The sequence below is a fragment of the Carcharodon carcharias genome (genome assembly GCF_017639515.1).
Source record: "Carcharodon carcharias isolate sCarCar2 chromosome 27 unlocalized genomic scaffold, sCarCar2.pri SUPER_27_unloc_1, whole genome shotgun sequence".
Classification (NCBI taxonomy): domain Eukaryota; kingdom Metazoa; phylum Chordata; class Chondrichthyes; order Lamniformes; family Lamnidae; genus Carcharodon; species Carcharodon carcharias.
In genome coordinates, this window is record NW_024470624.1 from 3,536,368 (window position 1) to 3,680,546 (window position 144,179).

The 144,179-nt window shown below is 44.3% G+C and overlaps 6 protein-coding genes and 1 pseudogene across 11 annotated transcripts in view; 4 read left to right on the forward strand and 3 right to left on the reverse strand.

The window, feature by feature from the left end:
* Nucleotides 1-3,073: 3,073 nt before the first annotated feature.
* On the forward strand, nt 3,074-4,497 carry LOC121273672 (gastrula zinc finger protein XlCGF49.1-like). The gene has a single exon (XM_041180828.1). It carries the CDS (start codon nt 3,703-3,705, stop codon nt 4,255-4,257), a length of 555 nt encoding a protein of 184 aa, XP_041036762.1. The 5' UTR covers nt 3,074-3,702; the 3' UTR covers nt 4,258-4,497.
* Nucleotides 4,498-19,117: 14,620 nt separating this feature from the next.
* Nucleotides 19,118-25,165, forward strand: LOC121273667 (zinc finger protein 229-like). Its single transcript, XM_041180822.1, has 3 exons — nt 19,118-19,197; nt 19,549-19,666; nt 21,410-25,165. Exon 3 carries the CDS (start codon nt 21,765-21,767, stop codon nt 22,782-22,784), a length of 1,020 nt encoding a protein of 339 aa, XP_041036756.1. The 5' UTR covers nt 19,118-19,197; nt 19,549-19,666; nt 21,410-21,764; the 3' UTR covers nt 22,785-25,165.
* Nucleotides 25,166-58,161: 32,996 nt separating this feature from the next.
* On the forward strand, nt 58,162-61,280 carry LOC121273613 (annotated as a pseudogene).
* An 802-nt stretch (nt 61,281-62,082) lies between these two features.
* Nucleotides 62,083-66,836, reverse strand: LOC121273665 (zinc finger protein 239-like). The gene is made up of 2 exons (XM_041180821.1): nt 66,555-66,836; nt 62,083-65,458 (listed from the first exon to the last, which is right to left on the reverse strand). The coding sequence occupies exon 2, from the start codon at nt 65,072-65,074 to the stop codon at nt 63,896-63,898; it is 1,179 nt and encodes a 392-aa protein (XP_041036755.1). The 5' UTR covers nt 65,075-65,458; nt 66,555-66,836; the 3' UTR covers nt 62,083-63,895.
* Nucleotides 66,837-89,713: 22,877 nt separating this feature from the next.
* LOC121273654 (gastrula zinc finger protein XlCGF7.1-like) lies at nt 89,714-108,655 on the forward strand. Of its 6 annotated transcripts, XM_041180796.1 has the most exons (4): nt 89,714-90,010; nt 91,837-91,881; nt 97,187-97,506; nt 107,115-108,655. In XM_041180796.1, the coding sequence occupies exon 4, from the start codon at nt 107,457-107,459 to the stop codon at nt 108,381-108,383; it is 927 nt and encodes a 308-aa protein (XP_041036730.1). In that variant the 5' UTR covers nt 89,714-90,010; nt 91,837-91,881; nt 97,187-97,506; nt 107,115-107,456; the 3' UTR covers nt 108,384-108,655. The 6 variants fall into 6 exon arrangements, 5 of the variants coding, with proteins under 5 accessions (XP_041036730.1, XP_041036732.1, XP_041036729.1 ...); XR_005942055.1 differs by lacking the exons at nt 91,837-91,881; nt 107,115-108,655 and adding an exon at nt 98,185-98,490 and having other exon boundaries at nt 89,719-90,010; XM_041180795.1 differs by lacking the exon at nt 91,837-91,881 and having other exon boundaries at nt 89,719-90,010.
* Nucleotides 108,656-114,610: 5,955 nt separating this feature from the next.
* Nucleotides 114,611-115,737, reverse strand: LOC121273614 (zinc finger protein 239-like). Its single transcript, XM_041180762.1, has one exon. The coding sequence runs from the start codon at nt 115,535-115,537 to the stop codon at nt 114,611-114,613; it is 927 nt and encodes a 308-aa protein (XP_041036696.1). The 5' UTR covers nt 115,538-115,737.
* Nucleotides 115,738-139,485: 23,748 nt separating this feature from the next.
* The window catches only part of LOC121273615 (zinc finger protein 850-like), a 14,907-nt gene continuing 10,213 nt past the window's right edge, over nt 139,486-144,179 (reverse strand). Inside the window, exon 3 of the mRNA XM_041180763.1 lies at nt 139,486-140,245. Within this exon, the coding sequence (XP_041036697.1) occupies nt 139,486-140,245 (760 nt within the window). The remainder of the gene's footprint in view (nt 140,246-144,179) is intronic.

The following is a 144,179-nucleotide window of genomic DNA, read 5'->3' on the forward strand; positions in this document are numbered from 1 at the left end:
TGAGTGAGGCATTCACTCAAGGGCCCTGTCTGCCCTCTCAGGTGGATGTCTAAGACTGAATGGTCACAATTGGAAGGAGAGCAGGAGGAGAAGGAGTTCACTCCCAGTGTCCTGGGGCCCGATATTTATCCCTCAACCAACATCAGTAAAAACAGATGATGTGGTGATCATCACATTGCTGCCTGTGGGATCTTGCTGTGCACACATTGGCTGCCACGTTTCCTGTAGTATCTGCGCTTCAGAAACAGCTTCATCGGCAGTGAAACACATTGAGATGCCCTAAGGTGCTATATAAATGCAGGTTTCTTTTTAAACTGACACACTCCTATCCTCACAGGCAGATCGTCCAGCAGGAGCATGAGCCGGCATGAGCCAGCTGACTGGTGGGGGGCAGGAACTCCAAGTGTGGACTGAGGCTGCTTCCCTTCAGAGGCCACTGAATCCATTGTGGGAAGTGGCCATTTAAAGAGGGTGCCTTGACTTGCTGGTCTGAGAATCCAGCCCTTTTCCCCCTGTGTAATGCTGGCTGAGAATAGACATCGGGGCTGCTCAATGTACTGAAAATGATTTACTTCTGTTCTCTTTGTCTGAAACTAAACTGGAAGGAAAGGGATACAATTCTGAAACGTCATAAAAAGAATTCCAGATAATATTGACATCACTGTATATATTACAGACATACATTTATTTATCTGTCATCACAGAATCTCACAGCACAGAAGGAGGCTGTTCAGCCCATCCTGCCTGAGCTGGCGCTTTGACAGAGTGATTCAATTAGTCCCACTGTCCTGTCCTTTCCCCATGAGCCCTGCAAACTAGTTCACTTCCAGGATTTATCCAATTCCCTTTATTGAATCTGTTTCCACCAGCCTTTCAGGCAGTGCATTCCGGATCACAACACCTCACTGTGTAAAGATTTATCTTCCTCATTTCCCCTCTGGCTTTTATGTCAATCACCTTAAATATGTGTCCTTTGGTCAACGACCCTTTTGCCAATGGAAAGTTTCTGTTTATTTACTCAATGTAAACCATTCAAGTTCTTGAATACCTCTATCAAATCACCTCTGAGCTTTCAATGCTCTAAGGGAAACAACCCCAGCCTCTCCAGTGTGTTCACGTAACTGAAGTTCCTTATTCCTGCCCCTGTACTAAATCCTTGCACCCTTTCCAAGGCCTTGACATCCTTCCTGAATTGTGGGGCCCATATATGGGGCTTGTAGTACTGAAATAGTAAGTAGGAAATAGTACTGAAAAGCAAATAAGTCAGGTTAAACTTGTATCGAGCATTGGTTAGACCACACTTGTAATATTGTGAACTGTTCCGGGTGCCCATTATTTTTAAAAGGGCAGAGAGGAACTCGAGAAAGTGCAAGAAAGATTCACAAGGATGATCCTAGAACTGAGAGTGTTTCAGTTACAGGATGGATTGAACAGGCTGGGAACCTTTTCCCTGGAAAAGTGAAGGCTGAGGGCTGACGCCATGAAAAACTTTCAGAGTAAGAATGGGTGCGAGAGGGTTGACATCATCAAATCATCACTGCTGGTACCGGAGCAAAAATTCAGAATTGATAATTGTGGTTTACATTGAACATGTTTCTCCCTCTCAAACTCAAAATCTCTGTCTCCTGCACACCCCCTCCTCCCGACTGACTGAGGAACTAATTCATGCTACTATCCTCCTCCTGATTTTTCCTAATTCTCCTCCCCTGAAGGTGCTGACTCTCGGGTTCAGTTTCACACTCACCAATTGCCCTCCCCAACACGTTACCCAGGTGTCTAAATCTTTACAGCTGAAGTTAACAAACTGTTTTGCTAAGGGGTCGTCACAACCAAATCCAGTGACTACCCACATGTACTTTGTGTCAGGGTGAGATCATTGCGCCCCCCACCCCCACATTCATCCCAGTCCCAGGAAGCTGGAAACGGGGGGGGCCACCGATGAGTAATGGCGGCCATAGTTCCCACAATCCCGAGCGCTGGAGAATCCGCTCTATCCGCAGCGCGGGCGGGCGCCCCGGGACTACGCATGTTCGAGGAAGACGGGATGCTGCGCATGTGCGGAGAATAGCGTTTCCCATTCGCCAACCGCTCAGCTCGTCATGGGGGTCAAAGGGTCTCCCGGGCCCAAGAAATCTTTATAAAAACAAAAAAACTGCGGATGCTGGAAATCCAAAACAAAAACAGAATTACCTGGAAAAACTCAGCAGGTCTGGCAGCATCGGCGGAGAAGAAAAGAGTTGACGTTTCGAGTCCTCATGACAGTTCTGTTGAAGGGTCATGAGGACTCGAAACGTCAACTCTTTTCTTCTCCGCCGATGCTGCCAGACCTGCTGAGTTTTTCCAGGTAATTCTGTTTTTGTTTTGCCCAAGAAATCTTTCCCTGCCCCTTTGTCTTCATGCGAGAAATTGACCAATGGGAAAAATTGGAGGACCGGCAGGATTCTGGTTCTCCAGCCAATCAGAGCGCGGGCTTTGTGTGAATGACGATTGTGCTGCACACAGACTAAAACTTCCTCCTGTGTCCAACATCTGTGAGTAAAACACTTTCTTTTCTCCCCCTTTCCATTTCTTTTCACGTTCTGGGGGTAAATTGTTGACTTGCAGGAACTGAAGGGAAAGGAAGTGAATCTAGGGAGGGTGCAGACTCTGGAAAGGTTGGCCCAGGTCTCTCTCTCTCTTAAAGACATTGTCATCCTTTGCTCCCTCAGCTTGACATATTTATTTGTCTGGCTAAAAGGATGGTCTCTTTCCGAATGTTCACAATGAAAGGGGTGGTTCCCCCAGGAACTGACTGACATTTAAGGGAACAGTAAATTAATTTAGGACAGATATGTCCAGAGTTGTTCTATGGTGCATCGTAGATATATTATTTATGGTCATTTAAACCTAATGTTTTCTGATTTCTAGTCTTGTCATATAGCACTGTAGCTGCATTATATATTTCCAGTCAGAGTCATCACGGCACAGAAGGAGTCCATTTGATAATTTGAGTCCATGCCGACTCTCTGTAGAACAATCCGGTCAGTCTCATTCCCCCTCTCTATCCCCATTCCCCTGTAAGTTCATTTCCTTCAAGTGCTCATCCAATTTGATTTTGAAATCATTGATCGCCTCCACTTCCACCACCCTCGTAGGCAACGAGTTCCAGGTCATCACCACTCACTGCCAAAATAAAGTTCTCCCTCACACCCCATTGTACCTCTAATCATGTAATAGACTACTTTATATTACACACATTTTTAGTGCAGGACTATTGGGTGCATATTAGGTATGTCAAAGTGAGAATGGAGAGCACACAATGTTCTACAAAAACTAAAATTGTCTGTTCTGAGTTTCTATCCTGTTGCAGGTTATCAGAAGAGAAGGATTTGCAGACAGAAATCTCAAAACCAAACGTCACTTCAGGATCTCAGAGTCATTTGATTCTTGGAACCTGAATATTATCAGCATTTGAATCTAGAATGAGAGATGTTTCTCTGTCCTACCTGCTTGTGGAGATTTTAAACATCTGTCTGACCAAGGTAGCACCAAGACGCCCACACCTGAGTGAGAGTGTTCTAGTGCATTGACTGTGGAAAGAGCTTTCACCAGTTACACAGTCACATTGGACCATTCACAGTGGAGACAGCATACTTATGTCCTGTGTGTGGAGGAAGCTTCAACTGATTGTCGAACCTTGAAAGACAAAAGGACACCCGCACCATGGAGAAACCGTGGAAATGTGGGGACTGTGGGAAGGGATTCAGATCCCCATCTGAATTGGAAACTCATCGACGCAGTCACACTGGGGAGAGGCCATTCACCTGCACTGTGTGTGGGAAAGGATTCACTCATTCATCCAACCTGCAGACACACCAGCAAGTTCACATTGGGAAGAGGCCATTCACCTGCTCCGACTGTGGTAAGGGATTCAATCAGTTATCTCACCTGCTGACACACCAGCGAGTTCACACCAGGGAAAGGCCTTTCACCTGCTCTGAGTGTGGGAAGAGATTCAGTGATTCATCCAACCTACGAACACACCAGCGAGTTCACACCGGGGAGAGACCATTTATCTGCGCTGAGTGTGGGAAGGCATTCACTCATCTATTCACGTTGCTGACTCATCAGCGAGTTCACACTGGGGAAAAGCCATTCACCTGCTCTGAATGTGGGAAGGGATTCAGTCAAATATCCAACCTGCGGACACACCAGCGAGTTCACACTGGGGAGAGACTGTTCACCTGTTCTGGGCATGGGAGCAGATTCACTGTTTAATCTGCCCTGCTGAGGCAGCAGAGAGTTCAAACTGAGGAGAGACCGTTCACCTGCTCCGTGTGTGGGAGATTCACTCAGTCATCAAATCTGTTGAGACACAGAGAGTTCACAAGTGATTTTCGGGGTTGGATTCCGCTGTTATTGATGCTGTTAATCACATCCAGTTCTGAACCATGTTCATCCTGACACTTGGTGAAGTGGGAGGATTGGATGGTTTCTTTCTGCTGCACTGGCCAGTCTCAGAACTTTGCTCCCAGTGGGCTGATGCTCTTTGAGCCTTGGAGTGCACATTTCCACTGAAATGATCTGCAAAAGCTGATGAAGTACATTTATTTTATTCTGATAGTCAATAGTCGTTTGGTAGTTTAGAACTTGAGTGTTGCTGAGAAAGGAGACATGTCAAAGTTTTTCACCTTGCACTCATCAGGACACTTCACAAGAATACCAATATAAGCAGAAAACAACAATTTATACTGTATGAGAAGAGAGTGCTGATTGGTTGGCAAGCGGACTCTGATTGGTAGCAATGTTGCCATGGAGAATACACCAATTGATGATGACTGACTTGTTGTTTTCCCCTCACATTGGTTTTCTTGTGAAGTGTCCTGATGATGCCAGATTAAAAGCTTGGACAGTAAATTATGTTTTTCCCACCACTACAGGCAGATCTAAAATGAATACAGACAGTGCTGGAAAAACTCGGCTGCTCTGGAAGTATCTGTGAAGAGAAAGAAACAGAATTAATGTTTCCACTCCAGCATGACTCTTCTTCAGAATAAAGAGAGGAAGGAATGTGATGGGTTTGATGATGTTGAGAAAGAAGGGAGGGTCTGGTGGAGCATAAGGCATGTCAGGGATTGGTTAGAGGGCAGGCAAGATTAAATGACCAAAATATGCAACAAAAGGCAAAAGGAGAAGTAATGATTGTCGTACAGAAACAAAGCATTGGTCCAGAGTAAGTGTTGATGGCAGAATAAAGGACAGCTCTGTCTGAAAGCAAAATTCATGGAAACAAGATACATACTGGTACTTGGTAAAGAAACACAGTGTTTCCTGTCAACGCAAGATGGCCACATAAGATGGCCACTGATAGCTGTCTGCACGTGTGCACTTGACCGTGTGAGCACACAACATCAATAACATCATTGGCCAGATGCATCTGCAGTAAACGCTGTCCGGTTAAAAACATTGGAAAGTAAAACCACACATTTCTGTGGTATTGCTAACAAAACTATGTCCATTACAGATTGTGTAAGGGAAAACAGTGGATTGTATTTGACTCTATGTTAAAAAAACAGTGCAGAGAACAGTAAAATGTTTCAGGTATTGATGAGTGAGCTGCCAGGGTTTGTATATAATAGAACTGAAAATGCGCCATGGAAGCAGAGAAAGCTAATGGAAATGACCGAGGGGAAAATGGGTATTGGATTTTGTTCTGAATGAAATAGCTCTTTCTGGGTCCAAAATCCACTCTCTAGGACTGTTCATTGAATTTTGTTCTTCAGTTTCAGTTCTCATTAGGATTGCTGCAAGTTTGAAATTGATTTAAAAACAGGGAGAAACTAACTGGAGAGGATGAGTATCACACTGAGGCTGGGGGAATGTGTAGAGTTCTGATTTCCGTCACTCACAATGACATCACTGCGTGAAGCGGTACAACTGAGCACGCCCCACGGTAGCAAATGCAGCCACAAAAAATAGCTCCAAACGGAGGACAGGGTTGACTGGCTGAAGTTGTTGAACTCAATGTTGAGTCCAGAAGGCTGTAAAGTGCCTCATCGGAGGATGAGGCGCTGTTCATCCAGCTTGTGTTGGGCTTCTCGGGAACATTGCAGCAGGCCGAGGACAGAAATGTGAGCATGAGAGCAAGGTGGTGAATTATAATGGCAGCAACTGAAGGTTAAGGGTCATGCTTGTGGACTGAGCGGGTGTTCCACAAAGAGGGCAGCGAACAGGGGTCAGATGAATTGAAGAGAAACCATTTGGGTCCAGAACATTGTGCACATCCTTTTACTCTGGTTGTCTATGATCCTCAAGTAATTTTCTGTTTTTTTAACCATGTTCTGTTTCATTAGTAAACTTTTATCAGTAAAAATATTTGATTTTTCTGGGCTTTTCATGATTAGATTTATGCACTTCAGGGAAAGTGGGTGGGAGGGGTTGGCAGGCTCTTTAACAGCAAGTGAGTCCCTCTAAGGTAATTGGCAAAGGAGCCAGAGGGGAAGATGAGAATTTATTTTTGACACAGCAATGTTAGAAAATGGGGTTCAGGAAGTCAATTAACCCTTTATCCCCTTTCCCAAACTCTGAAATGATTCACAATGATAACCCTTATTGGTGACAATGGTTAGATTTGATTCAGTATAAATAAGACCTGACACATGCTCATGTCTGAGCAGTAGTATCAAAGTGCAGCAACATTACCATTACACTCTGGGTAGAAGCGCCATCTCCACGTAAATGGTCCCTGCTCTGTCCCAGATGCCATGGCACCAGTCAATGCAATATGTAAAACCTCTACAAATCTCTGTGCTCGGGGAATCCCTTCTGATACTTTTTTACATCACAAAGTCTACGGAGACTGATTTAACCCAATTATTGCCGAGCTAACATTTGAACGGACCAATTGCAAAACTTGTCATTGAACCATCTGTACCTGCCCAATCCATATCAAAACTCTCAAACAATTGGCTTCCCACGTTCCGATCCCGGGACAGGGAGTCAGCATTCCTATGCCAAGCAGTGAAAACATGGTGGCCTTGACACCCAGCTGTCATCTAGGATTCAAGGCACTCTTGTTTTCTTTGTCCTCTGGGAGCTGTTCATCGCCCTGTTCACAGAATCAAACAGTGCAGAAGAGGCCCTTTGGCCCATCGAGTCTGCACCGACACGTGAGAAACTCCTGACCTACCTACCTAATCCCATTTACCAGCACTTGGCCCATAGCCTTGAATGTTATGACGTGCCAAGTGCTCATCCAGGTACTTTTTAAAGGATGTGAGGCAACCCATCTCCACCACCCTCCCAGGCAGCGCATTCCAGACCGTCACCACCCTCTGGTAAAAAACGTTTTTCCTCACATCCCCCATAAACCTCCTGCCCCTCACCTTGTACTTATGCCCCCTTGTGACTGACCCTTCAACTCAGGGGAACAGCTGCTCCCTATCCACCTTGTCCATGCCCCTCATAATCTTGTCCACCTCGATCAGGTCACCCCTCAGTCTTCTCTGCTCCAACGAAAACAACTTAAGTCTATCCAACCTCTCTTCCTAACTTAAATGTTTCACCCCAGGCAACATAGCAAGTCATCTGTTCTCAGCTCTGGCAGATTTCTTCTGAAGTTTGGCCCCTTTTTCACCTTTCGGATCAATAAAACATTTGGTTAATGAAGACCCAAACCACAATTTCCCATCCTGTCACCTGTCAATCATCCTCACCCAGAGAGTAATCACAACAGGAATAAAAACAGGAGAAGTGTAACAATCAAATTAAAAATAAATGCACAGCCAGTCATAGTTTTTAATTAAATGTTCACTAATTAGCAAGAAAACCTGAAGTAGGGGGTCCCCCAGGATTCTTACAGTCCACACCTTGAGGGGACGAGAACTCTCTCTCCGACCCTTCACTCAATTTCACTCCATTATTTTCCAGTTCTTTTCTGGCTCGGCCTGGGGTAACATCTACTCGATCTTTTCTCCTGAAGGAGCGTCATGAGTTCTTGGTTAATCATACTCAGGACATTGGCTTCAAGCAACAGATCAAGTCTGGATGTAAAAGATTCTCCAGCTCTCTCCTTACCCCTGACTAACTTGTGGAGAGTTGTCACTCTATTATTTTTCCCAAGCCCCTAATTGTCCCAATCCATAATGTTTTATCCCTTTCAGTTTAGTTTTATTCACTTTTCACCATGACTGGTGTCTTTAATTCTATTCTGACTGTTTTAAAGTCAGTTTCTCTCTGGAGTGCATGTCAGTGCCCTGATCACATCAAAATGTTGTCTCATTCCTTTGGCCACATTAACCATTTCATGTCATACTGTTTGTCAAGTCGCTGTGTGTGTTTGGGACTCTTCCATGTCTTTCACCATGAATTTGCTTCTATTAGTTGCTTAACATTTAACAAATCACATCTGCATTTACACTGGTATCCCAATAGCATGACAGACATTTTTTCACTTTGTTGTTATCTTATCCAAAGTTCATGGGGGAAGTGGGGGGGTGGGGGGATGGGGGGGGTGGGGGGTGGTGGGGGCTGGGGTGGTGGGGGAAGCGGGTGTGTGTGTGTGTGTGTGTGTATGTTGGGGGGGGGGGGGTTGCGATGGGTCAGACTCAAGAGCTTTGCTGATCTCACTCTGTGCGGTCCCGATATTTCAGGTAGTGGCCAGGATTTCATCTGTGGTTTTCTTTTAAAAAAGGGTTCAGAGGCAAATGATTTAAACATTTCCAAGAAAAAGCTATCGACTTATTCATCTTGTCTATACTTCCCTGAATTTCACTAGAATCTACATAGATACCAGATTGAAATATTCCATTTAACTACACCCAAGGTGAGTTATTCCAATTCCTTCACTGCCCAGTGGAATTGTAAACATTCCCATTTTATTCCAGGCATGAACATATCTTGTTTCTTTGTTCTGGCTGGGACTGTTCTCCTTGGAGCACGGGAGGTTGAGGGGAGATTTGATAGAGGTGTACAAGATTATGACAGGTTTACATCAGCTGGGCAAAGAAAAGCTGTTCCCGCCAAGGACGAGGGGACACAGGTTGAAGGTTTTAATTGTGAGATATGGGGGATGTGAGGAAGAAGTTTTTTTTACACAGCGAGTGAGAATGACCTGGAACTCGCTGCCTATGAGGTGGTGCAATCAGAGATGATGAAGGATTTCAAAAGAAAATTGAATGGGCACTTGAAGGCAGTAAACTTGCAGGAATATGGGGATATAGAGGGGGAATGGGACTGACTGGATTGCTCTGCAGAGAGTCAGCATGGACTCGTTACCAAATGGACCTTTTTGAAGATAACTTTGTAACATTTATCCCATGTTGGTGCAACAAAACTAACAACTTCTTCAACAAATATTTGTGACTCGGCCAATGGGAAAAGTGTTCCTCATTTCCCCACAACAAATTGAGCCAATCAGCTTGGAGTCCCTTCTAACTGTGAACTATAACTAGTATCTAAACAGGGTGTCCTGGAACACCTGGTGCTCTGACCCCTTCTTGACCTTAACACCAGTTTTATTTTCTTAAAGCTACATTACAGTATCTGGAACTGAAAGCCAGGCAATTGAAGACTGTTCATCGTTAAGCTTACATACAGTACAATTTGGTAATATAAGCCTTATTAATTACACAAATGTTTCATCGGGGTGAAGTCTAACAGCTAACACTGATAAAGAGGCTGACTCCAGGTATTTTGCAGGGAATCCCCACTCTTTTTAGTGACTTCAATGCGTTGACATCAAACCAAAACAAGTAGAACTTTCACAATCCTTAACCTTGTGTCGATCCTCATTACGAGGTGAATCTGGGTAACATGTTCACCAGTCTAATCCACATACCATTGAGGTGCAGCCACTGTCTAACACAGCACAGTTGAATGAGTCTTTGACTAACATACTCATCACTGGACTAAAGCTCCTTTAGACTAGTACAATTCCGTCACAGAGTGATCATCATCATCATCTTCAGCCTCAGAATTCTCTGTGTCATGTGTCACTTCGAAGACCCTGATTTTCCGCTTTGGGCAGTTCATCACATAATGATATTTTGAGTCAGACCTGAAACACCTGTTAAGAGCAAAAAACTGCGGATGCTGGAAAACCAAAACAAAAATAAAAATACCTGGAAAAACTCAGCAGGTCTGGCAGCATCAGCGAGGAGGAACACAGTTAATGTTTCAAGTCTGTATGACTGTTCTGTTGAAGAGTCATACAGACTCGAAACGTTAACTGTGTTCCTCTCCGCAGATGCTGCCAGACCTGCTGAGTTTTTCCAGGTATTTTTATTTTTGTTCTGAAACACCTGTTAACTTTTCCCTGGCCATCCCTGGAGGTCATTCACCTATTGGTGCTGTTCCAATCCTGTCTTCTGTTGTGATATCCAGATCTGCTACAGATGCTTTTGCCTTCATTCAAAACCTGTCAAAGTCCAACTATGCTTCATAGGCATCCACTAGAACATTTTTCTTGTAAATCTCATCAATGAACCTAAATAGAAGATCCAAACCTTCATCAGTATCCAACTGATGGGCATCCAGCTCACTAAATACTTTGCTTCTGATTTTACTTTTGTTGGGAGATGACAATGCCAAGACCAGTCCTTGTTTCCTCCTTGGTCGGGACATAACCCGTGTCCACATATCCACTTCATTCTTCCACTGGTCGTGAGGCTCAGACTCTGAGAACATCAGCGGGTAATCAGACCCTGACAATTCCCACTTGCTTTCAGCCATTTCTCACAAAAGCTACTCAGATTGTAAGTTTCTGACTGAAATTTTATTTTCCTTTAGTTTCCAACCTTCACCATTAGACAAGCGTTCTCTGTTACCATGTTATAATCCTAGCAGCCTGATGGTGAAGGAAGAAACTGGAGCCAGTCTTTACTTGGTATAGATTTATTCACTGAGTGAAACATTACAGGTATATACTTTCTGACTCGACTCCACTCTATGTCAGTAAGAGTCTCTTTATATGTGCTCAAGTAACTATCCAATCCATGACACCCACCTATATATCCTTAACCTCAATTGATACAATTAACACCCACAGTCAGAGTATCTAAAAGGTCTCTAATCAGTGTAGACTGTCTAGTGTCTCAGCAACTCGGATGAACAAGTGAATCCATTCCCACACTCAGAGCAGGTGAACAGCCTCTCCCTGGTATGAATTCGCTGGTGTCTCAGCAGGGTGGATGAATCACTAAATCGCTTCCCACACTTGGAGCAGGTGAATGGCTTCTGCCCGGTATGAACTCTCTGGTGTGTCAGCAGGTGGGATGACAGAATGAATTCCTTCCCACACTCAGAGCAGGTGAATGGCTTCTGCCCGGTATGAACTCTCTGGTGTGTCAGCAGGTGGGATGACAGAATGAATCCCTTTCCATACACGGAACAGGTGAACAGCCTTTCCCCAGTGTGAACTCGCTGGTGTCTCTGCTGGTGAGATGATGAGTGAATCCCTTCCCACACTCGGAGCAGGTAAATGCCCTCTCCCCGGTGTGACTGCATCGATGAGTTTCCAGCTCAGACGGGACTTTGAATCCCTTCCCACAGTCCCCACATTTCCACGGTTTCTCCATTGTGCGCGTGTCCTTGTGTCTCTCAAGGTTCGATGATGAGTTGTAGCCTTGTCCACACACAGAAGACATGTATGGCCTCTCCTCACTGTGAATGGTGATGTTTTTTCAGGCTATGTATTTGGTGAAAGCTCTTTCCAGAGTCAGTGCTCTGGAACACTCTCACTCGAGTATGTCTTGGTGCTTTTCCAGTCACACTGATGTTGGAAACCTTTGCAAGTAGACAGAACAGACAAACATTTCTCCTTCCAGATTCAAAAGCCGATCATATTCAGCTCCCGATAAATGGGGTGACTCTGTCAGATCTTGATGTGAAGTTTAGTTTGAGATTTCTGGCCTCCCCTTCAAATATCCTGTTAAAGGAGTTTCATCACTGTCAGTACAGGATAGAAATTCAGAACAGTTAATTCTCGTTTCTATGGAACATTCTTTCCTCTCTCGCTCCCCAAAAGCTGTAAACCTCCATCCCACACACTCTCACTCCATTCTCACCCTGCTGTACCTCATATATACCCAATAGTAGTGCACTAAAAATGTGTCTAATACACAGGACTCTATTACATGATTAGAGAGACACATGATGCTGTGGGGAAGAACTTTGTTTCAACAGCCAGTGGTGATGTCCTGGAAGCCACAGCCTATGAGGGTGGTGGTTCCAGAAATGATCAATAATTTCAAAATGAAATTGAATTGACATTTGAAGGAAATGAACATGCAGAGGAATGGGGATATAGAAGGGGGAATGGAACTGCCTGGGTCACTCTACAGCGAGTCAGTCTGGACTCAAGTTATCAAATGGGCTCCTTCTGTGTCATAACGACTATCACTGGAAATATATTAAATACCTACAGTAGTCTCCTCCAAGACTAGAAAGGATAATAATTGAACTTAATTACAGGACTATAAATAATATATCTAAAGTGTCCCCAAGACAACATTAGACATATCTTTGTCCTCTATTACTATATTGTCCAGGGGGCAGAAGTCTTACAAAATAAAATAACAGACACTTCAGCTGTGGGGTTGGAGACATGGGTGGGGGAGTGGGTGGTGGTGGGATGCTGGTGACCGTGAGAGCAGGTTGAATGGGGGTTTGGGTTTCAACATGAGAGGGGATGGGGAGGAGGGGTCCTGAGACAATAATAGTGGGAGGGTAGGGTTTAAAATAAACTAAAACTTACAACTTATCTTGTTTAGTCACAACATCATCATCTCTCTGCTGACGGACTCACTTGCAGTCCCACTCCAATCATTCTAACAGGTATACCATTTTGGATACTGTTGGGGGGGGATGGCCTATCAGGGGAAATCAACAGCAGTAGTCAGAGTAGTGGCACCACGGCTGTCTCTGTTGTTCAGCAGGGGGGTCAAAGCACAGAAGAGCAATTGTCATAGGGGACTCTATAGTCAGGGGCTCAGATAGGTGCTTCTGTGGTGGTGAAAGAGACACCAGGATGGTATGTTGCCTCCCTGGTGCCAGGGTCCAGGTTGTCTCTGATCAGGTATGGGACATTCTGAAGGGGGAGGGAGAACAGCCAGAGGTTGTGGTACACATTGGTACTAACGACATAGGCAGGAAGAGTGATGAGGTCCTGCAGCGGGAGTTCAGGGAGTTAGGCAGAAAGTTAAAAAACAGGACCTCTAGGGTTGTAATGTCAGGATTACTCCCTGTGCCACGTGCCAGTGAGGCTAGAAATGGAAAGATAGTGCAGCTGAACACGTGGTTGAACAGATGGTGTAGGAGGGAGGGTTTCCGATATCTGGATCAGTGGGATCTCTTCCGAGGCAGGTGAGACCTGTATAAGAAGGACGGATTGCTTCTAAACTGGAGAGGCACCAATATCCTGGCTGCGAGGTTTGCTGGTGTCACTCGGGAGGGTTTAAACTAGTATGGCAGGGGGGTGGGAACCAGAGCAATAGGTCAGCAGGTGAAATAAAGGACTGGGAACCAGTGAATATGGTCAATAGGACTAAGAGGAAGGGCAGGCAGAGAGAAATTACTGAACACAGTGGACTGGGGGTCTGAAATACATTTGTTTCAATGTGAGAAGTGTAACAGGCAAGGCAGATGAGCTTAGAGCTTGGCTTAGTACTTGGGACTATGATGTTATTGCTATTACAGAGACTTGGTTGAAGGATGGATAGGATTGGCAGATAAACGTTCCAGGATTTAGATGTTTCAAGCATGATAGAGAGGGATGTAGAAGAGGTGAGGGTGTTGCACTGCTGGTTAAGGGGAATATCACAGCTGTATGACAGGAGGACACCTCGTTGGGCTCATGCAGCGAGGCATATGGGTAGAGCTCCAGAATAGGAAGGGTGCAGTCACAATGTTGGGGGTTTACTATAGGCCTCTCAGTTGCCAGCGGGAGATTGAGGAACAGTTATGTGGGCAGATTTTGGAAAGATGTAAAAGCAATAGTGTTGTTGTGGTGGGTGATTTTAACTTTCCCTATATTGACTGGGAATCACTTAGTGCTAGGGGTTTGGATGGTGCAGAATTTGTAAGGTGCATCCAGGAGGGCTTCCTGAGACAATATGTAGATAGTCCAACAAGGGAAGGGGCAATACTGGACCTGGTATTAGGGAATGAACCCGGCCAGGTGGTCTAAGTTTCAGTAGGAGAGCATTTCAGGAAAAGTGACCATAATTCAGTAAGTTTCAAGGTTCTGGTGGATAAGCATAATAGGAGTCCTCGGGTTAAGGTGCTTAATTGCGGGAAGGCTAATTATAACAATATTAGGCAGGAACTGAGGAATCTAGACTGGAGGCAGATGTTTGAGGGCAAATCAACAACTGACATGTGGGGGACTTTCAAAGTCAGTTGATAAGAATTCAGGACCGGCATGTTCCTGCTAGGATGAACGATAAGCATGGCAAGTTTCAGGAACCTTGGATAACGAAGGATATTGTGAGATTAGTCAAAAAGAAAAGGGAAACATTCATAAGGGCTAGAAGGCTGGGAACAGATGAAGCCCGTGGAGAATACAAAGAAAGTAGGAAGAAACTTAAGCAAGGAGTCAGGAAGGCTAAAAGGGGTCATGAAAAGTCACTGGCAACCAGGATTAAGGAAAATCCCAAAGCCTTTTATACATATGTAAAAAGCAAGAGGGTAGCCAGGGAAAGGGTAGGCCCACTCAGGGACAGAGGTGGGAATATGTGTGTGGAACCAGAAGAAATGGGAGAGATACTAAATGAATACTTCTCACCAGTATGCACCAAAGAGAAGGACTTAGCAGTCAATTTGTTGAGGGAAGAGTGTGTAGATAGCCTGGATCATGTTGAGATCAAAAAAGTGGAGGTGTTAGGCGTCTTGAAGAATATTAAGGTGGATAAGTCCCCAGGACCAGATGGGATCTTCCCCAGAGTACTGAGGGAGGCAAGGGAGGAGATTGCTGGGGCCTTGGCATAAATCTTTGTATCCTCACTGGCTACGGATGAGGTCCCAGAGGACTGGAGAATGGCCAATGTTGTTCGATTGTTTAAGAAAGGTAGCAGGGATAATCCAGGAAACCACAGACTGGTGAGCCTTACGTCAGTGGTAGGGAAATTATTGGAGAAGATTCTTTGTGACAGGATTTGCTACCATTTGGAAGCAAATGGGTGTATTAGTGAGAGGCAGCATGGTTCTGTGAAGGGGAGGACATGTCTCACTAACTTGATCGAGTTTTTCGAGGAAGTGACAAAGATGATCGATGATAGAAGTGTAGTGGATGTTATATACATGGATTTCAGTAAGGCCTTTGACAAGGTCCTTCATGGCAGACTGGTACAGAAGGTAAAGTCAAATGGGATCAGAGGTGAGCTGGCAAGATGGATACAGAATTGGCTTGGTCATAGAAGACAGAGAGTAGCAGTGGAAGGGTGCTTTTCTGAATGGAGAGCTGTGACTAGTGGAGTTCCGCAGGGATCAGTGCTGGGACCTCTGCTGTTTGTAGTATACATAAATGATTTGGAGGAAAATGTAACTGGGCTAATTAGTAAGTTTGCAGATGACACTAAGGTTGGAGGAGTTGCAGATAGTGAAGAGAATTGTCAAAGGATACAACGGGATATAGATCGGTTGGAGACTTGGGCGGAGAAATGGCAGATGGAGTTTAATCCACACAAATGCGAGGTAATGCAATTTGGAAGGCCTAATACAGGCAGGAATTATACAGTAAATGGCAGAACCCTTAAGTGCATCGATGGGCAGAGGGATCTGGGTGTACAAGTCCACAGGTCACTGAAAGTAGCAATGCAGGTGGATAAGGTAGTCAGGAAGGCATATGGCATGCTTGCCTTCATTGGCAGGGCTATTGAGTATAAAAGCTGGGAAGTCATACTGCAGCTGCATAGAACCTTGGTTAGGCCACACTTGGAATATTGCATGCAATTCTAGTCACCACATTACCAGAAGGATATGGAGGCTTTGGAGAGGGTGCAGAGGAGGTTTACCAGGATGCTGCCTGGTCTGGAGGTTATTAGCTATGAGGAGAGGTTGGAGAAACTCGGATTGTTCTCACTAGAGCGACAGAGATTGAGGGGCGACTTTATAGAAGTTTACAAAATTATGAGTGGCATGGACAGAGTAGGTAGTCAGAAGCTTTTTCCCAGGGCGGAGGAGTTAATTACTAGGGGACAAAGATTTAAGGTGAGAGGAGAAAACTATAAAGATAATATGCGGGGTAAGTTTTTTACGCAGAGGGTAGTGAGTGTCTGGAATTCGCTGCCAGAGGAGGTGGTGGAAGCAGGTACGATAGTGGTGTTTAAGAGGCAGCTTGACAAATACATGAATAGGATGGGAATAGAGGGACACGGACCCCAGAAGTGGAAAATGTTTTAGTTGACGGGCAATATGATCGGCGCAGGCTTGGAGGGCCGAAGGGCCTGTTCCTGTGCTGTACTTTTCTTTGTTCTTTGTTCTCACCCTGGAGATTCCCGGGATCAGTTTCCCACAGGCTGTCCTAGAAATACAGGACAAAAGGCAAAATAAGGAGCAATCCCTTAAAATACAGGACAGTTAATCACCCTGAAATTGTCTCCTTAAATGTCAGCCATCTCCGGGGGAAACCACCCCTTTAATTGTGAACATTAGGAAAGAGTCCATCCTTTTAGCCAGACAAATAAATGTGTCAAGCTGAGGGAGCAAAGGATGTCAATGTCTTTAAGAGAGAGAGAGAGAGAGGGAGACCTGGGCCAACCTTTCCAGAGACTGCACCCTCCCTGGATTCACTTTCTTTCCCTTTGGTTCCTGCAGGTTAACAATTTACCCCCAGAATGAGAAAAGAAATGGAAAGGGGGTAACATTGAGTTCCTCACAGATGTTGCCCAGAGGAGGAAGTTTCAGTCTGAAGCTCATTGTCCAACTTCCTCATTGTGACGTCCACAATGGAACCCTTCGCGAACCAGCCAATAGGAATCACTCTGCTGCGCAGTGATGTCCTCGGGTTCCAACCACCTCCTCTTCACCATGGACATCCAATCCCTGTACACCTCCATCCCCCACCGGGATGGTCTGAAGGCTCTCCGCTTCTTCCTTGAACAGAGGCCCGAACAATCCCCATCCACCGCTACTCTCCTCCGTCTGGCTGAACTTGTTCTCTCACTGAACAATTTCTCCTTAAACTCCTCTCACTTCCTCCAAATAAAAGGTGTGGCTATGGGTACCCGCATGGGCCTCAGTTATGCCTGTCTCTTTATGGGGTATGTGGAACGTTCCTTGTTCCAGTCCTACTCCGGCCCCCTCCCACTACTCTTTGGTACATAGATGACTGCTTCAGTAGTGCTTCATGCTCTCATCTGGACCTGGAAAGATTTATTAATTTTGCTTCCAATTTCCGCCCCTCCATCATTTTCACGTGCTCCACCACTGACACTTCCCTTACCTTCCTTGACTCTCTGTCTCAATTTCTGGTGATAGACTGTCCACCAATATTCATTACAAGCCTACTGACTCCCACAGCTACTTTGACTACAGCTCCTCACACCCCGCTTCCTGTAAGGACTCCATCCCATTCTCTCAGTTCCTTTGCCTCCGTCGCATCTGTTCTGATGATGCCACTTTCAAAAACAGTTCCTCTGACATGTCTTCCTTCTTCCTTAACTGAGGTTTTCCACCCACGGTGGTTGTCAGGGCCCTCAACCGTGTCCGGCCCATCTCCCGCACATCCACCCCCACACCTTCCTCTCCCTCCCAGAACCATGATTGGAGCCCCCTTGTCCTCACTTATCACCCCACCAGCCTCCGCATTCAAAGGATCATCCTCCGCCATTTCTGCCAACTCCAGCACGATGCCACCACCAAACACATCTTCCCTTCACCCCCCCCCGGCAGCATTCCGTAGGGATCGTTCCCTCCGGGAAACCCTGGTCCATTGCTCCATCACCCCCTACAACTCAACCCCCTCCCACGGTACCTTCCCATGCAACCGCAGAAGGTGCAACACCTGCCCCTTTACTTCCCCTCTCCTCACCATCCAAGGGCCCAAACACTCCTTTCAAGTGAAGCAGCATTTCACTTGTACTTCCCTCAATTTAGTCTATTGCATTTGCTGCTCCCAATGTGGTTTCCTCTACATTGGAGAGAACAAACGCAGACTGGGTGACCGCTTTGCAGAACACCTTTGCTCTGTCCGCAAGCATGACCCAGACCTCCCTGTCACTTGCCATTTCAACACTCCACCCTGCTCTCAAGCCCACATGTCCATCCTTGGCCTGCTGCATTGTTCCAGTAAAGGTCAATGCAAACAGCAGGAACAGCACCTCATCTTCCAATTAGGCACTTTACAGCTTTCCAGACTGAATATTGAATTCAACAATTTTAGATCATGAACTCTCTCCTCTATCCCCACCCCCTTTCTGATCCCTCTTTTTTCCAATAATTAATGTAGATTTTTCCCCCACCTGTTTCCATTATTTTTAAATGTATTTCCATCCATTGTTTTATCTCTACCTTTTAGCCTATTTCAATTCCCCCCCACCCCACCCCCACTAGGGCTATCTGTACCTTGCTCGTCCTGCTTTCTACCCTAAATGATCACATTCCTTAGATAATATCACCACCTTCAACACCTCTTTGTCCTTTTGTCTGTGACATTTTTTGGTTATCTTCACCTATCACTGACCCTCTCTCCAGCTCTACCTGTCCCACCCCCCTTAAACCAGCTTATATCTCACCTCTTTTCTATTTTCCTTAGTTCTGTTGCAGAGTCATATGGACTCGAAACATTAACTGTGTTCCTCTCTGCTGATGCTGCCAGACCTCCTGAGTTTTTCCAGGTATTTTTATTTTTGTTTTGTTTTGGATTTCCAGCATCCGCAGTTTTTTGCTTTTATCCTCAGGTTCCTGTCTGCAGGCCCAGCGCGCGAACACGGGAGCCCCGCCCCCACCCATTGTTCCCTCTCCACCTCTTCGAGCCAAGGTTTCCAGGCAACCGGCTGACGGCTCCGACCAGAGCGAGAAGCCGCTCGGAGAACTCGGGAGAGGGGAAGCTGCGCATGTGCGGGGAGAGCCCGCCTCTTCCCGTCATGTGGAGGGGTTGACCAATGGAAAGAGTTGGAGCACCGGAAGGACCCTGGTCCTCCAGCCAATCAGAGCGCGGGCTTTGTGTGAATGACGGTTGAGCTTCACAAAGACTAAAACTTCCTCCTCTGTCCAACATCTGTGAGTAAAACACTTTCTTTTCTCCCCCTTTCCATTTCTTTTCTCATTCTGGGGGGAAGTTGTTGACTTTCAGGAACTGAAAGGAAAGGAAGTGAATCCAGGGAGTGTGCAGACTCTGGAAAGGTTGGCTCAGGTCTCTCTCTCTCTCTTAAAGACATTGACATCCTTTGCTCCCTCAGCTTGGCACATTTATTTGTCTGGCTAAAAGGAAGGTCTCTTTCCTAATGTTCACAATAAAAGGGGTGGTTTCCCCAGGAGACGGCTGACATTTAAGGGGTCAATTTCAGGGTGTTTAACTGTCCTGTATTTTAAGGGATTCCTCCTTATTTTGTATTTTGCCTATATTTTTAGGACAGCCTGTGAGATACTGATCCCTGAGTCTCCAGGGTGAGTTTGAGTGATTTGAGTGGGACAGCAAGTGAGTGAGTCGGCCAGCAGAGAGATGATGATGTTGTGAACAAGAAACGTTGTAAGTTTTAGTTGATTTTAAACCCCAGTGCTCCCACTATTATTGTCTCTAGACACTTCCTCTCCAGCTCCTCTCATATTGAAACTCAAACACCCCCAACCTGCTTCACGGTCACAATCCTCCCCCCCCCCCACCCATGCCTCCCCCATGGCTTAAGTGCCCCTTATTTTATTTCATTAGAGTCCTGCCCCCTGGACAATACAGTATGAGAGGACAAAGATATGTCTAATGTTGTGATTGGGGTGTTATGATGTGTGCCAGGTGGACCAAATCCACAAGGGAAACTTGGCCACGCTATCACAACAGTTTTGCAATTTGTATTTATTACAAGAAGATGTGTGCACTGAATTCAGAAACAAGGAGTCCACTAAGACCTTTAGAGATTTTAAACATGAAATTAAAATATTTATTAATATTTATTAACAAAAGGAAAGATTTCAAGCACACACATAAGATTACAATTTGTTAATGCTATAACAAATCCTCAAAGTCCTAATTGACCTAACTCCAAATTACACACCCCCTTTAAGGCAACAATCCAAAATAGATTTTAAATTAAAAAAAATAAGTCAGCAAGTTACCACAGTACACACTTGACAGAGGAATTCCAAAAGCTTGTCTTCAACTTTAGTTTCTGGACACAGTAGACTTATGCACAAATAGGTGGAAGCTTCCTGAAGGCTGTTTCACACACTCCTGTTAGATCTTACATGGCCCCCCAACATAGCTTTTCATTCTCCTTTAAAAATGTTCTCTCTCTTTAATATGTAAATTCCATTGTTCCATAGGTCTTTGGATCTTTACCTGTCCCATAAAGTAACAATCTTTCATGTTGCCAATATTATCAGTAACCTTTGGGAAAAATGAACACAATGCCTTGCTCATCTGGCTAATTGTAAAAATCCTAACATCCCTTTGAATCAAAACAACCCCTTCACTTCATTAGAAATGCAAATTCCCTCACACCTTACATGCTAGGACCCCATTGATGTTTACTCATTAGCATTTCAAGTACATTTCTACACCTAACTTCTTTTGATAATTTCAAGCTTGCACTTTCCCTGACTCCAAATGTAGCTAAATCACACAGAGAGAACCATCCACACTCACACTCATAAACCTACTCGACAATAAACCAGAATAATATTATAAAAATTATTATACTTCTGTAACGGGGAAAACTTTAGATATATTATTGATAGTTTTGTCATAAAGTTCATTTGTTATCCTTCTAGTCTTGGAGGACAGTACTGTGGCTACTTAATATATTTCCAATGATGGAGTAATTCTGACACAGAAGGAGTCCATTTGACAACTCGAGTCCATACAAACTCTCTGTAGAGCGATCCAGTCAATCCCATTCCCCTTCTATACCCCCGTTCCCCTGCATGTTCATTTCCTTCAAGTGTCAATTCAATTTCATTTAGAAATTATTGATTGTCTCTGGAACCAACACCCTCATAGGCAGTGGGTTCCAGGACATCACCACTGGCTGTTGAAATAAAGTTCATCCCCACAGCATCATGTATCTCTAATCATGTAATAGAGCACTGTGTTTTAAACACATTTTTAGTGCAATAATATTGGGTGTATCTTAGGTGCTGCAGAGTGAGAATGGAGTGAGGGTGTGTGGAATGGAGATTTACTGCATTTGGGGAATGAGAGATGAAAGAATGTTCCACAGAAATTAGAACTGTCTGTTTTGAATTTCTATCCCATACTGACAATAATGACTTTTGTAAGCTCCTTTAGCAGGATATTAGAAGGGGAGAATTTGCAGACAGCAATCTCAAACCAAACATCACATCAAGATCTGACAAACTCACTCAACTCATCAGGACCTGAATATGATCAGCCTTTGAATCTGGAAGGAGAAATGTTTATCTGTTCTGTCTGCTTCAAAAGGTTTTAAACATCAGTGTGACTGGAAAAGCACCAAGACACACACACCCGAGTGAGAGACTGACTGTGGGAACAACTTTAACCAGTTACGCAGCTTGAGAATAACATCACCGTTCACAGCATGGAGAGACTGTACACATGTTCTGTGTGAGCACGAGGCTTCAACTGATTGTAGAATCTGGAGAGACACAAGGACATGTGCACTGTGGAGAAACCATGGAAATGTGGGGACTGTGGGAAGGGATTCAAATATCCATCTGTGTTGGAAACTCATCAGCGCAGTCACACCGGGGAAAGGCCGTTCACCTGCTCTGAGTGTGGGGAGGCATTCACTCAGTCATCTCACCTGCAGTCACACCAGCGAGTTCACACTGGGGAGAGGCCATTCACCTGCCCTGAGTGTGGGAAGGGATTCAGTCAGTTATTCAGCCTCCAATCACACCAACGAATTCACACTGGGGAGAGACCGTTCACATGTTCTGAATGTGGGAAGGGATTCAGTAATTCTTCCCACCTGTGGAGACACCAGCGAGTTCACTCTGGGGAGAGGCCGTTCACCTGCTCGGAGTGTGGGAAGGGATTTAGTGATTCATCCTCCCTGCTGATGCACAAGCGAGTTCACACTGGGGAGAGGCCATTCACCTGCTCTGAGTGTGGGAAGGGATTCGCTCGGTCATCCTACCTGCTGACACACCAGCGAGTTCACACTGGGGACTGGCTCGCCTGTTCTGAATGTGGGAAGAGATTCACTCGGTCATGCGACCTGTTGGCACACCAACGGGTTCACACTGGGGAGAGGCCGTTCATCTGTTACATGTGTGGGAAGGGATTCACTCGGTCATCCACGCTGCAGACACACCAGCGAGTTCACACTGGGGAGAGGCCGTTCACCTGCTCTGAGTGTGGGAAGGGATTCACTCGGTCATCCGATCTGCTGACACACCAGCGAGTTCACACCGGGGAGAGGCCATTCATCTGTTCCGAGTGTGGGAAGGGATTCACCCGGTCATCCCATCTGCTGACACACCAGCGAGTTCACACCGGGGAGAAGCCATTCACCTGCTCTGAGTGTGGGAAGGGATTCAGTGATCGATCCACCCTGCTGAGACATCAGCGAATTCACACCAGGGAGAGGCCGTTCACCTGCTCTGAGTGTGGGAACGGATTCACCTATTCATCCGAGCTGCTGACACACTATGACAGTCACACCAATTAGAGACCTTTTAGATGCTCTGACAGTGGCAGTTAATTGTGTGAATTGAGGTTAAGTATATAGGGGTGGACATCATGTATTGGATTGTTACTTGAGCACATATTAGGAGACACTGACAAAAAGTGGAGTCAAGTCAGGAGGTATATACTTGTAATGTTTCACTCGGTGAATACATCTATACTAAGTAAAGATTGGCTCCAGTTTCTTCCTTCGCCATCAGGCTGTCAACATTATAACATGGTAATAGAGAATGCTTGTCTAATGTTGAATGGTGGTAATGAGAGGAAAATAAAACATTAAGCAGAGGCTTACAACCCAAGTAGATTTTGTGAGAAATGGCTGAAAGCAAGTGGAAATTGTCAGGGTCTGATTACCCACTGATGTTCTCGGAGTCTGAGCCACACGACCAATGGAAGAATGAAGTGGATATGTGGACACGGGTTATGTCCCTACCAAGGAGGAAACAAGGTCTGGTCTTGGCATTGTCACTTCCCAACAAAAGTAAATTCAGAAACAAAGTATTTAGTGAGCTGGATGCCCGTCAGTTGGATATTGATGAAGGTTTGGATCTTCTATTCAGGTTCATTGATGAGATTTACAAGAAAGATGACCTATTGGATCCCTATGAAGCATAGTAGGACTTTGACAGGTGTCGAATGAGGGTGAAAGCATCTTTAGCAGATCTGGATATCACAACAAAAGACAGGATTGGAACAGCACTAACAGGTGAATGTCCCGAGGAATGGCCGGAGAACAATTAACAGTTGTTTCAGGTCTGACTCAAAATATCATTATGTGATGAACTGCCCAAAGTGGAAAATGAGGGTCTTTGAAGTGACACATGACACAGAGAATTCTGAGGCTGAAGATGATGATAATGATCACTCTTTGGAATTGTACTAGTCACAAGGAGATTTCATCCAGTGATGATTGTGTTCCTCACAGACTCATTCAGCTGTGCTGTCTTAGACAGTGGCTGCACCTCGACAGTATGTGGATCAGATTGGTGAAAATGTTACCCAGATTCACCTCATAGTGAGGATCAACACAAGGTTAAGGAGTTCTACTTGTTTGGGTTTGATGATGTCAACACATTGAAGACACTATAAAGAGTGGGGATTTTTGCAAATTAGCTGGAGTCAGCTACTTTATCAGGGCTGCTGTTGTCTTTAGTGAGATACCCTTACTGTTGAGTAAACCTTCCATGAAAATGGCACAAATGCAACTGGATATGGAGCAGATAAGGCAATTGTTTTTGGAAAGTCAGTGGATCTGCAGTTTGCTCAATCAGGACATTATTGTCTTCCCTTAACAATACCTGATGTTTCTAATCAGAGTCTTTGAGAAGGATTAATAGTATTAATGATAGGAATCAGAACCAAAAAAAAATTATTTTAAAGCTAAACAGACAATTTGCTCACCCTTCCTGTCAAAGATTAAAAATCCTGCTCTTTAATGCAGGGGTGGTTGGTGAAGAGTATACGGGTTTCATTGAAGAGATTAAGTGCAAAGTGTGAAATGTGTAAAAAGTATGGGAGGACACTGTCACATCCTATTGTAAACCTTCCCTTGGCGCATGACTTTAACCAGGTAGTTGCCATGGATCTAAAGGGATGGGACAAAGACAGAAATATTTTCATTCTACACTTTATAGACATGGTAACCGATTTAGTCTTTCTCCAATAATACAGGGCAAGGACAAAAGGCAGATTATAGACCAAGTCATGGGGAAATGGATAGGGACTGGACCTGGGGCACCAGCTAAGTTTCTGACTGACAATGGAGGGGAAATTTGCTAATGATGAGTTTAAAGACATGTGTGAAAACATGAACATGATGGTCATGAACACCACAGCCCGAAAGTCCTTTCAGCATTGAGCTCTGTGAAAGGAATCATGCTGTGATCGATGAAATGCTGCAGGAAATCTTAGCTGATCAGCCAAACTGCAAGTTGACAACTGCACCGACATGGACAATTCATGTAAATAATTCATTACAGATGGTTGGAGGTTTTAGTCCCTAACAAATGGCCTGTAAGAGAAATCCCAAATTAGCCTCTGTGCTGGGCAATAGCCCTCCTGCTTTAGAAGGGACTACAATTAGTTCCATTTATCGTCATCAATTTTCAGATTGTTTCACGAAAAGAAGTGCTCAAATTAAGAAATTACTGGGGATCCGAGAAGAAGGATGTCTTACAATGTAATAATGCTTTGTATAAAGTAAGGAAAATTGTATTTTTGCCTCTTGGATTTGTTTTGAAATATCGTTTGTGCCAATTATTACATTCCTGGTCAGGACCATTAACATTTAAAGAGAAGTTTGAATACCCAGTGATAACTGAAAGAATTACACCACAAGATTCCACGTTTTCAAACAAAAACAAACTTTACTGTATAATAAAAAAAAATATTAAAAACCAGCACTATGAACTTAACGTTATAGTTTATGCTATGAATCCAGTTCTACGTTTTAACTTCTCCCCGCGAGTTCCCTTATACTTAATGATATATTGAAGGTTCATTCACTTCTGTTCCTGGGAACATCCCAAAGGTTTGTTAAAGGTGTGCCCATTCAGACCCAGTTTTATTTCATTCCTTCCCAGCAATGTCGACAGCTTCATTCTGGACTTTCATCTTTATTCGAGCTTTTGAATCTTCCACGTTGCTCACAAACTACTTCATTCTGATCATGTTGGGGTTTTAAATATATTTTTTTGTGAAATGTCCATTTGCCTGAACTTTTCTTTTATTCATTCACAGGATGTGGGCTTCACTGGCTGGGCCAGCATTTATTGCCCATCCCACCCTACTGCTCCTCTATCTTGTTCTGCCTCAGCACTGGCAGCTACATGTAATTCAATGTTAAGGGTTATTAACCCTTCAGGGTTACTTTGAGGTCTTAGTCCCTTCTGTGGTGGACTTTTATCTTGAAATGCTTCAGGCACTTTTCCTGACTCTACACTGTCCAGTACTCGGGTGGGTACATCAGTGTCTTTATTTACATCAGTTTGTTGCTTAACTGGGTCACCAATAGGCAACGGATTTTTACTCTCAGAAACATCTTCTGAACTGTGAACACAGTCCCAGTAAGTGGAAAAACAATATCACCCGCTCAATAATTTGCCAATATAAAATCTATATCTGTAATCAGTAATTTAGAAAAAACACCAACAATAACAGAGCCTTTTACTAAAGCATAGTTTAAATTCACGCTACACAATGGGATAGTCACACACTACCCATCAATACCCCGTACCAATACATTTGTATTTAGTGAGCTTTTCGAAGAAAAGTCTAAATATTTAGCACTGAGCTAAACCACTAGCTCTCAGGATAACAATCTTTCAGGCTCTTTCTGGGAGTGACTTCCCCTTCAAATAGAAATCCTTCATAATCCCTCATGTCTCTATTTACACCCATGGTAAATACATTAAAAGGTATTGCTTTCTCACAAGCTTCCCTCTTTGGTACAACCTCCTCTGGAGAAACACCAGCCACTTTCACCAATGCCACTGGTTTAGTTTTTAATTTCCAATAAGCTGTATTTAAATGTCTAACTCTATGACAGTGAAAACATGTTGGTCTTTCTGACTCAGTAATATGCTCTATACTAGATTTTTTTACCACTCGGGAGAGAATCTCCTTTTTCATTCCTACTGTCCTCATCACAAGTTCTGTTCATTCTCATCCCCTCTCCAAGCTGTGGTTTGCTGTCAGCCAGGCGTCTGTGGGTTAAATCATTGCCATCAGCTAAAACAGCAGCTTCCTTTATATTAAAAACCTTATGGGTCCTGCAGATATGCCCTGATAGCTCATGAAATTTGATTTTTAAATACGATTTCCCTCACATCGTCAAAATTCTGTTCAATTTTCTTTGCTCGAAACCACCTGACAGACAACAGCAGGAAGAAGCCCTCGGACCCTCCCACTTCACCAAGTGTCAGAATGAACATGGTTCGGTCCTGGATGTGATTAACAGCACCAATAACAGCAGAATCCAACCCCTGCAATCATTTGTGAATTCGCTGGTGTCTGAGCAAGCTGGATAACCAAGTGAATCCCTTCCCACATTCAATGCAGGTGAACAGTCTTCCTCTGGTGTGAACTCGCTGGTGCTTCCCCAGGGTGGATAATTCATTAAATTCCTTCCCACACAAAGAGCAGCTGAATGGCCTCTCCCCACCGTGAACTCGCTGGTGTGTCTGCAGGCTGCATAACCAAGTGAATCCCCTCCCATACTGACTGCAGGTGAATGGCTTCTCCTCAGTGTGAACTTGCTCATGTTTCAGCAGGTTGCCTGAATCCCTTCCCACACTGAGAGCAGGTGAACGGCCTCTCCCTGATGTGAACTCGCTGGTGTGTCTGCAGGTGGGATTGCTGAGCGAATCCCTTCCCACACTCAGAGCAGCTGTACGGCCTCTCTCCGGTGTGAACTGGCTCGTGTCTGTGCAAGGTGGATGACTCGCTGAAACCCTTCCCCTACATGGAACAGGTAAATGGTCTCTCCAGTCTGAACTCACTGGTGTGTCTGCAGGTTGCCTGAATGAATGAACCCCTTCCCACATACAGAGCGGGTGAATGGCCTCTCCCCAGTGTGAACTTGCTGGTGTGTCTGCAGGTGGGATTGGCGAGTGAATCCCTTCCCACACACACAGCAGGTGAACAGCCTCTCCCCAGTGTGAACTTGCTGGTGTGTCTGCAGGTGGGATTGCTGAGTGAATCCCTTCCTACACTCAGAGCAAGTGAACGGCCTCTCCCCGCTGTGAACTCGCTGGTGAGCGTGCAGTGTGGATGAATTACTGAATCCCTTCCCACATGTTGAGCAGGTGAATGGCCTCTCTCCAGTGTGACTACATCGATGAATCTCTAGCGCAGATGGAGATTTGAATCCATTCCCACAGTCCCCACATTTCCATGGTTTCTCCATGATGTGGACGTCCTTCTGACTCTCCAGGTTCGGTGATCAATTGAAGCCTCGCCCTCATACAGAACACAGATCCCTGTTGTGAATGGTGCAATGTTTTCTCAGGCTGTGTAACTGGTTAAAGCTCTTACCAGAGTCAGTGCACTGGAAATACTCTCACTCGTGTGTGTGTGTCCCAGTGCTTTTCCAGTCACATTGATGTTCATAATCATTTGATGCAGGCAGAACAGACAAACATTTCTCCCTCTAGATTCAAAGGCCGATGACCGTCATGTCCCAATGAATCAGGTGGTTCTATCAGATCTTGATGTGATGTTTGGTTTTCTGTCTGCAAATCCGCCTCTTCTAATATCCTGCAAAAGATGTTTACAAAAGTCATCACTGTCAGTACAGGACAGAAATGCAGAACAGACATGCATTTTAGTTTCTATGGAACATTCTTTCCTCTCTCATTCCCCAAAAGGTGTAAATCTCCATCCCACAGACTCTCCCTCCTTTCTCATTCTGCTGTACCGAATATACACCCTTCAAATTCCCCTGAAGGTGATGATTCATGCTGATAAACAGATCCATGCTCACCACTTCCTGTCCAGGATATAAAGACCTGAAAATCTTGATGCAGCCTGTAAACTGAATACATACATATACGTATAGATTCTGGACTAAAAATGTGTTGAATACACAGTATTGTATTACTTGATCAGAGATTCATGAACGATGTCAGTAAGGACTTTATTAAGGTAGTGAGCAGCCATGAAAACCAAGCTGGCTGCTGAAGAGGATGGTGGAATTGGAGATGTTCGATGATTTCAAAAGGAAATTGGATGGGCACATGAAGGAAATAAACTTGTAAGGTCACGGGGATATAGAACAGTAATGGGATTGCTCGACAGAGAGTACTCGAATTGCTGAATGGATTCCTTCTGTGCCATAATGACTGTATGGCTGGAAATGAATAATGTAGCCACAGTACTATATCACAAGGCTAGAAATAATAATAAATATCCTTCATTACACAACCATAAATAAGATATCTAATATGTAACACATAAAAACACTGGACATATCCAACCATCTCCTGGGGAAACCACCCCTTTAGTTGTGAACATTAGGAAAGAGACCATCCTTCCAGCCAGACAAATAAATGTGTCACAAAAACAAAAAATGCTGGAAAAGCTCAGCAAGTCTAACAGCATCTGTGGAGAGAAAGACAGAGTTAACGTTTTGAGTCCGTATGATGCTTCTTCAGAGCTAAAGAGAAGTAAAAATGTGGTGAAATTTATGCTGTTTAAGGGGAGTGGAGCAGACGAAGCTGGATTGAAGACCAGTGACAGGTGGAGGTAAAGGAGAGATTGACAGAGATATCATGGACAAAAGGGCAAAGGGGTGTTAATGGTAATGGTACTGGCTAAAGGAGGTGCTGATGGTGACATAAGGATAGAAAGCAGAATGAGATAACAGCCGGACAAGGGTAAGCACTCTGTAAAGAACAACATGAGCAAGTGACAGATTGCCCTGGGGGTGAGGAGGGCAGGGGGGTTGGGGACCTTGGTGGGAAAAAAGATTGAAAATAGGATAAGGTGGGGATAAAACAATTAATAGAGATTTAAATAAACATAAGTGGATAAAAATTAAAAATGAATATTGCAAAATGGGGATCACAAACGGGTGGGATGGAGGAGAGAGTTCGTGGTCTGAAGTTGAACTCACTGTTAAGTCCGGAAGGCTGCAAAGTGCCTAATCGGAAGGTGAGGTGCTGTTCATCCAGCTTGCGTTGGGCTTCACTGGAACATTGCAGCAGGCCAAGGACAACATGTGGGCATGAGAGCAGGGTGGGGTGCAGTTAAATAAATGTGTCAAGCTGAGGGAGCAAAGGATGTCAATGTCTTTAAGAGAGAGAGAGAGACCTGGGCCAACCTTTCCAGAGTCTGCACCCTCCCTGGATTCACTTCCTTTCCCTTCAGTTCCTGCAAGTCAACAATTTGCCCCCAGAATGAGAAAAGAAATAGAAAGGGGGAGAAAAGAAAGTGTTTTACTCACAGATTTTGGACACAGGAGGAAGTTTTAGTCTGTGTGAAGCTCAATCTTCACTCACACAAAGCCCGCACTCTTAATGGCTGGAGCACCAGTGTCGTTCCAGTCCTCCAACTCTTCCCATTGGTCAATCCTTCAGGATGAAGGGAAGGGGCGGCTCTTCCCCGCACATGCGCAGCTTCCCTTCTCCCGAATTCTCCGAGCGGCTTCTCGCTTTGGCCGGAGCCGTCAGCCGGTTGCCTGGAAACTTTGGCTCGAGGTGGTGGTGGAGGGGGAGGGGGACGGTGAGCAATGGGTGGGGGCGGGGCTCCCGTGTCTGCGCGCCTGGCCGGTAGACTGGAACCCTATGACGTCACCACGTAGCACGGTGATTCCTATTGGCTGATGCAGGCAGGGTTCCATTGTGAACGTCACAATGCAGAATTGGACAATGAGCTTCATACTGATACTAAAAACAAAAAAACTGCGGATGCTGGAAATCCAAAACAAAAACAGAATTACCTGGTAAAACTCAGCAGGTCTGGCAGCATCGGCGGAGAAGAAAAGAGTTGACGTTTCGAGTCCTCATGACCCTTCGACAGAACTTGAGTTCGAGTCCAAGAAAGAGTTGAAATATAAGCTGGTTTAAGGTGTGTTGGGTGGGGGGTGGCGGAGAGAGCGAGAGAGAGAGAAGTGGAGAGGGTTGGAGTGGTTGTAGGGACAAACAAGCAGTGATAGAAGTAGATCATCAAAAGATGTCACCAACAATAGAACAAAAGAACACATAGGTGTTAAAGTTGGTGATATTATCTAAACGAATGTGCTAATTAAGAATGGATGGTAGGGCACTCAAGGTCTAGCTCTAGTGGGGGTGGGGAGAGCATAAAAGATTTAAAAATATTTAAAAATAATGGAAATAGGTGGGAAAAGAAAAATCTATATAATTTATTGGAAAAAAAAAACAAAAGGAAGGGGGAAACAGAAAGTGGGTGGGGATGGGGGAGGGAGCTCAAGACCTAAAGCTGTTGAATTCAGTATTCAGTCCGGAAGGCTGTAAAGTGCCTAGTCGGAAGATGAGGTGTTGTTCCTCCAGTTTGCCTTGGGCTTCACTGGAACAATGCAGCAAGCCAAGGACAGACATGTGGGCAAGAGAGCAGGGTGGAGTGTTAAAATGGCAAGCGACAGGGAGGTTTGGGTCATTCTTGCGGACAGATCGCAGGTGTTCTGCAAAGTGGTCGCCCAGTTTACGTTTGGTTTCTCCAACGTAGAGGAGACCATGTTGGGAGCAACGAATGCAGTAGACTAAGTTGGGGGAAATGCAAGTGAAATGCTGCTTCGCTTGAAAGGAATGTTTGGGCCATTGGACGGTGAGGAGAGAGGAAGTGAAGGGGCAGGTGTTGCATCTTTTGCGTGGGCATAGGGTGGTGCCATAGGAGGGGGTTGAGGAGTAGGGGGTGATGGAGGAGTGGACCAGGGTGTCCCGGAGGGAGCGATCCCTACGGAATGCCGATGGGGGGGGTGAAGGGAAGATGTGTTTGGTGGTGGCATCATGCTGGAGTTGGCAGAAATGGCGGAGGATGATCCTTTGAATGCGGATGCTGGTTGGGTGATAAGTGAGGACAAGGGGGACCCTATCATGTTTCTGGGAGGGAGGAGAAGGTGTGAGGGCGGATGCGTGGGAGATGGGCCAGACACAGTTGAGGGCCCTGTCAACGACCGTGGGTGGAAAACCTCGGTTAAGGAAGAAGGAGGACATGTCAGAGGAACTGTTTTTGAAGGTAGCTTCATCGGAACAGATGCGACGGAGGCGAAGGAACTGAGAGAATGGGATGGAGTCCTTACAGGAAGCGGGGTGTGAGGAGCTGTAGACGAGGTAGCTGTGGGAGTCGGTGAGTTTGTAATGGATATTGGTGGACAGTCTATCACCAGAGATTGAGACAGAGAGGTCAAGGAAGGGAAGGGAAGTGTCAGAGATGGACCACGTGAAAATGATGGAGGGGTGGAGATTGGAAGCAAAATTAATAAATTTTTCCAAGTCCCGACGAGAGCAACTCATCAACACCCACACCCATCTAGGACCCTCCACCTCTGCCTGTCCCTCCATCCCCACCCCATCTTCCAATCCCAGCCCCAGCCGTGTATTCACTAAACCCCCTGACCTTCCCCTCTCCAATGCTGAACGTTCAGTGCTCAGCAAAGGACTTAGTTTCATACCCTTACGCCCTCACCTCAATGAATTTCGGGCTCAGCATGATGCTGAACTCTTCTTCCGCCGTCTTCGTCTCCGGGCTCACTTCTTTGGGCAGGAGTCCTCTCCCCATTCAATGGATCCTTTCACCCACCTCCAATATTCTCCCTCCACCTGGACCCCTCCCTCTGGATTCTTACCTTCTCTTGATCTTTTCAATGAGAACTGTCGGCGCGACATTAGTCGTCTCAATTTCTCTGCTCCTCTCACCCATTCTAACCTGTCTCTCTCTGAACTTACTGCACTCCATTCTCTCAGGTCCAACCCTGACATTGTCATCAAACCCACTGACAAGGGTGGTGCTGTTGTTGTCTGGCGCACTGACCTCTACCTCGCGGAGGCTGAGCGTCAACTCGCAGACACTTCCTCCTACCTCTCCCTGGACCATGACCCCACCACTGAACATCAAGCCATTGTTTCCAGGACTGTCACTGACCTCATCTCCTCTGGGGATCTTCCTCCCACAACTTCCAACCTGATAGTCGCCCAACCTCGGACGGCCCGCTTCTATCTCCTACCCAAAATCCACAAACAGAACTGCCCCGGTAGACCGATTGTCTCAGCTTGCTCCTGCCCCACAGAACTCATTTCTCGTTATCTTGACTCCCTTCTCTCTCCCCTTGTCCAGTCCCTTCCCACCTACATCCGTGATTCCTCTGACACCTTACGTCACATCAACAATTTCCAGTTCCCTGGCCCCAACCGCTTCCTCTTCACCATGGACGTCCAATCCCTCTACACCTCCATCCCCCACCAGGATGGTCTGAGGGCCCTTAGCTTCTTCCTCAAACAGAGGCCCAAACAATCCCCATCCACCACTACTCTCCTCCGTCTGGCTGAACTTGTTCTCACGCTGAACAATTTCTCCTTCAACTCCTCTCACTTCCTCCAAATAAAAGGTGTGGCTATGGGTACCCGCATGGGCCCCAGCTATGCCTGTCTCTTTATGGGGTATGTGGAACATTCCTTGTTCCAGTCCTACTCCAGCCCCCTTCCACAACTCTTTCTCCGGTACATCGATGATTACTTCGGTGCTGCTTCATGCTCTCGTCGGGACTTGGAAAAATTTATTAATTTTGCTTCCAATCTCCACCCCTCCATAATTTTCACGTGGTCCATCTCTGACACTTCCCGTCCCTTCTTTGACCTCTCTGTCTCAATTTCTGGTGATAGACTGTCCACCAATATCCATTACAAACCCACCGACTCCCACAGCTACCTCGTCTACAGCTCCTCACACCCCGCTTCCTGTAAGGACTCCATCCCATTCTCTCAGTTCCTTCGCCTCCGTCGCATCTGTTCCAATGAAGCTACCTTCAAAAACAGTTCCTCTGACATGTCCTCCTTCTTCCTTAACCGAGGTTTTCCACCCACGGTCGTTGACAGGGCCCTCAACCGTGTCCGGCCTATCTCCCACGCATCCGCCCTCACGCCTTCTCCTCCCTCCCAGAAACACGATAGGGTCCCCCTTGTCCTCACTTATCACCCAACCAGCCTCCGCATTCAAAGGATCATCCTCCGCCATTTCCGCCAACTCCAGCATGATGCCACCACCAAACACATCTTCCCTTCACCCCCCCATCGGCATTCCGTAGGGATCGCTCCCTCCGGGACACCCTGGTCCACTCCTCTATCACCCCCCACTCCTCAACCCCCTCCTATGGCACCACCCCATGCCCACGCAAAAGATGCAACACCTGCCCCTTCACTTCCTCTCTCCTCACCGTCCAAGGGCCCAAACACTCCTTTCAAGCGAAGCAGCATTTCACTTGCATTTCCCCCAACTTAGTCTACTGCATTCGTTGCTCCCAATGTGGTCTCCTCTACATTGGAGAGACCAAACGTAAACTGGGCGACCGCTTTGCAGAACACCTGCGGTCTGTCCACAAGAATGACCCAAACCTCCCTGTCGCTTGCCATTTCAACACTCCACCCTGCTCTCTTGCCCACATGTCTGTCCTTGGCTTGCTGCATTGTTCCAGTGAAGCCCAACGCAAACTGGAGGAACAACACCTCATCTTCCGACTAGGCACTTTACAGCCTTCCGGACTGAATACTGAATTCAACAACTTTAGGTCTTGAGCTCCCTCCCCCATCCCCACCCCCTTTCTGTTTCCCCCTTCCTTTTGTTTTTTTCCCAATAAATTATATAGATTTTTCTTTTCCCACCTATTTCCATTATTTTTAAATATTTTTAAATCTTTTATGCTCTCCCCACCCCCACTAGAGCTAGACCTTGAGTGCCCTACCATCCATTCTTAATTAGAACATTCGTTTAGATAATATCACCCAACTTTAACACCTATGTGTTCTTTTGTTCTATTGTTGGTGACATCTTTTGATGATCTGCTTCTATCACTGCTTATTTGTCCCTACAACCACTCCAACCCCCTCCACTTCTCTCTCTCTCTCTCTCTCTCTCCGCCCCCGCCCCCCCCCCCCCCCCCCACCCCCCCCCCCCCCCACACTCCTTAAGCCAGCTTATATTTCAACTCTTTCTTGGACTCGAACTCAAGTTCTGTCGAAGGGTCATGAGGACTTGAAACGTCAACTCTTTTCTTCTCCGCCGATGCTGCCAGACCTGCTGAGTTTTTCCAGGTAATACTGTTTTTGTTTTTCATACTGATACTTCCTCCTCTGGGCAACATCTGTGAGGAAATCAATGTTTCCCCCTCCATTTCTTTTCTCAGTCTGGGGGCTAAATGCTTGGGATGAAGGGGAAGGAATGTTCCCAAGAAACTAGAATTGTTTGTTCTGAATTTCTATCCTTACTGACAGCGATGACTTTGTAAATTCCTTTTACAGGATATTAGAAGGGGAATTTTTGCGGACAGAAATCTCAAACGAAACTTGAACATCTAACCGAGTCACACGATTCACTGGGACCCGACTATCATCGGCTTTTGAATCTAGGAGGAGAAATGTTTCTGCAATTTGTCTACGTCCTAAACATCAGGGTGACTGGAAAAGGCCCGAGACACACACACACAAGTGAGAGCGTTCCAGTGCACTGACTGTGGAAAGAGCTTTCACCAGTTACACAGCCTGAGAAAACAACACACCATTCACAGCGGCAGAGACCATTCATGTGTTCTCTGTATGTTCGCGGCCTCAACAGAATCTCAAAACTGGAGAGACACAAAGACATACATAGACATAGACTCTATGTCTATCTATGAGATCTGCACCTTGGAGAAACCGTGGAAATGTGGGGACTGTGGAAAGGGATTCCGCTGCCCATCTGAGTTGGAATCTCATCAACACAGTCACACCGGGGAGAGGCCATTCACCTGCTCTGAGTGTGGGAAGGGATTCATTAAGTCATTCAACCTGCAGACACCACCAGCGAGTCCATACTGGGGACAGACCATTTACCTGCTCTGAGTGTGGGAAGGGATTCAGTCGGTCAACACATCTGTGAACACACCAGCGAGTTCACACCAGGGAGAGGCTGTTCACCTGCTCTATGTGTGGGGAGGGATTTAGCGATTCATCCACCCTGCTGACACACTGGTGGGTTCACACAGGAGAAAGGCCATTCACCTGGTCTGAGTGTGGGAAGGGATTCACTCAGTCAACCTATCTGCTGACCCACCAGCGAGTTCACACTCGGGAGAGGCAGCTCACCTGCTCTGTGTGTGGGAAAGGATTCACTCTGTTATCCATCCTGCTCGGACACTACAGAGTTCATAAGTGATTACAGGGGTTGGATTCTGCTGTTATTGCTGCTGTTATTTCCATCCAAAACTGAACCATGTTCATTCTCACAGTTGGTAAAGTGGGAGGGTCGGAGGGTTTCTTTCTGCTGGACTGGCCAGTGTCACGGCTTTGCTTCCAGTGGGGTGATGCTCTTTGAGCCTGGGAGTGCACTTTTCCACTGAACTGGTCCACAAAAGCTGATGAAGGACGTTTATTTTATCATGGATAGTAAACATTGTTCTCCCGATCACTACAGGTAGATCTATAATAAATACGTTTGTCTTTCCCATTGAGTCTACAGCACAGAGCCAGGCCAGACAGCTCAAATGATCTATGTCAGTATTTATGCTCCACTTGAGGTTCCACCCACCTCTTTTCATCTCCCTCATTAGCATATCCTTCTATTCCTTCTCTATCATGTATGAATCTAGCTTCCCCTTGAACGTATTCATGCTATTCTGCTCACCCACTTGCTGTGGTAGCGAGTTCCGCATTCTCACCACTTGCTGGGTAAAGAGGTTTCTCATGAAATCCCTATTGGATTATTGAACACCTTCATCATTTTAAAGACTTCCATCATGTCACCCTTCAGTCTTCTCTTTTCTAGAGAAAAGCAGCCCCAGCCTTTACTGAAGGTTAAATGCTCTCAGTTCTGGTATTATTCTTGTGAATCTCTGTTGCCCCTTCTCCAGTGCCTCAATTTCCTTTTTCGAAATGGAGATCACAAATGTTGACAGTACTCACAGTGTAGTCAACACAAGTTGAACATACCCTCCCTGCTTTTCAATTCTATCCCTCCAGAACGGAACCCTCTATCTGGGCCACACTCCTTAGGCAAGATGTGAAATTCTTAGAGAGGGTGCAGAGGAGATTTACAAGAATGGCACCAGGGATGAGGGACTTCAGTTAGTTGGAGAGACTGGAGCAGCTGAAATTGTTCTCTTTAGATCAGAGAGTCATTGGGACAGAGAAAGAGGCCATTCAGCCCATCGATTCCATGCCAACTCTCTGTGGAGCAAACCAGTCCCACTGTCCCATACTATGCCCATATCCCTGAAAGTTTGTTTCCCTCAAGTCTCCACCCAATTTCCTTTTGAAATCATTCATCATCTCCACTTACACCACGCACACAGGCAACGAGTTCCAGCTCATTAGCACTTGCTGCATAAAACAGCTCTTCCACATTCCCTCTGCATCTCTTAGACAAAATCTTAAATCTGTGTCTCCCTCATCCTTGTACCATCAGCTGATGGGAACAGCTTTTCTTTGTCCATCTTATCTAAACCTGTCATAATCTTGTACACCCTCTATCAAATCTCCCCTCAACCTCCTTTGCTTCAAGGAGAAAAACCCCAGCCTGATGTCTAAAATAAAGAACATACAAAATGTGTTAATGCTTGAAGTAAAATTGGAATATTTGTTTTCTATTTTGAAGGTATTCGGAAAATATTGTACTGGACAGTAAAGGAATTGTAATAACTCACCTTGGGTGCAGTTCAGTGTAATGTATCAATCTGGGTTCCACCTACATTCTAGTGAAAGGCAAGAAAGTGGAGATGAAATGAATAAGTTGAACACTGTATCTCGGAGAAATTTGTATCCTTTGCCTCTGAACTTCTTTTAAAGAAAACCACACTCGGGTCTTCATTCTCTGATTGTTTTATTGATCCGAAAGGTGTAAAAGGGGCCAAACTTCAGCAGAAATCTGGCAGAGCTGAGAACAGACGACTTGCTATGTGTGAACAGGGAGATGAACAGATCCCAGAGGACAGAGAAAACAGGAGTGCCTTGAATCCTAGACGACACCTGGGTGTCAAGGCTACCATGTTTTCACTGCTTGGGAGGGGAATACTGATTCCCTGTACCAGAGACGGAGTGTGGGAAGCCAATCGTTTGAGAGTTTGACATGGCTTCAGTGGGTACAGATGGTTCAATGACAGGTTTTGTAATTGGTCCATTCAAGTGTTAGCTCAGCAATGATTGGGTTAAATCAGTCTCCATACACTTTGTGATGTAAAAAAGTATCAGAAGGGATTCCCCGAGCACAGAGATTTGTAGAGGTTTTACATATTGCATTGACTGGTGCCATGGCATCTGGGGCAGACCAGGGAGCATTTACGTGGAGATGGTGCTTCTACCCAGAGTGTAATGGTAATGTTGCTGCACTTTGATACTACTGCTCAGACATGAGCATGTGTCAGGTCTTATTTATACTGAATAAAATCTAACCACTGTCACCAATAAGGGTTATCACTGTGAATCATTTCCGAGTTTGGGAAAGGGGGATAAAGGGTTAATACATACAAATTAGGAGCAGGAGTAGGCCATTTGGCCCCTCCAGTCTGCTCCACCATTCAATAAGATCATGGCTGATCTGCTTGTGGTCTCAATCCACTTTCCTTCCATCCCCCGAAACCCTTTCACTCCCTTGTCAATCAAGAATCTATCAAACTCAGCCTTCAAACTATTCAGTGACTCAGCCTCCACCACTCTCTGGGGAAGGGAGTTCCACAGACCTGCAACCCCCTGAGAAAAAAATTCTTCTCATCTCTGTCCAAAATGGGAGACTCTCCTTATTTTTAAACAGTGTCCCCTCTGTCTATTCTCTCTGACAAGGGGAAACATCCTTTCAGCATCCACCCTGTCAAGTCCCCTCAGGATCCTATAAGTTGCAATAAGATCACCTCTCGTTCTTCTGGATTCCAATGGATACAGGCCTAACCTGTCCAACCTTGCCTCAGAGGATAACCCCCTTATTCCAGGAATCAGGTGAGTGAACCTTCTCTGAGCCGCTTCGAATGCAATTATGTCATTTCTTAAATAAGGAGACCAAAATCGTAGACAGTTTTCCAGATGTGGTCTCACCAAGGCCCTGTACAGTTGCAGGAAAACTTCCCCACTTTTTTATTCCATTCCCCTTACACTGAATGACAACATACCATTTGCCTTCCTAATCACTTGCTGTATCTGCAGACTAACTTCTTGTGGTTCATGTACCAGGACACCCAGATCCTTCTGTACCTCAGACTTCTGCAATTTCTTTCCATTTTAATAATATGCTTTTTTTTAAACCTTCCTATCAAAGTGATAAGTTCACATTTTCCCACATTATACTCCATCTGCCAAGTTTTTGCCCACTCACTTAACCATCTATATCCCTTTGCAGACTCCTTAAATCCTCTTCACAAAGTATTTTCCTATGTATCTATGTCATCAGCAAACTTAGCCACCATACATTTGATCCCGTCATCCAAGTCGTTGATATAGATTGTAGATGGTTGAGAGCCCAGCACTGATCTCCTGTGGCACTCCACTTCTCACATCTTATCAACCCAAAAATGACCAATTTATGCCTTCTCTCTGTTTCCTGTTAGCTAACCAATCCTCTATCTGTGCTAATATATTACACCATCCACCACCAGTTCTTATTTTGTGTAGCAACCTTTGTTGTGGCACCTTGTGAAATGACTTCTGGAAATCTAAGTAAACCACATCTACAGGTTCCTCTTTATCCACATTTTTTGTTACTTCCTTGAAGAACTTGGACGAATTAGTAAATCACGATGGACTTCCCGAAACCCATTTTCTCACATTGTGTGTCAAAAGAAAAATAAGACCTCACCTCCCCCTCTGGCTCCTTTGTCAATTACCTTAGAGGGTCTCATTTTCTGTTAAAAAGCCTGCCAACCCCTCTCACCTACCTTCAGTAAAGAGCATAAATCCAATCAGGAAAAGTCCAGAAAAATCGAATATTTTTCCTGATAAAAGTTTAGTAATGAAATAGGATGTGATTAAAAAATCAAACAGAAAATTACTTGAGGATCAAAGAGAACTGGAGTAAAAGGATGTGTATAATTTACTAGTCCCAAATTGTTTCTCTTTGGCTCCTCTGTACCCTGTTCCCTTGGCTCCTGCTTTGGACACAGGGGCACTGAACCATTAGCCCCGGTCACTCTCTCCTGTGCCCTGATTGGGTGGAGGCCCATTTCCCAGTCAGTCCTCCAGTATCTTCCTGTCTCTCTATTATTGTGACACCCATGGCAGTTTCCCAACTGGGGTGCAGGCCCCATTATTCTCAGCTAAATACAGCCCTCAGCTCTGTCGCCTGGCTGTCATTGACATGAGCAGACAGAAAGGTGCTGGAGGCTCAAATGGGAAGTCGAAACTTGTGGCTCTAAACCAAATGTGAGGATCTCTGTAAAGAATGGTAACTTTTAAAAATACATTCAAATTCCCAGTGAACAAATTAAAGGATCACACAATAAGGCTTCACGTTTTGTGACTTTTACTGCAACAATCGAGAAGCAATTTTGACTAAACACCACTTTTGTTGGCAACATATACCTTAAATTAACAAACAGAAATTTGCCACTTTACTTTGAACATAATCAAAAATCCCAATCCACAGTTATATTTTACTCTGTCCTTGAAGTATACACTCAATTCTTCTGGAACCTGTCCAAAGTGATTCTTTGCTGTACTCTTGAGTATTTACTTCCATTCTTTTCCTTTCCCAGTCTGACAACCTGTAACCCCAGAACGGTCTTTCACAGTGAATGTTCTCCTGGGTCATCCCTCTAACTCAAGCAAGGCAAATTTTCCAGTCTTGTTTTAAATTCTCATGAATTTGGTCTTTTCAACGTAAGCATAATGTCCCATCCATATTCCCACGTGGTGAAACAGAGACTTGCCATCTCTATCAGCTCTCTCTCTTAGATCTTGGCAGATTGATCTGTCTGTGAAATTCAAGGATGCCTTGTTGGGGAATCTTCCAATCTGATCCTACAATGGCTTCCCATGGATCCTTCCTCTATTGAACCCCTCTCCATGGCAATGTGAATCACATGAGCCTTGTATGCAGGTAGACATGCCGATTAGTTACCTTTTAGGCTCTCAACTTCATTCTATCTTGAAATTAAATAGAAAATTCAAGTATAGTTGAAGGGACCGAAGGGATGGTCACTAAATTTGCTGATGACACAAAGACCGGTAGGAAAGTAAGTTGTGAAGAGGACATAAGGAGACTACAAAAGGATATAGACAGGATAAGTGAGTGGCCAAAGATCTGCCATTTGGAGTGTAATGTGAGAAAATGTGAAATTGTCCATTCTGGCAGGAAGAATAAAAAATAAGCATATAATCAAGATGCTACGAGATTGCAGAGCTCTGAGATGCCGAAGGATCTGGGTGTCTTTGTGCCTGATTCGCAAAAGCTAAATATTCAGGTACAGCAAGTAATTAGGAAAGCTAACAGGATATTATTGTTAGGGAGGTTATGTTTCAGTTATATAGGGCATTGTTGAGACCACATCTGGTGTACGGTGTACAGTGTTGGTCTCCTTATTTAGGAAGGCTGTAAATGTGTTGGAAGCAGTTCAGAGAAGGTTTACTGGACTAATACCTGGAATGGGCGGGTTATCTTATGAGGAAAGGTTGGACAGGCTGGGCTTGTATCCGCTGGAGTTTAGAAGAGTAAGAGGCAATTTGATTGAAACACACAAGGTCCTGATGAGCCTCAACGGGGTGGATGTGGAGAGGATGTTTCCTCTTGTGGGAGAATCTGGAAAATGGGGTCACAGTTTAAATGTAATGGGTCACCCCTTTAAGACAGAGGAGAACTTTTTTCTCTGTGAGTCTTTGGATCTCTCTTCCTCAAAGGGCGGGGGAAGCAGAGTCTTTGAATATTTTTGAGGCAGAGTGAGATAGGTTCTTGATAAACAAGAAGTAAAAGATTATCGGGGGGTAGGTGGGAATGTGGAGCTGAGGTTACAATCAGATCAGCCAGGAACTTATTGAATGGTGGAGTAGGCTCAAGGGGCCAAGTGGCCTACTCCTGCTCCTAATTCATATGATCCTATGTTATCACATCCTTTATAATAGATTCTAGCATTTTCTCTACTACTGATGCCAGGTTAACAGGTCTGTAGTTCCCTATTTTCTCTCTCCCTCCTTAAATAGTGGGTACATTTGCCACCTTCCAATCTGCAGGAACCATTCCAGCATCTATAGAATTTTGGTAGATGATCACCAATGCATCCACTATCTCTACAGCCACCTCCTTCAACACTCTGGGGTGTAGATCATCAGGTCCAGGGGATTTAACAACTTTCAACCCCATTCATTTCTCCAGTACTACTTTTTTACCAATACTAATCTCTATCAGTTCCTCATGCTCACTGGCCCCTTGGTTCTCTAGTATTTTTGGGATGATTTCTGTATCTTCCTCTGTGAGGACAGACACACATTGTCTAGTTTCTCTGCCAATTCCTTATTCCCCATTATAAATGCTCCTGTCTCTGCCTGGAATGGACCCACATTTCTCTTTGCTAATCTTTTCCTTTTCACATACCGATAGAGTCTTTTACATTCGCTTTTTATGTTTCTCGCCAGTTTGCTCTCATGTTCGATTTTCTCTTTCTTCATCAGTTTCTTGGTACTCCCTTGCTGAATTCTAAAAACGCTCCAATCCTCAGGCTTACTACTTTTTTTGGTCACTTTAGGAGCCTCTTCCTTTGACCTAATGCAATCTTTATCTTTTCTTTGTTAGGCTGTTAGGCACAGTTGCATCATTTTTCATCTTTGTTCCCTAAAGGAATCTATATTTGTTATAAATGTGTAATAATTCCTTCAATGTTAGCTTTTGCCTGTCTACTGTCATAACTTTTCATGTAGTTTCCCAATCTACCACAGCTAACTTTACCCTCAAACTATGATAGTTTTCTTCTGTGAGAAGCGCCCAGATAAATTATAGAAAAGAATCATCCAACCAGCACAACCCATCTCCATGGCAACCTGGCATGCTTTGGGGGGTTCCAAACAGAAATGCAAACCAAATATATTTTACATTCCAAACACCCTTTCATTCTGTGATCCCTGTGAAATATGAAACCAGATATTCGCAACAAAGCTCAAAGAGCAACAGCCACTGGGGCAAAGTTGTAGGACTGGTCAGTCCAGCAGCAAGAAACCCTCCAACCCTCCCACATCACCAAGTGTCAGGATGAATATGGTTCAGTCCTGGATGTATTAACAGCAGCAACAGCAGAATTCAAACCCTGCAATCATCTGTGAATTCACTGGTGTGTCTGCAGGTGGGATAACTGAGTGAAACCCTTCCCACACTCAGAGTAGGTGAACAACCTCTCCTCATTGTGAACTCGCTGGTGCCTCAGCAGGTGGGATGACTGAGTGAATCCAATCGCACATTGAGGGCAGGTAAACGGCCTCGCCCCAGTGTGAAGTCGCTGTTGCAGCAACAGGTTGAATGACTGAGTGAATCCCTTTCCACAGTCAGAGCAAGTGAATGGCCTCTCCCCAGTGTGAGTTCGCTGGTGTGTCTGCAGCTGGGATAACCAAGTGAATCCCTTCCCACAATCAGAGCAAGTGAACGGCCTCTTCCCGGTGTGAATGCGCTGGTGAATGAGTAGGTTGGGTAACCAAGGAAATCCCTTCCCACACTGAGAGCAGGTGAACAGCTTCTCCCCAGTGTGAATTTGCTGATGTGTCTGCAGGCTGGTTAACCGAAAGAATCCCTTCACACACACGTTGCAGGTGAACGACTTCTCCCCAGTGTGAATTCGCTGGTGTGTTTGCAAGTTGTTCAACCGAGTGAAACCCTTCCCACACATGGTGCAAGTGAATGGCCTCTCCCCAGTGTGAACTCGTTGGTGTGTCTGCAGGCTGGTTAACCGAGTGAATCCCTTCCCACACGCAGAGCAGGTGAATGGCCTCTCCCCAGTGTGAACCCACTGGTGTGACTGCAGGTGTTGTAACCAAGCAAATCCCTTCCCACAATTAGAGCAGATGAATGGTCTCTCTCCGATGTGACTGCGCCAATGAGTTTCCAGCTCAGAGGGGGCTTTGAATCACTTCCCACAGTCCCCACATTTCCACGGTTTCTGCATGGTTCGGTATCCTTGTGTCTCTCCAGGTTTGACGATCAGTTGAAGCCTTGTCCTCACACAGAACACGTGTACGGTCTCTCTCTGCTGTGAATGGTGATGTTTTTTCAGGCTGTGTAACTGGTCAAAGCTCTTTCCACAGTCAGTGCACTTGGACACTCTCACTTGGGTGTGTGTGTCTCGGTGCTTTTCCAGTCACACTGATGTTTAAAATCTTTTCAAGCAGACAGAACAGACAAACATTTCTCCTTCTAAATTCAAAAGCTGATCATATTCAGGTTCCAATAAATTGAGTGAATCTGTGAGATCTTAACCTTTGATTTCAGATTTCTGTTTGTAAATCCTCCCCTTCTCGTATCCTGTAAAAGGAATTCACAACAGGCATCATTGTCAGTACAGGATAGAAGTTCAGAACAGACAATTCTCATTTGTATGGAGCACTCTTTCCTCTCTCATTTCTCCAAACACACTCTCTCTCTCTCTCCATTCTCACTCTGCTGTGCCTAACATACATCCTCCCAATTCTCCTGAAGGTTCATGCTGATCAACAGATCTACTCTCACTGCTTCCTGTCCAGGACACAGAGATCATAAGAAATAGGAGCAGAAGTAGACCAGTCGGCCCATTGAGCCTGCTCGGCCATTCAATGAGATCAAGGCTAATCTACCTCGGCACAATTTTCTCGCACTATCCCAAATATCCCATGATATCTTCAATATCTAGAAATATATCACTCTCTGTCTTGAATATATTTAATGACTGAGGCTCCATAATCCTGTAGGGATCATTCCTGGAGCCCCATCTATTTACAATTCATATTAATGACTTGGATGAAGGAATTGACTGTATTGTAGCCAACGTTGCCAATAATACAACGATATATAGGAAAGCAAGTTGTGAGGAGGATACAGAGTCCACAAAGGGATAGCAATAGGTTTAGTGAGGGAGAAAAATATTGGCAGATGGAATCTAATGTGTGAAAATGTGAGATTGTCCACTTTGGCAGGAGGAATAGAAAAGTAGAGCATTATTTAAATGGAGGGAGACTGCAGAATGCTGCGGTACAGAGGGATCTGGGTGTCCTTGTACATTAATCACAAAAAGTCAGTATGCAGGTGCAGCAAGTAATGAGAAAGGCAACTGGAATGTCAGCCTTTATTGCAAGGGGGATGAAATATAAAAGTAAGGAAGTCTTCCTGCAGCTGCACAGGATATTGGTGAGACCACACCTAGAGTACTGTGTGCAGTTCTGGTCTCCTTCTTTAAGGGGGTATATACTTCCATTGGAAGTAGTTCAGAGAAGGTTTACTAGACTGACTGGCGTACTCTACAGAGAGTCGGCATGGACTCAAGTTTCCAAATGGACTGAATCAGTGCCGTAATGACTCTATAACTGGAAATATGTAACGTAGTTAGTTACATTGCTATATTATAAGACTAGTAATAATAATAAATGTATTTAATTCTACAACCATTAATAATATATATATGTACCATAAAACAACACTAGACATATCTCTGTCCAATACTAATTTATTGTTCTTTTAAATGTCAGCCATCTCCTGGGGGAACCACCCCTTTAATTGTGAACATTCGGAAAGAGACCATCCTTTTAGCCAGACAAATGAATGTGTCAAGCTGAGGGAGCAAAGGATGTCAATGTCTTTAAGAGAGAGAGAGAGAGACCTGGGCCAACCTTTCCAGAGTCTGCACCCTCCCTGGATTCATTTCCTATCCCTTCAGTTCCTGTAAGTCAACAATTTGTCCTCAGAATGAGAAAAGAAATGGAAAAGGGGGAGAAAAGAAAGTGTTTTGCTCACAGATGTTGAACACAGGAGGAAATTTTAGTCTGTGTGAACCTCAATCTTCATTCATAGAAAGCCCGCGCTCTGATTGGCTGGAGGACCAGAATCCTCCTGCCCTCCAATTCTCCCCATTGGTCAATCTTCCGCATAAAGACCAAGGCGCAGCGGAAGCCTTCGCGGACACGGGAGACCCTCTGACCCCCCCATGGTGAGTTGAGTGGTAGGCCAAACGCCATCCTCGGCACATACGCAGTTTTACCCTCTCCCTTGGACATGCGCAGTCCCGGGCCTCCTGCTACCGCGGCGGATAGAGCGGTTTCCCCAACGCCGTGGATTGTGGGAGCTGCGGCCGCCATTGCTCATCCGGAGCCCAGTCTCCGAACTCCTGGGACTGGGATGGAAAGTGGGGGTGGGGGGCGCAGTGCCACCACCCTGACACACAGTCCATGGGGGTAGTCACTGGATTTGATTGTGACGTCCCCTTAGCAAGTTTGTTAAATTAAGGTGTAAAGAATTAGACACCTGGGTGACATATTGGGGAGGGCAATAGGTGAGTGTGAAACTGAACCCAAGAGTCAGCACCTTCAGAGGAGGAGAATTGGGGGAAAGCGGGAGGAGGATAGTAGGACGAATTAGTATTTCAATCAATAGAGAGGAAGGAGTGTGTCGGGCAGAGATTCATAGTTTGAATGGGAGAAAAATGTTTGTCGATAACTAGGATTGTCAATTCTGAATTTCAATCCTGTTGTTAGAGTGATTTTTTTGTAAACTCCCCTTACAGTATATTGGAAAGGGAGGATTTAGAAACTGGAAACTCAAAACAGATACTACATCAAAATCTGACAGTCACTCGATTCATCAGTTTCTGAATATCATTGGTTTTTGAACCTAGATAGAGAAATAGTTCACTCTTCTGTCTGTTGGAAAAGATATCAATGATCCATGGTTGGTGTCTTGTCAAGGCTTAAACTGATCATCCAACTGGACAGACTCAAGGACACATCCGTTACAGAGAAATCGTGGAAATATTGGGACAGTGCAAAGGGATTCTGATCCCCATCTGAGTTGGATAGGTGTTCACACTGAGGAACAGCCATTCACCTGCTCCAGGTGCGAAGAAGTTTACAGGTTCTATCAGCTGACTGACCCATCAGCAACTTCACACTTAATGCCTGTTCCCCGTACTCCTGTTTCTGTTCAAATAATCATCTAATGCCCTCTTGAATGTCTCGGTTGAACCTGCCTCCACCACACTTCCAGACAATGCATTCCAGACTTGTACCACTCGTTGTGTGAAAAAGCTTTTTTCTCACATCACATTTGCTTCTTTTGCAAATCACTTTCAATCTGTGCCCTCTCATTCTTGATCCTTTAATGAACAGGGACAGTTTCTCCCTATCTACTCTGTCTAGACCCCTCATGACACCCCTTATTAACACCTCAATCAAATCTCTTCTTGGCCTTCTCCGCTCCAAGGATAACAGTCCCAACTTCACCAATCTATCTTCATAGCTGAAGTTTCTCATCCCTGGAACCATCCTTGTAAACCTCTTCCGTACTCTCTCCAATGTGTTCACATCTTTCCAAAAGTGTGGTGCACAGAACTGTACACAATACAGTGACGGCCTGATCTTTATGGCCCCCAGTTCCAGTCTCCCCAAACAACTGAAAACATTTTCCTGACATCAACCCCATCACACCCCTTCACAATCTTAAAGACCTCTATCAGGAGACCCCTTCTTGGTTGGAGGCCCATTTCCCAGTCAGTCTTCCAGCACCTTCCTGTCTCTCTGTTAGTGCAATATCCATGGCAGTTTGCCAACTGGGATGCAGGCCCTGTTATTCTCAGTTAAATTCAGCCTTCAGCTCTGTCACCTGGCTGTCATTGACACCAGCAATAGAGAGACAGGAAGATATCCGAAGTTCAATTGCGAAGTTGAAACTTGTGACTTTAAACCAACAGTTCAACAATTTTCCATCAAATAGCTGCTTGTTATTCGGGGTTTTTATTATGAGCTTTAGGCACTAAAGGCAACGGGTGGGGGATTTTAAAGAATTGCTTTCCCTTTCTAACTTTGTATTGTCTATAGTGTCAGCTGTGGCTCAGTGGATCACACTCTCACCTCTGGGATCAGAAGATTGTTGGCTCAAGTCCGAGTCCAGGGACCTGAGGACAAAAGTCACATCCAACATTCTGAGTGCCAGCACTGAGGGAGCGCTGCACTGTCAGAGCTGCTGTCTTTTGGATGAAATGCTAACCCAAGGGCCACGTCTGCTGCTTCGGGTGGACTTAGAACTTCCTGGGGCCACTATTTTGAAGTTGAGCAGGGGGGTTATCCTCAGTGGCCTGGCCGATTTTTATCAATTAACATCAGTAAGAACAGATTATCTGATCAGTGTCACATTGCTGTTTGTGGGATCTTACTGTGTGTAAATCTGCCACGTTTCCCATATTACAACAGTGACTGCACTTTGAAATTACTTCATTGGCTGTATCGCACTTTGGGACATTGTGTGGTCATGAAAGACGCTATATAAATGAAATTACTGAAATTTAAGATTGATATTATCTAATCTTGTTCTCTGTTACATAATTGATTTCAGTCACCCCAACTTGCCATTTAATGAATTAACTTCGATTTAGACAAGACTTTAACCAGTTAAGGCAAAGGCAGAATTGTCTGGATAGTAAATTTAAAAAGAAGTTTATTAAAAGAAAAAGGTTTACTTAACAACTTTAAGACATTGATTTTTACAACTTCATGCAGGCGATTAGTCTGTAGAAGCGTAACCCTCTCTGGCTCCTTTTTCACAATAATTCTTGTGGAATTCGCCCTCAGGAGTCTGGCTCCTTCTTTGACAGTAATTTCCTTGGAACTCGGCCTTGGGAGTCTTCAGTACTTGGCTAGCAAGGGAGACCTTCAGAACCTCTACGTTTATCCACAAAGTGACCATTACCTCATGTCAGAGTTGGGCCATTGTAACATGACAATTGGTCAGTTGGTTACTAGATTAATTTAATTGGTTCCCCAATTACTTACACTACCTTCTTTCATTATCTTAGACAAGAATACAACAGAACTGTTTCCTACTACGCCTTTATCTTATTCTATACCATCCCTTATTCATTGAGATTCAAACTTTGAGGCTAATCAGAGCTTGAAGGTCTCTCTTGCCAGTACATTTATCTTTCATTGCACATTCTTTACATTCACAGCAATTAAGCTTTTACATTCTTACAGCAAATAAAACTCTGTCTTTACTATAACTACTGATTCATTATTGATTCATTAATTGTAACTCAATTAAGGCTCACGACTTATTCAATCATCTGTTCCTGGCTGGTATTTATTTATAACAGTAATTGCAGAAGAGACATGTCGAAGCTTTTCATCTTGCACTCATCAGAGCATTTGCAAGAATGCCAAGTGCAAAGGGAACAACAATTAATACTTCATGAGAAGAGAGTGCTGATTGGTTGGCGTAATGGACTTCGATTGGTAGAGGAATTGACAGGGAGAATGCACCATTGAGCTGATGACTGATAGCCAACTGCCAAGGGTTGTTTAGATTCAAACCAGGCAGACTGACTCTGTTTGGTCAAGGAATTGCCATGGGGAATGAACCAGAGTATGGCTGTTGCCTATTTTATTCAGTTGAAACAGGTGAATGTGTGTACATGTTATTCTTGTCCGCAAATAAGAGGGCTCTGTGTATTAATATACGTAGTTTTTAGAACACATAGGTGCACTACACTGTGAGCTCCACTGATAATCCTAAATTAGTTGTCAGCATTGTTTAGCAAATGTTGTCCAATCGCAGAATCACATCTAATGTTGTGTACTGTGCTTTGTGTTTTATAGAACTCAGTATCAAATTCGCGAGGGCGAATTCCACAAGAATTACTGTGAAAGAAGGAGCCAGAGAGGGTTACGCTTCTACAGACTAATCACCTGCATGAAGTTGTAAAAATCAATGTCATAAAGTTGTTAAGTAAACCTATTTCTTTTAATAAACTTCTTTTTAAATTTACTATCCAGACAATTCTGCCTTTGCCTTAATGATTAGATGTTTCATAACTGGCTTTTAATCCAAGATCAATATATAGCTAAGGAAGAAAAGTTACAGACTGTGAAACCATGCAAAAAGCCAGATGTTAAATTAAGATGGCTTTCTTGACCTTGTTACTTACAACAGTGAATACAATATGAAAGTGTTTGAGTTTTGAAACAAAATTTGACTTCGCAGGCCTACCTACAGTTTCTTACTTGACTCCACTTCAAAGGCACTGCATCAGCTGTAAAATGCTTCGGGGGTCTTGTGCTAATGAGAGGTGCTATCGAAGTGCAATTTTTTTCAGTTGTCCATAAATATATGTGACACTCAGTCCCCGCATCAAAATGATTAAATTAAGACCCTGTAATTACTAATGGAAATAACATGCCTTTGACACATTTTTGAATACTCTGTGAAAATCCACACACACTATATCCTGAATGATTTGTTTGAAAACACAGCGAGTTGTTGTGATTTGGGATGCACTGCCTGACAACAGTGCAAAAGCAGTTTTGACTGTATCTTTCAAAAGGGAACTGGACAGAATCTTGAAAGGAAAAGAAAATTGCAGGGCAATGGGATTAATTTAGTATTTATTTCAAACGGGCAGGGCTGGCCTCCTTCTGTGTCTATGAGATGTGTGTACATTTCATGCGGGTGGTAATGAACTGGAACCCACTTCCTATGAGGGTGGCAGAAGCAGAGATGAGGGAATGGTTTCTAGAGGAATCTGGATGACCACTTTAGGGAGATAGACCTACAGAGTTACGGGGATCCAGCAGGGCAATGAGACTGACTGGTTTGCTCTACAGGGAGCCTTCTACAGTCAGGAACATGATGGTCCCATGTCCATGACTCCATGATCTAAGGAGAGAAATTTCAGCTGCTCCAGTCTCTCCAATTAACTGAAGTCCATCATCCCTGGTTCCATTCTCATAAATCCTCTCTCCAGCCCCGAGACTCAATGGAACAGAGACAAATGTATTTATTTTCGATCTACCTGCAGTGGTAGGAAAAACACTATTTATTATCCAGGATAAAATAAATGTCCTTCATCAGTTTTTTTGGATCATTTCAGTGGAAATGTGCACTCACAGGCTCAAAGAGCATCAGCTACTGGAAGCAAAGTCGTGAGGCTGGTCAATCCAGCAGAAAGAAACCCTCCGACCGTCCCACTTCACCAAGTGTCAGAATGAACATGGTTCAGTCCTGGATGAGATTAACAGCAGCAATAACAGCAGAATCCAACCCCTGGAATCACTTGTGAACTTGCTGGTGTCTCAGCAGGCTGGATGACTGAGTGAATCCCTTCCCTCACTCAAAGCAGGTGAACAGCCTCTCCCTGGTTTGAACACACTGGTGTGTCAGCAGGTTTGATGAATCACAGAATCCCTTCCCACGCTCAGAGCAAGTGAATGGCCTCTCCCCACTGTGAGCTCGAGGGTGTCTCAGCAGACTGGATAAATAAGCAAATCCCTTCCTACACATGGGGCAGGTGAACGGCCTCTCCCCAGTGTGAACTCGCTGGTGTCTCAGCAGGGTGGATGAATCCTTGAATCCCTTCCCATAATCAGAGCAGGTGAGCGGCCTCTCCCCAGTGTGAACTCACTGGTGCATCTGCAATTTGGACAACTGAATGAATCCTTTCCCACACTCAGAGCAGGTGAATGGCCTCTTACTGGTGTGGACTCGCTGGTGTTCCCACAGGTTGGATGACCTTCGAAATCTCTTTGTGCAGTGAGGGCAACTGAATGGTCTCTCCTCAGTGTGAATGCACTGGTCAAACATCAGTTCCTGAGAACTTTTGAAGCCACTCCAACAGTCAGGGCATTTACAGGGTCTCTCATTGGTGTGAGTGAAATGGTGCCTCAGCAGGCTGGATGACTCAGTGACTCCCACACACGGAGCAGGTGATTGGTCTCTCCCAGGTGTGAACTAGCTGGTGTGTCTGCAAGTGAGATGACTGAGTGAATCCCTTCCCACACACAGGGCAGGTGAATGGCCGCTCCCCAGTGTGACTGCGTTGATAAATTTCCAACTTTGATGGGGATATCAATCCGTTCCCACAGTCTCCACATTTCCACTGTTTCTCCATGCTACAGGTGTCCTTGGGTCTCTTCAGATTCATGATCAACTGAGCGGTCTACACACAGAGCATGTGTACAGCCTCTCCCGCTGCAGTAAATGGGGATGTTTTCTTAGGCTGCGTAACTGGTTAAAGCTCCTTCCAAAGTCAGTACACTGGAACACTCTCATTCGGGTGTGTGTGTCTCAGTGCTTTTCCAATAACACTGATTTTTAAACCTTCTGAAGCAGGCAGAACATACAAACATTTCTCCTTCTAGCTTCAAAGGCCATTGATATTCAGCTCCCGATGAATTGACTGACTCGGTCAGATTTTGACGTGATGTTTGGTTTGAGATTTCTGTCTGCAAATCTTCCCCTCCTAATATCCTATCAAAGAAGTTTACAAAAGTCATCATTTTCAGTACAGGATATAAATTCAGTACAGACAATTCTAGTTTCTATGGAACATTCTTTCCTCTCTCATTGACCAAAAGCTGTAAATCTCCGCCCCACACACTGTCCCTCCATTCTCACTCTGCTGTACCTAATATACACCCTCCCAATTCTCCTGAAGATGCTGATTCATGCTGATCCACACATACTGGTTTTTGTGCAGGACACAGAAGCCTGAAAATCTTCGTGCAGGACGCTAGACCGAGAACTCATTGACTGGTGGAAGTGGAGACAATCAGCAGTTTCAAAATGAACTTGAAGGAATTAAACTTGCAGAGGAAAAGGGATATAGATAGGGAACAGGACTGACTGGATTGCTCTACAGAGAGTGGACATGGACTTGAATTGCCGAATGGATTCCTTCAGTGCTGTAATGACTCTATGACTGGACATTTGTAACACAGCTGCAGTACTATATTACAGGGCTAGAAATAATAATAAATATATTTTATTAGAGAAGCAGAAATAGAACATTTAATATGTACCATTAAACAACACTGGACAAATCTCTGCCTTGTATTATTTTACTGTCCCCTTAAATGCCAGCCGTCTCCTGGGGAAACCACCCCTTTAATTCTGAACATTAGGAAAGAGACCATCCTTTTAGCCAGACAAATAAATATGTCAAGCTGAGGGAGCAAAGGATGTCAATGTCTTTAAGAGAGAGAGACCTGGGCCAACCTTTCCAGAGTCTGCACCCTCCCTGGATTCACTTCCTTTCCCGTCAGTTCCTGCAAGTCAACAATTTCTACCCAGAATGAGTAAAGAAATGGAAAGGGGGAAACATTGATTTCCTCACAGATGTTGCCCGGAGGACGAAGTTTTAGTCTGAAGCTCATTGTCCAACTTCCGCATTGTGACATCCACAATGGAACCCAGCCTGAATCAGCCAATAGGAATCACTCTGCTCCGCAGTGACGTCCTCGGGTTCCAGCCAGCTGGCCAGACTCGCGGACACGGGAGCCCCACCCCCACCCATTGTTCCTCCTCCCCCTCCCCCTCCTCCAGCCAAGGTTTCCAGGCAACCGGCTGATGGCTCCGGCCAGAGCGAAAAGCCGCTCGGAGAACTCGGGAGAGGGGAAGCTGTGCATGTGCAGGGGAGAGCCCGCCCCCTTCCCATCATGCTGAGGGGTTGACCAATGGGAAGAGTTGGAGAACAGGAAACCCTGGTCCTCAAGCCAATCAGAGTGCGGGCTTTGTGTGAATGCAGATTGAGCTTCACACAGCCTAAAACTTCCTCCTGTGTCCAACATCTGTGAGTAAAGCACTTTCTTTTCTCCCCCTTTCCATTTCTTTTCTTATTCTGGGGGCAAATTGTTGACTTGCAGGAACTGAAGGGAAAGGAAGTGAATCCAGGGAGGGTGCAGACTCTGGACAGGTTGGCCCAAGTCTCTCTCTCTGAAAGACATTGACATCCTTTGCTCCCTCAGCTTGATACATTTATTTGGCTGGATGAAAGGATGGTCTCTTTTCTCATGTTCACAATTAAAGCGGTGGTTTCCCCAGGAGATGGCTGACATTTAAGGGGACAGTAAATTAATATCGGACAAAGATATGTCTGGTGTTGTTATATGGTACATATTAGCTATATTATTGATGGTTCTGTAATAATGTGTTTATCATTCTAGTCTTGTAATATGGTACTGTAACTACGTCATCTGTTGCCAGGCATAGAGTCATTATAACACAGGAGTCAAATTAGCAGCTCGAATAGATGCTGACTCTCTGTAGAGCAATTTAGTCAGTCCCATTCCCCCTCTATATCCCCATTCCCCTGCAAGTTTATTCCCTTCAATTTCATTCTGAAAGCAATTACCCTCTCCATTTCCACCAGCCTCATAGGCAGTGAGTTCCAGGGCATCATCACTGGCTGTCGAAATAGATTTTTCCCTCATAGCTCCATGTATCTCTAATTATGTAATAGAGTACTATGTATTACACACATAATAGTGCAGTACTATTGGGTGTATATTAGATACTGCAGCTTGAGAATTGAGAGTGAGTGTGTGGGATGGAGATGTACAGTTTTTGCGGAACAAATGCACCATAGAAACTAGAATTGTCTGCTCTGAATTTCTATCCTGTAGTGGCAGTAATGACTTTTGTAATCTCCTTTTACAGGATATTAGAAAGGAAGGATGTGCAGACAGAAATCTCAAACCAATCATCATATCAAGATCTGACGCAGCCACTTGATTCATGGGACCTGAGTAACACCGGCCTTTGAATCTGGAAGGAGAAATGTTTGTCTGTTCTGTTTGCTTCAAGAGATTTTAAATATCAGTGTGACTGGAAAAGTACTGAGACACACACACCTGAGTGAGAGTGTTCCAATGCACTGACTGTGGAAAGAGCTTTAGCCAGTTACACAACCTGAAAAAATACCACACCATTCACAGTGAGGAGAGACCGTGCATGTGTTCTGTGTGAGGACGAGGTTTCAACTGATCACTGAACCTGGAGAGTCTCAAGGACACCCGTACCATGGAGAAACCATGGAAATGTGGGGACTGTGGGAAGGGATTCAAATACCCATCTCACCTGGAAATTCATTGGTGCAGTCACACTGGGGAGAGGCTGTTCATCTGCTTTGTTTGTGGGAAGGGATTCAGTCGGTTATTGTCCTTGGAGTCACACCAACGATTTCGCACCGGGGAGAGGCCGTTCACCTGCTCTGAGTGCGGGAAGGGATTCACTGATTCATCCAACCCACTGACACACAAACGAGTTCACACCGGGGGGAGGCCGTTCACCTGCTCTGATTGCGGGAAGGGATTCACTCAGTTATCCCACCTGCAGGGACACCAGCAAGTTCACACTGGGGAGAGACCATTCACCTGCTCCGAGTGTGGGAAAGGATTCCCTCATTCATCTCATCTGCAGACATACAAACGAGTTTACACCGGGGAGAGGCCGTTCTTCTGTTCTGAGTGTGGGAGGCGGTTCAGTAATTATTCTGATCTGCGAAAACACAAGCGTTTTCACACCGGGGAGAGGCCGTTCACCTGCTCTGAGTGTGGGAAGGAATTCACTCAGTCATCCCACCTGCAACGACACCAAGTTCACAAGTGATTACAGGAGTTGGTTTCTGCTGTTATTGCTGCTGTTAATCACATCCAAGACTGAACCATGTTCATTCTGACACTTGGTGAAGTGGGGGGGTCGGAGGGTTTCTTTCTGCTGGACTGGCCGGTCTCATGATTTTGCTTCCAGTGGCTGATGCTCTTTGAGCCTGGGAGTGCACATTTCCACTGAAATGATCCACGAAAGCTGATGAAAATAGATTTGTTTTATCCTGGATAGTAAATAGTGATTATTCCTACCACTACAGATAGATCTGAAATAAATATGGAGGGTGCAGGTAAAACTCAGCAGGTCATGCAGCATCTTTGGAGAGAGAACTTTTCCAGTCCAATATGACTCTTCCACAGAACTCTTCCTTCAGAGAGGGAGAAATGTGATGGGTTTGATGTTGTTGAGAAATGGGGGCGAGTCAGGTAGAGCAAAAGGGAAAGTCAGGGATTGGTTAGAGGGCAGGCGAGATTAAATAACAAAAACGTCATAGAACCAAAGGAAAAGGGAGAGGTAATGGTTGCAGTAAAGAAACAAAGCATTGGTCCAGAGTAGTGTTAATGGCAGAATAAAGGACAGCTCTGTCTGAAAGGAAAAACATGAAAACAAGTTGCAGACTGGCACTTGGCAAAAAGAAAAGATCAAAACAGAGAACAGAATTGATGGTCTGAAGTTGTTGAACTCAATGTTGAGCCCAGAAGACAGTAAAGTGCCTCATCGGAGAATGAGGTGCTGTTCATCCAGCTTGTGTTGGGCTTCTCGGGAACATTGCAGCAGGCCGAGGACAGAAATGTGAGCATGAGAGCAAGGTGGTGAATTATAATGGCAGCAGCTGGAAGGTCAGGGTCATGCTTGTGGACTGAGCGGAGGTGTTCCACAAAGAGGGCAGCGAACAGGGGACAGATGAATTAAAGAGAAAGCATTTGGGTCCAGAACATTGTGCACATCCTTTTATTCTGGTTGTCTTTGATCCTCAGGTAATTTTTTTTTTAACCATGTTCTGTTTCATTAAGCAACTTTTATCAGTAAAAATATTTGATTTTTCTGGACTTTCCATGATTAGATTTCTGCACTTTAGGGAAAGTGGGTGGGAGGGGTTGAAAGGCTCTCTTACAGAAAGTGAGTGCCTCTGAGGTAATTGGCAAAGACGCCAGAGGGGGAGATGAGATTTTATTTTTGACACAGTGATGTTAGAAAATGGGGTTCAGGGAGTCAATTAACCCTTTATCTCCTTTTCCTAACCTCTGAAATGATTCACAGTGATAACCCTTACTGCTGACGGTGGTTAGATTTTATTCAGTATAAATAAGACCTGACACATGCTCATGTGTCTGAGCAATAGTATCAAAGTGCAGCAGCATTACCATTACACTCTGGGTAGAAGCACCTTCTCCACGTAAATGCTCCCTGGTCTGCCCCAGATGCCATGGCACCAGTCAATGCAATATGTAAGACCTCTACAAATCTCTGTGCTCGGGAAATCCCTTCTGATACTTTTTTACATCACAAAGTCTACGGAGGCTGATTTAACCCAATCATTGCTAAGCTAACATTTGAATGTACCAATTACAAAAGCTGTCATTGAACCATCTGTACCCGCCCAAGCCACATCAAACTCTCAAACAATTGGCTTCCCACGCTCCGTCCCCAGTACAGTGAGTCAGCATTCCCATGCCAAGCAGTGAAAACATGGGGGCCTTGAAACTCAGGTGTCATCTAGGATTCAAGGCATTCTTGTTTTCTCTGTCCTCTGGGAGCTGTTCATCTCCCTGTTCCCACATAACAAATCGTCTGTTCTCAGCTCTGCCAGATTTCTGCTGACGTTTGGCTCCTTTTACACCTTTCGGATCAATAAAACCCAAACCGCAATTACCCAAACTGTCACCTGTCAACCATCCATACCTAGGGTATAATCTGGTGAACAACCCTTGTGTCAGTGGAAGCAGTTTCTCTTTATTTGATGCCAACCCTCATGATCATGTTATGAGGAACCCGTTTTTGGATAATTTGACGAACATTTAATTCTGGATATTCTACCCCCTGAGTTATTTTTTAAAGTCTGCACTATTAATTCAGAGCTGCGAATGTGCTAATCTTCAATAAAGCACAGTTCAACAGAGATACCCAGCGGGAACACCTTAAAAGGGAAGGAATACTTTGTATATTTAATTGAACAAAGAATTACTGTTGCCAGGCTAGACTCTTGCTGATTGGTTCAAAACATCTGCCCAAAGAGAAGTATTCTTTGAGCATCTTAGTCCTTTAAAACCCTCAGTCTGAGAGCGTGTGCCTTAGAATTAGGCTGCAAGAAAATACTCTCTTTAGCTCTCTCTACCCCACCTTTGTGTTAAACCTTCCTCAATTTGTGTGTGTGTTTGAGTCTGTTTTTTAAAGTGCGAATTCATTGCACTTCTAAACTACTAGTTATATGTGAACCAGTTCATTCACTTGTTTTTGTGCTTTCTAGCCAGAAGCCTAGTTAAAATGTTTTTAGGCTGGGATTGGACTGTTTTGTGGGTGAATTAAACATTTAAACTATTGTTATGACCTGTGGAGCAGTGGTGCTAGAATGAACTGCACACCCCTGCCATCCTTGGTCCATAACATTATCTAAACTCAGATAAATGCAAGAACCCGAACGGTCCAATTGTTCTACTCCATGGAACAATATATCAAAATGGTTAAACCCCAACCCAGTAATAAAAATATCCAATTATCTAATGACAACAGGCCTGATTCGAGATGAGGTTATGTTACTTCAAGGGTTAAAATTGGGTTTCAAGAACCATCTTTTGTTTGCGAATTGGACTCTATTCATGGAGGTGCTGAGAGACCCCTGGGGCAGGATTGTGGGTAATCGCTGTTGGTTCAGGAACCTGAGGAAGATTCACACTTCTACCTGTGGTAGCTGTTTAATTGAGCTGGTGAAAGTAGCTCATGTATTTCATAACTAAACGTTTTCCATTTAAATAAGCATTAATATTATTTGCTATTTCAGAGTCCAGTCTTGCCTGATGGTTAACTAAAGTATTTTAGAGAGTCAATTTGGAATCCAACCAAAATAAACCCAGCCGAAATTTTAATTATTCACCCCTTTAAAATTGACAGAAGTCGTCAAGAAGGTGCAAGAAAGATTCACAAGGATGATACCAGAACTAAGAGTGTTTAAGTTACAGGAAAGAGTAAACAAGCTGTGGAAGACAAGGCTGCAGGTTGACCTGATAAAGGACTTCAAGATTATGAATGGGTGCAACAGGGTTGGCGTTATTAAGTCATCACTGTCGATACAGGATAGAAATTCAGAAGTGACAATTCTAATGATCATAAAACATGTTTCTCCCCCTTCAAATTATAAATATCTGCCATTCCCCCAATGCAAGACCTCCTCCCTGTTGAATTTAGCGCTAATTCATCCGACTATCGTCCTCCTGCTTTTTCCCCAATTCCCCTCTCCTCAAGGTGCTGACTCTTGGGTTCAGTTTCACATTCACCAATTGCCCTCCCCATTATGTCACCCAGGTGTCGAAATCTTTACACCTGAAGTTAAGAAAATGTTTTGCTAAGGGAGCGTGACAATCAAATCCAGTGACTATCCACATGTACTTTGTGTCAGGGTGAGGTCACTGCGCTCCCCACCCCCACTTTCCATCCCAGTCCCAGGAGTTTGGAGACTGGGCTCCGGATGAGTAATGGCAGCCGCAGCTCCCACAATCCCCCGCGATGGGGAAATCGGTCGGGCGGGAGGGCGGCCCGGGACCGCGCATGTCTGAGGGAGGGGGGAAGCTGCGAATGTGCGAGCGAGAAGGTGCGCATATGCTTGAAAGGCCCACCCCACTCCCATCATGCTGAAGGTTTGACCAATGGGAACAGTTGGAGGACCGGAAGGACTCTGGTCCTCCAGCCAATCAGAGGACGGGCTTTGTATGAATGAAGATTGAGCTTCACACAGACTAAAACTTCCTCCTGTGTCCAACATCTGTGAGTAAAGCACTTTCTTTCTCCCCTTTCCATTTATTTTCTCATTCTGGGGGCAAATTGTTGACTTGCAGGAGCTGAAGGGAAAGGAATTGAATCCAGGGAGGGAGCAGACTCTGAAAAGGTTGGCCCAGGTCTCTCTCTCTCTCCCTTAAAGACATTGACATCCTTTGCTCCCTCAGCTTGACACATTTATTTGTCTGGCCAAAAGGATGGTCTCTTTCCTAATGTTCAGAGGTGGTTTCCCCATGGGATGGCTGACATTTAAGGGGACAGTAAATGAATATAGGGCAGAAATATGTCTTGTGTTGTTGTATGACAAATATTAGATATATTATTTATGGTACTGTAATAAAGTGCATTTATTGTTATTTATGGTCTTGTAATATAGCCCTGTGGCTATGTTATATATTTCCAGTCATTAGCTCATCACAGTACAGAAGGGGCCCATTTGGCACCTTGAGTCCATGCCGACTCTCTGCAGCGCAATCCAGTCAGTCCATTCCCCCTCTATATCCCCGTTCCCCTGTCAGTTTACTTCTCCCAGCGCCCATCCAATTTCATTTTAAAGTCATGAATTGTCTCCACTTCTGCCATCCTCGTGGGCAGAGTTCCAGATCATGACCAATCGCTGCCATATAAAATTCTCCCTCAGATTCTTCTGGTCTCTGTAATCAGTAAATATACTTATTTGAAGATTCTGAAGTCTTGGACTGGAAACAGTGACAATGGATCTGTTGGTCAGCATGAATCAGCATCTTCAGGAGAATTGGGAGGGTGTATATTCAGTGCAACAGAGTGAGAATGGAGGGAGAGTGTGTGGGATGGTGATTTACAGCCTTTGGGAAATGAGAGAGGAAAGAATGTTCCAAGAAACTAGAATTGTCTTTTCTGAATTTCTGTCATGTACTGACAGTGATGACTTTTGTAGGACATCGGAAGCAGAGGATTTACAGACAGATACCAGACAATGTGACAGAGAAAAGAATGTTCCATAGCAACTAGTTTATAGAACTAGTCTGTTCTGATTTTCTACTCTGAACTGACAGTGATAATTTTTGTAAGTTCATTTTACAGGATATTAGAAGGGGAGGATTTACAGCCAGAAATCTCAAACCAAAGATCACATCAAGATCCGATAGAGTTACTGCATTCATCAGATCTGAATATCATCTGCCTTTGAATCTGGAAGGACAAATGTTTGTCTGTTCTGTCTGCTTCAAAAGATTTTAAATATCACTGTGACTGGAAGAACACAGAGACACATACACCTGAGTGAGAGTGCTCCAATGTACTGACTGTGGAAAGCACTTTAACCAGTTACACAGCTTGAAAAAACATCACCATTCACAGCAGGGAGAGACTGTACGTGTGTTCTGTGTGAGGACAAGGCTTCAACTGACCATCAAATCTGGAGAGACACAAGGACACGTGCACCATGGAGAAACGGTGGAAATGTGGGGACTGCAGGAAGGGATTCAGATCCCCATCTCAGCTGGAAATTCATTAACGCAGTCACTCTGAGGAGAGACCTTTCACCTGCTGTGAGTGTGGGAAGGGTTTCATTTAGTCATCCCACCTGCTGACACACCAGCGAGTTCACACCAGGGATAGGCCATTCACCTGCTCAGTCTGTGGGAAGGGATTTAGCGATTCATTCTGTGGACACATCACCGTGTTCATACCAGGGAGAAGCCGTTCACCTGCTCTGAGTGTGGGAAGGAATTCACTCATGCAGCCCACCTGCTGACACACCAGCGAGTTCATACTGGGGAGAGACCGTTCACCTGTTCTGAGTGTGGGAAGGGGTTCACTCAGACATCCAACCTGATGAGACATCAGTGAGTTCACATTGGAGAGAAGCCTTTTATCTGCTCGATGTGTGGGAATAGATTCAGTGACTACTCTACCCTGCTAACACACTGGCGCATTCACACTGGGGAGAGGCCGTTCACCTGCTCTGAGTGTGGGAAGGGATTCAGTGATTCATCCACCCTGCGGACACACCAGAGAGTTCACACCAGGGAGAGGCCGTTCACCTGCTCCGTGTGTGGGAAGGGATTCACTCAGACATCCAACCTGCTGAGACACAAACGAGTTCACATGGGGGAGAGACCGTTCACCTGCTCCACATGTGGGAGGGGTTTCAGTCATTCATCCACCTTACAAAAGCATCAGCTCGTTCATACTGTGCAGAGGCCGTTCATCTGCTCTGAGTGTGGGAAAGGATTCAGTCAGACATCCAGTCTGCGGAGACACCAGCGAGTTCACAAGTGATTCCAGGGGTTGGATTCTGCTGTTATTGCTGCTGTTAATCACATCCTGGACTGAACCATGTTCATTCTGACACTTGGTGAAGTGGGAGGGTTGGAGGGTTTCTTTCTGCTGGACTGGCCGTTCTCATGACTTTGCTTCCAGTGGCTGATGCTCTTTGAGCCTGTGAGTGCACATTTCCACTGAAATGATTCACAAAAGCTGATGAAAGACATTTATCCTGGATAGTAAATAGTGATTGTTCCTACCAGTGGATCACACTCTCACCTCTGAGTCAGAAGGTTGTTGGTTCAAGTCCCAGTCCAGGGCCGAAGGACAAAAATCACATCCAGCATTCCGAGTGCCAGCGCTGAGGGAGTGCTGCACTGTCAGGGCTGCTGTCCGAAGGGCCTGTCTGCTGCTTCAGGTGGACTCAGAACCTCCTGTGGCCACTGTGTTGAAGTTCAGCAGGGGAGTTATCCCCGGTGTCCTGGCCAATATTTATCAATCAACATCACTAAAAACACATCATCTGGTCATTATCACATCGCTGTTTGTGGGATCTTGCTGTGTGCAAATCAGCTGCCGCATTTCTTAAGTTACAATAGTGACTGCCCTTCGAAAGTACTTCATTGGCTGTAAAGCACTTTGGGGTGTATTGTGGTCGTGAAAGATGAAATATAAATGCTAGTTTTTAAATTTAAGATTTACATTATCTGATCTTGTTATCTGTAACTTAATTTATTTCAGCCGCCCCAAACTTGCCATTTAATAAATTCACTTTGCCTTAATTTGTTAAAGTCTTGTCGAAACCAAAGGCAGAATTCCCTGGATAGTAAATTTGAAAAGAAGTTTATTAAAAGAAAAATGTTTACTTAACAACTTTAAGACATTGACTTTTACAACTTCATGTGGGTGATCAGTCTGTAGAAGTGTAACCCTCTCTGGCTCCTTCTTTGACAGTAATTCTTGTGGAATTCACCCTCGGGAGTCTGGCTCCTTCTCTGACAGTAATTTACTTGGAACTCGGCCTCGGGAGTCTTCAGTACTTGGCCAGCAAGGGAGACCTTCAGAACCTCTACTTTTATCCCCAAAGTGACCATTACCTCATGTCAGAGTTGGGCCTGTTGTAACATGACAATTGGTCAATTTGGTTACTAGATTAATTGGTTCCCCAATTACTTACACCACCTTCTCTCATTATCTTAGACAGGAAAAGAGTAGAACTGTTTGATACTATCCCTTTATCTGATTCTATACAATCCCTTATTCAGACAGTTTCAAATGTTGAGGCTAATCAGAGGTTGAAGGTCTCCCTGGCCAGTACATTTCTCTTCATTGAACATTCGTTACATATACAGCAATTAAGGTTTTACATTTTACAGCAAATAAAACTCAATCTTTTACTATAACAACTGATTCATTATTTATTCATTAACTGTAACTCAATTAAGGCTCACTACTTTTCAATCATCTATTACTGACTGATAGGTAACTATAGATTACTGTATTAATTAATACATTTGGCTAATAGAAGATATACTGGTTCAAGAAGATAATCTATGGAGGACAACAGCTAATACTAATAGCTAATACTAATCTGGATCGGCTTGAACAATGAGCCTTATTCTTGAGCTGGACATTGGTAGAATATGATGTCTTGTAGCTCTTGAATATTAGGAAATAATTTCTTTATGTAAACAATTTCTGCTAGCTGTGCAGTTTAGAGAAACATTTACATTTATACAGTGTTAATTTTTAAAATACAGATCCAGCCACATTAGAGTTTAAAATTGCTTCCTTGACCTTGCTACTTAGAACAGTGAATACGGTGTGAAAGTGATTGATGTTTAAAACTAAATTTGATTACCCAGGCCTACCCACAGTTTTCTACATTGTAACAGTGACAACACTTCACAAGTACTTGACTGGCTTTTAAACGCTTTAGTAGGTCCTGTGCTCGTGAGAGGTACTATAGAAATGCATTTTTAAAATTTGTCCACAAATTTTGATATATTACAATTGGCCCTCTCGTCAAATTTATTGTTCAAGATTGAGTCTTAATTTTGAGTGATAACAATGCCTGACACCATTTCGAATACTCTGAGAATCCAAACACACCATATCCTGAACGATTTGTTTTAAAACACAGTGAGTTGCCGTGATTTGGAATTCACTGTCTGAAAACGGTGCGAGAAGCAGATTGGACTCTATCCTTCAAAAGGGAAATGGTAAGATTCTTCAAAGGAAACGGAAATGGCAGAGCAATGGGTTTAATTGGACAGCTCTTTCACAACCTGGCATGAGCATGATGGGCTGAATGGTCTTCTGTGCTCTATGGGATTTTGTGCATTGAAATTGAGCGATAAACACCTGGAACCCACTTCCTACGAGGGTGGTAGAAGCAGAGATGATGGAGTATTTATGAATGGAATCTGGATGGGCGCTTGAGGGAAATAAACCTACAGAGATATGGGGATAGAACGGGGCAATGGGACTGACTGGGTTGCTCTACAGAGAGTCGACATGAACTCAATGGACCGAATGGCCCCATCCTCTGCGCTAAGAACCTACGACCTAGAGAGAGAAATTTCAGCTGCTCCAGTCTCCAACTAACTGAAGAACCTCATTTGAATCCAACCCCTGGAATCACCTGTGAACTCGCTGGTGCCTCCGCAGGTGGGATGAATGAGTGAATCCCTTCCCACAATCAGGGCAAGTGAACGGCCTCTCTCCAGTGTGAACTCGCTGGTGTGTTAATAAGTTGGATGAATTACTGAATCCCTTCCCACACTCGGTGCAGGTAAATGGTCTCTCCCCGGTGTGAACTCGCCGGTGGTTCCGCAGGTTGGATGAATCAGCGAAACTCTTCCCACACTCGGTGCAGGCAAACGGCTTCTCCCCGGTGTGAACTCGCTGATGTCTCTGTTGATCAGACAACGTTCTGAAACTCTTTGCACATTGAGAGCAGCTGAATGGTCTCTCCTCAGTGTGGATGCGCTGGTGGATCCTCAGAACTGCAGCGCTTTTGAAGCCACTCCCACAGTCAGAGCATTTAAAGGGTCTTTCATTGGTGTGAGTGACATGGTGTATCAGCAGGCTGGATGACTGAGTGAATCGCTGCCCACACACTGTGCAGGTGAATGGCCTCTCCTTGGTGTGAACTCGCTGGTGTGTCCGCAGGGCAGACCCATCACTGAATCCCTTCCCACAGTCAGAACAGGTAAATGGTCTCACCCCGGTGTGTACCCGCTGGTGTGTCAATAAGTTGGATGAATTCCTGAATCGCTTCCCACACCGAGAGCAGGTGAATGGCCTCTCCCCGGTGTGAATTCGCTGGTGTGCCAGCAGGTGGGCTGAGCGAGTGAATCCCTTCCCACACTCAGAGCAGATGAACGGCCTTTCCCCGGTGTGAACTCGTTGGTGCTTCTGCAGGCCAGATGAATTACTGAATGCCTTCCCACAGTCAGAGCAAGTGAACGGTCTCTCCCCAGTGTGAATTCGCTGGTGCGTCAATAAGTTGGATGAATGACTGAATCGCTTCCCGCACTCATTGCAGGTGAATGGCCTCTCCCCAGTGTGACTGCGTCGATGAATCTCCAGCTTAGATGGGGATCTGAATCCCTTCCCACACTCAGAGCAGGTGAACGGTCTCTCTCCGGTGTGAACTTGCTGGTGTGTCTGCAGATGGGATGACTGAGTAAATCCCTTCCCACACTTGGAGCAGGTGAATGGCCTCTCCCCGGTGTGACTGCGTCGATGGGTTTCAAGCACAGAGGGGGATCTGAATCCCTTCCCACAGTCCCCACATTTCCACGGTTTCTCCATGGTGCAGGTGTCCTTGTGTCTATCCTGGTGGGACAATCAGTTGAAGCCTCGACCACGTACAGCACATGTGTACAGTCTCTCCCTGTGGTGAATGGTGCGATGTTTTCTCAGGTTGTGTAACTGGTTAAACCTCTTACCACAGTTAGCGCACTGGAACAGTCTCACTCGGGTGTGTGTGTGTGTGTCTGTGTGTGTGTGTGTGTGTGTGTGTCGGTGCTTTTCCAGTCACACTGCTGTTTAAAATCTTTTCAAGCAGAGAGAATAAACAAACCTTTTAAATTCTAGATCCAAAAGCCTGGTCCCAGTGAATCAATTGACTCTGTCAGATCTTGACGTGATGTTTGGTTTGAGATATCTGTCAGAAAGTCCCTCCCTTCAAATATCCTGTAAAAGGAGTTTACACAAGTCATCACTGTCAGTACAATTCAGAACGGACAGTCCTAGTTTCCTTGGAACATTCTTTCCTCTCTTGGTCCACAAAAGCTGCAAATCTCCATCCCACACACTCGCCCTGCTTTCTCACTCTGCTCTATCTAATGTACACGCTCACAAATCTCCTGAAGGTGTCGATTCATGCTGACCAACACGTCTACGCTCACCATGTCCTGTCCTCAACACAGGGAGCTGAAAATCTCCATGCAGCTTGGTCGGATATACATATTTAATGTATTTAATGTACAGTATTGTATTAACCAATTAGAGATACAGGATGGATGTGACCAAGACCTTTTCTTAGGCAGCTAGCGGTCATGGCCTAGAAGTCGCTTTTTATGAGGGTGGTGGAAGCAGAGATGATCAAGCATTTGAAAATTGAATTGGATGGGCACTTGAAGGAAATAAACTTGCAAGGGAACGGGGATACAGAGGGGGAAAGGGACTGGCTGATTTGTTCTACAGAGAGTCAGCATGGACTTGAGCTAGCAAATAGGCTCCTTCTGTACTGCAAGGATCTTTTTTATTCATTCATGGAAAGTGGGTGTCACTGGCGAGGCCAGCGCTTATTGCCCATCTCTAAATGCCCTTGAGAAGTGGTGAGCTGCTGCTCCTGGAAATGACTAGAAATATACACAGTACTATATTTAAAAAGTAGATATAATAATAAATAGGCTCTATCACAAAATCATCAGTAATATATCTAATATGTACCATGGTACAACACTGGACATATCTCTGTCCTATATTAATACACTGTCCCCTTAAATGTCAGCCACCTCCTGGGGAAACCACCCCTTTAATTGGGAACATTAGGAAAGAGACCATCCTTTTAGCCAGACAAATAAGTGTCAAGATGAGGGAGCAAAGGATGGCAATGTCTTTAAGAGAGAGAGAGACCTGGGCCAACGTTTCCATAATCTGCACCTCCCTGGATTCACTTCCTTTCCCTTCAGTTCCTGCAAGTCAACAATTTCCCCCCCCCCCCCCCCCCCCCAAGAATGAGAAAAGAAATGGAAACGGGGAGAAAAGAAAGTGTTTTACTCACAGATGTTGGACACAGGAGGAAGTTTTAGTCTGTGAAGCTCAGCCTTCATTCACACAAAGCCCGCGCTCTCATTGGCTGGAGGACCAGAGTCCTTCCGGTCCTCCAACTCTTCCCATTGGTCAGTCCGTCAGCATGAAGGGAAAGGGCGGGCTCTCCCCCGCACATGCGCAATTTCTCCTTTCGCGAGTTCTCCGAGGGGCTTCTCGCTCTGGCCGGAGCCGTCAGCCGGATGCCTGGAAATTTGGCTCGAGCAGGTGGAGGTGGAGAGGGGGCAGAAAATGGGTGGGGGCGGGGCTCCCATGTCCGCGCGCCTGGCCGTCAGACTGGAACCCGAGGACGTCGCCGCGGAGCAGAGTGATTCCTATTGGCTGATTCAGGCAGGTTTCCATTGTAGACGTCACAATGCGGAAGTTGGACAATGAGCTTCAGACCAAAACTGAGATAAAAACAAAAAAACTGCGGATGCTGGAAATCCAAAACAAAAACAGAATTACCTGGAAAAACTCAGCAGGTCTGGCAGCATCGGCGGAGAAGAAAAGAGTTGACGTTTCGAGTCCTCATGACCCTTCGACAGAACTTGAGTTCGAGTCCAAGAAAGAGTTGAAATATAAGCTGGTTTAAGGTGTGTGTGGGGGCGGGGGGGGTGAGGTGGGGCGGAGAGAGAGAGAGATATGGCTCTCTCTCTCTCTCTCTCCGCCACACCGCCCCCCCCCCCCCCCGCCCACACACACACACACACACACACACCTTAAACCAGCTTATATTTCAACTCTTTCTTGGACTCGAACTCAAGTTCTGTCGGAGGGTCATGAGGACTCGAAACGTCAATTCTTTTCTTCTCCGCCGATGCTGCCAGACCTGCTAAGTTTTTCCAGGTAATTCTGTTTTTGTTTCAGACTAAAACTTCCTCCTCTGGGCAACATCTGTGAGGAAATCAATGTTTCCCCTTTCGCTTAATTCATCAAGACCCGAATATTGTTTGCCTATGAATCTAGAAGGAGAAACGTTTGTCCGTTCTATCTGCTTCGACGGGTTTTAAACATCAGTGTGACTGTTAAAGCACCGAGACACACACACCTGAGTGAGAGTGTTTCCAGTGCACTGAGTGTGGAAACAGCTGTCACCAGTTACACAGCCTGAAGAAACATCGCATCATTCACAGCGCAAGAGAGTGTACACATGTTGTGTGTATGGACCCCTCAGTTAATTACTGAACCTGGAAAGACACGAGGACACCTGCACCATGGAAAGAGCGTAGAAATGTGGGGACTGTGGGAAGGGATTCATATCCCCATCAAAGCTGGAAATTCATTGATGCAGTCACACCGGGGTGAGGGCATTCACCTGCTCTGAGTGTGGGAAGGGATTTAAACATTCTCCACCGTGTGGACACACCAACGAGCTCACACCGGGGAAAGGCCGTTCACCTGCTCTGAGTGTGGGAAAGGATTCAGTGAATCGTGCAGCCTGCTGTCACACCAGCGAGTTCACAGTGGGAGAGGCCATTCACCTGCACCGTGTGGGAAAGGATTCACTTGGTCTTTCAGCCTGCTGACACACCATGTCACTCACACCAATGAGACCCTTTAAATGCTCTGACTGTGTGATTAGCTTCAAAAGCTCTCGGGAACTGATGTCCCACTAGCGTTTTCACACTGAGCAGAGCCTGTTCAGCTGCTCTCACTGCACAAAGAGGTTTCGAAGATCATCCAACCTGCTGGAACAGCAGTGAGTCCACACCAATGAGAGGCCATTCACCTGCTCTGAGTGTGGGAAAGGATTCATTCAGTTGTCCAAATTGCAGATACACCAGCGAGTTCACACTGGGGAGAGGCTGTTCACGTGCTCTGATTGTGGGAAAAAATTCAGAGATCCATCCACCCTGCTGAGACACCAGCGAGTTCACACTGGGGAGAGGCTATTCACTTGCTCAGAGTGTGGGAAGCAATTCACTCACTTCTCCAGCCTGCTGAGACACCAGTGAGTTCACAAGTGATTACAGGAGTTGGATTCTGCTGTTATTGCTGTTGTTAATCCCATGTTCATCAACCATGTTCATTCTGACACTTGGTGAAGTGGGAGGGTTGGAGGGTTTCTTTCTGATGGACTGGCTGGTCTCACGACTATGCTTCCAATGGGCTGATGCTCTTTGAGCCTGGGGGTGCACATTTCCACTGAAACGATCCACAAAAGCTGATGAAGTACATGTATAGTAAATAATACTTTTCCTACCACTACAGGTAGATCTAAAATTAATAGCTTTCTCTCTGTTCCATTGAGTGTACAGCACAGGGCCAGGGCAGTCTCTGTCAGTATTTATGCTCCCCATGAGCCTCCACCCACCTCTCTTCATCTTCCCCATCAGCATATTCCTTACTCCCTCATGTATGTATCTAGCTTCCCCTTAAATATATCCATGCTATTCACCTCAACCACTCGCTGTGGTAGTGAGTTCCACATTCTCACCACTCGCTGAGCAAAGAGGTTTCTCATGAAATTCCTATTGGATTATTGAACCTCTTCATAATCTTAAAGACTTCCATCAGGTCACCCTTCAGTCATCTCTGCTGCTGCTCTTCAGGACTAGTTCTGCTTCCCTCTGGTGTCAGAGTCCAGACTCAGGTTGCACTTGCGTTTTATCTGCAGCTTTCATGTGAAGCAAAACCATGACCAGGTACTTGCTCCACAGGGAATGGGCTGCAAACCTATCCCCTGTTCTGCTCACACAACACGCTTCCACTCTTGCATCCTGCTCGTCTATTCCTCGCACCCAAGAAGCAGGAGCAGCTGCAACATCATTAATAAGCTGAGAATTGTGGAAAATCCATTGTCAACTCTGTAGGATATCAGATTTCAAACTGGCCTCTGGGATCTCGGAGGGTTTCACAGGGTCACCAGATCTGGGATCCAATTTGTTACAAGCGTGGAGCGGTGCATCTTGTGAGTTCCACAATCTATATTTTCTGTCCATACTGACTCATTATCTATTTCTGTCGATGTTTGCTGATTTAAATATGAAAACATTCTGCAACATAAGCAGCATTTCCGATTGGCTAACTGCCCTTGGAGAATGTGTCAGGATTGACGGGGTCTTTCCCACATAGTTAATCATAATAAAGCAGCCCTGCTGGATTGGTGTCCCATCCACCACCCACACACAGTAGCAGCCAGTGTGTACCATCCACAAGATGCACTGCAGCAACTCCCCAAGGCTCCTTAGACAGCACCTTCCAAACCCACGACCCCTGCCACCTAGAAGGACAAGGGCAGCAGACACATGGGAACACCACCACCTGCAAGTTCCCCTGCGAGCTACTCACCATCCTGACTTGGAAATATATCCCCATTCATTCACTGTCGCTGGCTCAAAATCCTGGAACTCTCTCCCTAACAGTGCTGTGGGTGTCCTTACAGCACATGGACTGCAGCGGTTCAAGAAGGCGGTTCATCACCACCTTCTCAAGAGGCAATTACAGAAAAGGCAATAAATGCTGGCCCAGCCAGCAATGCCCACATCCCATTAAAGAACAGGAAGTGTTTTTGGTTCCGATCGGCTCCCCATGACAAACAAGAACAAACAGGCCACGCTGCCCCATTCAGTAACTTGAATACACCCATTATCCGTTCACCTCTTCCTGAGCCTGACTGGCTTCTGCTGCCTCGCTCTGTGTGGAGATTCTCAGTGACCTTTTCTGGTCACTTTTCTCTCTGGTCACCAAACTAGAATGTTACCATCCCGTTCGGGACTGTTAGTGTTTAAAGAGAAATCTGAACAGCCAATGATTAACTAAAGAACTACACCACAAAATTTCACATTTTTAAAAGGAAACAAACTTTACTGTATATAGAAAAAATTGAACAAAGTAAGCACTCCTACCTTTACACTACAGTTTAGAACCGCGTACGCTAAGAATCCAGTTTTTCTTTTACTCCCTCCCCAAGAGTTCCCTTTTCTTACAAAATACTGATAGTTCATTCACTTTCTTTGGGGACCAACCCAAAGGTATGCCACAGCCCTCTGGAATTTACTTTGATTTGTCCCCAGTTTCCCAGCCTGGCACTCAGACTTCCAGAACTCTTTCTCTCTGTGAGGACTCCACTGCCTTCTTGAGCTGACTTTGGACAGACCAACTGCTTTTTCCCTGTCGGCTCCCACAACTTCTTCACAGCTCTGTCCAAGCTCACTGTTCACGCTGACTGCTTTCTGCCACAAGACTAACTGCCTTTCACCATAGGGACCCCTGGAGATTTCTTCCTCCAGCTTCAAGCTCGGCAAATCTTCCAGCCTCTTTTCCCCTCACACAAACTCCAAGTGAGCTGCAGCCTTCACAAGACCACCAACTCATTCTTATGTTGGTCAAAATCTTCCTTGGCCACTTTGAGAATATCACTCAGATGCTTTTTATGATCAAGCAGATCTTAAGATAAAAGCAAAATACTGCAGATGCTGGAAATTCAGAAAAGAGTCATACGGACTCGAAATGTTAACTCTGTTTCCCTCTCCACAGATGCTGCCAGTCCTGCTGAGTTTTTCCAGCATTTTCTGTTTTCATTTCAGGTTTGATACTCTTGTTTGGTCTGATCATGAAACAATTTGTAATCTTTCAGTTTTTCCCCATCCCATTGAGGATGAATTTTATTTAACTCTCTATGAATGATGTCGACAGCTTCCTCATTTTGAACTTTGATTTTTCTTTCTAGTATTTTGAGTTTTCCATGCGATTCACAAATTCCGTGTCTCCTTTAGCCGCTCTGGCTTTGTAGCAACTTTCTCAAACGAGATAAAATATCCCCCAATTCTGTTCTCAGTGAAATGAGGCGATTGGCGAAGATTCTTTGTCAAATCAAAACTCGGAGTGGGACTCGACAGCTCATATGAACTATTAGGTTGTCTTTCACCATCTAATTTAAGCTTTTCTTTAGCCAGTTCAAAGTTTCCAGTTTGTTTAGAACATAAGAACTAGGAGCAGGAGTAGGCAATTCAGCCCCTCGAGCCCGCCCCGCCGTTCATTACGATCATGGCTGATCTTATTTTGGCCTCAACTCCAATTTCCCGCCCTCTCCCCATAACCTTTCAACCCATTACTAATTAAAAATCTGTCTGTCTCCTCCTTAAAGTTATCCAGCGTCCCGGCATCCACTGCACTCTGAGGTAGTGAATTCCACAGATTCACGACCTTTTGAGAAAAGTAATTCCTCCTCATCTCTGATTTAAATGTACCACCCCTTAGCCTAAAACTGGCCTCTCATTCTAGAATGCCCCAGAAGGTGAAACATCCACTCCATGTCGACTTTGTCTATCCCTTTTAGCATCATATATACTTCAATTAGATCTCCTCTCATCCTTCTAAACTCTAGCAAGTATAGGCCTAAACTGCTCAATCTCTCCTCATAAGACAAGCCCCGCATCTCTGGAATCAATCTAGTGAACCTCCTCTGAACCGCCTCCAGTGCAACTACATCCTTTCTCAAGTAAGGGGACCAAAACTGTGCACAGTACTCCAGGTGCGGTCTCACCAATGCCTTGTACCGTTGCAACAACACTTCCCTATTTTTATACTCTATTCCTTTAGCAATAAATGCCAAAATTTCATTTGCCTTCCTTATTACCTGCTGTACCTGCATACTAACTTTCAGCGACTCATGCACAAGGACACCCAGATCCCTCTGCACTGAAGCATTCTGAAGTTTCTCTCCATTTAAATAATAAGTCGCCTTTTTATTCTTCCGACCAAAATGGATAACCTCACACTTATCCACATTAAACTCCATCTGCCAAATCTTGGCCCATTCACCTAACCTGCCCTCTCTTTGAAGCTCCCAGTCTCTTTCCTTCTCTTTCCTCCCTTTCTGTATCCACTGGAGGTTAGAAGAATGAGAGGTGATCTTATTGAAACACATAAGATCCTGAGGGGATTTGACAGGGTGGATGCTGAAAGAATGTTTCCCTTTGTGAGAAAGACTAGAACGAGAGGACACAGTTTAAATATAATGGGGTCTCCCATTTAAGATGGAGATAAGGAGAATTTTTCTCTCTCGGAGGGTCATTGGTCTGTGGAATTCACTTCCACAGAAATTAGCAGAAGCAGGGTCATTGAGTTTATTTAAGGTTGAGTGAGAAAGATTCCTCATTGACAAGGGAGACGAAGGTTATAGCTTTTAGACAGTGAAGTAGAATTGAGACACAATCTGATCAGCCATGATCTTATTGAATGGCAGAACAGACTCGAAGGTCCGAATAGCCCACTCCTGCTCCTCATTCGTATGTTTGTTGTGTAAGACTGCTTTCTGCCACAGGACTAACTGCCTTTCTGGGTGAGGGTCACTGCAGATTTCTTCCTCCAGCTCCAAGTGAGGCAAATCTTCCAGCTTCTTTTCCACCCTCACCAGCACCGAGTGAGTTGCAAAGTACCCAAGACCAAATCTGTTACTGTCTTCTCTGAGAAACACCCAGATAAATTAAACAAAAGGACCTTCTAACCCCTGTAGCCCATCTTCATGGCAAAGTGGCATGTTTCAGGAGGTTCCAAACTGAAATGCAAACTAAACATTTATGATTTTCAAAACACCCTTTCATTCGGTGATCCATATGAAATATGAAACCAGGTATTTCTAACATGGTTCAAAGAGCATCAGCTGTTGGAAGCAAAGTTGTGAGAACAGCCAGTCCAGCAGAAAGAAACACTCTGACCCTCCCACTTCACCAACTGTCAGAATGAACATGGTTCAGTCCTGGATGTGATTAACAGCAGCAATAACAGCAGAATCCAACCCTGTAATCACTTGTGAACTTGCTAGTGTCTCTGCAGGCTGGATGACTGAGTGAATCCCTTCCTACACTGTGAGCAGGTGAAACATCTCTTTCCCATGTGAAATCGATGGTGTGTCACCAGGCTCGATAACTGACTGAATTGCTTTCCACACACGGAGCAGGTGACTGGCTTCTCCCCAGTGTGAACTCGCTGGTGTGTCAGCAGGTTGGATAACTGAGTGAATCCCTTCCCACACTGTGAGCAGGTGAACGGCCTCTCCCCAGTGTGAACTCGCTGGTGTGTTTGCAGGCTGGATAACTGAGTGAATCCTTTCCCACACTGACAGCAGGGAAATGACCTCTCCCCAGTGTGAACTTGCTGGTGTCTCAGTAGGATGGATGAATCAGAGAATCCCTTCCCACACACAGGGCAGGTGAACGGTCTCTCCCCAGTGTGAACTTGCAAGTGTGTCTGCAGGTTGGATGACTGACTGAATCCTTTCCCACAATCAGAGCAGGTGAATGGCTTCTCTCCAGTGTGAACTCGCTGGTGTGTGAGGAGAGTGGATGAATCACTAAATCCCTTCCCACACATGGAGCAGGTGAATGGTCTCTCTCCTGTATGAAATTGATGGTGTGTCATCAGGCTCGATAACCGACTGAATCACTTTCCACATACGGAGCAGGTGAATGGCCTCTCCCCGGTGTGAATATGTTGATGAGTTTCCAGCACAGATTGGAACTGGAATCCCTTCCCACCATGCCCACATGTTGATGGTTTCTCCATGGTGTGGGTGTCTTTATTTCTTTGTATGTTTGATGATCAATTGAAGCCTCATCCACACACACATGTATATGGTCTCTCCCTGCAGGGCATGATGTATTGCTTTTCAGCCTGTGTAACTGGTGAAAGCTCTTTCCACAGTCGGTGTACTGGAACACTCTCACTCAGGTGTGTGCGTGTCTCAGTGCTTTTCCCATCCCCCTGATGTTTAAAATCGTTTTAAGCAGATAAACAATTCTCCTTAGAGTTTCAATGACCAGTGATATTCAGCTCCTGATGAATTGAGTGATTCCATCAGATCACAACGTGGTGCTTAGTTTGAAATATTTGACTGTAAATCCTCCCCTTCTAACATCCTGTAAAAGGAGTTTACAAAAGTCATCACTGTCAGTACAGGATAGAAATTCAGAACAGACAATTCTAGCTGCTATGGAGCATTCTTTCCTCTCCCACTGCCCCAAAGCTGTAAATCTCTGACCCATACACTCTTCCTCCATTCTCACTCTGCTGTACGTAACATACACCCTCCCAATTGTCCTGAAGTTGCTAATTGATGCTGATCGACAGACAGATCCGTGCTCACTGCTTCGTGTCCTGGGCACAGGGACCGGAAACTCTTTATGCAGGCTGCTAGCCTTCTGGTTTCTAAATTACTGGAATAAAAATGTGTGTAATACTGTGCACTAGAACTGTGTTACTTGCTTGGAAATGGAGGGAGGATGCAAGGAAGAACTTTCTTTGCGAGCAAGTGGTGATGACCTGGAACTCGTGCTTATGAGGCTGGTGGAAGTGGAGATGATTAATGATTTCAAAATTCAATTTGATGGGCACTTGGAGGAAATAAACTTACTGGGGAATGGGGATATAGAGGGGGAATGGGACTGACTGGATTGCTCCACAGAGTCGGCAGGAAGTCTAGTGATGATTCCAAGACTGGAAATATATAATGGAGCTACAGTTCTATATTATAAGACTAGAAATAATAATAAATAAACTTTAATACAGAACCGTGAAAAATTGATATAAAATATATACCTTATAACAAGACTAGACAAATCTCTGTTCGATATTAATTTACTGCCCCCTTAAATGTCAGCCATCTCCTGGGGAAACCACCCCTTTAATGGTGAACATTAGGAAAGAGACCATCCTTTTAGCCAGACAAATAAATGCGTCAAGTTGAGGGAGCAAAGAATGTCAATGTCTTTGAGAGAGAGAGAGAGAGAGAGAGAGACCTGGGCCAACCTTTCCAGAGTCTGCACCCTCCCTGGATTCACTTCCTTTCACTTCAGTTCCTGCAAGTCAACAATTTCCCCCCAGAATGAGAAAAGAAATGGAAAGGGGGGGAAAAAAAGTGTTTTACTCACAGATGTTGGACACAGGAGGAAGTTTTAGTCTGTGTGAAGCTCAATCTTCATTCACACAAAGCCCGCGCTCTGATTGGCTGGAGGACCAGAGTCCTTCCGGTCTTCCAAGTGTACCTATTGGTCAATCTCCTGCCTGAATAGGGCAACGGAAGCCTTCGTTGACCCTTTGAGCCCCATGATGAGTTGAGCGGTTGGCCAATGGGAAACTCAATTCGCTGCGCATGCGCATCTTCCCATCTCCCTCGGACATGCGCAGTCCAGGGCCTCCCGCCCACACAGCAGATGGAGCGGTTTCCCCAGCGCGGGAGATTGTGGGGGCTGCGGCCGCCATTGCTCATTCGGAGCCCAGTCTCAAAGCTCCTGGGACTGGGATGGAAAGTGGGGGGTGGGGGGCGCAGTGACCCCGCCCTGACACAAAGCACATGGGAGTAGTCACTAGATTTGATTGTGACGCCCCCTTAGCAAAACAGTTTGTTAACTTCAGGTGTAAAGATTTAGATATCTGGGTGACATATTGGGGAGGGCAATAGATGAGTGTAAAACTGAACCCGAGAGTCAGCATCTTCAGAGGAGAATTGGGGAAAAATCAGGAGTAGGATAGTAAGATGAATTAGTGTTAAATTCAGTAGGGAGGAGGGCTTGCATTGGGGGTGGCAGATGTTTATAATTTGAAGGAGGAGAAACATGTCTTATGATAATTAGAATTGTCACTTCTAAATGTCTATCCTGTATTGACAGTGATGACTTGATTACGTCAACCCCGTTGCACCCATTCATAATCTTGAAGTCCTTTATCAGGTCAACCCTCAGCCTTGGCTTCCCCAGCTTGTTTGCTCTATCCTGTAACTTAAACACTCTTAGTTCTGATATCAGCCTTGTGAATTTTTCTTGCATCTTCTCGACGTCCTCTGTCACTTTAAAAGGGTTGAATAATTAAAATTTAGGCTCAGTTTAATTTGGCTGAGGCACCTAATTTCTTGATTCCAAATTGACCCTCGAAGATACTTTAGTTCAAAGCAGACTTAAGCATCAGGCAAGACCGGACTCTGGAGTAGCAAATAATATTAATATTTATTTAAAAGAAAAAGTTTTGCTTACGAAATACACAAGCGACTTTCCCCACCTCAATTGGGCGACCACCCCAGGTAGAAGTGTGAATCTTCCTCAGGTTTCTGAACCAACAGCGGTTTCCCTAAATCCTGCCCCAGGGGTCCCTCAGTTTCTCCACGGATAAAGTCCAATTCACAAGACCAAGATGGTTCTTGAAACCCACTTTTAACGCCTGAATTAATATTAACTCATCTCGAATCAGGTCCGTTGTCATTAGACAATTGGTCATTGTTGTTACTGGGTTAGTTTTATTGGATTTAACCCTTTCTGTACATTATTCCATGGAGCAGTACAATTGGACTGTTCAGGATCTTTCTTTCTATCTGAGGTTCGACAATGTTATGAAGCAAGATGGAGAGGATTGCGCAGTTAATTCTAGCCCCACATCTTCACAGGTCATAACAATAGTTTAAATGTTTAATTCACCCACAAACAGGTCAATTGTTACCCTTTGATACTGTTATTACCAGCTGAGAAAACTGTAACCAGGCTTCTTTCAGTAAACACAAAAGATTGAATTATTATAAAACAAATTACATTTTAAAAACAAGTGAATGAACTGGTTAACATACAGCTTGTAGTTTAAAAGTGCAATGATTTTCCTCTTTTAAAAAAAATATTCGAACCCCCATACACACATACATACAAGAGGACAAAACAAACACAGTCCCCTGGAGAAGCTGGAGTATGGGAAAGTTTCTTTTAAAAGGATAACATTTGAAGAGATCACAACACTGTTGATCTAACAGAATTCTAGTCACAATAGGTCTGGAGGTTCCTTCAGACGGATTTTCTGGTTAAACTGTCCTTGATGACTCTTATTTGTCACAACTCTGCAGACCTTAGAAAAACAGACAAATTATCCTGATGGGACATTTTTGAGGAAGGTTTAAGACAAATGTGGGGCAGAGAGAGGGAAAGAGAGAGTATATTTTGCAGCCTAATTCTAGGGCAAACACATATTCTCAGACTCAGCGTTCTAAAGGACTAAGATATTCAAAGAATACTTCTCTTCGGCCAGGTGTTTTCAGCCAACCAGCAAGAGTCTTTAGCCTGGCAACAGTGATTCTTTGTTAATTTAGATATACAAAGTATCTCTTCCCCGTCCAGGTGTTCCCTCTGGGTTGTTTAATTCGGCCGTGGTTTATCGAAGAAAAGCACATTCACAGCCCTGAATTAAAATTCCAGACGTTTAAAAATAACTCAGGAGGGAGAATGTCCAAAATTCACTGTTCTTCAAATTATCCAAAAATGGGCTCCTCATAACAAGATCATGAACGGTTTACATCGAGGACATAAAGATAAACTGTTTCCTCTGACAAAAGGTTTGTTAATCAGAGGATACAGATCGAAGGTCATTGACATAAAAGCCCGAGGGGAAATGAGGAAGATAAATCTTTAGACAGTGAGGTGTTGTGATCCGTAATGCACTGCTTGAAAGGCTGGTGGAAGCAGATTCAACAAAGGGAATTGGATAAATCCTGGAAAGGGACTAGTTTGCAGGGCTCATGGGGAAAGGGGAGGATAGTGGGACTAATTGAGTAGCTTTTTCAAAGAGCCAGCACAGGCACGATGGGCTGAATGACTTCCTTCTGTGCTGTGAGACTCGGTGATGACAGATAAATAAATGTGCGTCTGTAATATGTACAGTGACGTCAATAGTATCTGTAATTCTCTTTGTGACATTTCAGAATTTTATCCCTTTCCTTCCAGTTTATTTTCATACAAAGAGAACAAAAGCAAATCATTTTCAGTACATTGAGAGCCCCGATGTCTATTCTCCGCCAGCATTACACAGGGGGAAAAGGGCTGGATTCTCAGACCAGCAAGTCAAGGCTCCCTCTTTAAATGGCCACTTCCCACAATGGATTCAGTGGCCTCTGAAGGGAAGCAGCCTCGGTCCACACTGGGAGTTGCTGCCCCACCCAGTTAGCTCGTGCTGGCTCATGCTCCTGCTGGACGATCTGCCTGTATGGATAGGAGCGTGTCAGTTTAAAAAGAAACCTGCATTTATATAGCGCCTTTCACAACCTCAGGGTTTCTCAATGTGTTTCAACGCCAATGAAGCTCTTTCTGGAGTGTAGGCACAACGGGAAACGTGGCAGCCAATTTACCCACAACAAAATCCCACAGTTGGCAATGTGATGATTACCATGTCACCTGTTCTTACTGATATTGATTAAGTGATAAATATTAGGCCCTAGGACAAGTCCCCCTCCAGTATTTATCCAATTCCCTTTGTTGAATCTGCTTCCACCAACCTTTCAGGTAGTGCATTCCAGATCACAACACCTCAATGTGTAAAGATTTAGCTTCCTCATTTCCACCCTGGCTTTTCTGTCAATCATCTTCAATCTGTGTACTCTGGGGAACAATCCTTTTGTCAGTGGAAACAGTTTCTCTTTATTTCCTCGATGTAAACTCTTCATGATCCTGATCACCTCTATCAAATCTCCTCTTAGCCTTCACTGCTCCAAGGAGAACAACCGTGGCCTCTCCAGTGTGTTCACATCACTGAAGTTCCTCATTCCTGTCCCTGTACTAAAACCCTGCACCCTTTCCAAGGCCTTGACACCTTCCTGAATTATGGGGCCCATATATGCAGTTCATTTCTAGAGAAATAGCATTGAAAAGCAGAGAGATGATGTTTAACTTGTATCAAAGCTTGGTTAGACTACGTTTGGAATAGTGTGAAGTTTCTGGGTCCCCATAATTAAAAACAGGGATAGAGAGGTGTACGCTGACCTGGACAATAGATTTTAGTTTAACTCGACCATCCTTAGGGAGTTTTTACACTGCATTCACTGTATTAAGCTAACAGGGTCAAGATGGCATTTTATACTAACACTGGGCTAAAAAAAGCCATGTATTCTGTATCATCTATTACATGTAATTAATCAAGAGTTACCGTGGAATTACTAACAAGCCAGAAACACACTGAACTAAGCAGTGAGACTCGATGTATAATTGAAGAATGAGTAATTAATCAAGTAGTTGTTAAGACTCGATAGGATACTAATGTTTGAAGTTTAAAATATTAATTTGCTGCTGTAAACACTGCGCGTGGCAACAGAGATCACTCCACTACAGTCCATGGCCATCTCAGGCACCTGTAAGAGGATGAATGGAGGCTTGTCTAAACTCAGATATAAGAAAGGTTCTGAACAGTCCCATTGTTCTGCTCCATGGAACAATGTACAGAAATGGTTAAATACAATCAAATTAACCCAGTAACAACAATGACCAATTGTCTAATGACGACAGACCTGATTCCAGATGAGGTGATGTTAATTCAAGGATTAAAAGTTGCTTTTAAGAACCATCTTGGGTTTGCGAGTTGGATGCTAGGCAGGATTATGGGAAATCCCTGTTGTTTCAGGAGCCTGAGGAAGATTCACACTTCTAACTGGCTTGTTGCCAAATTGAGGTGGGGAAAGTCGCTTGTTTATTTCATAAGTATACCTATTTCTTTCAAATAAACACTGACATGATTTGTTATTTTGGAGTCCGATCTTGCCTGATGGTTAAGGCTCTTTCAAATTAAAGCATTTGAGAGGGTCAATTTGAAATTTGGGGGTTTAATTTGGAACCTAGTAATTAGGCGCTGCAACCAATTTTATTTACATACCCCACTAATACTGACAGGGGGCCTCCAGAAGGTGCAAGAAAGATTCACAAGGATGATACCAGAACTGAGAGTGTTTTAGTTACAGGATGGATTGAACAGGTACGGAATATTTTTTCTAGAAAAGAGAAGGCTGAGGGCTGACCTGACAGAGGACTTTAAGGTTATGACAGGGTGCGATAGGGCTGATGTCATCAGGTCATCACTGTCAGTACAGGTAGAAATTCAGAACTGACAATTGTAGTTGTTATGAAACAAGTTTCTCCCACTTAATCTAGAAACCTCTGTCCCCCACAATCGCCCACATTCTTTTTGATTGTAATTGTAACTTATCCGACGATTCTCCTCCAGCTTGCCCCCCAAATTATCCTCCCCTGACTCTCGGGTTCAGTTTCACACTCACCTATTGCCCTCCCCAATATGTCAGCCAGGTGTCTAAATTGTTCACTTGAAGTGAACAAACTGTTTTGCTAATGGGGCGTCACAATCAAATCGAATGACTACCTCCATGTACTTTGGTCGTTGCGCACCCCACCCCCACTTTCCATCCCAATGCCAGAATATGGAGACTGGGCTCCAGAGGAGTAATGGCGGCCGCAACTCCCAAAATCCCCCGCACTGGGGAAACCGCTCTAGCGGCCGCGTGGGCGGGCGGCCCGGGACAGCGCATGTCCAAAGGAGATGGGAAGCTGCGCATGTGAACCTGCTGGTTTTCGGAAGGAACGCGCATCTGAAGTGAGATGAAGACCGGCACTAAGTCCGCGCTCTGATTGACCGCGGGGCCATTGTCTGTTCTGTATTCCAGCCATTCCCATTGGACAACAGCTCAGCGCGATTGGCGGGCAAAGTCTCTCCCACGTGGGGTTCCGCCCTTCATTGTCTTCAGGTGGGGAATTGACAATGGGAAGTCTGCAGACTCTTGTCCTCCAGCCAATCAGAGCGCGGGGGTTGTGTGAATGAAGATTGAGCTTCACACAGACTAAAACTTCTTCCTGTGTCCAACATCTGTGAATAAAACACTTTCTTTTCTCCCCCTTTCCATTTCTTTTCTCATTCTGGGGGGAAATTGTTGACTTGCAGGAACTGAAGGGAAAGGAAGTAAATCCAGGGAGGGTGCAGACTCTGGAAAGGTTGGCCCAGGTCTCTCTCTCTCTCTCTTTTTTAAAAACATTGAAATCCTTTGCTCCCTCAGCTTGACACATTTATTTGTCTGGCTAAAAGGATGGTCTCTTTCCTAATGTTCACAATTAAAGGGCTGGTTTCCCCAGGAGATGGCTGACATTTAAGGGCACAGTAAATACAGGACAGAGATATGTCCAGTGTTGTTTTGTGGCACATATTAGGTATATTGTTTAAGATTCTGTAACAAAGTTAACTGATCATTATTTCTAGTCTTCTAGTACTCTAGCTATGTTATATATTTCCAATCGTAGAGTCATGATGGCACAGAAGGAGTCTATTCAGCAACTCTGGTCCTTGCCAACTCTCTGTAAAGCAATCCAAAAAGTCCCATCCCTCTCTATATCTCCATAGCCCTGCACATTTGTTACTTTCAAGTGTCCATCCAATTTCATTTTGAAATGATTAATCGTCTCTGCTTCCACCACCCTCGTCATCATCGAATTCCTGATCATGATCACTCTCGACCAAAACAAAGTTCTTCCTCAGATTCTTCCATTGCCTCTGATCAGTAAATATACTTAGATGTAAATTTTCAGATTTCGGACCAGAAGGAGCGAGCATGGATCTGTTGATCAGCGTGAATCAGCACCTTAAGGAGAATTGTGAGGGTGTATATCAGGCACAAGAGTGTGAGAATGGAGGGAGTGTTGCAGGGCAGAGATTTACAGCTTTTGGGGAACGAGAGAGGAAAGGGTGTTCCACAGCAACTAGAATTGTTTGTTCTGAATTTATATTCAGTGTTGACAGTGATGACTTTTGTAAACTCCTTTTACAGGATGATGGAAGAGGAGGGTTTGCTGACCGAAATCTCAAACAAAACGTCATATCAAGATCTCACAGAGTCACTCACTTCATTGGGACCTGAATATCGTTGGCCTTTGAATCCAGAAGAAGAAATGTTTGCTTGTTCTGTCTGCTTCAGAAGGTTTTAAAATCAACATGATTGGAAAAGCACCGAGATACACACACCCGAGCGAGTGTGTTCCTGCGCACTGACTGTGGAAGGAGCTTGAACCAGTTACACAGACTGAAAAATGTTGGACCATTCACAATGGGGACACCATACATATACTCCATGTGTGGATGAGGCTTCAACTGATCATCAAACCTGGAGAGACACAAGGACACCCAAACCATGGAGAAAACGTGGAAATATGGGGACTGTGGGAAGGGATTTCGTACCCCACCTGCGCTTAAAATTCATCGATGGATTCACTCCGGGGAGAGGCCGTTCACCTGCTCTGAGTGTGGGAAGGGATTCACTCACTCATCCCACCTGGTTGCACACCAGCGAGTTCACAGTGGGGATCAGCCATTCACCTGCTCCATATGTGGCAAGGGATTCACTCAGTCATCCCAGCTCATTGCACATCAGTGAGTTCGCACTCGGGAGAGGCCATTCACCTGCTCTGTGTGTGGGAAGGGATTCAGTAGATCATCCACCCTGCAGAACCACTGCGTAGTTCACACTGGGGAGAGGCTGTTCACCTGCTCCGTGTGTGAGAAGGAATTCAATTGGTTAACCAACCTTCTGAAACACCAGATGGTTCAAACTGGGGAGAGGCCATTCACCTGCTCTGTGTGTGGGAAGGGTTTCATTTGTTCATCCAATCTGCTGACACACCAGCGCATTCACACTGGAGAGAGGCCGTACTCCTGCTTGGAGTGTGAAGCGATTCCCTAATTCAACCAACCTGTGGAAGCACCGGAGAGTTCACAGTGGGGAGAGGCTGTTCACCTGCTCTGTGTGTGGGAAGGGATTCACTCAATCCTCCAACCTGCTGACACACCAGCAAGTTCACACTGGGGTGAAGCTTTTCAAGCTGTTCTGAGTGTGAGAAGGAATTCGCTGATACATCCAGCCTGCGGAAGCGTCACCGAGTTCACACGGAGGAGAGAGGCTTTTCAACTGCTCCTTGTTCATCCGAGCTGCTGAGACACCATGGCAGTCACACCGATTAGAGACCTTTTAGATGCTCTAACGCTGGGTGTTAATTGTTTCAATTGAGGTTAAAGGTGGAGGGCATTGATTGGATGTAAGCGCCTATAAAGAGTTACTTACTGAATAAATAAATACCAAGTTAAGATTGACTCCAGTTTCTTCCTTCACAATAAGGCTGTCAGGATTATAACATGGGAACAGAGAATGCTTGCCTAATGGTGAAGGATTGAAACTCACTGGCATTGTCAATTCCTAACAAAAGTAAAATCAGAAGTATAGTATTGAGTGAGCAGGATGCCCGTCAGTTGGATACTGATGGAGGTTTGGATCTTCCTCCTCTTGGTTCATTGATGAGATTTACAAGAAAGACAATTAACTCCTGTCCCAGGCACCCTTTGCCAATGCGATTTCCCCAATCCACATGTAGATTAAAGTCATCCATGACTAATGCTGTCCCTTTCTTACATGCCCCATTTATTTCTTCCTGTACACCCTGTCCTACCATGTGACTACTTCTAGGAGGCTTAAAACTACTCCCACAAGAGACCCATTACCTTTACTATTTCTTATCTTTACCCAAACTGATTCGACATCTTGCTGTGTCGAGCCAAGGCCATCTCTCACGACTGTACTAATGTCATCCTTAATTAACAGAGCTACTCCACCACTGTTTCCTAGGTTCCTATCTTTTTGGAAATATCAAATACCCTTCAATATGTAGGTCCCACCCTTGGTCACCCTGCAACCATGTTTTGTAATGTTTATTAAGTCATAGATATTCAATTCTATCTGTGCTAACAATTCATCAATTTTGTTAGGAACTCTGTACACATTCAGATACAGAGATTTTAACTCTGCCTTTTTACCATTTTTGCACTCTCTGGTCCTACCTGCTGGTGCACTCTAAAGTTTGTACTCTCTGTCCTTTCCTGCCATACTCTGGTTATCATTATCCAAATCACTACTTTGCTCTGTTACCTCATTATTTCCTTTTGATTCACCACATCTCCTCTTGCATGATCCCTTGCCCCCACTATTTAGTTTAAAGCCCTTTCTACCACCCTCGTTATAAGACTCCCCAGAACACTGGTCCCAGCACGATTCAGGTGAAGACCGTCCCAATGGTACAGCTCCCAATTTCCCCAGTGCCAGTGCCCCATGAATGGAAATCCATTTCTCCCACACTGGTCTTTGAGCCACGCATTGTTATGGCGCAGCTGATGGTAAATGCTGAGCTGCCCAAATCCCAATGGGAAACTTGAAACAGCTGCCAAAATGGTTTTTACAATATGGATATTATGAGGAGAGTTTCTGAAATCAGGAAATAATGGCCCTGACTATTTATGATGATCTTAATTTAAAGTAAACATTTATTAAAAGAATAAAAAGAGTATAATTACACTTAAATACAAGAACAGCTTCACACAGTAAACTGTACTTTAAAACAGTTCCATAAATCTTGACTTAACTACCTTCAGAGCTAACCTTCCCCTTTTCTGTTCAGCAACTATCCTTATAGGTTCTAAAATCTATAGGGTTCCAGTAATTTTTATCACACAGTGCTTTTTCCTTGGAATGTCTTCTCAGGCTGGCAGCAACTAGAACTTGCATTCTGGCCTTGTTCACATTGTTTTCTGGGAGATACGACCAGCTATCCTGCTGTCTTCTGGGAGATCTGACCAGCCATCCTGCTGTCTTCTGGGAGATCTCAGCAGCTACCCCCTCACATAGGCTTCAGTATTTCCTTAAATGTTTTCCTTCCCTTTGATCTCTATTGTCTCAAACAGTCTCTTCAGGAATGCTTTCTTCCTAGAACTGATTACACTCATTCTTTACTTTAGTTCTTAGACTTGAAAAAACAAACTTACCCTATCTTTACCTTCCTTTCACCTTTTTCAACCTGGATATATCCCATTTGAACTAAAACAACTTAGTTCAATATTACAACTTAATTCAACATTCAATATGATGGTATAGTGCTATTGTGACTGGATAGGTATTCTACAGACCCAGGATAATGCTCTAGGAACCCGGGATCAAATCCCACCATGGCAGATGGTGAAATGTGAACTCAATAAAAATCTGGAATTAAAAGTCTGATAATGATCACGTAGCCATTGTCAATTGTTGTAAAAACCCACCTGGTTCACTAATGTCCTTTAGGGAAGGAAATCTGCCGTCCTTCCCTGGTCTGGCCTACCTGTGACTCCAGACCCACAGCAATGTGGTTGACTCTTAAATGCCCTCTGAGCAAGGGTAAAGACTGTCCTAGCCAGTGATGTCGACATCCCATGAACAAATTTTTTAAAAATTGCTTTATGTAAAACAATATTGCTTTATTATTTTTTTATGTAAAACTCTGATTGAATTTCCTCTTGGTTCCTTAACATATCAAAACCACTTCTTACTGTTGGCTTTAGTCGCTCTAGCTCTTAATCCAATTACCATATTAACACCCCCAACAGCCTGTTTTCTCATTTATAATAAACATGACAGGGTTATTAGCAGAAGAAAAATATTACAATTCCTTGTTTTCTTGACAGCATTCATCTCTCTAATCTTATTGATCCTACGTCAATTTGCTGGTCACTCAGGTAATACGCAGAGATTATTACATCATTATTATTATTCCACTATTAAAATGGAGAGAGATTGCAGAACTCTGAGGTACAGAGGGACACTGGGTGTCCTAGTACATGAATCACAACAAGTTAATCCGCAGGTACAGCAAGTGATTTGGAAGGCAAGTGGAATGTTGATGTTTATTGTGAGGGGAATGGAATATAAAAGCAGGGGAGTTTTACTGCAGCTGTATAGGGCCTTGGTGAGACCACATCTGAAACACGGTGTACAGTTTTGGTCTCCTTATTTGAAAACAAAATAATTGTGTTAGAATCAGTACAGAGTAGGTTTACTTGACTCATTCCTGGGCTGAGGGGCTTATCTTATGGAGAAAGGTTGGGTCGGGCCGATACCCATTGAATTTTAGAAGAATGAGAGGTGATCTTTGTGAAACATATAAGATCCTGAGGGGTTTTGATAGGGTAGATACCACAAGGATGTTCCCACTTGTGGGAGAGACTAGAGCCAGCGTACACAGTTTAAGAATAAGAGGTCCACCATTTAAGATTGGGATGTGGAGAATTTCTTTCTCTCAGAGGGTGGATAGTATGTAGAATTCTCTTCCCCAGAAATCAGTGGAGGCTGGGTCATTGAATTTATTCCAGGCAGAGTTAGGCAGATTTTTGATAGGAAAGGAAGTCAAGTGTTAAGGAGGGGGAGGCAGGAAAGTGGAATTCAGACCACAACCAGATTAGCCATGATTTTATTGAATGGCGGAGCAGGCTCAAAGGGCTGAATGGCCTACTCCTGCTCCTAAGTCACACGTCCCTATGATCTAGTGGATGCCAATGAAGGATAGTTGGTCTTTGACAGGTTTCGAATGAGGGTGAAAGCATCTTGAGCAGATCTGGATATCACAACAAGAGACAGGATTCGAACTAATAGGTGAATGACCCGCATGAATGACCAGAGAACAATTAACAGGTGTTTCAGGTCTGACTCAAAGTATCATTATGTGATGAACTGCCCAAAGTGGAAAATCAGGGTCTTCGAAGTGACACATGACACCGAGAATTCTGAGGCTGAAGATGATGATACGCTGAAGGAATTGTACTAATCACAAGGAGCTTTGGTCCAGTGATGAGTGTATTAGTCACAGACTCATTCAACTGTGCTGTGCTAGATAGTGGCTGCACCTCGACAGTATGCGGATTAGATTGGTGAACATGTTATCCAGATTCACCTCATAGTGAGGATTAACACAAGGTTAAGGAGTGTGAAAGTTCTAATTGTTTAGGTTTGGTGATGTCAGTACGTTGTAGTCACAAAAAAGTCACTAAATAGCTGCAGTCAGCCACTTTATCAATGTTGGCTGTTAGACTTCACCTCGATAAAACATTTGTGTAATTAATAATATGTTACCAAATGATACTGTATGTAAGCTTAATGATGAAAAGGCTTCCCTTGCCTGTCCCTTTAAGTTCCAGATACTGTAATGTCGCTTTAAAAAAACTGGTGTTAAGGTCAGGAAGGTGTCAGAGCACCAGGTGTTCCAGGACACCCTGTTTAGATATAAGTTATAGTTCACAGTTAGAAGGGGCTCCAAGCTGATTGATTCAATTTGTTGTGGGGAAGCTAGGAAACTTTTCCAATTCATTCCAGATTTTTATTGATTGAATTCAAATTGCACCATCTGCCATGGTGAGATTCAAACCCACGACCCCAGAGCATTACCATCTGTCTCTGGATTACTAGTCCAGTGACAATACCACTAAGCGACTGCCTCCACATTCTTTAAATTGTCTGTCTAGCATCATAACTTTTAATGTAGTTTCCCAATCTACCACAGGCAGCTTAGACTGGTACCTTTGTCGTTTCCTTCTGTGAGAAACACATGGAAAAATTAAACAAAAGAACGTTCCAACCAGCACAGCCCATCTCCATGGCAACCTGGCATGTTCTGGGGAGTTCCAAACAGTTTCAAACTAAATATCTTTCCCATTCCAAATACCCTTTCATTCGGTAATTCATATGAAATATGAAACAAGACATTCGCAACACGTCTCAAAGAGCATCAGCCCATTGGGAGCAAAATCGTGAGACCGGCCAGTCCAGCAGAAAGAAACCCTCCGACCCTCCCACTTCACCAACAATCAGAAAGAATGTGGTTCAGTCCTGGATGTGATTAACAGCAGCAGTAACAGCAAAATTGATCAGTTGAAAAGTTTCTGGTGTCTCCGCAGGCTGGATGACTCAGTGAAACTCTTCCCACACACAAAGCAGATGAACGGCCTCTCCCCGGTGTGAACTCGCTTGTGTGACAGCAGGTTCGATGACTGAGCAAATCCCTTTCCACACACACAGCAGATGAACGGCTTCTCCCCAGTGTGAATGCGTCGATGGGTGTCCAGTTTCGAGGGGGATGTGAACCCCTTTCCACAGTCCCCACATTTCCACGGTTTCTCCATGGTGCAGATGTCCTTGTGTCTCTCCAGGTTCGATGTTCAGCTGAAGTTTTGTCCACACATAGAACACGTGTACAGTTTATCTCTGTGGTAAATAGAGTGATTTTTTTTCAGACTGTGGAACTGGTTAATGCTCTTTCCAACAGTCAGTGCACTGGAAACACCCTCACTTGGGTATGTGTGTCTCAGTGCTTTTCCAATCACACTAATGTTTGAAATTTTATGAAGCAGACAAAACAGACAAACATTTCTCCCAGAGTCAAAGGCAGATGATATTCAGGTCTTGATGAATTGAGTGACTGTCAGATCTTGATGTGAAGTTTGGTTTGAGATTTCTGTTTGTAAATCCTCCCCTTCTAATAGCCTGTAACAGGAATTTACAAAAGTCATCACTGTCAGTACAGGATAGGAATTCAGAACAGACAATTCTAGTTTCTATGGAACATTCTTTCCTCTCTCATTCCACAAAAGCTGCAAATCCCCATCCCAAGCAGTTTGCCTCTATTCTCACTTTGCTGTACCTAATATACACCCTCCCAATTCTCCAGAAGGGGCTGATTCACAGATGCAATTCATTACTTCCTGTCCAAAATGTGAAAATCTTCATATAAGTATATTTCCTGATCACAGAGACAAGGAGAATCTGAAGAAGAATCTTTTTTAGGCAGTGATTGTACATGACCTGGAACTCGCTGCATATGAAGGTGGTAGAAGTGGAGATGATTCACAATCTTAAAATGAAATTGAATGGGCACTTGAACAAAATACAATTGCAGGGGAATGGGGATAGAAAGGGGGAATGGGACTGACAGGGTTGCTCTACAGAGAGTCAACATGGACTCGAGTTGCCAAATGGGTTCCTTTGGTTCTGTAATGACTCTAACTCTGTTGCTAAAGAACCATAAAGAATATACACTCGACAAATCTTTGTTCTACATTAATTTACTGTCCCCTGAAATGTCAATAATCACTCCTTTAATTGTGAACATTAGGAAAGAGACCATCCTTTTAGCCAGACAAATAAATGGGTCAAGCTGAGGGAGCAAAGGATGTCAATGTCTTTAAGAGAGAGAGAGACCTGGGCCAACCTTTCCAGAGTCTGCACCCTCCCTGGATTCACTTCCTTTCCCTTCAGTTCCTGCAAGTCAACAATTTGCCCCCAGAATGAGAAAAGAAATAGAAAGGGGGAAACATTGATTTCCTCACAGATGTTACCCAGAGGAGGAAGTTTCAGTCTGAAGCTCATTATCCAACTTCCGCATTGTGACGTCCACAATGGAACCCTGCCTGAATCAGCCAATAGGAATCATTCTGCTCGGCGGTGACGTCCTCGGGTTCCAGTCCGCAGGCCAGGCGCGCGGACACGGGAGCCCGGCCCCCACCCATTGTTCCCCCTCCCCCTCCCCTTCCCCCTCCTCGAGCCAAGGTTTCCAGGCAACCGGCTAACGGCTCCCGCCAGAGCGAGAAGCCGCACGGAAAACCGGAGAGAGGGGAAGCTGCGCATGTGCCGGGGAGAGGCCGCCAATACCCATCATGTTGAGGGACTGACCAATGAGAAGTCTGCAGCACCGGAAGGACTCTGGTCCTCCAGCCATTCAGAGCGCGGGCTTTGTGTGAATGAAGATTGAGCTTCACACAGACGAAAACATCCTCCTGTGTCCAACAGCTGTGAGTAAAACACTTTCTTTTCTCCCCCTTTCCATTTCTTTTCTCATTCTGGGGGAACTTGTTGACTTGCAGGAACTGAAGGGAAAGGAAGTGAATCCAGGGAGGTTGCAGACTCTGGAAAGGTTGGCCCAGGTCTCTCTCTCTCTTAAAGACATTGACATCCTTTGCTCCCTCAGCTTGACACATTTATCTGTCTGGCTAAAAGGATGGTCTCTTTCCTCATGTTCACAATTAAAGGGGTGGTTTCCCCAGGAGATGGCTGACATTTAAGGGGGCAGGATATTAATATAGGATAGACAGGTGTCTGGTGTTGTTATATGGTACATATTAGACTTGATAATTATGGTTCAGGAATGAAGTACATTTATTATTATTTCTAGTCTTGTAATATAGTACTTTGGCTATGTTATTTATTTCACTCCTAGAGTCATTTCAGCACAAATCGAGCCCATTCGGTAACTCGAGTACATGCTAACTCTCTGTCGAGCAATCCAGTCTGCCTCATTACCCCTCTAAATCCCCATTCCCCTGCAAGTTTATTTCCTTCAAGTGATCAACCAATTTTATTTTGAAATTATTCATTGTCTCCGCTTCCAACATCCTCAGAGTTGACGAGTTCTAGGACATGAGTACCTTCTGCCGGAATAAAGCCCTTCCTTATATCCCACCGATATTTCTATTCAAATAATCCTGTACTGTCTATTACACTTGGCCTATTACTATAGACAGACATATTTTTAAGACTAGCAGCCTGGTTGATGATTTTCAATGCTGCAAAGATTATTGGTGGGCCACAAGTATGGAAAAGTCTTAGATACCAGCAAAGCATCATGAACAAAATTAGAAACTCGAGTATGACCGACAACTAGCAAGAAATATAAAGGCAGAGAAGGTTCACTCGGCTGCTTCCTAGGATAAAGGGATTGTCTTATAAGGAAACATTGAGCAGATTGGGCCTAAACAAATTGGAGTTGAGAAGAATCTTATTGAAACATATTGGATTCTGAGGCAGCTTGACAGGGTAGATGCTGAGAGGATGTTTCCACTCATGGGGGAATTTAGATATAGGGACACAGTTTAAAAATAAGATGTCTCCCATTGAAGGCAGAGATGAGGAGGAATTTTGTTCCTCAGAGGGCCGTTTCCCACACTCAGAGCAGGGGAATGGCCTCTCGCCAGAGTGAACTTGCTGGTGTCTCAACATGTTGGAATTCTCTTTCGCAGGGACCAGAGGAGGCTGGCTCATTGAATATATTCAAGGATGAGTTAGACAGATTTTTGATTTACAAGGGGGCTGAGGTTATGTGGGGCCGGCAGGAAAATGGAGCGAAAGTGAAGATGATGAGGAATTTCTTCACTCAGAGGGTGGTAAAACTTTGGAATTTTCAACCCCAGAGGACTGTGGAGGCTCAGTCATTAAATATATTCAAGACAGATATTGATAGGTTTTAGACGGTGAAGATATTGAGGGATATTGGGAATTGTGTGGGAAACTGATGCTGAGGTAGATCAGCCATAATCTCATTGAATGTCTAAGCAGGCTCGATGGCTCGAATGGCCTCATACTGCTCCTATTTCTTATGATCTCTGTGTCCTAACTGGAAGTGGTGCGCATGGATCTGTCAATTAACATGAACCTTCAGGAGAATTGGGAGGGTGTATGTTAGGGACAGCAGAGTGAGAATGCAGAGAGAGAGAGAGAGTGATGGAGTTTTATAGCTTTTGGGGAACGAGATAGTAAAGAATATCCCATAGAAACTAGAATTGCCTGTTCTGAATTTCTATCCTGTACTGATCGTGATGACGGTTGTGAATTCTTTTTACAGGATATCAGCAGGGGAGGATTTACAGACAGAAATCTAAAATCAAAGGTTAGATTCTCAGAGAGTCACTGGATTTATTGGGAACTGGATATCATCAGCTTTTGAATCTAGAAGGAGAAATGTTTCTCTGTTCTGTCTGCCTGAAAAGATTTTAACGACAGTGTGGCTAGAAAAGGACCGACACACACACCCGAGTGAGAGTGTTCCAGTGCACTGACTGTGGAAAGAGCTTTAATCAGTTACACAGACTGAAAAAACATTGCACCATTCACAGCAGGGAGTTCATACACAAGTTGTGTGTGCGGATGAGGCTTCAACTGATTGTCAAACCTGGAGAGACACAAGGGCACGCGCACCATGGAGAAACCGTGGAAATGTAGGGACTGTGGGAAAGGATTCAAAGCCCTGTCTGAGCTGGAAACGCATTGGCGCAGTCACACCGGGGAGAGGCCGTTCACCTGCCCTAAGCGTGGGAAGGGTTTTGCTCGGTTATCAAACCTGCAGACACACCAGCGAGTTCACAGCAGGGAGAAGCCGTTCACCTGCCCTGAGTGTGGGAAGGGATTCGGTCAGTTATTTAGACTGCAATCACACCAGCGAGTTCACACCGGGGAGACACTGTTCACCTGCTCTGAGTGTGGGAAGGAATTCGGTCAGTTATTTAGACTGCAGTCACACCAGCGAGTTCACACCAGGGAGAGGCCGTACAGCTGTTCTGAATGTGGGAAGGGATTCACTCGGTCATCCAACCTGCTGAGACACCAGCGATTTCACACTGGGGAGAGGTCATTCACCTGCTCTGCATGTGTGAAGGGATTCACTCAGTTATCCCACCTGCAGAGACACCAGCAGGTTCACAATAGGAAGAGGCAGTTCACATGCTCTGCATGTGCGAAGGGATTCACTCAGTTATCCCACCTGCAGAGACACCAGCAGGTTCACAATAGGAAGAGGCAGTTCACATGCTCTGCATGTGCGAAGGGATTCACTCAGTTATCCCATCTACGGACACACCAGCGAGTTCACACTGGGGAGAGGCTTTTCACCTGCTCGGAATGTGGGAAGGGCTTCACTCAGTTATCCCATCTGTGGATACACCAGTGGGTTCACACTAGGGAGAGGCTGTTCAACTGCTCTGAATGTGGGAAGGGCTTCACTCAGTTATCCCATCTGCACACACACCAGTGACTTCACACTGGGGAGAGGCCATTCACCTGCTCTCAGTGTGGGAAGGGTTTCACTCAGTCATCCCATCTTCTGAGACACCAGCGAGTTCACAAGTGATTCCAGGGGTTGGATTCTGCTGTTATTGTTGCTGTTAATCACATTCAGGACTGAACCATGTTCATTCTGACAGTTGCTGAATTGGGAAGATTGGAGGGTTTCTTTCTGCTGGACTAGCCAGTCTCATGACTTTGCCCCAGTGGCTGATGCTCTTTGAGACTTGTTGCAAATATCTAGCTTCATATTTCACAGGGATCACAGAATGAAAGGGTGCTTGGAATGTAAAAGACATTAAGTTTGCAATCCTGTTTGGAACCCCCCAAAGCATGCCAGGTTGCCATGGAGATGGGCTGTGCTGGTTAGATGGTTCTTCTGTATAATTTATCTGGGTGTTTCTCACAGAAGAAAACTCTGACAGTTTGAGGGTTAAGTTGACTATGGTAGATTGAGGAACTACATGAAAATTTATGAGAGTAGACAGGCAATAGGAATTGTAGGAATTATTATATCTTTACAACAAATATAGATTCCTTTAAAGAATAAAAATCCAACAGGAAAAGTGATGCAACTGTGGATAACAGAAAAGATAAAGATTGCATTAGATCAAAGAAAGAGGCTCATAAAGTGGCCAAAAAAATAATAAGCCTAAGGATTGGAGCTTTTTTAGAATTCAGGAAATGAGGACCAAGAAACTGATAAAGAAAGAGAAAATCAAACATGAAAGCAAACTGGTGAGAAACATAAAAAGCAACTGTAAAAGCTTCTATAGGTATGTGAAAAGGAAAAGATTAGCAAAGAGAAATGTGGGTCCATTCCAGGCAGAGACAGGAGAATTTGTAAAGGGGAATAAGGAATTGGCAGAGAAACTAAACAATGTGTGTCTATCCTCACAGAGGAAGATACAGAAATCATCCCAAAAATACTAGAGAACCAAGGGACTAGTGAGCATGAGGATCTGATAGAGATTAGTGTTGGTAAAAAAGTAGTGCTGGAGAAATGATTGGGGTTGAAAGTTGTTAAATACCCTGGACCTGATGATCTACATCCCAGAGTGTTGAAGGAGTTGACTGTAGAGATAGTGGATGCATTGGTGATCATCCACCAAAATTCTATAGATTCTGGAATGGTTCCTGCATGTTGGAATGTGGCAAATGTCACCCACTATTTAAGGAGGGAGAGAGTAAACAGGGAACTACAGACCTGTTAGCCTGGCATCAGTAGAAAGGAAAATGCTTGAATCCATTATAAAGAACGTGATAACATTAGGAACATATGAATTAGGAGCAGGAGTAGGCCACTCGGCCCCTCGAGCCTGCTCCGCCATTCAATAAGTTCCTGGCTGATCTGATTGTAACCTCAGCTCCATATTCCCACCTACCCCCCGATAATCTTTTACTTCTTGCTTATCAAGAACCTATCTCGCTCTGCCTTAAAAATATTCAAAGACTCTGCTTCCACTGCCCTTTGAGGAAGAGAGATCCAAAGACTCTCTACCTTCTGAGAGAAAAAAGTTCTCCTCTGTCTTAAAGGGGCGACCCATTACTTTTAAACCATGACCCCAATTTCCAGATTCTCCCACAAGTGGAAACATCCTCTCCACATCCACCTTGTCGAGGCCCCTCAGGATCTTATATGTTTCAGTCAAGCCACCTCTTACTCTTGTAAACTCCAGTGGATACAAGCCCAGACTGTCCAACCTTTCCTCAGAAGACAACCAGCCCATTCCAGGTATTAGTCCAGTAAACCTTCTCTGAACTGCTTCCGATACATTTTCATCCTTACTTAAATAAGGAGACCAATACTCCAGATGTGGTCTCAGCAATGCCCTGTATAACTGAAGCATAACCTCCCTACTTCTAACAATAACATTCTTTTAGCTTTCCTAATGACTTACTGTACCTGCATCATAAACTTTTGCGATGCATGCACAAGGACACCCAGATCCCTCTGCATCTCAGAGCTCTGCAATCTCTCTCTCTATGTATAATATGCTTATTTTTTATTCTTCCTGCCAAAGTGGATATACTCAATTTGCCTGATCTTTCCCCACTCACTTACCCCACTCAGTTTACCTGTAAATATCCCTTTGTAGTCTCCTTATGTCCTCTTCACAACTTAATTTACTACTTATCTTAGTGTCATCTGCAAATTTAGCAACCATACCTTCGGTCCCTTCGTCCAAGTCATTTCTATAAATAGTAAAAAGTTGAAGCCCCAGAACTGATCCCTGTGGCACACCACTTGTCACATTTTGCCCATTTATGCCTACCATGTTTCCTATTAGCTGACCAATCTTCTATCCATGCCAATATCTTACCCCTACAGCATAAGCTCTTATTTCCTGCAATAACCCTTGATGTGGCACCTTCTCAAATGCTTTCTGGAAATCTAAGAATAGTATTCCACTGGTTCCCCTTTATCCACAGCAGATGTTACTTCTTCAAAGAACTCCAATCAATTGGTTAAACATGATTTCCCTCTCACAAAGCCATGTTGACTCTCCCTATGACAGATGTTAAGCTAAGTGGCCTCTCGTTACTAGTTTCTTATCTGCCTGCCTTTTTGAATGAAGGAGTTACATTCACCATTTTCCAATCTAATCTTCCCCGAACCTAGGAAATTTTGGAAAGTTAAAACCAATGCATCAATTATCTCACTGGCCACTTTTAAGACCCTAGAATGAAGTCCACCAGGACCTGGATTCTTGTCAGCCTGCAGCTCCAACTATTTACTCAGTACCACTCTTGTGTTGATTGTAATTTTCTTGAATTCCACCCTCCTTTCCATTTCCTGATTTACAGCTATTTCTGGGTTGTTAATTATATCCCCTATAGTGAAGACTGATGCAAAATACCTGTTCAATTCATCTGCCATCTCCTTATTTTCCATTATTAATTCTCCAGACTCACTTTCTATAAGACCAACATTCACTTTGTTAACTCTTTTCTTTTTTCAACATCTGTAGAAACTCTGACTATCTGTTTTTCTATTTCCAGCTAGCTTTCTCTCATACTCTAATTTTTCGCTCCTTATCAATCTTATGGTCAGTCTTTGCTGTTTTTATATTCTGTCCAGTCTTCTTACCTGCCAGCTCTTTTTGCTTTAAATTTGATGCTATCTTTAACTTTTATAGTTAACCACGGATAGTCCGTCCTCCCCTTGGGATTTTTCTTTCTTGTTGGAATGTATCTATTCTGTATATCCTGAAATATCCCCTTAAATGTCTGCCACTGCCTCTTTATTGATGCATCCCATAACCTAATTTGTCAGTTCACTTTAGTTATCTCTGCTTTCATGCCCTCATAACTGCCCTTCTTTAAGTTTAAAATACTAGTCTTGGACCCACTCTTCTCTCCCTCAAATTGAAGATAACATTTAATCATACTGTGATTGCTGCTACCTAGGGGCGCCTTCACTGTGTCATCATTAATTAATCTTATCTCATTGCACAATATCAGGTCTAATATAGCCTGCTGTCTGGCTCAAGAACGTGCTGTTCTAAGAAACTATCCTGCAAATGTTCTATGAACTCTCCATCTAGGCTCCCTTGGCCAATATGATTTTTCCAGTGTGTATGTAGATTAAAATCCTCCATATTTATCACTGTAATGTCTGACAAGCTCCCATTATTTCTTCCTTTATACTTCATCCTACCATGTGCTTACTACTAGGGGGCCTGTACACCACTCCCACAAGTGACTTCTTGCCTTTATCATTTCTGATCTCTACCCAAACTGCTTCTACATCCTGGTTTCCTGAACTTAGGTCATCCCTCTCTATTACGGTTAGGCCATCATTAATTAACAGTGCCATCCCTTTACATTTTCCAAGCTTCCTGCCCCTACTTAATGTCATGCATCCTTCAATATCAGTTAGTCTGTCAGTCTCTAAAGTCCAGGGAGGCATTTAAATGTCAGATTTTGTAAATGGCTACACTTTAATTGTCTTTAATTTCCAGAGAGAATGATGTTGGGATCTGAAAGATAACTAATTGGCATTCCTACTGGATACAAGGCCCATGTAATTCACATTGCCATGGAGGTGGGCTTTGATTGGAGAAGGATGCATAGGAAGCCATTGTAGGATCAGGTTGTAAAGTTCTTCTAAAATGCTTCTCTGAATTTCACAGACAGATCAGTCTGCCAGGATCCGAGAGAGAGAGAGAGAGAGAGCTGATAGAGGCAGCAAGTCTCTTTCAACACATACGAATGTGGATGGGACCTTGTGCTCAGATTGAAAAGACCAAATTCATGAGGATTTAAAATGAGACTGGAAGATTCGCCTTGCTTGAGTTAGAGGGAGAACCCAGGAGACCCTTCACTGTGAAAGACAGTTCTGGGGTTTAAGGTTGCAAGACTGGAAAAGGAAAAGAATGGAAGTAAACCCTCAGGAGCAAAGAATCACTCTTGACAGGTTCCATGATAATTGAGTGTCTACTTCAGGAACAGAGTTAAGTATAACCATGGAGTGGAATTTTTGATTATGTTAAAAGTCAAAGAGCAAAATTCTCTTTGATAGTTTAAGGTATACCGTGCCCACAAATATGGTGTTTAGCTAATGTTGCTTCTAGTTTGTTTGTTACGGTAAAAGTCATAAAACTTGACATCTTGTTTTGTGATCCTTTTTGATCCTTTAATTTGTTCACTGACAATTTGAATTTCTTTTTACAACTTACCAGTCTTTACAGAGATCTTAATATTTGGTTTAGAGCCACAAGTTTCAACTTCCCATTTGAACCTCTGGCACCTTTCTGTTACTCTATTTCTCGTGCCAATTACAACCAGGCAATGGAGCTGAGGGCTGAATTTAGGTGAGAATAATGGGGCCTGCAACCCAGTTGGTAAACTGCTCCAAAATATTTGCTCAGTAGCACTTTTGTGGTGATTGTAATTTTCTTGAATTCCACCCTCCTTTCCATTTCCTGACTTACAGCTATTTCTGGGTTGTTAATTGTATCCCCTATAGTTAAGACCAATGCAAAATAACTGTTCAATTCATCTGCCATATCCTTATTTTCCATTATTAATTCTCCAGACTCACTTTCTATAAGACCAACGCTCACTTTGTTAACTCTTTTCTTTTTTAAACATCTATAGAAACTCTTACTATCTGTTTTACTATTTCCAGCTAGCTTTCTCTCATGGGCGTTGCACTAATAGAGAGACAGGAAGGTGCTGGAGGACTGACTGGGAAATGGGCCTCCAACCAATCGGGGGGCAGAAGGGGGTGACTGGGGCTGATGGTGACTTGACTCCTGGGGTTCAGTGCCCCTGTGTCCAAAGCAGGGAGTCTTGGGAACAGAGGAGCCAAAGAGAAACCATTTGGGTCCAGAACATTATGCACATCCTTTTACTCTGGTTGTCACTGACCCTCATGTAATTTTGTGTGTTTTAACCATGTTCTGTTTCATTAATAAACTTTTATCAGTAAGAATATTTTATTTCCTGATAAAATTTATTCACTTTATGGAAAGTGGGTGAGAGGGGTTGACAGGCTCTTTAACAGAAAGTGAGTCCCTCTAAGGTCATTGGCAAAGGAGACAGAGGGAGAGATGAGATTTTATTTTCCTGTTGACACACAATCTTAGAAAATGGGGTTCAGGGAGCCCATCGTGATTTACTAATTTATCGAAGTTCTTTGAGGAAGTAACAAGAAATGTGGATAAAAGGGAACCTGTAGATATGGTTAATTTAGATTTCCAGAAGGCATTTCACAAGGTGTCACAGCAAAGGTTACTCCACAAAGTGAGAGCTCGTAGTGGAGGCGGTAACATATTAGCATGGGGAGAGGATTGGTTAGCTAACAGGAAACAGTAGGCATAAATGGGTCATTTTCGGGTTGGTAAGATGTAACAAGTGGAGTGCCATAGGAGATCAGTGCTGGGCCCTCAACTTTTTACAATTTGCTGATGACGCAGAGATTGATAGGGAAGTAATTTGTGAAGTGGACACAAGGAGTCTGCAAAGGGATATGGAAGGTTCAGTGAGGGGGCAAAAATTTGGCAGATGGAATATTATGTGGGGAAAATGTGAACTTGTCGACTTTGGCAGGAACAATAAAAAAACAGCAAATTAAAATGTAATGAGATTGCAGAACTCTGAGATACAGAGGGACCTGGGTGTCGTGATACATGAATCACAAAGTTAGTATTCAGGGACAGCAAGTGATTGGGAAGGCAAATAGCATGTTGGTGTTTATTGTGAGGGGAATGAAATATAAAAGTAGGGATGTTTTCCTGCAGTTGTACAGGGCCTTGGTGAGACCACATTTCGAGCTTTGTGCACGATTTTGGTCTCCTTATTTAAGAAATGACATAATTGCATTTGAAGCAGTTCAGAGAAGGTTCACTCGCCTGATTCCTGGAATGAGGGGTTTATCCTCTGAGGAAAGGTTGGACAGGTTAGGCCTGTATCCATTGGAATTCAGAAGAATGAGAGATGATCTTATTGCAACTTTTAAGATCCTGAGAGGGCTTGACAGGGTGGATGCTGATAGGATGTTTCCCCTTGTGGGAGAGACTAGAATTGGGGACACGGTTTAAACATAAGGGGGTCTCCCATTTAAGACAAAGATTAGGAGAATTTTTTTCTCTGAGGGTTGCCAGACTATGGAAACATCTTCCCCAGGGAGCGATGGTGGCAGGGTCATTGAATATTTTTAAGGCTCAGTTTGATTGACAGATCCTTGATTGACAAGGGAATGAAAGGGTATGAGGTGTAGGAAGGAAAGTGGAGTTGAGACCTGATCAGATCAGCCATAAACTTATTGAATGGTGGAGCAGGCTGGAGGGGCCGAATTTTTTTTTTTGGAAAGTATACTTTATTCATAAAATACCTCAAAGAACACTACAAACATTTATAAATCGCCATCACAAAAAGTGCAATCAGATTCAACTTTTATACATGGTTCAGGAGGTGATTTAACACAATCAATGAATATTACAATCGTTTCAATATGGTCATTACAAACAGTCAGACAGGACAATGGTATTGGAGTTATCAACATACATCACGTTGCACTCTGAGGTGCTTCAATACAGTTATAATACAATTAGTATTCACTACATACATTCATTGTGAGCTGTACAGCACAAGGGGTCTATACCTTTCCCAGCACCTCGGTGCACTATGGCAGAAGGGTCTTGGACAGCAACCTTTCCTTATTGGGCCTTTGTGATGGCTGTCCCAAACTTTAGTGCGTCCCTCAGTACGTGGTTCTGGACCTTGGAATGTGCCAGTCTGCAACATTCGGTCAGGGACAACCCTTTGCACTGGAAGACCAACAAGCTTCGGGCAGACCGAAGAGCATCTTTCACCGAGTTGATCCTCCAGCTGCAGTTGATGTTTGCCTCGCTGTGTGTCCCTGGGAAGAGTCCATAGAACACAGAGTCATGTGTCACAGAACTGCTCGGGATGTACCTCGACAAAAACCACTGCATCTCTCTCCAGACCTTCTTTGCAAAGATACATTCCACAAGGAGGTGAACAATGGTCTCTTCCCTACTACAACCGCCTCGAGGGCAATGTGATCAGCTTATTCATTTCACCTACAAATTTCCTGACTTTCACTGGAACGTAGGTGGACACCTGATTAATATATTCCACTGAATTACACCCAAGGTGAGTTATTCCAATTGCTTTACTATCCAGTACAATATTTAGCTAATATTGGTAAAACAGAAATCAAACATTCCCATTTGATTTCAGGCATTAACATATTCTGTTTGCTCTTTATTATAGACGTCAGTCTGGGATTGTTCTCCTTGGAGTAAAGGAGAGTGAGGGGAGATTTGATGGAGCTGTACAAGATTATGACAGGTTTAGATAAGGTGGATAAAGAAAAGCTGTTCCTATTCGCTGATAATGCATGGATGAGGGGGAAAGTTATCGGCAGGAATTGCAGGAGGGATGGGAGGAAGAAGTATTTTTACACAGTGACTGGTGATGACTTGGAACCCGCTGCCTGAGAGGCTGGGGGTGGTGGTGGGGGGAAGAAGAGACGATGAGTGATTTCAAAATGAAGTTGTAGGGGCAATTGTGGGAAATAAATTTGCAGAGCTACAGAGGTAGAACAGGGCAATGGAACTGACTGGTTTGCTCTGCAGATTCGGCATTGACTCAATGGGCTGAATGGCCTACTTCTCTGTCCGAGTAACCCTGATCAAAAGAACAATTTCAGCTGCTCCAGTCTCTCCAACTAACTGAAGTCCCTCATCCTGGTGCCAGTCTCATCAATCTCCTCTGCACCCTCTCTGAGAACTTCATATCTTTCCTAAAGTGTGGGGTCCAGATATAGGGTTCCATTCTAGAGGGATACAATTGAAAAGCAGGGAGGTTATGTTCAACTTGTTCAAAACGATGGTGAGACTACACTGGGAGTACTGTCAACATTTGTGATTTCCATTTAGAAAAAGGAGATAGAGGCACTGGAGAAGTGGCAACAAAGATTCACAAGAACTGAGAGCATTTAACCCTCATAAAAAGTTAAACAGCCTGGGCACTTTTCTCCAGAAAAGACAAGACTGAAGGGTGACCCGATGGAAGTCTTTAAGATTATGAACTGGTTCCATTTCCACTTATTTTCAGCCATTTCTCACAAAAGCAACTCGGATTGTAAGTTTCTGTCTGAAATTTAATTTTCCTCTAGTTACCAATCTCCACCATTAGACAAGCATTCTCTGTTAACATGTTATAATCCTGACAGCCTGATGGTGAAGGAAGAAACTGGAGCCAATCTTTACTTGGTGTACATTTATTCACGGAGTGAAACATTACAGGTATATACCTCCTGACTCCATTCCACTTTATGTCAGCAAGTGTCTCTTCATACTCTTTCGAGGTAAAGGGGATAAATTAACAAAAGGTCAATTGAAAAAAATTAAAGGGGAAGTCCCTTCAAGGGGAAATACAATGAAAGACAAAACCACAAAGGAAAATTACATAGGTTGAACCAAAATGTGATTATGGGGGGTCAGTGATGTGCCCCAGCCCCTGCGGTGCCCACCGGTCACGGAATGCTTCCGGCAGCCAGCGCACACCGCGTGCTCCCTCTGCAGAGATACCCGGCCATGAATGTAGCCATAGAAACTGGGCAGTCGGGCCCGACGGCCCCTCGACCACCAGCTGCTTGGACCTGTTGATGGCCAATTTGGCTAAGAAGTGTCTCTTTATATGTGCTCAAGTAACCATTCAGTCAATTCCCTCCAATTGTATATACTTAACTTCAACTGATGCAACTAACACCCACAGTCAGAGCATCTAAAAGGTCTCTAATCGGTGTGACTGCCATGGTGTCTCAGCAGCTCAGATGAACAAGTGCGGAGCAGTTGACCGGTCTCCCCCTTGTATGAATGTGTTGGTGTCTCAGCAGGCTGGATAACTGAGTGAATCCCTTCGCACATTCAGAGCAGGTGAATGGCCTCTCCCCGGTGTGAACTGCCTTATGTCTCAGCAGGCTGGATAACTGAGTGAATCGCTCCCCACAGTTGGAGCAAGTGAATGGCCTCTCTACGGTGTGAACACGCTGGTGTGTCAGCAGGCTAGATAACTGAGTGAATCCCTTTCCACATTCAGAGCAGATGAACGGTTTCTCCCTGGTGTGACTGCGCCGATGAGTTTCCAGCTCACGGGACACGAAATCCCTTCCCACAGTCCCCACATTTCCATGATTTCTCCATGGTGTGGGTATCCTTGTGTCAGTCAAAGTTCTTTGATCAGTTGGAGCCTTGTCCTCACACAAAACATGTGCATGATCTCTCTGCACTTTGAATCATGCAATGTTTTTTCAGGCTGTGCAACTGATTAAAGCCCTTTTCACAGACAATGCACTGGAATACTCTCATTCGGGTGTGTCAGTCTCAATTTTTTCAAGTTACACTGCTGTTAAAAATCTTTTAAAGCAGACAGGACAAACACTTCTCATTCTGCATTCAAAGGCCCATGTCATTCATGTCCTGATGAATAGACCTGAATTGTCAGATTGTGGCGTAATGTTTCCTTTGAGATTTCTATCTGTAAATCCTCCTCTTCTAATATTCTATAAAAGGAGTTTACAAAAGTAATCACTGTCAGTACAGAATAGAAATTCAGAACAGACAATTCTATGGAACTACTGTCCTTCCCCCAAAACTGTAAATCTTCATCCCACACACCCTCCCTCCATTCTCATTGTGCTGCACCTAATCTACACCCTCCCAATTCTCCTCAAGCTGCTCATTTCTTGCTCATCAACAGATGCAGCCTCGCTGCTTCCTGTCCAGGACACAAAACACCCGAAAATGCAGTCTGCTTGCCATATAGATTATATATTACATATATATCTATGTGACTGGACTAAATATGTTTACAACATACGGTAATGGATTCACTTTCTTTCCCTTCATTTCCTGCAAGTCAGCATTTTGCCCCCAAAATGAGAAAAGTAATGGAAAGGGGGAAACATTGATTTCCTCACAGATGTTGCCCAGAGGAGGAAGTTTCAGTCTTAAGCTCATTGTCCAACTTCCGCGTTGTGACGTCCACAATGGAACCCCCGCCTGAATCAGCCAATAGGAACCACACTGCTCCGCGGTGACGTCCTTGGGCTCCAGTCTGCAGGCCAGGCGCGCGGCAGCCACGCCCCCACCCATTGTTCCCCCTCCCCCTCCAAATCCTCGAGCCAAGGTTTCCAGGCAACCGGCTGACGGCTCCGGCCAGAGCGAGAAGGCGCTCGGAGAACTCGAGAGAGAGGAGAAGCTGCGCATGTGCAAGGGAGAGCCCGCCCCCCCTTTCCCATCATGCTGAGGGATTGACCAAAGGGAAGAGTGGGAGGACCGGAAGGACTCTGGTCCTCCAGCCAATCAGAGCGCGGGCTTTGTGTGAATGCAGATTGAGCTTTACCCAGACTAAAACTTCCTCCTGTGTCCAACATCTGTGAGTAAAACACTTTGTTTGTGTTGAAAAGAAAGAGAAGAGAAACAGACAGGGTTTGAGAAGTTGAGGTTTTCAGGAGAAAAGGGAAAAGTTCAGGAACTGAACAGTGAAGCTGAGTGGGAGATGGAGATTCAGGAAGTTTGAGCAGCTGGGAAAAGAGTAAAAAGGCTGAATGGGGGAATCCAGCAGTGAGAGATCTGCTTTACCTGGAAGTCGAAAATGGATCGTGTCCGCAGGGACACGATGTACAAGCCTCTAGATAAAGGGGGAAAAAACGTGCCCAACATCGCCCTCATACTGATGGCCCTCTTTGTGTGCGGCTGCATCAAGCGGTGCGTAGACCCTCAGTATGCAAACACCAAGTGTCACTACATGCTGAGGTTCTACCTGTCCCTGGTGTTGCGAAGGATGGGTCTGGCCACGATGTTGCGGAATGCTCCAAGTAGTTGGGCCGTGCCGTACCACCTGTCCCTCGTGGGAAAATTTATGCAGAGAAACACCTTCGACCACAAGTCCTTCAGGCAGTGGTCGGCCCGTAACGTCTTAAAGGCCCTGAGGGAAAAGGAGAGGGTGGATCCTGTGGGATGGTTCCCTGAGCAGACTGACAAAGTCATTTGGCAGAATGCCTCATCACCAGAACTTTCCAACAAACACCAAGATGTAGCTTGGCTGGTGGTGAGAAAGGCCCTCCCTGTAAGATCCTTCCTACACGCCAGGAGTCTCACCCCCTCTGCACATTGCCCTCGAGGTGGCTGTGGTGGGGAAGAGACCGTTGTTCACCTCCTTGTAGATTGTGTCTTTGCGAAGAAGGTCTGGAGAGAGATGCAGTGGTTTCTGTCGAGGTTCATCCCGAGCAGTTCTGTGACAGAGGACTCTGTGCTCTACGGGCTGTTCCCAGGGACACACACCGAGACAAACATCAACTGCAGCTGGAGGATCATCAACTCGGTGAAAGACGCTCTTTGGTCTGCCCGAAACTTGTTGGTTTTCCAGCGCAAAGAGTTGTCCCCGACCGAGTGTTGCAGACTGGCACATTCCAAGGTCCAGGACTACGTGCTGAGGGACACAGTTAAGCTTGGGGCAGCCGCCGCAAAGGCGCATTGGGGAAGGGTCGCTGCCTAAGACCTTTCTGCCACAGTGCACTGGGGGGCTGGGAACTGTAAACAGCCCCTCAGGCTGTACAGATTAAAATGAATGTCTGCCAATGATTGTAATATTCATTGTTTGTTCTGATACACCTTGTGATTCATGTTGTAAAAGTTGAACCTGATTGTATTTTTGTAATGGTGATTTGAAATGGTTCGAAATGTTTTTGAAGATTTATGAATAAAGTATATTTTTGCAAAAAAAAAAGTGAGAGATCCAGGGGCTGTGACTCTTGGGGCTGCCTGTGGAAATGGGCTGTGGGAAGACAGCTTAACTAAAAGCAGAATCCTGTGGATGCTGGAAATCTGAAATCAAAACAGAAAATGCTGGAATAAAAACTCAGCAAGTCTGGCAGCATCTGTGTAGAGGTCTGCCCGAAACTTGTTGGTTTTCCAGCGCAAAGAGCTGTCCCCGACCAAGTGTTGCAGACTGGCACATTCCAAGGTCCAGGACTATGTGCTGAGGGACACAGTTAAGCTTGGGGCAGCCGCCACAAAGGCGCAATGGGGAAGGGTCGCTGCCTAAGACCTTTCTGCCACAGTGCACTGAGGGGCTGGGAACTGTAAAGAGCCCCTCAGGCTGTACAGCTTAAAATGAATGTCTGCCAATGATTGTAATATTCATTGTTTGTACACCTTGTGATTCATGTTGTAAAAGTTGAACCTGATTGTATTTTTGTAATGGTGATTTTGAAATGGTTCGAAATGTTTTTGAAGATTTATGAATAAAGTATATTTTTGCAAAAAAAAAAGTAGAGAGAGAGAGAAACAGAATGAACGTTCCCAGTGTGTAACCTTTCATCTGAACTGGGAAAATTTAGAGATGTCCTAGGTTTTGAGCGAGGGGTGGATGGAACAAGGACAAAAGGAGAGGGTGGAAGACAGGAGAGGTTAAATGACAGAAAAGTTATTCCTCCAGGGCTAAAGGGAATGGAGATAGGACTAGAAAAGAAACAATACATGTGCCTGGAGCAGATGTGCTACTAACTAAAAATAGTCAGAGACAAGCAAAGGAAAGTGATTAAAATGCCCCTGACCTGGAATTCACAATACCCTTTGACCTTCTCTGTGTCTGTCGCTGAATGATCCATCCTTAGTAAAGGACTCAGCTTTATTCTCTCACACCCTCACCTTAATGAATTTCGGGCTCGCCGTGACTTTGATCTCTTGCTCCTTTGCCTAAGTACTCCTTTCTTTGACCCAGAGTCCTCCCCCTCACCCTCCTGAACAGACCCTCTCACCCATCTCCAATAATCTCCCTCCACCTGGACCCCTCCCTCTGCCCTTTCACACGTTCTTCACCTGCTGAGATTTTTCCAGCATTTTATATTTTTATTTTCTATTTCTATTGAAAATGCGTGGTTCGGTAATAAAGTTCATTTGTGATTATTTTTAGTCTCATAATATAGTACCCGTAGCAACATTATATATTTCTAGTCAGAGTCATAATAGTAGAGAAAGATTGTATTCAGCAACTTGAGTCCATGCCAATTCTCTTAGAGCAATCCAGTCAGTCCTATTCCCCCTCTATATCCCTGTTCCCCTGTAAGTTTACTTCCTTCAAGTACCCACTCAATTTCATTTTGAAATAATTGATCGTCTTTGCTTGCATCTCCCTTGTAGGCAGCGAGTCCCAGCACCTGACCACTCGCTGTCTAATTGAAATTCCTCCCATTCCCCCAAATATCTTTAATGCTGTAATACCGTACTGTACGTTAGACAGATTTATTTGGGCTAGCAGCCTGCAGGAAGATTTTCAGATCCTGCTGGACAGGAAGCAGTGAGCATTGATCTGTCGATCGGCAGGAATCAGTCCTTCAGGAGAATTGGGAGGGTGTGTATCAGGTACAGCAGAGTGAGAATGGAGGGAAAGTGTGTGGGACGGAGATTTACAGGTTTTGGAGAATGAGTGAGGAAAGAATGTTCCATAGAAACTAGAACTGTCTGTCCTGAATTTCTATCCTGTACTAACAGTGATGACTTTTGAAAACTCCTTTTACAGGATGTCAGAAGCAGAGGATTGACAGATGGATACCAAACAACGTGACAGAGTCACGCGATTCAGCGGGATCTGAACATCAGCGGACTTTGAATCTAGGAGAAATTTTTACCAGTTCTGTTTGCTTTAGAAGATTTTAAACATCCTTGTCATTGAAAAAACATCAAGAAATGCACCCTGAGTGAGAGTGTTCCAGTGCACTGACTGTGGAAAGAGATTTAACCAGTTACACAGACTGAAAATACATCGTACTATTCACAGTGGGCAGAGACTGAACACGTGTCCTGTGTGAAGACGAGGCTTCAACTGATCGTCAAACCTGCAGAGCCACAAGGACACTGCACCATGGAGAAACCATGGAAATGTGGGGACTGTAGGAAGGGATTCCCTTCCCCGTCTGCACTGGAAACTCATCGACGCATTCACACCGGGGAGAGGCCGTTCACTTGCTCCATGTGTGGAAAGGGATGCAGTGCTTTATCCAACCTGCTGACACACCAGCGAGTACACACTGGGGAAAGGCCGTTCACCTGCTTGGAGTGTGGGAAAGGATTCACTCAGTCATCCAGCCTGCTGACACACCAGCGAGTCCACACTGGGGAGAGGCCTTTCACCTGCTTGGAATGTGGGAAGGGATTCACTCAGTTATCTAGCCTGCTGACACACCAGCGAGTTCACACCGGGGAGAAGCCGTTCATCTGCTCCGAATGTGGTAAAGGATTCACTCAGTTCTCTAGCCTGCTGACACACCAGCGAGTTCACACCGAGGAGAAGCCGTTCACCTGCTCTGAGTGTGGGAAGGGATTCAGTGATTCATCCACCCTGCGGAGACACCGGCGAGTTCACACCGGGGAGAGGCCGTTCACCTGCACTGAGTGTGGGAAGGGATTTAGTCAGTTATCCAACCTGCTGAGACACCATGTCACTCATACCAATGAGAGACCTTTTCACTGTTCTGACTGCGGGGGTGGCTTCAAAAGCCTTCGGGAACTGAGGGACCACCAGCGCATTCACACTGAGGAGAGACCATTCAGCTGTTCTCACTGCACAAAGAGGTTTAGATCATCATCCCAACTGCTGAAACACCAGCGGGTTCACACCGGGGAGAGGCCATTCACCTGCTCCGTGTGTGGGAAGGAATTCAGTGATCCATCCAACTTGCAGAAGCACCAGCGACGTCACACCGGGGAGAGGCCATTCACCTGCTCGGAGTGTGGACAGGGATTCAGTGATACATCCCACCTGCTGAGACACCAGCGAGTTCACAAGTGATTCCAGGGGTTGGATTCTGCTGTTATTGCTGCTGTTAATCACATCCAGGACTGAACAATGTTCATTCTGACAACTGGTGAAATGGGACGGTCAGAGGATTTGATTTTCATTGAATTTCAATTGAACCCCTTCATCGTCTTAAAGACTCCATCAGGTCACCCTTCAGTCTTCTCTCTTCTAGAGAAAAGCAGCCCCAGCCTTTCCTGAGGGTTAAATGCTCTCAGTTCTGGTTTTATTCTTGTGAATCTTTGTTGCCCCTTCTCCAGTGCCTCTATTTCCTTTTTCTAAATGGAGATCACAAATGTTGACAGTACTCCCAGTGTAGTCTAACCATGGTTCAAAACAAGTTGAACATAAGCTCCCTGCTTTTCAATTCTATCCCTCCAGAATGGAACCCTATATCTGGGCTCCACACTTTAGGAAAGATGTGAAATTCTTCGAGAAGGAGCAGAGAAGATTGACGATAATGGTCCCAGGGATGAGGGACTTCAGTCAGTTGGAGAGACTCTCTTTTTTAGATCAGCGAGTTTTTACTGTAGGAAATGTGGTGATTTGGCCCATTACATTCATGCTGGTTCTCTGTAGGACAAACAACTCAGTTCCATTGCCCCGTTCCATCCCCGTATTCCTGCAGGTTTATTTCCCTCAAGAGCCCATCCAACTTCCTTTTGAAAGCATTCCAACATCTCTGCTTCAACCACCCTCATATGAAGTGGGTTCCAGGTGATTACCACTCGCTTTAACTGCACCCGAGGCTCATAGAGCACAGAAGGAGGCTACTCAGCCCATCATGCCTATGCTGGCTCGCTGAAAGATCTGTCCAATTAATCCCATCGCAATTTTCTTTTCCTTCCCAGAACCTGTCCAGTTCCCTTTTGACCAATAGATTCAAATCTGCTCCTCACACCTTTTTCAGACAGCAAATTTCAAATCAGAACAACTCGCTGTGTTTTAAAACAAATCATTCAGGGTATAGTGTGTTTGGATTTTCAGAGTATTTGAAATGGTGTCAAAGACATTGTTATTCTACAAAATTAAGACTCATTCTTTATTAATGATGTTGATGTGGGGACCGAGTGTAATGTCTCCAAATTTGTGGACAATTGGAAAAAAAATGCATCCTAAAGCACCTCTCATGACCACAGGACCTCCTAAAGCATTTTACAGCCAATGAAGTACTTTTGAAGGTAGTCACTGTTGTAATGAAGGAAACTGGAGATAGGGATGGGTAACCAAATTTAAAAATCCATCACTTTCATACTGTATTCACTGCTATAAGTAACAAGGTCAAGGAAACCATTTCAACTCTAACATAAGACTTCCCTGCAGCTGTTTCACATCTGTAACATTTCTTCATTAACTATACATTGGTTTTGTATTAAAAGCCCAGTGATGAAACAGGTAATTGAAAAGTAATGAACCTGAGTTATACTGAGGTTTGCAAATCTAAAACCACAGTGACCAACATTAGATGTGATTCCGTGAATGGAAACACTTGCTAAACAATCCTGAACGTTCTGAGAAAAATACTGACAACCAATTTAAGATTATCAGTAGGACTTGCATTTATGCATTCTAGAAGCTACAAATATTAATACACGGAGCCCTGTTCTTTGCAGACAGAATGAACACGTACACACATTCACCTGTTTCAACTGAACAAAACAGGCTTCAGCCATGCTCTGGTTCATTCCCCAGGGCAGTGCCTTGACCAATCAGAGTCAACCTGCCCAGTTTGAATTTAAGTAAAGTTTGGCAGTTAATTGTCAGTCATCAGCTAAATGGTGCATTCCCCAGGGCAATGCCTTGACCAATCAGAGTCCATTGCCAACAGTTAGCACTCTCTTCTCATGAAGTATAAATCGTTAATCCATTTACATTTGGTATTCTTGTGAAGGTTCTGATTGTGCAAAATGAAAAGCTTCACCATGTCTCTTTTTTCAGCGATTGCTGTTTTAATTAACTACCTGTCAGTAACTAAGTAGTGAGCCTTAATTGAGTTACAATTAATGAATCAATAATGAATCAGTACTTATGGTAAAAGACAGAGTTTGATTTGCTGTCAAAATGTAAAAACTTAATTGCTGTCTATAAATGTGCAATGAAGATAAATGTACTGGCAAGAGAGACCTTCAAGCTCTGATTTGCCTCAACATTTGAAACTCTATGAATAAGGGATTGTATTCAATCAGATAAAGGGATAAAATGAAACAGTTCTATTGTATTCCTATCAAAGATAATGTGAGGTGGTGGTGTAAGTAATTGGGGATCCAATTAAATTAATCTAGTAGCCAAATTGACCAATTGTCATGTCAAAGACCCAACTCTGAGGTGAGGTAATGGTCACTTTGGGGACATAAGTAGAGGTTCTGAAGGTCTTCTTTGCTAGCTAAGTACTGAAGACTCCCGAGGCCGAGTTCCAAGGAAATTACTGTCAGAGAAGGAGCCAGACTCCCGAGGGCGAATTCCACAAGAATTACTGTCAAAGAAGGAGCCAGAGAGGGTTACACTTCTACAGACTGATCACCCACTTGAAGTTGTACAAGTCAATGTCTTAAAATTGTTCAGTAAATATTATTCTTTTAATAAGCTTCTTTTTAAATTTACTATCTAGAGAATTCTGTCTTTGCCTTAATTGGTTAGTCTTGTCTGAACCAAAGTGAATTTATTAAATGGCAAGTTGGGGGTGGCTGAAATCAATTAAATTACAGATAACAAGATCAGATAACATCAATCTTAGCTTTAACAGAATCATGTACATCACATCTCTCATGACCAAAGGCCGTCCCAAAGCGTTTTACATCCAGGCTCTAAATCGAATAATAAAAACCCCGGTGTAAACAACATGTATTTGACTGACAAATGTTGAAGTATTGGTTTCGGACTATAAATTTTGACTCCCCATTTGAGTCTCCAGCACCTTTCTGTCTCTCTATTCCTTGTGTCAATGACAGCCAGGCGACGAGCTGAGGGCTGAATTTAGCTGAGAATAACAGGGCCTGCGCCCCAGTTGGGAAACTGCCATGGGCATCGCACTGATAGAGAGACAGGAAGGTGCTGGAGGACTGACTGGGAAATGGGCCTCCAACCAATCAGGACACGGGAGGGGGTGACTGGGGCTGATGGTGACCCGACCCCCGGGGTTCAGTGCCCCTGTGTCCAAAGCGGGGAGTCACAGGAACAGGGTACAGAGGAGCTGAAGAGAAACCATTTGGGTCCAGAACATTGTGCACATCATTTTACTCTGGTTGTCTTTGATCCTCAAGTAATTTTCTGTTTTATTTAACCATGTTCATTAATAAACTTTTATCAGTAAAAGTTATTTGATTTTTTTGGACTTTTCATGATTAGATTTCTTCACTTTATGGAAAGTGGGTGAGAGGAATTGGCAGGCTCTTTAACAGAAAGTGAGTCACTCTAAGGTAATTGGCAAAGGAGCCAGAGGGGGAGATGAGATTTTATTTTTGACACAGTGATGTTAAAAAATGGGGTTCAGGGAGTCAGTTAATCCTTTATCCCCTTTCTCAAACTCTGAAATGATTCACAGTGATAACCCTTATTGGTGACAGTGGTTAGATTTTATTCAGTATAAATAAGACCTTACACATGCTCATGTCTGAGCAGTAGTATCAAAGTGCAGCAGCATTACCATTACACTCTGGGTAGAAGCACCATCTCCACGTAAATGCTCCCTGGTCTGCCCCAGATGCCATGGCACCAGTCAATGCAATATGTAAAACCTCTACAAATCTCTGTGCTCGGGGAATCCCTTCTGATACTTTTTTACATCACAAAGTGTATGGAGACTGATTCAACCCAATCGTTGCCGAGCTAACATTTGAACAGACCAATTACAAAACCTGTCATTGAACCATCTGTACCTGCCCAAGCCACGTCAAACTCTCAAACAATTGGCTTCCCACACTCCGTCCCTGGTACAGGGAGTCAGCATTCCCATGCCAAGCAGTGAAAACATGGTGGCCTTGACACCCAGGTGTTATCTAGGATTCAAGGCACTCTTGTTTTCTCTGTCCTCTGGGAGTTGCTCATCTCCCTGTTCCCACATAGCAAGTCGTCTGTTCTCAGCTCTGCCAGATTTCTGCTGACGTTTGGCCCCTTTTACACCTTTCGGATCAATAAAACAATCAGAGAATGAAGACCCGAGTGTGATTTTCTTTTAAAGAAGTTCATAGGCAAAGGAGACAAATTTCGCCAAGATACAGCGATCAACTTATTCATTTCATCTCCACTTTCTTGTCTTTCACTAGAATGTAGGTGGAAACCAGAATGTTGCATTCCACTGAACTACACCCAGGGTGAGTTATTCCAATTCCTTTATTGTCCAGTACAATATTTTCCTCATATCTTCAAAACAGAAATCAAACATTCCCAACTGATTTCAGGCATTAACATCTTTTGTTTGCTCTCAAAGGAGGTTGAGGGGAGATTGGATAGAGGTGTCCAAGATTATGACAGGTTTAGATAAGGTGGACAAAGAAAAGCTGTTCCCATTCGCTGATGGTACAAGAACGAGGGGGACACAGAATTAAGGTTTTGTGTAAGAGATGCAGGGGGGTATGAGGAGGAACTGTTTTATGCAGCGAGTGATAATGAGCTGGAACTTGTCGCCTGTGTGGGTGGTGCAAGCGGAGACAATGAATGATTTCAAAAGGAAATTGGATGGACAGTTGAGGGAAATATGGAGTTTATGGGCTGAATGATGTTCTTTTATATCCTAATTCATCTCATCTACAGCTCCCTGAATTTCACTCGAATATAGGTGGATACCAGATTGAAACATTCCACTGAACACCTAGATGAGTTACTCCAATTTGTTTACTGTCTAATATAATATATTAATCATATCTTTAAAACAGAAATCAAACATTCCCAATTGATTTCAGGCTTTAGCATCTTTGGTTTGCTCTTTATTGTAGACATCAGGCTGGGGTTGTTCTTGGAGCAAAGGAGGTTGAGGGGAGATTTGATAGAGGTGTACAAGATTCTGACAGGTTTAGATAAGGTGGACAAAGAAAAGCTGTTCCCATCAGTTGATGGTACAAGGAGGAGGGGGACAGTTAAGGTTTTGGACAGGAGATGCAGGGGGGATGTGAGGAGGAATATTTTCACACAGCGAGTGGGAATGACCTGGAACTTGCTGTCCATGAGGGGGGTGGAAGCAGAGACGATGAACAATTTAAAATGGCAATTGGATGGGCTCTTGAGGGAAATATGGATTTGATGGGCTGAATGGTCTCCTTGTACATCCTAATGACTCTATGATCCAAAGAGAAAAATTTCAGTTGCACGAACACCTCCAACTGACTAATGTCCCTTGTCCATGGTGCCATTCTTGTAAATCTCCTCTGCATCCTCTCTAATAACTTCACATCTAAAGTGTGGGGCCCAGATATCGGGTTCCATTCTAGAGAAATAAAATTGAAAAGTAGGGAGGTTATGTTCAACTTGTTTCAAACCATGGTTAGACTACACTGAGTACTGTCAACATTTGTGATCTCAATTTAGAAAAAGGAAATAGAGGCACTGGAGAAGGGGCAACAAAGATTCACAGAATAATACCAGAACTTAGAGCATTTAACCCTCAGGAAAGGCTGGGGTTGCTTTTCTCTAGAAAAGAGAAGACTGAAGGGTGACCTGATGGAAGTCTTTAACATTATGAAGGGGTTCAATAATTCAAAAGGGAGTTCATGAGAAATCTCTAACCAGTGAGTAGTGAGAATGTGGAACTCGCTACCACAGCGAGTGGTTGAGGTGAATCGCATGAATACATTTAAGGGGAAGCTAGATACATACATGAGGAAGAAAGGAATAGAAGGATATGCTCATGGGGGAGATGAAGAGGGATGGGTGGAGGCTCATTTGGAGCATGAATACTGACAGAATCCAATTGAACCGACTGGCCTGGCCCTGTGCTGTAGACTCAATGGAACAGAGACAAATGTATTTATTTTAGATCTACCTGTAGTGGTCGGATAAACACCATCTACTATCCAGGATAAAATAAATGTCCATCATCAGGTTTTGTGGATCGTTTCAGTGGCAATGTGCACTCCCAGGCTCAAAGAGCATCAGCCCACTGAAAGCAAAGTCATGAGACTGGCCAGACCAGCAGAAAAAAAACCCCAACCCTCCCACTTCACCAAATGTCAGAATAAACACGGTTCAGTCCTGGATGCAGCAATAACAGCAGAATCCAACCGCTCGAATCACTTGTGAACTCGCTGGTGCTCCCTCAGGCTGGATGAGTCACTGAATCCCTTCCCACACTCAGAACAGGTGAACGACCTTTCCCCCATGTGAACTCGCTGGTGTGTCCACAGGTGGGATGACCTTTTAAACCTCTTTGCACAGTGAGAACAGGTGAATGGTCTCTCCTCAGTGTGAATCCGCTGGTGGACCATGAGATGCAGAGAGTTTTTAAAGCCTCCACCACAATCAGAACATTTAAAAGGTCTCTCATCGGTGTGACTGCTCTGGTGTCTCAGCAGGCTGGATGACTGAGTGAATCCCTTCCCACAGGCGGAGCATGTGAAGGGCCTCTCCCCGGTGTGAATTCGCTGGTGTGTCTGCAGGTTTGATGATGTTCGAAATCTCTTTGCGCAGTGAGAGCAGCTGAACGGCCTCTCCTCAGTGTGAATGCGCTGGTGGAACATCAGGTCTGCAGTGCTTTTAAAGCCACTGCCACACTCATAGCATTGCAAGGGTTTCTCATTGGTGTGACTACCCTGGTGTCTCAGCAGGTTGGATGACTGAGTGAATCCCTTTCCACACTCAGAGCAGGTGAACGGTCTTTCACCAGTGTGAATTCGCTGGTGTCTCAGCAGGTTGGATAACTGAGTGAATCCCTTTCCACAGTCAGAGCAGGTGAATGGCCTCTCTCCAGTGTGAACTCGCTGGTGTTTACGCTGGGCAGATGAATCACTGAATCCCTTCCCACACTCAGAGCAGCTGAACGGCCTTTCTCCAGTGTGAACTCGCTGGTGATTTTGCAGGATGACTAACTGAGTGAATCCTTTCCCACACTCGGAGCAGATGAATGGTTTCTCCCCAGTGTGACTGCGTCGATGAATTTCCAGCTCACATGGGGATCTGAATCCCTTCCCACAGTCTCCACATTTCCACGGTTTCTCCATGGCACGGGTGTCCTTTTGTCTCTCCAGATTCAATGATCAGTTGAAGCCTCACGCTTAAAGTGTCTCCCTACTGTGAATGGTGCAAAGTTTTTTTCAGGCTGTGTAACTGGTTAAAGCTCTTTCCACCGTCAGTGCACTGGAAACACTCTCACTCGGGTGTATGCATCTCGGTGCTTTTCCAGTCACACTGGTGTTTAAAATGTTTTGACACAGACAGAACAAACATTTCTCCTTCTAGTTTCAAAGACCAATGATACTCTGTCAGATCTCGATATGATGTTTACTTGGAGATTTCTTTCTAGCAAGTCCTCCCCTTCCAATAGCCTGTAAAAGGAGTTTGCAAAAGTCATCACTGTCAGTACAGGATAGAAACTCAGTACAGACAATTTGAGTTTCTATGGAACATTCTTTCCTCTCTCATTCCCCAAAAGCTGTAAATCTCTGTACCACACGCTCTCCCTCTATTCTCACTCTGCTGTACTGAATATAAATCCTCCCAATTTCTGTGGTTATCTCCTGGAACTCACTGCCGCTGTTTGTGGTGGGAGCAGAGACAATCAGTTATTTCAAAATAAAATTGGATGGACACTTGCAGGGGAATGGAGATATAGATGGGGAATGGGACCGACAGGACCATTCTGAGTCGGCATGTATTCGAGTTGTGCTGTAATGACCATGACTGGAAAAATATAACAGTGATCTACAGTATTAGAAGAGTAGAAACAATTATATATGTGCTTTATTACAGAGCCATCAATAATCTATCTAATATGTACCACATAACAATACTAGACATATCTCTGTCCGATATTAATTTACTGTACCCTTAAATGTCAATCATCTCCTGGGGAAACCTCCCCTTTAATTGTGAACATTAGGAAAGAGACCATCCTTTTAGCCAAATAAATGTTTTTTTTTGGCAAAAATATACTTTATTCATAAATCTTCAAAAATATTTCCAACCATTTCAAAATCACCATTACAAAAATACAATCAGGTTCAACTTTTACAACATGAATCACAAATAAATATGTCAAGCTGAGGGAGCAAAGGATGTCAATGTCTTTAAGAGAGAGAGAGAGACCTGGGCCAACCTTTCCAGAGTCTGCACCCTCCCTGGATTCACCTCCTTTCCCTCAAGTTCCTGCAAGTCAACAATTTGCCCCCAGGATGAGAAAAGAAATGGAAAGGGGGAGAAAAGAAAGTGTTTTACTCACAGATATTGGACACAGGAGGAAGTTTTAGTCTGTGTGAAGCTCAATCTTCATTCACACAAAGCCCACAATCTGATTGGCTGGAGGACCAGCCTCCTTCCGGTCCTCCAACTCTTCCCAATGGTCAAGACCTCAGATGAAAGGAAGCAGAGTGGGCTCTGCCCGCACATGCGCAGCTTCCCCTCTCCCTCGGACATGCGCAGTCCCGGGCCGTCCGCCCACGCGGCGGATAGAGCGGTTTTTCCAGCGCGGGGTATTGTGGGAGTTGCGGCCGCCATTACTCATCCGAATCCCAGTCTCCAAACTCCTGGGACTGGGATAGAAAGGCGGGGGGGCGCAGTGACCTCACCCTGACACAAAGTACATGTGGGCAGTCACTGGATTTGATTGTGACACCCCCTGAGCAAAACAGTTTGTTAACTTCAGGTGTAAAGATTTCGACACCTGGGTGACATATTGGGGAGGGCAATAGGTGAGTGTGAAACTGAACCTGAGAGTCAGCACTTTCAGGGGAGGAGAATTGTGGAAAAGCAGGAGCAGGATAGTCGGATGAATTAGTCTTAAATTCAATTGGGAGAAGTGGTTTCATTGGGTGGTGGCAGATATTTATAATTTGAAGGGGGGAATAACATGTTTTATGATAATTAGAATTGTCACTTCTGAATTTCTATCCTGTACTAACAGTGATGACTTGATAACATCAAACCTGTTGCACCTATTCATAACCTGGAGGTCCTTTCTCAGGTCAAACCTCAGCCTTGGCTTCCCCAGCCTGTTCACTCTATCCTGTAAGTTAAACACTCTCAGTTCTGGTATCATCCTTGTGAATATTTCTTGCATCGTCTCGATGTTCTCTATAGGGGTGTATAATTAAAATTTCAGCTGAGTTTAATTTGGTTGCAGGCACCTAATTTCTTAGTTCCAAATTAACCCTCTAAAATACATTAGTTCAAAGGAGACTCAACCATCAGGCAAGGATAGACTCTGAAGTAGCAAATAACATTGATATTTATTTAAAAGTAAAAGGTTTACTTGCAAAATACACGATGACTTTCCCCACCTCAATTGGGCGACCACCCCAGAGATGAGTGTGAATCTTCCTCAGGTTCCTGAACCAACAGTGATTTCCCACAATCCTGCCCCCAGGGGTCCCTTGTTTTCTCTTAGAGGGTCATGTGTCTTTGGAACTCTCTTCCCCAGACAGCGATGGATTCAGGGTCAATGAATATATTTTAGGCAGAGGTAGATATATTCTTGACAACAAGGGAGTCAAAGGTTATCAGGGAGAGGCAGTATGTGGAGTTGAAACCACAATCAGATCAGCCATGATCTTCGTGAAAAGAGCAGCAGGCTCGAGGGGCCGAATGGCCCACTCCCGCTCCGAATTCATATGTTTGTATGGATGATCTGCCCCAAAGAATAGGGGTTTGCAGATTTAAAAAGAAAATTACATTTAAATAGCACCTTTCACCACCTCAGGGCATCTCAAAGAGTTTCACTGCGGATGAAACACTTCCTGAAGCATAGTTACTGTAGGATTCACAGAAGCCAATTTGTGCACAGCAAGATTCCACAACCTGCAATGTGATGATGACCAGATCAAGTTTTTTTACTGAGGTTGGTTGAGGGATAAATATCGGACCCCAGGACACCAGGGGTGAACTCCTCTCCTCCTGCTCTCCTTACAATTGTGGCCATTCGGTCTTGTACAACCACCTGAGGGGGCAGATGGGGCCCTCGGGATAATGTCTCACTCGAAAGACAGTCCCTCCGACAGGACAGCTTCCACTCAGTACTGGCACTAGGCGTGCGGGCCCTGGATTTTGGGGGCTCAAGTCTCTGGAGACGGGATTTGAACCCCCCACCTCCTGACTCAGAGGCAAGAGTGCTACCCACCATCATGCCGTGTTGAATAGAATCGGTGAGCTGGTGTTCTAGAATCATGGAATTGTTACAACACTGAAGAAGGCCATTCAGCCCATTGTGTCTGTGTCAACTCTCTGCAAGAGCAACTCATCCAGACCCACAACCCCGAACTTTTGCCCATAACCTGCCAATTTCTCCTCTTCAGATAATGATCCAGTTCTCTCTGGAAAACCATGACTGAATCTGCCTCCTTTCATCCCTGGTGCCATTCTTGTCAATCTCCTCTGCACCCTCTCTAAGAACTTCACATCTTTCCTGAAGTGTGGGGCCCAGATATAGGGTTCCATTCTAGAGGGATAGAATTGAAAAACAGGGAGGTTATGTTCAACTTGTTTCAAACCATGGTTAGACTACACCGGGAGTACTGTCAACATTTGTGATCTCCATTTAGAAAAAGGAAATAGAGGCACTGGGGAAGGGACAACAAAGATTCACAAGAATAATACCAGAGCTGAGAGCATTTAACCCTCAGGAAAGGCTGGGGCTGCTTTTCTCTAGAAAAGAGAAGACTGAAGGGTGACCTGATGGAAGTCTTTAAGATGATGAAGTGGTTCGATAATCTGATAGGGATTTCATGAGAAACCGCTTTACCCAGCGAGTGGTGAGAATGTCGAACTCGCTAGCACAGCGAGTGGTTGAGGTGAATAGCGTGAATACATTTAAGGGGAAGCTAGATACATACATGAGGGAGAAAGGAATAGAAGGATATGCTGATGGGGACAGATGAAGAGGTGGAGGCTCATGTGGAGCATAAATACTGACAGAGACCTATTGAACCGACTGGCCTGCCCCTGTGCTGTAGACTCAATGGAACAGAGACAAATGTACTTACTTCAGATATACTTCCTGTAGTAAGAAAAGCATTATTTACTATCTAGGTTAAAATAAATGTACTTCATCAGCTTTTGTGGATTATTTCAGTGGAAATGTGCACTCCCAGGCTCAAAGAGCATCAGCCCACTGGAGGCAAAGTCGTGAGACCAGCCAGTCCAGCAGTAAGAAACCCTCCGACCCTCCTACTTCACCAACTGTCAGAATGAACATGGTTCAGTCCTGGATGTGATTAACAGCAGCAATAACAGCAGAATCCAACCCCTGGAATCACTTGTGAACTCGCTGGTGTCTCAGGAGGTTGCTTGACTGAGTGAAGCCCTTCCCACACATAGGGCAGATGAATGGCCTTTCCCCTGAGTGAACTCGCTGATGTGTCCACAGGCCAGATGAATCACTGAATGCCTTCCCACACACAAAGCAGGTGAATGGTCTCTCCCCAGTGTGAACTTGTCGGTGTGTCTGCAGGTTTGATAACTGAGTGAATCCCTTCCCACACTCAGAGCAGTTGAATGGCCTCTCCCCGATGTGAGTGCGTCAGTGAATCTTCAGCTTAGATGGAGATCTGAATCCCTTCCCACACTCAGAGCAGGTGAACGGTCTCTCACCGCTGTGAACTAGTTTGTGTGACATTATGTTGGATAAATGACTGAAACCCTTTCCGCACACAGATTAGGTGAACGACCTCTCCCTGGTGTGTCTGCGTCTATGGATTTCCAGCTGAGATGGGCATCTGAATCCCTTCCCACAGTCCCCACATTTCCAGGGTTTCTCCATGGTGCAGGTGTCTTTGTGTCTCTCCAGGTCCAACGGTCAGTTAAAGCCTCGTCCACGCACAAAACATGTAAAATGTCTCTCCTCACTGTGAATGGTGCGATGTTTTTTCAGTCTGTGTAGTTGGTGAAAGCTCTTTCCACAGTCAGTGCACTGAAACACTCTCACTCGGGTGTGTGTGTCTCGGTGCTTTTCCAGTCACACAGACGTGTAAAACTGATTGAGGCAGACAGAAAAGACAAACATTTCTCCTTCTGTGTTCAAAGGCTGGTGATATTCAGGTCCTGATGAAATGGGTTGCTCTATCAGATCTTGATGTGATATTTACATTGAGATTTTGTCTGCAAATCCTCCTTCTCTGATATACAGTAAAAGGAGTTTACAAAATTCATCACTGTCAGTACAGGACAGAAATTCAGAAACAACAATTCTAGTTTGTATGGTGCATTCTTTCCTCTCTCATTCCCCAAAAACTGTAAATCTCCATCCCACACACTCTCCCTCCATTCTCACCCTGCTGCACCTGATGTGCACCCTCCCAATTCTCCTGGGGCCGATTCATGCTCATCAAAGACGCAAGCTCACCGATTCCTGTCCAAGACTTGAAAATCTTCATAGAAGTATATTTACTGGTTAGATATACAGGGGGAATGTGAGGAAGAACTTAAGGCAGCGATCTTGGACTCAAGTTGCCAAATGGACTCTTTCTGTGCTGTAATGAATGTAAGGCTGGAAATATATAAGGTAGCTACAGTACTATATCACAAGGCTAGAAATAATAATAAATGAGCTTGATTACACAGCCAGAAATATATTGAATATGTCAGGACCTACATATATTAAAAAACTAGAAATAATAATAAAAGGACTTTATTCCTGAACCATAAATAATATCTAATATGTACCATATAACAACACCAGACATATCTCTGTCCTATATTAATTAACTGTTCCCTTAAATGTCAGCCATCTCCTGGGGAAACCACCCCTTTAATTGTGAACATTCAGAAAGGGACCATCCTTTTAGCCAGACAAATAAATGTGTCAAGCTGAGGGAGCAAAGGATGTCAATGTCTTTAAGAGAGAGAGATCTGGACCAACCTTTCCAGAGTCTGCAACCTCCCTGGATTCACTTCCTTTCCCTTCAGTTCCTGCAAGTCAACAATTTCCCCCAGAATGAGAAAAGAAATGGAAAGGGGGAAAAAAGAAAGTGCTTTACTCACAGATGTTGGACACAGGAGGAAGTTTCAGTCTGTGCGAAGCTCAACCCTCAGTCACACACACACAGCCCGCGCTCTGATTGGCTGGAGGACCAGAATCCTTTCGGTCCTCCAACTCTTTCCATTCGTCAATCCCTCAGCATGACGGGGGGGGGGGGGGGGGGGGGGGTGGCGGCGGTGGGGAGCTCTTTCCGCACATGCGCAACCCCCCCCCCCCCCCCCAACTCTCCCTTGGACATGCGCAGTCCCGGGCCGCACACCCGCGCGGCGGATAAAACGGTTTCGCCGGCGCTGTGGATTGTGGGAGCTTTCGCCGCCTTAACTGATCCGGAGCCCAGACTCCAAACTCCTGGGACTGGGATGAAAAGTGGGGGTAGGGGTGGGGGGCGGCGCAGTGAGTCAATCTGACACAAAGTACATGTGGGTAATCACTGGATTTGATTGTGATGCCCCCTTAGCAAAACAGTTTGTTAACTTCAGGTGTAAAGATTTAGACACCTGGGTGACATGTTGGGGAGGGCAATAGGTGAGTGTGAAACTGAACCCGAGAGTCAGCACCTTCAGGGGAGAAGAATTGGGGAAAAAGCTGGAGGAGAATGGTCGGATGAATTAGTTACAATCAATAGGGAGGAGGGAATGTCTGGGGCGCAGAGATTCATAGTTCGAGAGGCGGCGGGATAGTGACATTGTCAGTGGGCTGGTATTCCAGAGATCCCAGGTAATTCTCTGGGGTCCCGAGTTCGAATGTCACCACGGCAGCTGGCAAAATTTGGATTCAACAAATACCTGGAGTTTAAGGTTTGATGATGACAGTGAAACCATTGCTGATTGTTACAAAAATTCTTCTGATCCCATAAGGAAATCTGCTGTCCTTACCCAGTCTGGCCTACATGTGACTCCAGACCCACAGCAATGTGGATGACTCTTACATGGCCTCTGAACAAGGGCAATTTGGGACGATCCACCCGCATCACAGAAACAACTGAGAAAAAGGGACTGGGATGTTCTGTGACATAGACAACTTTATCAGCTCTTGTCAACTTCTGTTTCAAAATGCTCCTTGGGACCTTGACCTTGAACATGCAATGGACTATGTCAGAGTTTAAGACCATACTGGGCTCAATTACATTGAAAATACAGCACAGAAACAGTTTTGTTACATTAAAGGTGCTATATAAATACAGGTTGTTGCTTTATTGAAGGCTGCCACTTGAACTCACTCACTGCCCCCTAACTCCAAGACCCCTATGATGAACAGTCTGAATCTAGGAAATTTTGGAAAATTTCAACCCACACATGAAGTTTCTCATTAGCCACTTCTTTTAAGACCCTGGGATGATGTCCATCAGGAGCTGGGTTCTTGTCAGCCCAAAGCACCAACAATTTGGTGATTGCAATTTTCCTGAGTCCCTCTCTCCATTCCATTTCCTGTTTTACAGCTATTTCTGGGATGTTACTTGTAATCACTGTAGTGAAGACAGATGCAAAATTCCAGTTCAATTCATCTGCCTTCTCCTTATTTTCCATTATTAATTCCCCAGACTCACTTCCAAAAGACCAATGCTCACTTTATCTCTTTTCTTTTTTAAACATCAGTTTCCAGTTAGCTTTCTCTCATACTCTAATTTTTCCCTGCTATTAATCTTTTAGTCATTCTTTGTTGTTTTTTTATATTCATTCCAATCTTCTGACCTGCCAACCATCCTTGTGCGATTACATACTTTTTCATTGAGTTCGATGCTATCTTTAACTTTTGTAGTTAACCATGGAAGGCCGATCCTCCACTTCATTTTCTTCTTTCTTGTTGGAATGTATCTATTCCTTTTGTTCTGAAATATCCCCTTAAATGTCTGCTACTCCATCTCTATTGGCCAATCCCATAACCTAAATCATCAGTTCACTTTAGCTCTGCTTTCATGCCCTCATAATTTCCCCACTTTAGTTTAAAATACTAGTCTTGGACTCACTCTTCTCTCCCTCCAACTGAATGTAAAATTCAACCATATTGTGTTCAATGCTACCTAGGGGTGTCTTCACTATGAGGTCATTAATTAATCTTATCTTGTTTCACAATGTTGGCATTTATTTTGAGAGGACTATAATATAAAAGCAGGGATGTGCTGCTGAGGCTTTATAAGGCTCTGCTCAGACCACATTTAGAATATTGTGAGCAATTTTGGGCCCCGTATCTCAGGAAGGACGTGCTGGCCCTGGAGAGGGTCCAGAGGAGAATGATCCCAGGAATGAAAGGCTTAACATATGAGGAACATTTGAGGACTCTGGGTCTATACTCCATAGAGTTTAGAAGGATGAGGGGGGGATCTGATTGAAACTTACAGAATACTGAAAGACCTGGATAGAGTGGACGTGGGGAAGATGTTTCCATTGGTACGAGAGACTAGGACAGCCTCAGAGTAAAGGGAAGACCTTTTAGAACAGAGATGAGGAGAAACTTCTTTAGCCAGAGAGTGGTGAATCTATGGAATTCATTGACACAGAAGGCTGTGGAGGCCAGGTCATTGAATGTATTTAAGACCAAGATAGATAGGTTCTTGATTGGTAAGGGGATCAAAGATTACAGGGAGAAGGCGGGAGAATGGGGTTGAGAAACTTATCAGCCATGATTGAATGGCAGAGCAGACTCGATGGGCCAAATGGCCTAATTTCGGCTCCAATGTCTTATGGTCTTATAATACCAGGTCCAGTAGAGCCTGCTCTCTGTCTCCAGAACATGCTGTTCTAGAAAACCATCACAAAAATATTCGATGAGCTCCCCATCAAGGCTACCTTTGTGTATCTGACTTTATCAGTGTATATGTAGATAAAATTCCCCATAATTATTGCCATACCTTTCTAAAAAGCTCCCACAGTTTTTCCCTTTATACCCCATCCTACCATGTGGTTACTGTTAGGGGGCCTGTACACCACTCCCACAAGTGGCTTTATCATTTCTCATCTCTACCCAAACTGCTTCTACATCCTGGTTTCCTGAACTTAGGTCACCTCTCTCTATTGCGCTAATGACATCATTAATTAACAGTGCCACCCCTTCACATTTCTCTAGCTTCCTGTCTTTCCTAAATATTAAGCATCTTTCAATATTCAGTCAGTCTGTTCATCTCCAGGAAGGTCTTAAAAATGTCAGATTTTGTAAATGGCTATACTTGAATTTTCACTTAAATTTCAAGATAGAATGAAGTTGGGAGTCTAAAAGGTAACTAATCAGCATGTCTACCTGGATACAAGGCTCATGTGATTCACATTGCCATGGAGATGGGTTTTAACAGGGGAAGGATCCATGGGAAGTTATTGTAGGTTGGAAAGTTCTCCTAAAAGCCATCCCTGAATTCCACAGGCATATCAGTCTGCCAGGATCCAAGAGAGGGAGCTGATAGAGGTGGCAAGTCTCTGTTTCACCACGCGGGAATGTGGATGGGACATTGTGCTCACGTTGAAAAGACCGATTTCATTACGATTTAAGGAGAGACTGAAAGATTTGCCTTGCTTGAGTTAGAGGGATGACCCAGGAGAACCCTCACTGTGAAAGGCAGTTCTGATGTTAAAGGTTGCTCGACTGGGAAAGGAAAAGAATGGAAGTAAACCCTCGGGAGCGATGAATCACTTTGGACAGGTTCCAGGAGAATTGAGTGTCTATTTCAAGTACAGAGTAAAACATGACCGTGGAGTGGGATTTTTGATTATGTTCAAAGTAAAATGGTAAATTTCTGTTTGATAGTTTAAGGTACATGTTGCGAACAAAAATGGTGTTTCGTCAAAGTTGCTCCTAGATTATTTGTTGCAGTAAAAGTCACAAAACTTGAAGTCTTGTCATGTGAACCTTTAATTTGTTCAATGGAAATTTGAATTTAATTTTAGAAGTTACCAGTCTTTACAGAGATCCTAACATTTGGTTTAGAGCCATAAGTTTCAACTTCCCATTTGAGCCTCCAGCACCTTTCTGTCTCTCTGTTGCTCGTGTCAAGGACAGCCAGGCAATGGAGCTGCGGGCTGAATTTAGCTGAGAATAATAGTGCCTGTGCCCCAGTTGGGAAACTGCAATGGGCGTCACACTGATAGAGAGACAGGAAGGTGCTTGAGGACTTATTGGAAAATCAGTCTCCAATGGGGCGCAGGAGGGGGTGACCAGGGCTGATGGTGACATGATCTCCAGGGTTCAGTGCCCCTCTGTCCAAAGTGGGAGTTGTGGGAACAGGTTATAGAGGAGCCGAAGAGAAACAATTTGAGTCCAGACCATTGTGCACATCGTTTTACTCTGTTGTCTTTGATCCTCAAATAATTTTCTGTTTGTGTTTTTTAAACCACGTCCTGTTTCATTAATAAACTTTTAGCAGTCAAAATATTTGGTTGTTCTGGACATTTCATGATTAGATTTCTGCACGTTAGGGAAAATGGGTGAGAGGGGTTGGCAGGGTCTTTAACAGAAAGTGAGTCCCTCTAAGGGAATTGGCAAAGGAGCCAGAGGGGGAGGTGAGATTTTATTTTTCTTTTGACACAATGTTAGAAAACGGGATTCAGGGAGTCCATCGCGATTTACTAATTTATCCAAGTTCTTTGAGGAAGTAACAAGAAATGTGGATAAAGGGGAACCTGTGGATGTGGTTTACTTAGATTTCCAGAAGGCATTTCACAAGATGCCACACCAAAGGTTACTACACAAAATAAGAACTAGTGGTGGACAGGGTAACACATTAGCACGGGTAGAGGATTGATGGGCTAACTGGAAACAGAACATAGGCGTAAATGTGTCATAGAAACATCGAAACATAGAAAGCAGGAGTAGGCCATTTGGCCCTTCGAGCCTGCTCCACCATTCATTATGATCATGGCTGATCATCCAACTCCTGCTTTCTCCCCATACCCTTTAATCCCTTTCGCCCTAAGAGCTATATCTAACTCCTTCTTGAAAACAATGTTTTGGCCTCAACTACTTTCTGCTGTAACGAATTCCACAGGCTCACCACTCTCTGGGTGAAGAAATATTTCCTCACCTCAGTCCTAAATGGTCTACCCCATATCCTCAGACTGTGACCCCTCTGATTCTGGACCTCCCCCACCATAGGGAACATCCTTCCTGCATCTACCCTGTCTAGTCCTGTTTGAATTTTATAGGTTTCCATGAGATCCACCCTCATCCTTCTGAACTCCAGCGAATATAATCCTAACCAACTCAATCTCCCCTCATATGTCAGTACCACCATCCCAGGAATCAGTCTCATAAACCTTCGCTGCACTCCCTCTATAGCAAGTACATCCTTCCTCAGACAAAGAGACCAAAACTGCCCACAATATTCCAGGTGAGGTCTCACCAAGGCCCTTTACAATTGCAGCAAGACATCCCTGTTCCTGTATTCGAATCCTCTGGCTATGAAGGCCAACATACCATTTGCCTTCTTTACCGCCTGCTGCACCTGCATGCTTACCTTCAGCGACTGGTGTACAAGAACACCCAAGTCACGTTGCACATTCCCCTCTCTCAATTTATAGCCATTCAGATAATAATCTGCCTTCCTGTTTTTGCCACCAAAGTGGATAACATCACATTTTTCTACATTATACTGCATCTACCATGCATTTGCCCACTCACTCAGCTTGTCCAAATCACACTGAAACATATCTGCATCCTCCTCACAGCTCATCCTCCCACCCAGCTTTGTGTCATCTGCAAATTTGGAGATATTACATTTAATTCCCTGATCTAAATAATTAATATATATTGTGAATAACTGGGGTCCCAGCTATGATCCCTGCAGTACTCCACTAGTCACTGCCTGCCATTCAGAAAAAGACCCGTTTATTCCTCCTCTTTGTTTCCTGTCTGCTGACCAGTTTTCTATCCATCTCAATACACTACCCCCAATCCCATGTGCTTTAATTTTACATGCCAATCTCTTATGTGGGACTTTGTTGAAAGTCCAAATAAACCATATCCATTGGGTCCCTCTCATCTACTCTACTGGTTACATCCTCGAAAAATTCCAGTAGATTTATCAAGCATGATTTCCCTTTCATAAACCCATGCTGACTCTGTCCGATTCTGCCACTGTTTTCCATGTACTCAGCTATTAAATCTTTTATAATGGATTCTAAAATTTTCCCCACTACCGACATCAGGCTGACTGGTCTATGACTCCCTGTTTTCCCTCTACCTCCCTTTTTAAATTGTGGGGTTACATTAGATACCCTCCAATCTGTCGGAACAGCTCCAAAGTCTATAGAATCTCGGAAGATGACCACCAATGCACCAGCTATTTCTAAGGCGACTTCCTTAAGTACTTTGAGATGTAGATTATCAGGGCCTGGGGATTTATCAGCCGAGAATCCCATCAATTTCCCTACTAATACTGATTTATTTCAGATCTTCCCTCTCACGAAACCCTGTGTTCCCCAAAGTTTCTGGTATGTTATTTGTGTCGTCCTTTATGAAGACAGAACCAAAGTATGTATTTAGTTGGTCAGCCACTTCTTTGTTCCCCATTATAAATTCCCCTGTTTCAGATTGTAAGGGACTTACATTTGTCTTCAATCGTTTTCTTTTCACATACCTATAGAAACTTTTACAGTCAGTTTTTATGTTCCCTGCAAGCTTAATCTCATACTCTATTTTCCCCTTCTTAATCAATCCCTTGGTCATCTTTTGCTGAATTCTAAACTGCTCCCAATCCTCAGGTCTGTTTTTTTTTTCTGGCCAATTTGTATGCCTCTTCCTTGCATCTAACACTATCTATAATTTCCCTTGTAAGCCATGGTTTGGTCACCTTTCCTATTTTACTTTTGCGCAAGACAGGAATAAACAATTGTTGCAGTTCACCCATGCACTCTTTGAATGTTTGCCATTGCCTATCCGCCATCATCCCTTTAAGTAATGTTTCCCAATCCATCATAGCCAACTCGTGTCTCATTGCCTCGTAGTTTCCTTTATTGAGATTCAGAACCCCAGTCTCAGAATCAACTATGTCACTCTCCATCTTGATGAAGAATTCTATCATATTATGTTGCTCATCCCCAAGGATGATAACACAACTAGATTGCCAATTATTCCTTTCTCATTACACAATACCCAGTCAAGGATGGCCTGTTCTCCAGTTGGTTCCTCAACGTATTGGTCCAGAAAACCATCCCGTATACACTCCACGAATTCCTCCTCTACGGTATTGTTACTAATTTGATTTGTCCAATCTATATGCATATTAAAGTCACCCATAATTACAGATGTTCCTTTATTGCATGCGTCTCTAATTTCCTGTTTAATGCCATTCCCAACATCATCAATACAGTTGCCATTCCCAACATCATTAGTACAGTCGAGATATAACCCCCACTAATGTTTTTTGCCCCTTAGTGTTTCTCAGCTCCACCCATACAGATTCCACATCATCGGAACTAATATCTTTCCTCACTATTGCATTAATTTCCTCTTTAACCAGCAATGCAACTCCACCACCTTTTCTTTTTTGTCTGTCCTTCCAAAATATTGAATACCTCTGGATGTTCAGTTCCCATCCCTGGTCACCCTGCAGCCATGCCTCCATAATCCTGACTATATTGTACCTGTCTACATTTATTTGTGTGCTTAATTCATCCACTTTATTGCAAATGCTCCTCACATTAAGGCACAAAGCCTTAAAACTTGTCTTTTTAACATTACTTGTCCCATTCCCACTATTTTTCATTGAGGCCCTGTTTTGATTCTTGTCCTTGATTTCTCTGCCTATCACTTTTCTTATTCCCCTTTCTGTCTTTTGTTCTTGTCCTTGATTCCCCCTCCTCTGACTCCTTGCATAGGTTCCCATCCCCCTGCCATTTTAGTTGAAACCCTCCCCAACCACTCTAGCAAATGTTCCCCCTTGGACATCAGTCCCGGTCCTGCCCAGGCATAACCCGTCCAGTTTGTACTGGTCCCACCTCCCCCAGAACCAGTCCCAATATCCCAGGAATCTGAAACACCATCTCTTCAGTCATGTATTCATCTGATATATCCTGCTATTTCTACTCTGACTAGCACGTGGCACTGGTAGTAATCCTGAGATCACTACCTTTGAGGTCCTACTTTTCAGCTTACTTCCTAACTCCCTATATTCTGCTTTTAGGACCTCATATCTTTCATTTTTGGGTTGGTAAAATGTGACAAGTGGAGTGCCACAGGAGATCAGTGCTCAACCATCTACAATCTATATCAACGACTTGGATGACGGGATCAAATGTATGGTGGCAAAATTTGCAGATGACATAGATACGTAAGAAAATAATTTGTGAAGAGGATTTAAGGAGCCTGCAAAGGGATATAGATGGCTAAGTGAGTGGGCAAAAATTTGGCAGATGGAGTGTAATGTGGGAAAATGTGAACTTGTCCACTTTGGCAGGAAGGATAAAAAAAACAGCATATTATTAAAATGTAGAGAAATTGCAGAACTCTGAGGTACAGAAGGATCTGAGTGTCCTGGTACATGAACCACAAAAAGTTAGTCTGCAGGTGCAGCAAGTGATTAGGAAGGCAAATAACATGCTGTTGTTAATGGCAAGGGGAATAGAATAAAAAAGTAGGGATGTTTTCCTGCAGCTGTACAGGGCCTTGGTGAGACCACATCTGGAATACTGTCTACAATTTTGGTCTCCTTATTTAAGGAGTGGCATAATTGCATTGGAAGCGGTTCAGAGAAGGTTCACTCGCCTGATTCCTGGAATGAGGGGATTATTCTCTGAGGAAAGGTTGGACAGGTTAGGCCTGTATCCATTGGAGTTCAGAAGAATGAGAGGTGATCTTATTGCAATGTATCAGATCCTGAGGAGACTTGACAGGATGGATGTTGAAAGGATGTTTCCCCTTGTCAGACAGAATAGACAGAGGGGACACAGTTTAAAAATAAGGAGGTCTCCCATTTAGGACAGAGATGAGGAGAATTTTTTTCTCTGAGGGTGTTGTGAGTTTGTGGAACTCCCTTCCCCAGAGAGTGGTGGAGGCCGGGTCACTGAATAGTTTGAAGGCTGAGTTTGATAGATTCTTCATTGACAAGGGAGTGAAAGGGTTTTGAGGATGGGAAGGAAAGTGGATTGAGACCACAATCAGGTCAGCCATGATCTTATTGAATGGTGGAGCAGACTCGAGGGGCTGAATGGCCTACTCCTGCTCTTAATTTGTTTGTCCTATCCCTTTTCCCAAACTCTGAAATGATTCACAGTGATAACCCTTATTGGTGACAGTGGTTAGATTTTATTCAGTATAAATAAGACCTGACACATGCTCATGTCTGAGCAGTAGTATCAAAGTGCAGCAGCATTACCATTACACTCTGGGTAGAAGCACCATCTCCACGTAAATGCTCCCTGGTCTGCCCCAGATGCCATGGCACCAGTCAATGCAATATGTAAAACCTCTACAAATCTCTGTGCTCGGGGAATCCCTTCTGATACTTTTTTACATCACAAAGTCTATGGAGACTGATTTAACACAATCATTGCTGAGCTAACATTTGAACAGACCAATTACAAAACCTGCCATTGAACAATCTGTACCTGCCCAAGCCACGTCAAACTCTCAAACAATTGGCTTCCCACGCTCCGTCCCTGGTACAGGGAGTCAGCATTCCCATGCCAAGCAGTGAAAACATGGTGGTCTTGACACCCAGGTGTCATCTAGGATTCAAGGCACTCCTGTTTTCTATGTCCCCTGGGAGCTGTTCATCTCCCTGTTCCCACATAGCAAGTCGTCTGTTCTCAGCTCTACCAGATTTCTGCTGAAGTTTGGCCCCTTTTACACCTTTCGGATCAATAAAACAATGAGAGAATGAAGACCCGAGTGTGGTTTTCTTTAAAAGGAGTTCAGAGGCAAAGGATACAAATTTCTCCAAGATACAGTGTTCAACTTATTCATTTCATCTCCACTTTCTTGCCTTTCACTGGAATGTAGGTGGAAACCAGATTAATACACCCAAGGTGAGTTATTCCAATTCCTTTACTGTCCAGTGCAACATTTTCCTCATATCTTCAAAACAGAAATTAAACATTCCCATTTGATTTCAGAGATTAACATCTTTTATTTGCTCTTTATTGTAGATGTCAGGCTGGGGTCGGTTTCCTTTGAGCACAGGAGGTGGAGGGGAGATTTGAGTAGAGGTGTACAAGATTATGACAGATTTAGATAAGGTGGACAAAGAAAAGCTGTTCCCATTCGCTGATGGTACAAAGACAAGGGGGACACACATTTAAGGTTTTGTGTAAGAGATGCAGAGGGAATGTGGAAGAACTGTTTTATGCAGCGAGTGGTAATGAGCTGGAACTCGTTGCCTGTGTGGTTGGTGCAAGCGGAGACAATGAATGATTTCAAAAGTAAATTGGGTGGAGACTTGAGGGAAATAAACTTTCAGGGATATGGGGATAGCACGGGACAGTGGGACTAGTTTGCTCTACAGAAAGCTGGCATGGACTCAATGGGCTGAATGGCCTCCTTCTCTATCCCAATGACTCTCTGATCTAAAGAGAACAATTTCAGCTGCTCCAATCTCTCCAACCAACTGAAGTCCCTCATCCCTGGTGCCATTCTCATAAATCTCCTCTGCACCCTCTCTAATAACTTCACATCTTTCCTGAAGTGTGGGGCCCAGATATAGAGTTCCATTCTAGAGGGATAGAATTGAAAAGCAGCGAGTTTATGTTCAATTTGTTTTGAACCATGGTTAGACTACACTGGGAGTACTGTCAGCATCTGTGATCTCCATTTAGAAAAAGGAAATAGAGGCACTGGAGAAGGGACAACAAAGATTCACAAGAATAACACCAGAGCTGAGAGCATTTAACCCTCAGGAAAGGCTGGGGCTGCTTTTCTCTAGAAAAGAGAAGACTGAAGGGTGACCTGATGGAAGTCTTTAAGATGATGAAGAGATTCAATAATCCAATCAGGATTTCATGAGAAACCTCTTTACCCAGCTAGCAGTGCGAATGTGGAACTCACTACCGCAGCGAGAGGTTGAGGTGAATAGCATGAATACATTTAAGGGAAAGCTAGATACATATACGAGGGAGAAAGGAATAGAAGGATATGTTGATGGGGGGAGATGAAGAGGGGTGGGTGGAGGCTCATGTGGAGCATAAATACTGACATAGACCAATTGAGCTGACTGGCCTGGCCTCAATGGGACAGACAAATGTATTTGTTTTAGATCTACCTGTAGAGGTCGAAAAAACAATGTTTACTATCCAGGATGAAATAAATGTCCTTCATCAGCTTTTGTGGACCAGTTCAGTGGAAAAGTGCACTCCCAGGCTCAAAGAGCATCACCCCACTGGAAGTAAAGTCATGAGACCAGCCAGTCCAACAGAAAGAAACCCTCTGACCCTCCTACTTCACCAACTGTGAGAATGAACATGGTTTGGTCCTGGATGTGATTAACAGCGGCAATAAAAGCAGTTCTGTTGAAGGGTCATGAGGACTCGAAACATCAACTGTGCTCTTCTCCACCGATGCTGCCGGACCTGCTGAGTTTTTCCAGGTATTTCTGTTTTTGTTTTTGTAAAGTCATTACTGACATCGTTCATGAATCTCTGATCAAGTAAAACAGCACTGTGTGTTAAACACATTTCTAGTCCAGAATCTATACGTATATTTATGTATTCAATCTGCTGCCTGCATCAAGATTTTACGGTTTTCACATACTGGTCAGGAAGTGGTGAGCGTGGATCTGTTTATCAGCATGAATCAGCACCTCAGGAGAATTTGGAGGCTGTATATTTGGTACAGCAGATTGAGAAAGGAGGGAGAGTGTGTGGGATGGAGATTTATACCTTTTGGAGAACGAGAGAGAAAAGAGTGTTCCACAGGAACTAGAATTGTCTGTTCTGCATTTCTGTCCTGTACTGACAGTGATGACTTCTGTAAACGCTTTTTGCAGGATATTAGAAGAGGAGGATTTGCAGACAGAAAACCAAACATCACACCAAGATCTGACAGAACCAGTTGATTCATTGGGACATGAGTGTCATCGGCCTTTGAATCTAGAGGGAGACATGTTTGTTCTGCCTGCATCAAATGATTATGAACAACAGTGTGACTGGAAAAGCATCGAGAGAGTGTTCCAGTGCACTGACTCTGGTAAAACCTTCAACCAGTTACATAGCCTGAGAAAACATTGCACCATTCACAACAGGGATCTGTGTTCTGTATGAGGGCAAGGCTTCAACTGATCACTGAACCTGGGGGGTCACAAGGACACCCACATCATGGAGAAACCATGAAAATGTGGGGACTGTGGGAATGGATTCAAATCCCCAATTGCGCTGGAGATTTATCGATGTAGTCACATTGGATAGAGGCCATTTACCTGCTCAACATGTGGGAAGGGATTCAGTAATTCATCCACACTGCACGCTCACCAGCGAGTTCACACTGGGGAGAGGCCGTTCACCTGCTTTGTGTGTGGGAAGGGGTTCATTCATTCAGGCAACCTGCAGACACACCAGCGAGTTCACACTGGAGAGAGGCCATTTACCTGCTCCACGTGTGGGAAGGGATTCAGCGATTCATCCACCTTGCACAGACACGAGCCAGTTCACACTGGAGAGAGGCCGTACACCTGCTCTGAGTGTGGGAAGGGATTCACTCAGTAATCCTACCTGCAGACACACCAGTGAGTTCACACCGGGGAGAGGCCCTTCACCTGCTCTCAGTGTGGGAAGACATTCAGTCATTCAGGCAACCTGCTGAAACATGAGCGAGTTCACACTGGGGAGAAGCCGTTCACCTGCAGTCAGTGTGGGAAGGGATTCACTTGGTTATGTAGCTTGCAGACACACCAGCGAGTTCACAGTGGAGGGAGGCCGTTCAGCTGCTCTTTGTGTGGGAAGGAATTCAGTGAATTATCCACCTTGGGGAAGCACCAGTGTGGGAAGGGATTCACTTGATTATCCAGCTTGCTCAGACACCAGCAAATTCACAAATAATTCCAAGGGTTGGGTTCTGCTGTGATTGCTGCTGTTAATCACATCCAGGACTGAACCATGGTCATTCTGACACTTGGTGAAGTGGGAGGGTCCGAGGGCTTCTTCCTGCTATTGTCTGACAGGTGGTTTTGAGCAAAGAAAATTGAACAGAATTTTGACAATGTGAGGGAAATCGTTTTCATGGAAGAATTTAAAAACCACATTTCATGAGCTATCAGGGCATATCTGCAGGACCTGTAAGGTTTTTAATATAAGGGAAGCTGCTGATGGCAATGATTTAACCCAGACACCTGGCTGGCAGCAAACCACAGGTTGGAAAGGTGGATCGTATGAGAAAAACAGAACTTGTGGTAAGGACAGTAGGAATGAAAAAGGAGATTCTACCCAGGGTGGTAAAAAATCTAGTGTAGAGCATATTACTGAGTCAGAAAGACCAATATGTTTTCACTGTCATAGAGTTGAAACATTTAAATACAGCTCATTGGAAATTAAAAACTAAACTAGTGGCATTGGTGAAAGTGGCTGGTGTTTCTCCAGAGAAGGTTGTACCAAAGAGGGAAGCTTATGAGAAATCAATACCTTCTAATGTATTCACCATGGGTGTAGGGACATGAGGGATTATGAAGGATTTCTATTTGAAGGGGAAGTCACTCCAAAAAAGAACCTCAAAAGATTGTTATCCTGTGAGATGCTGGTTTAGCTCAGTGCAAAATATTTAGACTTTTCTTCAAAAAGTTCACAATAAAAATGTAATGGTACGGGGTATTGATGGGGAGTGTGTGACTATCCCATTGTGTAGAGTGAATTTAAACTATGCTTTAGTAAAAGGCTCTGTTATTGTTGGTGTTGTTTCTAAGTTACTGATTACAGATGTAGATTTTATATTAGGGAATGATTTAGCAGGTGATATTGTTTTCCCACTTTCTGGGACTGTGATCACACTTCAGAAGATGTTTCTAAGAGTAAAAAGCCCTCACCTATTGATGACCCAGTTAAGCAACAAACTGATACAAGTAAAGATACTGATGTATCCACCTTAGTACTGGACAGTGCAGAGTCAGGAAAAGTGCCTGAAGCATTTCAAGATAAAAGTCCACCACAGAAGGGACTAAGTCCTCAAAGTAACCCTGAAGGGTTAATGACCCCTAACACTGAATTACATGTAGCTGCCAGTGCTGAGGCAGAACAAGATATAGGAGCAGCCAGAGTTCAGGCAAATGGACAGTTCACAAAAAGAAACATTTAAAACCCCAAAATGATCGGCATGAAGGAGTTTGTGAACGACGTGGAAGATTCAAAAAGCTCAAATAAAAATGAAAGTCCAGAATGAAGAAGCTGTTGACATTGCTGGAAAGGAATGAAATAAAACTGGGTCTGAATGGGCACACCTTTAACAAACCTTTGGGATGATCCCAGGAACAGAAGTGAACGAACCTTCAAGATATCGTTAAGTATAAAGGAACTCTTGGAGGGAAGTTAAAAAGTAGAAATGGGTTCATTGCATAAACTATAGTGTTAAGTTCACAGTGCTGGTTTTTAATATTGTTTTGTTTTATATCTACAGTAAAGTTTGTTTTTGTTTAAAAACATGGAATCTTGTGACATAATTCTTTCAGTTAATCACTGTGTGTTCGAATTTCTCTTTAAAGGTTAACTGTCCAGACTGGGATTGTAACAATATGCACAAGCAATATTTCAAAACAAACCAAAGAGGGAAAAATATGATTTTCCTTCTTTTGTTCAAAGCATTATTATATTGTAAGACATCCCTCTTCAAGGATCCCCAACAATTTCTTAGTTCGAGCACTTCTTTTTATGAAACAATCTGATAATTGATGACGAAAAATGGAACTAACTAAAGTCCCTTCTAAAGCAGGAGGGCTATCGCCCAGCACAGAGGCTAATTTGGGATTTCTCCCAACTGATAGGGACTTCTCCCTCCAACCATATGAAGTGGATTCTTTACATGAAACGTCCATGTCAGTGCAGTTGTCAACTTGCAGTTTGGCTCATCAGCTAAGATTTTCTGCAGCATTTCATCGATCACAGCGTGATTCCTTTCACAGAGTCCATTGCTGAAAGGATTTTCAGCTGTGGTGTTCATGACCACAATGTTCATGTTTTCACACACGTCTCTAAACTCATCATTAGCAAATTTCCCCTCCATTATCAGTCAGAAACTTAGCTGGTGACCCAGGTCCAGTCCCTATCCATTTCTCCATGACTTGGTCTGTAATCTCCCTTTTGTCCTTGCCGTGTATTATTGGAGAAAGACTAAATCGGTTACCATATCTATAAAGTGTAGAATGAAAATATTTCTGTCTTTGTCCCATCCCTTTAGATCCATGGCAACTACCTGGTTAAAGTCACGTGCCAAGGGAAGGTTTACAATAGGATGTGATGGCATCCTCCCATACTTTTTACACATTTCACACTTTGCACTAATCTCCACTAAGACCCTCGTATTCTCTTCATCAACCACCCCTGCATCTTTTAGCAGAATTTTTAATCTTTGACAGCAAAGATGAACAAATTGTCTGTGTCGCTTTAACAGTTTGCTTTTTTTTCTCTGATTCTTATCGCCTGATTCCATTAATCCTTCAGAAACACTCTGATTAGAAACATCAAGTATTGTTAATATCCTGATTGTGTCAACTGGGGATCACACCAATGAGACCCCTAAATGCTCTGACTGTGGGAGTGGCTTTAAAAACACTGCAGAACTGATGTTCCACCAGCGCATTCATACTGAGGGGAGACTGTTCATCTGCTCTCACTGTGCAAAGAGATTGAGAACATCATCCCACCAGTTGACACACGAGCGAGTTCACATCAGGGAGAGGCCATTCACCTGCTCCGAGTGTGGAAAAGGATTCAGGTATTCATCCAACCTGCTGAGGCACAAGTGCAGTGACACCAATTGGAGACGTTTTAGATGCTCTGACTGTGGGTGTAAATAGAATCAATTGATGTTAAGTATTTTCAGGTTGAGGGCATTTATTGGATGGAGCACATGTAAAGAGACCCTTACTGACATGGAGTGGAGTCGAGTCAGGAGGTATACACCTGTAAATGTTTCACTCAGTGAATAAATCTATACCAAGTAAAGATTGGCCCCAGTTTCTTCATTCATCATCAGGCTGTCAGGATTATAACATGGTAACAGAGAATGGTTGTCTAATGGTGGAGGTTGGAAACTAAAGGAAAATAAAATGTCAGTCTCACAGGTACCTTAAAAGGTGTGTCCCCACAGCTTCCTGTGAACAATGTTTGTGTGTGTGAATGTGGACATCTCACTCTTGCAGTGAGTGAGTCAATGTAAAATCACCCAGCAGCAAAACCTTCTGACTTCAAAGAAAGGGTTAGTTTATTTCGCACTGCTGCTCTGGAAGTTACTTACACATATATAAACACACACGCCCATATACACACACATACATACACACACAGCCAAACACACTCATATACACACACAAAGATTAATTACACATGAAGATAAAACAATACTTATAAAAAGTGAATCAGTTCAGTCTTTGTTGTTTGGTGCAGGCCTGGGACTGTTGAAGTCGAGCTGTTACATTGTTTGATAGGAAAGGTTTGAGGTTGTGGGATTGCCTCTGCCGCTGTGATGCCTTCCATTGTCAAATGGCCAGAGGTCAGCTTAGTAGATGGAGTCAGGTTCACAGGAAGGCGAAAAGGTTCCTTGTTTCTGGTTGTCCAGGTGCAGCATTTTCCAACTGCCCAGTTACTGACAGCAGAGCCTTTGGCTGTTTCTGGATCCCTTTCTCTGTCTCTCCCTCTCTCCCTGTTGAGAAACAGATTCCTCTCTGCTGCTCTGAAGCTGTTTCACGATGGATCTGTGTCTCGGCAGCTTGCTCTGCCTTTTCTATTCTTGATGGCAGGCAAGCCAAAATGGCCACTGTGTCAAAACCCCAAACTAGGTTCCCAATGAGGTGAGTGGTGATTCCATTCCAGCTCTGAATTCCCAAATGCCTTTCAAGTCTGGGCCTCCATTAAAGGGAAACCATCAAGTTGATGGATCTTATTGACACTTGTAGAAATGCTCATTGAATTTCAAACGTCTATTTTTGTAGATATGTCAGAGAATGCCTTTGTCTCTTGGGAAGTGGTTCCAGCCGGAATCCACAAGGAGAAAGTCAGGTGACCCTCGGAGTCCATTCTGAAAACAGACTTTCAACTCAGTCCAAAGTTTAAAAATGTAACCTTGAAAAGAGTTTGTTACAAATCAGCAACACCATTACTGCACATTTTAACATTTTAATTTTTAAAGTATTTTCCCTTCCCTTTGCCCCTGCCAATAGCATCTGCTTTAAGATGACTGGTGCATTGAAATATTTTTAATTATATATTTAATAATAACACACCATAAATTAAATAAATAAATATTCCGATCAATCTTCTCTCTGTGAGGATTCCACTGCCTTGTTGAGCTGACTTTGGACATACCGACTGCTTTTTCCCACTCGGCTCCCACAGCTTCTTCACAGCTCTGTCCAAGCTCACTGTTCACGCTGACTGCTTTCTGCCACAAGACTAACTGCCTTTCATCGTGGGCACCACTGGAGATTTCTTCCTCTGGCTGCAGCCAAGCAAATCTTCCAGCTTCTTTTCCCCTCACCAGTTCCAAGTGAGCTTCAAACTACACAAGACCAAATCTGCAACTTCCTCTGTGAGAAACATCCAGATAAATTAAACAAAAGAACCTTCGACTACCCACAGCCCATCTCCATGGCAACATGGCATATTTTGGGAGGTTCCAAACCAGAAACGCTAACTAAATATATTCTACCTTCAAAACACCCTCTCATTCTGTGATCCATGTGAAATATGAAAAAAGATTTTCACTACAACTTTCAAGGAGCATCAGCCACTGGAAACAAAGTCATGAGACTGGCCAATCAAGCAGGAAGAAACCCTCCAACCCTCCCACTTCACTAAGTGTCAGAATGAACATGGTTCAGTCCTGGATGACATTAACAGCAGCAATAACAGCAGAATCCAGCCCCAGAAATCACTTGTGAACTCGCTGATGTTTCTGCAGGCATATTAATTGAGTGAATCCTTTCCCACACTCAGAGCAGGTGAAGGGCCTCTCTCCAGTGTGAAGTCGCCGGTGAGTCAGCAGGTTTGAGAACTGAGTGAATCCCTTCCCACACTCAGAGCAGGGGAATGGTTTCTCCCCGGTGTGAACTCGCTGGTGTATCAGCAAATGTGATGAATCACAGAATCCCTTCCCACACTTGGAGCAGGTGAACGGCTTCTCTCCAGTGTGAACTCGCTGGTGCTTCCACAAGTTGGATGAGTCAGTGAATCCCTTCCCACACTCCGAGCAAGAGAACAGCCTCTCCCCAGTGTGAACTCGCTGGTGTGTCTGCAGGCTGGAGAACCGAGTGAATCCCTTCCCACACTCGGAGCAGGTGAACAGCCTCTCCCCGGTGTGAACTCGCTGGTGTGTCAAGAGGTTCCATGAGTGAGTGAATCCCTTCCCACACTCGGAGCAGGTGAATGGCCTCTCCCCAGTGTGAACTCGCTGGTGCGTCTGCAGGATGGATGACCTGCTGAATCCTATCCCACACACGGAGCAGGTGAATGGTCTCTCCCCGGTGTGACTGCGCCGATGAATCTCCAGACCAGACGGGGCCCGAAATCCCTTCCCACAGTCCCTACATTTCCATGGTTTCTCCATGGTGTTGGTGTCCTTGTGTCTCTCCTCGATTAAAGATCTGTTGAAGCCTCGTCCGCACACAGAACACGTGAATGGTCTCTTTCCGCTGTGAATGGTGATGTTTTTTTCAGTCTGTGTAACTGGTTGAAGCTCTTTCCACAGTCAGTGCACTGGAAACACTCTCACTCGGGTGTATGTGTCTCGGGCCTTTTCCAGTCACCCTGATGCTTAAAACCTTTTGAAGCAGCCACAACAGACAAACGTTTCTAGTTCTAAATTCAAACGCTGCTCATATTCAGGGCCCAATGAATCAAGTGATTCTGTCAGATCTTGACATCTGTTTTGAGATTTCTGTCTGTAAATCATCCCCTTATAATAGCCTGCAAAAGGAGTTTACAAAAGTCACCACTGTCAGTACAAGAAAGAAATTCAGAACAGGCAATTCTAGTTTCTGTGGCACATTATTTCCTCTCTCCTTCCCCAAAAGCTGTAAATCTCCATCCCACACACCCTCCCTCCATTCTCACTCTGCTGAACCTAATATACACCCTCCCAATTCTCCTGAAGATGACCATTCATATTGCTCGACAGATCCACGCTCATCGCTTCCTGTCCAGGATACAGGAATCATAAGAAATAGGAGCAGGAGGAGGCCATTCAGCCCATCGAGCCTGCTCACCCAATTGAAGTAGGCTTGGTTCAACAAGATCATGGCTCATCTGGCTGTGTCTTTAACTCCATTTTCCTGCCTGTTCCCCATAACCCTTGACTCCCTTGTCAATCAAAACTCTGTCCAACTCAGCCTTGAATATATTCAATGACCCACTTCCACTGCTCTTTGGGGAAGAGAATTCCAAAGACGAACAGCACTCTGAGAGAAGATATTCCTCCTCATTTCAGTCTTAAACAACTTATTTCTAAACTGTGTCCCTATTTCTAAACTACTCGAGTGGAAACATCCTCTCAGCATCTACCCTGTCAAGCTGCCTCAGAATCCAATATGTTTCAATAAGATCACCTCTCATTCTTCTCAAATCCAATTTGTATAGGCCCAACCTGCTCAATGTTTCCTCATAAGATAACCCCTTCATCCCAGGAATCAGCTGAGTGAACCTTCTCTGAACTGCTTCCAATGCAAGTATATCCCTCAAAGAAGGAGCCCAGAACTATACACAGTACTCTAGGTGTGGTCTCACCAATACCCTGTTCAGCTGCAATAAGACTTCCCGACTTTTATACTCCATCCCCCTTGCAATAAAGGTTCCAATTGCCTTCCTCATTACTTGCTGTACCTGCATACTAACTTTTTGTGATTCATGTACAAGGACACCCAGATCCCTCTGCACTGCAGCATTCTGCAGCCTCTCTCCATTTAAAAAATATACCATTAGTCAAGAAGGGTAGTAGGTATAAACAAGGTAATTACAGGCCAGTGAGTCGAACATCAGTGGCAGAGATAGTATTGGAAAATATTCCAAGGGACAGGATTAATCTCCACTTGGAGAGGCAGGGATTAATCAGGGATAGTCAGCATGGCTTTGTTAGGGGGAGATCACGTCTAACTAATTTGATTGAATTTTTCGAAGAGGTGACTGGTTGTGTAGATGAGGGTAGTGCAGTTGATGTAGTCTACATAGACTTCAGTAAGGCTTTTGACAAGATCCCGCATGGAAGAATGGTCAAGAAGGTAAGAGCCCATGGGATCCAGGGCAATTTGGCAAATTGGATGCAAAATTAGCTTTGTGGCAGGAGTGTACATTAATGATTTAGATGTGAATATAGGAGGTATGATCAGTAAGTTCACATAAAAGATGAAAATTGGTGGTATCATAAATAATGACGAGGAAAGCCTTAGACTACAGGATGATATATTTGGGCTAGTAAGATGGATAGGTCAAATAGAATTTAATCCTGAGAAGTGTGAGGTGATGCATTTTGGGAGGACTAACACAGCAAGGGAATACACAATGAATGGTAGGACCCTAGGAAGTACAGAGGATCAGAGGGACCTTTGTGTACATGTTCATAGATCCCTGAAGGCAACAGCACAGGTAGATCAGGTGGTTAAGAAGGCATATGGGATACTTGCCTTTATTAGCCAAGGCATAGAATATAAGAGCAGGGAGGTTATGTTGGAGCTGTGTAAAATGCGAGTTAGGCCACAGCTGGAGTACCATGTGCAGTTCTGGTCGCCACAATATAGGAAGGATGTAATTGCACTGGAGAGGGTGCAGAGGAGATTCACCAGGATGTTGCCTGGGCTGGAGCATTTCAGCTATGAAGTGAGACTGGATAGGCTAGGGTTGATTTCCTTAGAGCAGAGAAGGCTGAGGGGGACCTGAAGTATACAAAATTATGAGGGGCATAGGTAGGGGAGATAGGAAGAAACAATTCCCGTTAGCGGAGGTGACAATAACCAGGGGGCACAGATTTAAGGCAAGGGGCAGGAGGTTTAGAGGGGGTTTGAGGAAAATGTTTTTCACCCAGAGGGTGGTTGGAACCTGGAACACACTGGCTGAGGGGATGGTAGAGGCAGGAATCCTTCACAACATTTAAAAAGTATTTAGATGAGAACTTGAAATGCCATAGCATACAGGGCTACGGGCCAAGTGCTGGAAAACGGGATCAGGGTAGATAGGGGCTTGATAGCCAGCATGGACACAATGGGCCAAAGGGCCTGTTTCTGTGCTGTATAACTCTATGGCTCTAATATTCTACTTTTGTATTCTTCCTGCTAAAATGAACAATCTCACATTTCACACATTATACTCCATCTGCCAATTTTACTCCCACTCACTCCACCTACCACTATCCCTTTGCAGACTCTTTCGGTCCTCCTCACAACATGTTTTCCTAACCATCGTTGCATTGTCAGCAATTTTTATTACAATACAGTCAGTTCCTTCATCCAAGTTATTAATATGGATTGTAAATATTTGAGGCCCCAGTACTGATCCTTGCAGGACTCCACTGCTTACATGTTGCTAACCTCAAAGTGACCCATTTACCCCCAACTCTCTGTTTCCTGTTAGTTTGCCAATCCCCTATCCGTGCTAATATATTGCCCCAACACCATGAACTCTTATCTTGTGGAGTAACCTTTTATGTGGCCCCTTAGAGAAAGCCTTTTGAAAATCCAAATGTGTGGCATCTACTGGTTCCCCAATGACAGATGTTAGACTGACTGGTCTATAGTTTCCTGCTTTCTGTCTCCCTCCTTTCTCAAATGGCTGTGTTACATTTGTGGTTTTCCAATCCACTGGGACCTTTCCAGAATCTTGGGAATTTTCCAAACTGACAAACAATGTATCCGCTATCTCTGCAGACATTTCCTTTAAGAGCTGAGGAAACAGGCCATCAGGTCCCGGAGACTTGTCAGCCATTAGTCCCATTAGTTTTCCTGGGACTTTTGCTCAAGAGATCATGATTGTTTTAAGTTCCTCCTTCTATTGTCTCCTGCTTTTCTACTATTCTTGGGATACTCTTTGTGTCTTCCACTGTGAAGACAGATACAAAATACATGTTCAAAGCCTCTGCCATTCCCATCTTTCAGACTATTAATTTCCCAGTTTCATCCTCTAAGGGATCAAGGCTCACTTTCACTATTCTTCCCCTCTTATGTACTTCAAGAAGATTTTACTGTCTGTATTTATATTTCTTGCTAGTTGTCAGTCATACTCCAGTTCTGTCTCTTTTTTTGTTCATGATGCTTTGCTGCTGTCTAAGATTTTTACAAACTTCTGGCCCATCACTAATCTTTGCAGCATTGAAAATCATCACCCAGGCTGCTAGTCTTAAAGATATGTCTGTGCCTATAATAATGGGCTAAGTGTAATATACAGTACAGGATTATTTGAAAAGAGATTTGGTGGGATATGAGGAAGAACAGTATTTCGGCAGCAGGTGGGCATGTCCTGGAACTTGCTGCCTCTGAGGCTGGTGGAAGTGGAAACAATCAATAATTTCAAAATAAAATTGGTTGACCACCTGAAGGAAATAAACTTGCACGGGAACGGGGATAGAGAGCGGGATTGGGACAG

Excerpts from the sequence above, each read along its gene's own strand:
- LOC121273654 (XM_041180796.1), top strand. The coding sequence starts at position 107,457 with ATGGAGAAACCATGGAAATGTGGGGACTGTAGGAAGGGATTCCCTTCC.
- LOC121273667 (XM_041180822.1), top strand. The coding sequence starts at position 21,765 with ATGTGCACTGTGGAGAAACCATGGAAATGTGGGGACTGTGGGAAGGGA.
- LOC121273672 (XM_041180828.1), top strand. The coding sequence starts at position 3,703 with ATGGAGAAACCGTGGAAATGTGGGGACTGTGGGAAGGGATTCAGATCC.
- LOC121273614 (XM_041180762.1), bottom strand. The coding sequence starts at position 115,537 with ATGGAGAAACCGTGGAAATGTGGAGACTGTGGGAAGGGATTCAGATCC.
- LOC121273665 (XM_041180821.1), bottom strand. The coding sequence starts at position 65,074 with ATGGAGAAACCGTGGAAATGTGGGGACTGTGGGAAGGGATTCAGATCC.